The sequence below is a fragment of the Culicoides brevitarsis genome, chromosome 2 (genome assembly GCF_036172545.1).
Source record: "Culicoides brevitarsis isolate CSIRO-B50_1 chromosome 2, AGI_CSIRO_Cbre_v1, whole genome shotgun sequence".
Lineage (NCBI taxonomy): Eukaryota > Metazoa > Arthropoda > Insecta > Diptera > Ceratopogonidae > Culicoides > Culicoides brevitarsis.
Window position 1 is genome coordinate 9,762,640 of NC_087086.1, and position 144,179 is coordinate 9,906,818.

The 144,179-nt window shown below is 25.4% G+C and overlaps 14 protein-coding genes across 18 annotated transcripts; 6 read left to right on the plus strand and 8 right to left on the minus strand.

The window, feature by feature from the left end:
- Window positions 1-19,732: 19,732 nt before the first annotated feature.
- Window positions 19,733-21,755, minus strand: LOC134828482 (uncharacterized). Its single transcript, XM_063841462.1, has 4 exons — window positions 21,519-21,755; window positions 20,869-21,186; window positions 20,702-20,802; window positions 19,733-19,832 (listed from the first exon to the last, which is right to left on the minus strand). The coding sequence occupies exons 1-4, from the start codon at window positions 21,753-21,755 to the stop codon at window positions 19,733-19,735; spliced, it is 756 nt and encodes a 251-aa protein (XP_063697532.1).
- A 5,539-nt stretch (window positions 21,756-27,294) lies between these two features.
- On the minus strand, window positions 27,295-27,932 carry LOC134831847 (autophagy protein 12-like). The gene is made up of 3 exons (XM_063845669.1): window positions 27,743-27,932; window positions 27,550-27,686; window positions 27,295-27,493 (listed from the first exon to the last, which is right to left on the minus strand). The coding sequence occupies exons 1-3, from the start codon at window positions 27,831-27,833 to the stop codon at window positions 27,371-27,373; spliced, it is 351 nt and encodes a 116-aa protein (XP_063701739.1). The 5' UTR covers window positions 27,834-27,932; the 3' UTR covers window positions 27,295-27,370.
- Window positions 27,933-28,074: 142 nt separating this feature from the next.
- LOC134831160 (chromatin complexes subunit BAP18) lies at window positions 28,075-29,010 on the plus strand. Of its 2 annotated transcripts, XM_063844820.1 has the most exons (3): window positions 28,075-28,275; window positions 28,340-28,441; window positions 28,514-29,010. In XM_063844820.1, the coding sequence occupies exons 1-3, from the start codon at window positions 28,169-28,171 to the stop codon at window positions 28,776-28,778; spliced, it is 474 nt and encodes a 157-aa protein (XP_063700890.1). In that variant the 5' UTR covers window positions 28,075-28,168; the 3' UTR covers window positions 28,779-29,010. The 2 variants fall into 2 exon arrangements, with proteins under 2 accessions (XP_063700890.1, XP_063700891.1); XM_063844821.1 differs by lacking the exon at window positions 28,340-28,441.
- Window positions 29,011-32,049: 3,039 nt separating this feature from the next.
- LOC134830994 (rho GTPase-activating protein 68F) lies at window positions 32,050-36,486 on the minus strand. The gene is made up of 5 exons (XM_063844617.1): window positions 36,242-36,486; window positions 35,565-35,793; window positions 34,055-34,770; window positions 33,885-33,991; window positions 32,050-33,170 (listed from the first exon to the last, which is right to left on the minus strand). Exons 1-5 carry the CDS (start codon window positions 36,390-36,392, stop codon window positions 32,973-32,975), a joined length of 1,401 nt encoding a protein of 466 aa, XP_063700687.1. The 5' UTR covers window positions 36,393-36,486; the 3' UTR covers window positions 32,050-32,972.
- A 2,543-nt stretch (window positions 36,487-39,029) lies between these two features.
- Window positions 39,030-40,547, plus strand: LOC134830995 (transcription factor E2F5). 2 transcript variants are annotated; one of them, XM_063844618.1, is made up of 4 exons: window positions 39,030-39,236; window positions 39,293-39,402; window positions 39,494-40,134; window positions 40,212-40,547. In XM_063844618.1, exons 1-4 carry the CDS (start codon window positions 39,123-39,125, stop codon window positions 40,388-40,390), a joined length of 1,044 nt encoding a protein of 347 aa, XP_063700688.1. In that variant the 5' UTR covers window positions 39,030-39,122; the 3' UTR covers window positions 40,391-40,547. The 2 variants fall into 2 exon arrangements, with proteins under 2 accessions (XP_063700688.1, XP_063700690.1); XM_063844620.1 differs by having other exon boundaries at window positions 39,494-40,122.
- A 2,112-nt stretch (window positions 40,548-42,659) lies between these two features.
- On the plus strand, window positions 42,660-45,448 carry LOC134829848 (zwei Ig domain protein zig-8-like). Its single transcript, XM_063843127.1, has 11 exons — window positions 42,660-43,042; window positions 43,131-43,241; window positions 43,296-43,393; window positions 43,478-43,594; window positions 43,659-43,722; window positions 43,818-43,847; window positions 43,928-43,972; window positions 44,031-44,113; window positions 44,172-44,208; window positions 45,062-45,193; window positions 45,273-45,448. Exons 1-11 carry the CDS (start codon window positions 42,976-42,978, stop codon window positions 45,371-45,373), a joined length of 885 nt encoding a protein of 294 aa, XP_063699197.1. The 5' UTR covers window positions 42,660-42,975; the 3' UTR covers window positions 45,374-45,448.
- A 135-nt stretch (window positions 45,449-45,583) lies between these two features.
- On the minus strand, window positions 45,584-48,554 carry LOC134829846 (sorting nexin-2). The gene is made up of 5 exons (XM_063843125.1): window positions 48,336-48,554; window positions 47,949-48,058; window positions 47,008-47,893; window positions 45,800-45,952; window positions 45,584-45,740 (listed from the first exon to the last, which is right to left on the minus strand). Exons 1-5 carry the CDS (start codon window positions 48,441-48,443, stop codon window positions 45,690-45,692), a joined length of 1,308 nt encoding a protein of 435 aa, XP_063699195.1. The 5' UTR covers window positions 48,444-48,554; the 3' UTR covers window positions 45,584-45,689.
- A 922-nt stretch (window positions 48,555-49,476) lies between these two features.
- Window positions 49,477-51,852, minus strand: LOC134829847 (RING finger and CHY zinc finger domain-containing protein 1). The gene is made up of 7 exons (XM_063843126.1): window positions 51,568-51,852; window positions 51,344-51,505; window positions 51,121-51,279; window positions 50,915-51,059; window positions 50,113-50,246; window positions 49,939-50,056; window positions 49,477-49,879 (listed from the first exon to the last, which is right to left on the minus strand). The coding sequence occupies exons 1-7, from the start codon at window positions 51,634-51,636 to the stop codon at window positions 49,695-49,697; spliced, it is 972 nt and encodes a 323-aa protein (XP_063699196.1). The 5' UTR covers window positions 51,637-51,852; the 3' UTR covers window positions 49,477-49,694.
- Window positions 51,853-53,451: 1,599 nt separating this feature from the next.
- LOC134830069 (uncharacterized) lies at window positions 53,452-64,557 on the minus strand. Of its 3 annotated transcripts, none has more exons than XM_063843429.1 (7): window positions 64,311-64,557; window positions 62,148-62,199; window positions 56,002-56,217; window positions 54,940-55,120; window positions 54,688-54,844; window positions 54,467-54,618; window positions 53,452-54,363 (listed from the first exon to the last, which is right to left on the minus strand). In XM_063843429.1, exons 1-7 carry the CDS (start codon window positions 64,378-64,380, stop codon window positions 54,301-54,303), a joined length of 891 nt encoding a protein of 296 aa, XP_063699499.1. In that variant the 5' UTR covers window positions 64,381-64,557; the 3' UTR covers window positions 53,452-54,300. The 3 variants fall into 3 exon arrangements, with proteins under 3 accessions (XP_063699499.1, XP_063699500.1, XP_063699498.1); XM_063843430.1 differs by having other exon boundaries at window positions 53,452-54,341; window positions 54,688-54,859; XM_063843428.1 differs by having other exon boundaries at window positions 54,688-54,859.
- On the plus strand, window positions 61,575-62,335 carry LOC134832224 (uncharacterized). Its single transcript, XM_063846194.1, has 2 exons — window positions 61,575-61,637; window positions 61,696-62,335. The coding sequence occupies exons 1-2, from the start codon at window positions 61,575-61,577 to the stop codon at window positions 62,104-62,106; spliced, it is 474 nt and encodes a 157-aa protein (XP_063702264.1). The 3' UTR covers window positions 62,107-62,335.
- A 1,529-nt stretch (window positions 64,558-66,086) lies between the features above and the next one.
- On the minus strand, window positions 66,087-66,799 carry LOC134831670 (small ribosomal subunit protein mS37). Its single transcript, XM_063845466.1, has 2 exons — window positions 66,639-66,799; window positions 66,087-66,577 (listed from the first exon to the last, which is right to left on the minus strand). Exon 2 carries the CDS (start codon window positions 66,551-66,553, stop codon window positions 66,158-66,160), a length of 396 nt encoding a protein of 131 aa, XP_063701536.1. The 5' UTR covers window positions 66,554-66,577; window positions 66,639-66,799; the 3' UTR covers window positions 66,087-66,157.
- An 8-nt stretch (window positions 66,800-66,807) lies between these two features.
- Window positions 66,808-68,282, plus strand: LOC134831669 (acyl-coenzyme A diphosphatase NUDT19-like). The gene is made up of 2 exons (XM_063845465.1): window positions 66,808-66,838; window positions 66,912-68,282. Exon 2 carries the CDS (start codon window positions 67,066-67,068, stop codon window positions 68,185-68,187), a length of 1,122 nt encoding a protein of 373 aa, XP_063701535.1. The 5' UTR covers window positions 66,808-66,838; window positions 66,912-67,065; the 3' UTR covers window positions 68,188-68,282.
- Window positions 68,283-68,334: 52 nt separating this feature from the next.
- Window positions 68,335-69,811, minus strand: LOC134831984 (transmembrane protein 138). The gene is made up of 4 exons (XM_063845840.1): window positions 69,603-69,811; window positions 69,472-69,544; window positions 69,259-69,415; window positions 68,335-68,547 (listed from the first exon to the last, which is right to left on the minus strand). The coding sequence occupies exons 1-4, from the start codon at window positions 69,734-69,736 to the stop codon at window positions 68,438-68,440; spliced, it is 474 nt and encodes a 157-aa protein (XP_063701910.1). The 5' UTR covers window positions 69,737-69,811; the 3' UTR covers window positions 68,335-68,437.
- Window positions 69,812-70,783: 972 nt separating this feature from the next.
- Window positions 70,784-72,463, plus strand: LOC134829392 (mitochondrial enolase superfamily member 1-like). The gene has a single exon (XM_063842444.1). It carries the CDS (start codon window positions 70,847-70,849, stop codon window positions 72,173-72,175), a length of 1,329 nt encoding a protein of 442 aa, XP_063698514.1. The 5' UTR covers window positions 70,784-70,846; the 3' UTR covers window positions 72,176-72,463.
- The last annotated feature ends 71,716 nt before the right edge of the window (window positions 72,464-144,179 follow it).

The window sequence follows — 144,179 nt, forward strand, 5'->3', positions numbered from 1 at the left end:
GCACAAAAACTAACCAACTGCTGTCAAAAAAAGCATGATAGCGTGAAACACAGTCGTCAGCATGAAAAATAGTCAAAATGGGTGACGATGAAAAAAAAAAGTTAAAAAAGAGTCATAATAATAAATAAAATAATTAAGTGATAGTTTATGATATTTTTATTTATTTTATGTTTAGACGAAAGGAATAGAAGAGAATGAAAAAAATTTTGAGTAATAAAATAAAATGGAGTTATTTTTTGATTGTTTGATCACGACAACGAAAAAAAAAATTAAACACGCAGCCATCATATCAAAGACACGATCGGAGAGATGTTGAAGCATGATCATTAAAAAAATTGTATGCGAGATAATAATATATTTATATAGTTAAATATATAGAAAAGGAAACACTAATAAATAAATGTATGTTGAGAGAAATAAATATAAAATGACATTTTTTGAAGATAAATTTTATTTTTGAATTGAAACAAAAAGTTTTAAAAGAATAAAATTTATTTGAAGTTTTAGTTAAATTTCAAAGAAAAATTAAAGGAAAGGAAAATTTAAATATTTTTTTATTATTTTAATTTTATTTTAAATTATTTAAAAAAATATATATGAAAATTTTATATCTAAATAATTTTATTTTATAAAACTAAAAAAAAATAATTTATTATACAATATTTAAAAAATACTTTAATTATAAATATAAAATTAATTAAAAAAAATTAAATAAATTTTTAATTAAATAATTAATTTTTAAATACCTAAAAATTAATAAATAAAATTTAAAATATTTATTTTAAAAAAAATTATTTAAAATTTTTATTTTTTACCTTAATAATTTTTAAATACCTAATTAATATTAATATTTTATTTTTTTTTAAATTAATATTTATTTTATTAAAAAAATTATTTAAAATTTTTGAATGCTTTTTTAAAATTAATAATATTAGGTATATTAAATATTTATTTTTTAATGAAAAATTAATTTAATAATAATCATATTTCATTTTTTTAAATTTTTAAATGCAAATTAAATTAAATTAATAATTAATTAATAAAAAATAAATATTTAAAATTTTTGAATGCTTTTTTAAAATTAATAATTAATTTAAATATTTATTTTCAAAATTTATAATAATCATATTTCATTTCTTTAATAACAAATTAAATTTAATTAATAATTAATTAATTAAAAAATAATAATATAATTTATTTTAATTATAAAATTAAATATAAATAATTTATTAATTATTTAAATTAAATAATTGAAAAAATAATAAAAAAAATTATTTTTTAAAAAAATATTATAACTTCATTATTTTTTGTTAAAAATAAATCCAGAAAAAAACAAATAAAACTCGATTAAAAATTTAATATTAAAAACTTCTAATTCTAATTAATGACAATTCTCCCTCTTGTGATAAAATTTTGTTAGATCCCCCGCTATAATTTCCGTTGTTGCTTTTTAAATAAAACTCTATTAATGAAAAAATGTATGTAATAATATTATTTTATTTATTTCAATTGAAATTCTATTCGTTCATTTCATGTTCTTTTGTTTCAATTTATTATTACCAAAGTTTATTTTTATTGTCCAGTTTGTTCGTTCACGACGCCGTTTGGAGAACGGGAGAATATTTATGGAAATTTTATGCCATATAAAGAGGGGATAAAAATACATAATTTTATTATTGTACACTTTTATGTTTTTTTTTCTATACGTTAAAAAAAAGTTAAATAAGAATAAAAAGTACATAATACTTACAAGATTTACATGACAAGGGCAACGCTGGCAGGCATTCAAGTCTCGTAGATGCGAAATTACTGACTTGACTGCCCCTTGTTGGCAATAATAATTCAAAAGTTGAAAATTTACATTTTTACTCAAGTTTTTACTATAAACAGAGCCTCCAAATCCGCGCTGTGTGTACCTTATTAGGACATCATTAACTTATCTTTGCGCGAATATAATTTAATTTAAATCGCGTTGCGCTGTAAAAGGGCAAATTGTACGCACTTTTGTCACTTTTTGAATGAAATTTATGCAAAAAAAAATGCATCGATATAAAATTAATAAAAATTATCACTTTTGCGATCTTGACCCAGATGAAAGTAATTTTTTATTGCGATAGAATTTTACGTGGGTGTATGAAAAAACGATTTTCGTTGCCTTTACCTACCTGATGCGTTGAGTCGTGTTCATACGTCACCCAACGTTATTTAATGTTCTTTCATAATTCTCAGGCATTACAAATGATGACACCAACAAAACGATACTTCTTTTGGTTTTATCTTTGCTCCCATCATATTCACGTCTCATATATTAACTTTATTAATGTCATCACATCGTCAACATTGTCATCAAGGGCAGTGACGTAGAATGGTAAAAACTGAAAAGAGAGGTAAGGATTATTTTTTAACAGATTTTATAACAAATCTTTCAAAATGGGCTTTTAGGTAAGTTATATTATTTAATTTTTAATTAGTTAAATAATTATTTTATTATTATTATTATAATTAATTAATTAATATAATTATTTTTATAACCAACTTAATTAATAAAATCTATATTTTAAAATTTAATACCTAAAAATTCATGAAAATTTAAATTTTTTCAAGAAAATTTCAAATTAAAAGCAATTTTATTAATTTTTATTTAATTATATTTCCTCGTATTTTTATAACAAAATTTATAAAATTTTAATTTTTTTTTTAAATTTTTTTTATTAAATTTTTTTTTTTAATTTTTTTAAAATATTAAAAAAAAATTTTATTAAATTTTTTTGAAAAATTTAATTTTTAATTATTAAATTTTTTGAAAAAAATTAAAATTTTTAGTTTTCCTTGAATTTTTATTTTTTTTTTACTTTTTTTTTAGAAAAATTCACAACAAAATTAAATTTTTGACTGAAACTTCATAGAAAAATCTCCATTTTGGGAAATTTCACTGAATTAAATATTTTTATTTTTTAATCGAATTAAATTCTTGATAAAAGTTTTGATCCGTTTTTGTGCTTTGAAATGTATCAAAAGTTGAAGATATATCAAATATACATAAAAAAAATTGTTTTTTGACCTCTGTTGACCTTGAGGATTTTATATTATTCGTAAAATTAATAATTTATTTTTTATTTTAGGTTTAAAAAATATTAATTAAAAATAATTAAGGCTAAAATAATCAAAAAACTTATTTTTAGAAAATTCTTGAACATATTTTTGCAAACAAATCGCATATTGATTTTTAACAAAAAAAAATTTTTGTAAAATTTTGGAAAATTTTCGAATTTTTTTTTATTTTTTTTTTTTTTTTTTATTAAAATTTTTATTTTATTAATATTTTTTTTTTTGTATCAAAAAATAAAAATTTCTATAAAAAAAATATCAATATTAAAATGGTCGAAAAAAAATAAAAAAAAAAAAAATAATTAAACACAAAAAAAAAATTAGTTTAAAAAATTGTAAATTAAAATCTAAATTAAATTAAACCTCAAACTTACTTTTAAGGAAATTTTGAAAAATCATTTAATTTTTTAATAAACAAAAAAATTAAAAAATTCAGAAAAAGACATTTACCTTCCAACTGCTTCAAACCATCTCCATCCCTGCCCATATATTTTACATCCAAAAGCCCCATTTCATACACACAAAATTAATTGTCAACACTTAGTTGTATCTCTTTCATCTCTCCATAAATACATTTTATTAAAATAATCATAATCATATCCTGCATCTACAGCACAAGAAAAGAAACAAACAACCTTGTCTTCATCTTCTTCATTTAATTATATTTATCATCTTCTCGTGTGTTTTTTATCGTTTGCCTGGCTCTCTAGGAGGAACGTGGAAAAAAACAAGATCTGTTGCATGGATAAGCAAAGAAGTTGAATGAATGAATGTTCTCTGAGTTATAACTCTTCTTCTTTTCTTCTCCTCACTTCTCTAAAAAAAAATACACAACGCGACGAAAAAAGGCATTGAAAGCCACACACTTGGAACTTTATTCTTCTTTTTTTACCTTTTTTTCTCGTTCAAAAGTGTCTTTTAATGTAACGCACGGTGAGAACTTGCGCCTCGTTGAAAAATATTGTTTTATTAAATGAATAAAAATATTATTCTCATATTTTGTTCTGTTGCACATTCATTTTGTTTTTATAAATTACTAATTTCCTGTAATAAATTTACGGGAATTTTTCATTTTTTTTTTTTTTTTTTTTTTTGTAAATGAGATAAAATAAAAAAATGTCAAAAAATTAAAAGAATTTCAACCACGTTACTCATTTTTTCGATTATTAATTGAACGAATTAACGTTGAAATTGATACTTTTTGGTGCAACTTGTTTTTACCTCAGAAAAAAATTCATGCAAAAAAATTCCTTAAAGTACCCAAAAATTAAATTAGGTCGATGCTCTTTCATTACAAGTCGGTTTTCCAGCTTATTACCTAATTGCTCAATGATCGTAATCCACTTGCTTGTGTTTTTAATTTAAATATTTCCTTATCTCTTGTCCCTCTAATGAGATAAAAATTCAAAAAAATTATGTTTTTGTGGGGAACCTTCATTTTTTCCGTAATTTAACTTCAATGAAATATCTTGGAAAAAAAAATCGAGAGAGGGAATTAACATAAATTTCATATAAATTTAACGCGTATTATAATGATTTGATTTACATTTTTATAATTTTTTTTCTCGTTTCTTCGTTTCTCGCGCGCCCGTTTATTGTGGTAGTAGATATATAATTTTGGTTTAATTTTCATTCATCTATCTTGACATGCGAAACGGTGGCCAGCCATTTTACATTTTTTTTTTCGTATTTTTTCATATTGTGAGCAATTGGAAGTTGGAGGCATGGCAGATCATGAATAAAGTAATAATGCATTAATGAAACATTTGTTCAGCGAGCAAGCAAATAATAATAATAACGTTTCTTTTTTTGTTGTTTTCGCTCGATTTTTTTTTTGTTTTGAGAAAAATTATCCAAATTATGGAAGATGGTTTGAAGGGAGGCAGGGATGGATCTAAAGGTTTTTTTTACAAATTTTTCTTTAATATAAAATTTTAATTTTAAATGATAAAATAATTTTAATATTTTTTTTAAATTATTAAATTTAATTTAATTTATTAAAAAATTAATTTAAATAATTTAATTTAATTAATTAATTTAAATAATTAATTTAATTTATTAAATTTTTATTTAATTAAAGTAAAGCTTAAAAATCATTAAAATTAATAATTTATTTTTTTATTATTTATTTAATTTTTTAATTTAAAAATTAAAAAAAATAATAATTTATTTTTTTATTATTAATTTAATTTTTTAATTTATTATTTTTTTTTTTAATTTTAATAAATTTTTTAAATTTTAAAACTATAATTTGTCAAAAAAAAAATTTTTTATAGATTTGAATGATAGTTCTCAAATAATCATTTAAAAAAAATTTTTTTGAGCAAAAATCTATCAAAAATTTTATTTGATATAAATAAAATATTTAATCATTATCAAATTTAATTTAAAAAATTTTCTCTAATTTTTTTCCGGAAAAAGTGAAATTTTTAGTTCTAAAAAGGTTTTTTCTTTTTTTTTTTAAATCGAATAAAAATTCATTTTTTTATTAAAAAAAATAAATAATTAAACCTGCTTCTACCTACTTAAATTAATATGATTAAATTTATTAACTTTTTTATATAAAAAAAATCAAAAATAAATAATTTAAAAAATTTAAAATAAATAAAAATAATAATTTAATTAAAATTAATTTTTATTGAATTAAAAATTTTAATTTTATTTTATTATTAATTATTTTTATTTTATTTATTTATTTTTTTTTATTTTGTTTTATAAAACATAATTTTTAATATTTTTTTTTCATCAAAAATTATATTTTTATTTAATTTATTTTCTAAAAATTGATGCCATGGTCAATTTTTCTCTTAAAAAATTATTTTTGCTATTTAAAAAAATAATTCAAAAACACCCCATAAAGTCCGTCACTTTTCTGCTTAAAAACACAAACCTCCATATTGTTTCACTTTATATTAAATTTTTTAAACGATTTTTTGTGTAATTTTATATTTTCTAATTTGTTAAGTTAATTACACTTTTTTTTTTGAGTTTCTTCATTGTCTTCGTGTATACGCGACGACGTTTGCGAACCACGATTACAATTCTTACAAAAGTGTATAATTTGTGCCGTTTCTTCAAGAAGCATGAAATTATATGCAGAGAGTTGCGAGATATAAATTTTATTTAGTTTCTGTGTGCAGGACAAGCATTATTATTAAATTGCAGACAAAATAAATTAAAAAAATGCTCGAAAATGCTGGTTGCTTTCGCGCAAACTAAACTCCAGAAGTCGTCGTCGCTTCGTTAACAAAAAAAAAAAATAAAAATACATCTTGTCAGTTTTCGGTGATGAGTTTCATGTTAATCGGAGTGTATTGCGGAGTAGATTTTGCTGCAAAACTACTGACTAATTGAATTGTGTTGTGTCGGAAATTTTTAATTATACGCCGCAAAATTTTTTACTTTAAATTTATTTGCTTTGAAAGTTTGCCTCCGAAAGATTTATGGCTGACTTGCAGTTTTCTGGGCTCGTCATCGAAGAACATCGAAGAGGAAACAATCAAAAGCGAGTTACTGACAGATTGTCAGCTAATTTTGCGACAGTTTTCTCAGAATAAATTTCATACGCCACATTTTTCACTTCATACCAAAGGCATGTCTCTGTTGTCTCAATTCTCGTCTTCCAACTAGTTAATAAATGTTGAGGCAGCGCAAAAAAAGCAGTCAAAATAAATAACATTAAAAAGAGACAAAATAATTCATATTTCCTATTAACTCATCATCATTCAATAATTCATTTAATAAAAAACGCTTCTGTTAAAATTATCGGAATTCCATCCGTTTCATGGAGAATTTGAGGAGAATTTTTCGCTGTTTCTTAAGAGGGTGTCTCGGAAAATATTTTTAATGTTGAGACATTTTCAAAGTAAACTGGATCTAAAAAAAAAATAAAATTAAAAATTATTTTAAATTTTTAAAGGTAAGTTTAAGATATTTTTTAAAGTTTTTAGTTAAAATTTTTATTTTAAAATTTTCATTAAAAAATTTTTATTTAAAAAATAATTTTATTTAAAAAATTTTAATTAAAAAATTTTTATTTAAATAATTTTAATTAAAAAATGAATGAAAATTTTAAAAAAAATTTTTAAATATTTTGACTTAAGGAGCTTAAGTTAAGCAAAACTTATCAATTTAATTTTTTTTTTTTGACTTATGACTCAAATTTAGATACTATTTTAAAAAAATTTTTTTTTTAATTTTTTTTAAAGTATTATAATTTTATTTATTTTTTTTTATTTTTATTTTTTTTTATTTTTTTTATTTTTTTTTTTTTATTTTGAAGATATAAAAAAACATAAATTATTTAAATTGAGTTGATTTAAATAAAACTTGAGCGATACATACTTAAGCTTAAATCACTTAAATTTTATTTTTAAGTCAAATTATTTGACTTAATTTACAAAATTTATTTGAAAATTTGGAAAAAAATATTTTTAAAAAATTTGGTTCAAAATAAAAAAAAAATATTTGATTTTTGACATTTTTCAACCTTTTCTAAAACTTAAGTTTGACTCAATTTTTTTTAAGCCTAAATATTTTTTTAAATAATTTTTAATTTTTGGTAATTTTATTAAAATTTAGAATTAAACAATAAGAAATTTTTTCTTGAAAATTTTTCTGAACATAAATTATTAAAAAAAAAATAAATAAAAATTTTATTAAATTAATAAAAAAAAAATATTATAATAATTAATTAAAGAAAATTTTACTTAATTTAAATTAAAAAAAATTTTCTTTGAAAATTATAAAAATTTAAAAAAAAAAATTTTTTTTTAAAATAAAATTCAAAAAAATAAAAATATTAAAAAAAATATAAAAATATTTTTAGACAAATCTTAAAAATAATAAATGCCCATCCTATCGCCAAAACTGTCATCAAAGCCTCACTTTTGTCAAAACTCTCATCATTATCAGCTAAGCTTGATTTATTGTTTCTTCCATCATCAAAGACGAACAATTCCCTACACACGAAAAATGACAAACGATAAATTTAAGCAAAAGAAGAATAATTAAAAAATAATTAATTATACAATTTTTTGTCACGAGAGAACCTGCCAAGAGAACGGAATGCAGCAATAATGCGTAACGTGCTCACTGACGATCTTCTCGTCTTCTCTCGTTAGTTATTATTATCATTTCTCGTCATTTTATTATTAATACGAAAAAAAAACACCCGAAATTTCATGACTTTTTTGCCCGCAAATATTTTCGCAATAATTTTACGACGATTTTTATTTATTATTGACTTTTATCGAGCAGCAGACGTCGACCGACACAAGGAATTTCTACAACGCCGATCCAATTTCGAAAAGTTTTTTTTTTGCGGACGATTTCTCCGTATATCTAAATCATAATTCCGCTGAAATGAATTTATATTGTCCAAATATGTCAAAAATATTATTATGGATGGCGCCCACCGTATGAGACTTTTTTGCTGTTTTTCCGTTCGTTCTTCCTTATTTCTCTTTTTTTTTTGTTTCTGAAATTGAGGCAGCATGCTGTTCGTCACAGGCAACAACATTGTCACACGAAACAAATGAAATGACGCGTTGTTTATTTTTATTATCATTACTTTTTTGAAAAAAAAAAAAAATATTCCAAACACAAGCTAACAAGGCTTTAAATGCGGATTTGAAACGGGATTATTTTTTCGTAACTCAATGAAAAATTGATTTGACTTCGATTTGATTTTTTTTTCGTGCTGGAGGCAAACATCACGACTGAAGCAGAGATCGAAAGAGGGAAACTTATCAATCAAAGATGGATTTTATTTTTAATGAAAATTGACAGAGGATTTGTCGCAGCGCAAAAAAAAACATGTGTAAGTATTATTCTTGTTTATCACTCATTTTCTCTTCCGTTAAACTGAATTTTTCATCGTTTGACACAATCACGTCTCCTGAATTGCTAAATTATTCAAAGATTACAAATAATTTACCATCAATCAACTTTCGAATTATTTTTTCGAATTAATTCTCGTTTTAGGATTTTTTTTTTTTATTTTTATGAATTGCAAAAAAAAAATGATGAAACAAAGAGTTCATTCATTACGATTTTTTTCTGGAGCAATTTAATTCCCACACTTTGATTTGCAAAATGTGTATTCAAAACAAATCATGCAAAACATGCATTTAATAAAAATATAAAAAAAAAGTTATTATTATTATTGCAGCAGAGACAACGAGCAACAATCGGTCACTCTTATGAATTGACATCGAACAGTAGAAATTGTGTACTGCTGTAAGGGAGCGTCCATTTGCACGATTTGTAATAAAAACATACTGACCGAAATAAATTATGTCGTCGTTTCTGATGATTTTCTTTGAAAAAATGTGAGATGGACTGGTTTTGAAATGTCGATCCTTTATTTAATTAAAGTTTTTATTTCAGCAAAATTTTTAATTCAGCAAATTTTTAATTCAGCAAATTTTGTAATTCAGCAAATTTCGTAACTCAGCAAATTTTTAATTCAGCAAATTTTGTAATTGAGCAAATTTCGTAACTGAGCAAATTTTTAATTCAGCAAATTTTGTAATTGAGCAAATTTCGTAACTGAGCAAATTTTTAATTCAGCAAATTTTTATATTCAGCAAAATTTTAAATTCAGCAAATTTTTAATTCAGCAAATTTTTATATTTAGCAAAGTTTTTTATTCAGCAAATTTTTATATTCAACAAAATTTTTAATTCAGCAAATTTTTATATTCAGCAAAATTTTTAATTCAGCAAATTTTTATATTTAGCAAAATTTTTAATTCAGCAAATTTTTATATTCAGCAAAATTTTTAATTCAGCAAATTTTTATATTCAGCAAAATTTTTAATTCAGCAAATTTTTATATTCAGCAAATTTTTTATATTCAGCAAATTTTTTATTCAGCAAATTTTTATATTCAGCAAAATTTTTAATTCAGAAAATTTTTATATTCAGCAAACTTGCAAATTCAACAAAATTATATATGAAAAATTTTTGAAATACTTTTTTTTATACAAAATAATAAAATTTCGTCAATTTTTTCCAATATTTGCAAAATTATAATAAATTTCAAACCACTTTTCTTTAAAAATAACTTAAAAATTCTGTAATTTTAAGAAAAATATTTTCAGAAAATAAAATTTATTTTAAAATAAAAATTCCAATAAAAATATTTTTAAAAAATTCAAAAACTTTTGAAAATATTTAATTTAATTTTGTTCATATTTTTTTTATTAAATTAATGAAGGTAATTATTTTTCTTTAAATTAAATTAAAATTTAAAAAAAATTAAAATAAATCAAATTAAATTTGAATTAAAAATAAAAAAGCGATCATGTCTCATGTCAAACTCATTGCACAAAAGTTGATCGTCTAGCAATAAATAAATATGAAAAAAAAATAAATATTGCAAATATTTTGATGTGATGATTTATGTCTGGACACCATCTGAATATCATTATTGTAACTTTATTATTAGATTCAAATGCGACAACATACTTAACGCAAATAATGCAATAAATAACGAATATCATAATAATAATAACAATATTAATAAAATTTATTCATAACTAAGTGTAATAAATACGACGAGACCTGATTCACAGAAAGTAAGCGACTTTTTACGTTTTTGCCGTGCTCAACATGTTTAAAATTATTAATTTTATATTTTTATTTCATTTACTGAAAGTGATCAAATTTTCCGTCTATTTCACGCAACAAAGAGGTCAAAATTCTCATAATTTATTAGATAGCTGGTCTAACGTGACAAAATTAATTATTAGCACTTTATTGTTGTGTCACCTTTCACAAAATATAATAAAATTATATTAAATTAACCATTAACCTCCCATAGTTTAATCCCCTAAAGTAATTTTTTTTTCATACAACTTTATCATATTTTGAGGCATGTGAGGTGAATGATATCCCCAAATAAAGAACATAATAATATTTATCATTTATTATTGTGTCAGATAAAATTTTAACCAACCACAAACACAAAAAACATGCACAGAAAAAATAAAACGGTGAAAAAGGCATAAAATGAATAAATTAAACAAATACCTGTCTGTGATAAGAATCTCCCTTCATCATCGTAGAGCAACAACGAGGTGGTTGGCGAGCGGATAATGTATAGCAAAACAAAAGAGCGCGCTTTTGTTATTTTTGTAATGCATTAATTTATTTTCATTATTACTTGGCGAGTGTGCACGTACGAGCATTTATTACTGTAGTGAAGTTATCTTAAGGTAAGGTGTCCATTTAATTTTTTTTTTTCATTTAAAATTCTAAAAAAATATTTTTATCGAAATTTAATATAAGTCAACTTGAAATATTTATTTAAAAATTATAATTTAATTTTAATTTACTAAAAAAATAATAAAATTTTATTAAAATTTTAATTTAAAATATTTATAAAATTTAATTAACATTTAATTTATTTTAAAAGTTAATTTTTATTTAAATTTATTAATTTTTTTATTATTTTTAATTAATTATTTTTTTTTAAATTAGTCAATAATTAATTTTTTCTAAATTTTTAATTAAATTTGGAAAAAAAATTTTTTAAATTAATTTTTTTAAAAATTTTTTAAAAAAAAAAATTAAATAATTTTTTTATTAATAAAAATTTATTATTTATTTTTTAATTAATTTTTTTTTTTAGGTTTAATTAATTATTTATTTATTTTTAAACTTAAAATATTTTTATACTTTTTTTTTTAAATTTGAATTAAAATCTAAATTAAATTTAAAATATTTGTTTAAAAATTGAAATTGGATGAAAATTTTTTTATTTTTTTACTTTTTACTTTGAAATTTAAATCTAAATTAATTAAAATTTTATTTAAAAAATATATTTACTTTAAAAAAAAATTAAAAAATTTATTTAAAATATTAAAATATAAATTAATGATTAAATTTACCTATATATATATATTTTCTTTCAAAGAATTATTTTTTTTTCTTTAATAAATATTCAAAACATATTTTATGAAATCAAAATTTAATAATTCATTTTACTTCATTTTATTATTTATTTATTAAAATTTATTTTAAATGTTTTAAAAAAAGTTCAATGATGTTTCTTTCAACAAAATCTATTTTTTTTAATTTGACAAATAAAAAAAAATTAAATAAATTAATAAAATATTTTTTTTTGCCAAAATTCTTTATAAGGAACGAAAACTCTAAAAAAATTATCAAAACTAAAAATATTTCATGAAAATAAAAAATAATTTAAAAAATGAATAAAAAAAAATAAATAAAAAAATAATTAGAACTTACTTAGCCTTTAAAATTAAAACATTGGTCACTCTAATTATCATCTATTAACAATATAAACCACTTTCCATACACAAAAATTACACTCAAAGCGGGATATTCGTCTAACAATAAAACATTAACTTGCTCTGAATATCAGAAATTTATCATTTTATTTAGCGCACTGCCATCACTGTTAATTTCAGGTGTGATCTCTACACTACTCAGCAAGATTTATTACGCTACATGAATGAAAGAATTAAAATAATAATAATATTAACAAATTATAATAAATGAAAAGAATGAAAAAAAATACAGTTTTATGAAAAAAAAAATGTATAATGAGGTGAAGCGGACAATTTATTTTATTTTTATTATTTGTTTGTTTTACATTTCACGTCAACGCAAAAAGGGAGAAACACAAAAAAAAACCACCTGAGAGAGAGCGAAAGAAAGATAATGGAAAATTTCATGGGCTGTCACCTTTTAATGAGATAATTTTATGACATTAACTGAGCATTTTACCATTTTGATCTATTTTATTTTATTTTTTTTTTCTTCTTTTTTTTCCAGAACCATTCAAATGAAAATGCAAATTTTAACGTTTTTTACCTGTGATGACGATGAGAAATGTGTATGATGATGATTGTCTTTGCAACGCAGACCATCTCCTCATTGATATTCATGGCAGCGTTCGATATCAGTCTTCGTACGAAAAAAAAAATCAAATCACTTTTTTTCTCCTTGCAAAAAGAAGAGAAGAAAAAATTGGAAAATTGACTTTTTACTCGTTGTCGATAAAAAAAAATCAATTTCCTGCGTTCGAGAAATGCAAAAATACAAAAATCTCGTGATGGGGACACGAAAACCGTTTTCCACGTAAGTAACTGCAATAAATTTAAAAGAAATTTCTGAATATAAATTACAATTTTTTTCCACAAGACAAGACGCCGACTGCACAAACTCGGAATATTTGAGTGATTTTTATATTATTTTTTTTTTCACAGCGTCGTTTATATTTATATCCTTACAGCAAATTTTATTATTAAAAAAAAAAATACGAGTCGCACAGTATGACAATCGCAAACTTGGAGCCTGCTAATCTATAAAATAAACAACACACGTCGATTGGTCGTCGTTGCCACCCCACCTTTTGCTTGTTATGATATTTTATCAATGACGATGACGACGACGACGACGAGAAAAAATAAGGAAAGTAACGTGCCGCAATAAAAATTATCATTATTTGGGCGCCAGGCACGTTAATGGTTTTTACCTCTTATGAATTAATAAAATTCTCGTTCGATATCGAATCCCCCAGATATAATTTTAATATAATATGAAAATAAATTAGATTTTGCACATTACGGAGATATTTGCATCCGCACAAGAAATTCAATTAGGAATAAATTTGGAAATTATGTTCGATTGTTTTTACACGACTGAGTGTTTGTGGAAGCGATTTTCGTGTAAATTGATAATTAAAAAGAAAAATAATTTTTTTCATGGTAAGGAAAATAATTATTTAAAAAAATAAAAATATAAGAAAATGGAGACCAAGGAGAGATTTAAAGGATTTTTATGATAAAAAAATTAAATTATTAAAAAATTTAATAAAATTTATTTTTTAAATTTCACCTTTAAATTAAATATGAAATATTGGTAAAAATCATATTTTGAATTGTTTTCAAAAATTAAAAAAAAAATAAAATAATTCTTGAAAATTTATATTTCAACATAAAATATGTATAAATATTTTATTAAGTATTTTAATATATTAAATATTTTATTAAAATTTAAAAAATTATATATCTATAAGATATCTTTTAGATACAAGTTTATCATTTTTGTAAGAGTTTGGTGTGTGTAATTATTTATCTCATAGACAAAAAAAAATCTATAAAAAATTCTTAACAAAATAAAAAAAAAAAATCAATATTTTAGACAAATTTTTATACAAAATATTTTCCCAAAATTTTTACGTTTTAATTTTAAAAAAGTTTTTTTTTATATTTTTTATTAAAAAAAAATTAAACATTATTAAAAATAATTAAATTAAAATAAATTTATTAATTTAATTAAAAATTTAAATAAATAAAAAAAATTTAATAATTTTAAAAATAATTAATAATATAAAAATATAATTAAATAATAATAATTTTTAATTAAATAATTAGATTTTTGGTGCTTTGAAGAATTTTGTATCTTTTTTTAAATTAAAAAAAATATTTTTTAAAAAAATTTTCTAAAATTAGGTAATTAAAAATTTTATTATTTCAATTATTTCGAATTAATTAATTGTTAAATTGTCATTATATTTTATCAAAAAAAAATATTAAAAAGTAAATAAATTTAATTAGTAATTAAACTTTTAATTAAATAAATTGTTTTTTATTAAAAAATAATTTAAGACTTAAATATATGATTTTTATTTATTTATTTATTTTTTTTAATTTTTAAATAAAAAAAATAAAAATGAACACGAAAAATATATATTTAGCAAAATAATAAATTTTGTAAAATTTTCTCGAGAAAGTTACTCGAATTTTTCACAAAAATTGTTATTAATAAGAATAATTATTGAATTAAAATTTAATAATAAATAAAAAATTAAATTAAGAAATTTAGAATTTAAATTAAAATTTAAAAAAAAATATCATACACTTAAAAAAATCGGATAATGTTAAAATTTCCTCATTTTCTCCAAAAATCCTTCCAAAACGAAACCATTTTCATAAAAAAATGGAAGATATGAAAAAAGGGAGGTGCATTATTATCTCCAACTTTTCCATCCACATTTATTATTATCGACTCGTCGGGCAATGGTGGCAGAGTGAATTATTATCGAATGTGTTCAGAATTTTTTTTTTATTATTTTTATTGTTATTGTTGAATTGAAGCCATTCGAGCACTTTCCTCCAAGAGCATAAGATAAATTTATTACAAAGACGAACACTGAATTGTAAGCACACACACACCGACAACAACAACAACGGAGCAAAAAAAAAAGGAAGAGGAGAAAAAATGCTTTATATAAAAAAAAAAAAATAAAAAGTAAAGCAAATACAATCAAAATGGATTTAGTATCCTTATGGCTGGTTGTGTGTGTCTTCCATTTCCAGTTACAAAAGTGGAAAAAAAAATAGTAATAATAAAAATCTTCTCGTTCTCTCTCGTTCGCTGTGTGGCATTTGGTGTGAGTGATTGAATCAGGCGTTGTTCGTTCGTTTGTTGTTTCAATCGGGGGTCTGCCATGAAAAAAAAAGAAAATAAATAATTTTTCTTTCATTGTTTCTTCTTCCTTTTGCCATTTTATCGATTGGTCTCCATAAAGGGTTAAGTCTTGCGAGCTCCTCAAGTACTTTTTTCCATTAACTTAAGTCAATATACTTACGAAATGTGCCGTTATTGGAGCTCAGGTCAGTTTTTGCCCATTTTTCCTCTCTCTCCCCATATGCCATCGATGGAAAAATAAAAAGGAGTAAAAATCCCATCCCGTGATGTGTTGTCGGTAGATAAATGATTTGATAGTGAATGGTCATGCGAGTGTTGCCGGAGAGTGAGGTGAAAAGAAGCAAAAGAAGAAAAGCGAAATGGATAAATCCTTTATAAAAATAAAATAAATCTCTACGGAGGAATAAATAAAAATGAAGGCAGCTCAACTCAATATTTTTTCGATCCTTTGTCTGATTTTTTTTTTAAACTTCATATAGAGACTTCATATGTGAAAATAAAAAAAAAGAAAAAAAAAGGAAAAATAAAACGCAATAAAACGAGGATTGTTTTTTTATTAAATTTATTATTTTTCTGGGAGATAGATAATAAAAAGCGGAAATGAGAAAAAAAAATAAATCGAAGGATCTTTTTTCTATCTTTTTGCATATTTTTTTAAAACTCGTTTAATGTTCATCATCGTCGAGTTGTCGGTCACGAAGTTGATGTTGGTATAATTTGTACATTTTTTGTGTGTTTGTGTTTTAATTTGCGATGTTTATTTATTCTAATTTTAATTTAATTTGAAAATAAAATATTGGTTCGTTCAGGTGAGGTTGCGTTTGAATTTCAATGGATTTTTATATGAAATGAATTTATGTTATTTTTTTTTTGCTTTCAATGAACAACATCGCACAAATTATTCAATTCAATTGGGATTTTTTTAGTAGACTGAACTGGATGTTGAAAGAAGGTTAATGTACGGGAGTGAACTTGAATGAATTTTTTTTAAGAATAGTTTTTGGGTTGATAGACGAGATTTTTATGAGTTCTAAATTTTTTATATGATTTTTAAAATATTTCTTGAAAATTGCTTTAAAATATTTAATTTTCGTAAATTTTGAAGCAATTTTAAGAATTCAAAAAGATATAAAAACCTGATAATTATTCTTTTTCCTTGAAAATCCCTTCTAAAAAATTTTTTAAATTAAATAATTAATTTTTTTAAATTTAAAAAAAAATTTTTTGTAGTATATGTTCCATATACTACTTTGTTTTCACCGCACAAAAAGGGCCCATTTTGTGAAACGCCGGCCTAAAAACATCGAAAAATTGTCAGAATCAAAGGCGGTAAGGTGCTAAACGACAGTAAACATTCCAATGAATTCGAATTGAGGCAAAGAATCTCCCGACTTGAACAAAAAAATCTGCGGCCCAGGCCTCAAAGTTGGGGAAAATGACACAAACATGGCTTTTTTTGAGCAAAAAAGTATCCTTATTTTTATAGCCGAGAAATTTTTTGAAAAAAAATTTTTTTTTTTTTCAAATTTGTTTTTCAAAAAAATTTTTTTTCAAAACAAAAGTTTTTTTTTTTTTGAGACGGAAATTTGTTTTTTTTTTTTTTTTTGAGCCCTCAAAAATTTTTTTTTTTTAAAATTTTTTTTTTTTAAAACATCGAAAACGCAAAATTTAGAAAAAGTCCAAAACAAAAGTTGTTTCCAACATCAAAACCTTCATTTTGAGACGGAGAACCGTGATCTAGCTTAATTTTGAAAAATCGGTATGTGAGCCCTCATAATAAGAGGATTTTGACTTAAATTTTTTTTGATCAATTTTTTTTTGCTAACATCTTTAAATGGCTCCTGTACATCGAAAACGCAAAATTTAGAAAAAGTCCAAAACAAAAGTTGTTTCCAACATCAAAACCTTCATTTTGAGACGGAGAACCGTGATCTAGCTTAATTTTGAAAAATCGGTATGTGAGCCCTCATAATAAGAGGATTTTGACTTAAATTTTTTTTAATCAATTTTTTTCGCTAACATCTATAAATGGCTCCTGTACATCGAAAACGCAAAATTTAGAAAAAGTCTTGTAATTTTTAGTACATTGTGTTTAATGTTGTTTCCAACATATGAAGAACCTTCATAATTTGAGCGGAAACCAATGAACACAAATTTTGAACAAACATATACTACAATTCGAATTTGCTTAGCTAATTCAAGGTACTTTTAATTAATTTTGCTAAATTTTAGTTTTGAATTTTTTAGCCTTTTACAAAAAGCAAAATTTAGAAAAAGTACAAAAAAAAAGTTGTTTCCAACATCAAAACCTTCAATTTTGAGACGGAGAACCGTGATCTAGCTTTTTTGAAAAATCGGTATGTGAGCCCTCATAATTTTTCAACTTTTTTTAAATAAAAATATTGATTTTCAACTATTTTGTCAAAATTAATTTTTTTATGAATATTACGATTTTTTTTTTATTGAAAAATAAGATGATTTATCAAATTTTCATTTTACAATTTTCGCTTTTGAATTGATTTATTTTTTATATATTTTTTTAATATACTTTTTTTTCGCTAACATCTTGAAATGGCGCCTGTACATCGAAAACGCAAAATTATTTTTTTTTTAAGAATTTGATCAGCAAAATAATTTTGATTTTTCTCTTAAAGTCGCCAGTTCTAATCATCTCCTTTTTTCAAAATTCTCCTAATTTGTCTTCAGTTCCGAGGAAAAAGTTACTTAACAAAATCTTGAAAATTTTAAATTTTTTTTGATCTAAAATATATTTTTTACATTTATTTACTTAGTAATAAATAAAATTTTTAAAGGTTAATTAAAAAAAAAAGAAAATAAAAAAAAATTAAAAATTTAATTTAATTTACAAAAATTAACATAAAATTTAAAACATTAAAGTTTTAAAAATTTTTTTAATTTAATTTAAATAATTAATTTTTATTTTCATTTTCTATTCCTGAATTAAATTTAATAATTAATTAAATCAAATTAAACTAAATTAATTATTTAATTAAATACTCATAAAATTACCAAAATCCTGAAAAAAAAATTTTTTTGATAAAATAAACTTACCAAAGCTTAAAAATTGAAAAAATTAATAAATAAAATTAATCGTTCATTACCAATAAAAATGACTTTTCCCCAAAAATAAATAATTTTAATTTAATTTAAAAAATAATTTAAAGTTCATTTTTACCAGAAACTTCCGACACTCCAAAATTCATTTGCACAAAAAACTTTAATCGTTATTTGTCTATTTTTTTAGTTTACACTTTGATCAACAACTGAACATTACTCGTAGGTAGACGGCTTAATATAGAACAACACTGGATAAAAAAAATAATTTTTTAAACATAAATTCATAACTATCAATTTTTCATAGTAATAATAATAATAATTAATATTTTAACCGACAAATTTCTTTTAACGAAATGTCGTTTTTTCTTTTTCTATAAATAAATGTAACTTTAATAATAAATAAATATTATTAAACACACAAAAAAAGGTAAAAGTAGCGACTTATTCTCTCCTATTTCTTACAATATTCATTTTTTTTTCTCTTTAACTAATAATGATAATAATGATCCGTTAGTGAATTCTCAAACGGAAAGCAAAAACGAGACCACATCAAGGCACTTTGCAATTTTCACGCTTATTTACACAAGAAAATTGCTCATCGGCCTTGATCGTGATCCATTTGTTTTGTTTTTATTTAATTTTTTTTTTTGCAACGCGGCTACGTGCATGTCTGGTGCACTCTTTTGCATGTCATAATCAATCTAACTGATAAATAGAGTGTTAACAACAATGTAAAACAACAAAACTTGGGTGCTTTCTTTTTTTTTCTTGCAAATTTCTTTTGTGTGATTGCGTGATTTGTTTAGAAACTTTGTAGAAATATTTTATGAATGAATGATTTTTTGCTGTTTCTCTTCGTTTTTCTGCTAATTTAATTAAATATTTACGTTATTAATTATAATAAATACGTTTTTAATTTAGAGCAAGTGTTAATTATGTTATAAATTATTATGTTTTATGTAATATTTATGTTTTTTTTTTCTTCTATGGAGTAAACTAGTTTTTACGGCATGTTGAGCAATTTTTAAGAATGCTTTCTTTTTCTTACGAACTTATCTGGGTTAGTTGGATGGATTTCTTTAGACAGCAGCGGTGTAATGTTGATCGTAGTAGTATCGGTAGGGATCGACTGAGGCAGTTGCAGCAGCTTTGGCGGGGCGAACGACGTAAGCGTTTCGTCTAGATTTGGAGAAAATTTAAAGAAAATGCGTTAAAATCGATTTTTATGATTTTTTCTAAAGAAAATTATAAAAATTATTTAAAGAATATTTTTAAAAAATTAATTTTTAATCTTTTTTTTAATAATTTTTTTTACATAAACTTTGATAATTTTTTACTTTTTCGTCAAAAATTTTCTTTTGAGTAAAAATTTGACTAAAAAAAATTTTTAGAAAGCAAAAATTCATCGCTGAACTTGAAAACAACAATATGAATTTTAACAAATTTTGGTTCAGAGACGAATTTTTAACAGATTTTTCCTTTAATAAAATATTATTGAGTAAAAACTTTACTTTAAAAACAAATTATTGATTAAAAAATTTTCAAAATTCAATTCAAAAATTTAAAAAAAATATATTTATAATGTTGAATTTTTCCTTAAAAAATTTTATTTTTTACTTTTATATTATTTTCATAGAAAAATCGGAAATTTAAATTAGGTGCCTATATATTGTATACTTATATATTTTTTATTAATTCACTAAAATTATTAAATAAAAAAATAATTCAAAAAAAAAATTAAATTATTTTAAAAAAAATTAAAACATTTTTTTTTAATTTTTAACTGATTCTTAACATAAAAAAAATAATTTACATTTTTTTTTAAATATTTTTCATTTAAGAAATTAGTAAAAAATATATTTAAGCAATTTGATAAGTTTATTATTTTAAATCAGTCAAAAAAAATTTTAAAATTCTGAATTTTTTTGATAAATATATTTTTTTTTTTTCATTAAAAAAATTAGAAAATTTAACTTGATTCATTATCAAACCGTCTTGAAAATAAAAATTTCTGTAAAAACTCAAAATTTAATTAAAAACCAACTCACCGGTTATGATCTCCAGCATGAACTTGGAAGCTAGTTTCCTCATGATGGTCACTTGAGAAGATTTTTTTCAAAGCAATGATGCCAGCAATTGTTAAAGCGACCTATTTTCGCACGAAAAACTCAAAATTTTCTCTCAACTCATAAAAAATTCTTTGAAAAAATTTTACCTTACTGATAACCAAAGCTTTTCCAGCGATCATGGCAAGAGCTTTCAATCCCAAGGGACCGGCAATACCCATGGCAGTCAACAAAGCAGCGATAATGTAACGCGTATGTCCGTTCTTCTTGTCTCCCGATCCACGGGCTTCGCTCATATCGACGCGAACAAAGTGCGTCTTGAACAAATCGCCGAATTTTTGGATCAGAGCCCGATCAATACCACTAAAGTCGCTTAGTGTACGTGGGTCATTGAAACCTTCGATGACTTCGTCAGACGAGACATTTTGCTTTACCAATCGAACTCCGTCGAAAATTTGAATGGAATCCTTTGAAATTAATTTTAATAATTAATTTTAATTATTTTAAATAAAAAAATAAAATTTAATTTAAATTAATTAAAATTTTAAATAATTAATAATCAAATTAAATAAAATAACAAAAAAAATTATTTAATAATTAATTTTTTAAAAAATAATTAATTTTTTAAAAATTATTATTAATTAATTTTTAAATAATTCAATTTTAATAAATAATTTTTTAAATAAATTTAATTAACTAAAAATTAATTATTTAAAAAAATATTTAATTAATTTTTTAAAATTGTTTCTTAATAATTTTTTTAAATTTTTTCTAAAATATTTTTTTTTAATTTTCACACCTGTTCAATAGCTCTGGAAATTCCGTGCAAAGCTTTTCCCTTGAGACATTTGACGAAATCTTCGGTATCTTGGCAGTCGTCGTAGACTTTTTGGATGACAGCGAATTCCGGTGAGATGTCTGAGATACTCTTGGCTTGCGAGGCAGCATTTTCCGCGGGTTTTTGGCTGTGAACAGCAGCTCCATAAGCACTTGAAGCCACAGCAACAACGAGGAATTTCACGACAAATTGGTTCATTTTATTTTTTGCTTTTTTTCTGCACCACAAACTTCTCGAGGAGAGCTTTTTCAATTGTTATCACTGCACTAACTCAATACAAACTGAACGTCAATAATCAGTGCGAACGGCTTTTAAATGCATCTTTAATGCTCTGCTTAATCTTAGATATTGTGAGTGATACGATAGAGTTGTTTGTTGTTTTATTTTTCGTTTCTTTCTCTCTTTTTCCTTTCGATGCGCTGCGGTGCTGCTTGCGGGCACGTGCTTCGTGTGCAGCGATAACTTGTGACGTAAGTATGCCAATTCATGCAAAATTTGATTAATCGATGGAAACGAAGACAAAATGCAAGTTTTCATGGACAAGTAGAGCGATTGAGAGGGATTTTGTGATTTTTTGTCAATTTTTAACTAAAAAAACCTGAAATTGATAAAAAAAAACAAGTTTAAGTATCCAAATTTTTTTGAAACAATTAATCCTTAATATTTAAGGATTTAATATGAATCATTTAAAAAGATGCAAAATAGACTTAAAATCCTGTCTAAAAGTAGAAGGGATAATAATTTTAATTTTTTTGGAACATAGTCTCCTTAATGAGTAATCATATTCATATAAAAAGATTAATTTTTGTCACAAAAGTCACAGTCAAGCTCAAACATCAGAACAACAAGGAACAAAAAATTTAAATTAAAAAATCTAATTAATTTTTTTTTTATTTAAAAATTAAATTAATTTTTTTTATTTAAAAATTAAATTAATTTTTTTTTATTTAAAAATTAAATTAATTTTTTTTTATTTAAAAATTAAATTAATTTTTTTTATTTAAAAATTAAATTAATTTTTTTTTATTTAAAAATTAAATTAATTTTTTTTATTTAAAAATTAAATTAATTTTTTTATTTAAAAATTAAATTTTTTTTATTTAAAAATAAAAAATAATTTATTTAATTAATTTAAAAAAAATCACATTTCCTGTATCTTCTTTTGTACTTCAGTAAATTTCCATGCAGTACGATCAAGATATGGGCCAAGTGATTTTTAACAAAAACACCTCAAAGCCTTAAAAATTAGACATTTCTTTCGCTAAATTATCGCTCGTACAACAATTTCATTTAAAATTTGTAGTACGGTGACGATTTGGGGGAAGAAGAGTCTCAAAACAACAAAAAATTTTTTTTAAACAATTTTCTTACATTAATTTTGAATTTTTGAGTCCCAAATAATTTCTCGTAGAACAATTTTTATTAAATATCTTGTAGTACGGTAATGATTTGGGGTTTAAATTTAAAAAAAATCATCAAAAATCAAATTTTTTACTCTTTTAAGATTTTTACTCGAGAATTAGTTGCTAAATCTTCGCAAGTACAATAATAATTAATCAAAAAATTTATAGTACGGTGAAGATTTGGGGGTTGAGACTCGAGCAATCAACAAAAAATTCAATAAAATGCATCAAAAAAGAAAAACAAATAAAAGTAGAAACAGTTAAACGATAGAAAAATGATATATTCGCATCACATAATAATGTAGGTTTAGTACGAAAGTGAAACTTGCTTCTTTTTATTGCTAGAAATGCAATTGACTATAACAAATAGTGACTTAATTAACGGATAATTTATTGTTTAGCATTAAATTGACGTTTTTTTATGGAAATATTTGAATTTTTCTATTTTTTTTTATAAAAATTTAATATTATTGAGAATCAATTTAATTTTTTATCAAGCTCAAAAACAAATATATTTTTAAAAAATTAAATTAATTAATTAGTAAATTATTTTAAAAAATTAATTAATTTTAAGAAAAATAAATTGTTTCAAATTAGTAAAAAAAATCAAGTAGAAATTTCTCAAAACTATCTGAAATTTATGGAATTTTTTAAACCAAAAATTAATTTTAACCGTTTAAAATTTGAAAATTGCCATGTCACTAATTCAAATCGGTTTAAATAAATATTTTTTTTTATTTTAAGAAAAAATTGTAAGAAATGTTAAGAGGATTCGAGTGTTTCAATTTTTCTCAAAATTATTTAAATTTATATTAAAAATTATGAAAAAAAGAAAAAATTACCGTTAAAATTTGTAAATCGCCTTTCGCGCTAATTCAAATCGGGAATAATCGGTTCAAAAGCTTAAAATTCTCTTAAATTTAATTAAAAATCATAAAAAAATCCATTCGAAAATTGTCTTTCCAAGAACTTTACCTTAAAACATCACCATTAAAAGTAAAATCAAATTGTGTCACGCCACTTGCATTTCATTAAAAACGATCTACTCTTCTAATTTTTTTTCCTTCAACGATGCCATCCATCAACTTACCAACAACGTGTGTGAACATCGCTCGCATGCATTTCTTGCACGGCTAATAATTAAAGTGTGCAGAAACCGTTCGATGATACAATTAATTAGAAATTCTGATATTTACCTTAAAAAGCAAATATTACAAATTTTAATTTTAAGAGGAAAATATCACGCAATCCGAGCCATAAAGATAAAAAATATGTGAAAGTGACACTCATCTCAACCGCTTAATTTTTTGAAAAAAATATTAAAAAGAAAAATCTAAAAATATCTCAAAACAGATGATTTCCGTCAATTTAGTTTAGTTTTCTTTAGTAAATAAAAATCGTCTCAAGATGCTCGACGAAAACTCTTTTCACATCAATTCTTTTCCGCGTGAAATCCTCATCGAAGTTTTTCGGTACATCGACGAGCTGGCAGATCGTCATAACGCGATGTTAGTTTGCAAATATTGGTACGAAATCCTCCAAGATCCCTGTTTTATGCACACTTGCCCCGAAATTCTCACGATGAAATATTACGACGTCTCACCGGATTGCGAGCTTGTGAAGATTTTCTTCTACAGCAGTCGACAATTTAACCAAATTTGCTTGAACGGCTTAAGTTGGGAGGACACAAACGAACAATTTATGCAAGAATTCGTCAAATATGTCGCACGAAATGCGCGGATTGTCTTTCACAATCACAGTCTCGAATGGCGACACTACTTTCTACTTTTTCCCAAAATGACGGAATTGCGATTGGAATTACTCGAGGGCATCAAAGATTTTGAGCAATTTCCGTCGGAGCTGAATACGGTAGTTATCAAATCCGTCGATCCCAAAGAAGTTGACTTAACGAAGCCGATTTTTAAGCAAATCAAGTGTTTAAGATCTTTTAAGACTTTGTTCAAAATCGTTCCTGACGAGAAAATTCCCGAAAACGGGTTGAAATTAGAACTTGATGAAGCAGTAAAAGTTCATTTAACAAAAATTTGTGACTTGAAAAGCGTTAAAATTGCCACAGGATCAAATCTACTCCGAACAGAGCCTTTAACTTTTCGTGACATCATTAAAATAGTGATAACTGAACCGATTCCCATCAAAATCGAGCATTTGAGTGCTTTTCCCAAGTTACGAGACTTTCGCGTGGACTACAGCGAAGATCCTTCCAACAAAACAACATCTTGTAAATTCACTCATGAAATTTTTCAATGTTCCTCCGTTAAAAAAGTCTCTTTTGAACTTCCTCGAGGCACGGAAATCGATTTTTGCAAGCAATGTTTCGAAACGATGTTACAAAGTTTCCCGAATCTGCAAAGACTTCACTTGGAAAACGGTCAATACTCGAATCGGGCGATGCTTTTGACGTTAATTGACAAATATTGCCCCTCGCTGCGAACGTTGAAGCTGCTGCATAAGCTTTCGCCGCACGATCATGCCATAATTTTACCGGATGGAGGTCCCGTGATTGGAATTTTAAAGAAATTGCAGAAAATTCATCTTTATAATTTGGTTCTCGATCATTTGCGGGATTGGCCTTTGTTACCTGACCTCAAAGCAGTAACTTTTATCTTCATTCGTTTCCCCGAACAACTTTCGGCGTGGAAGAGTTTCGTCAGTAATTCACCAAAAATCCGAAAATTGCAAATTTTGAGCAGATTTGGCATGGTAGAGACGCAAGATCCGATCCCGAGTCATCGTCACATCGAAGAAATCGTCAAAGGGCTTGATAATTTGCAGGAACTCGTCTTGCGTTTCAATAAATTAACTTGTGAGAGTTTAGAACCGATTTTCACGTACAACAGAAGTTTAAAAAATATCACGTTGTCAACGATGGGAGCTCCAACTCCAATCTTTAAGCTGGAACATGTCTTTGAACTTTTCAAGAGACTTCCACGTTTGGAGACTTTTGCACTGAAATTCATCTACTTTGAAAATGCTCAGTACTGCGAAAAGTATCATCGTTGCTATCGATGGGATTACCAATCGCCCCCGGATCACTTAAGGGAGTCATTTTACAATTATCGCGATGTTCGAGCAACAATTGCTTATATCAGAGCTTTTTTGATGCCGCACGATGAAAATTACAAAGGACCCGTTCACAGCTTGGGATGCGATAATGTCGATGATATCAACGAATATTTGGAAGACCAAATTGTGACAATTGATAGAATTCAATGAAAAATTGCTTTTTACTAAAAAAAAAAATATTTAAAAAGGGAGCTTTGATTTTTTTCTTTTTCTAAACTGATAATTAGCAAAATTTCTGGGTTGGAACAAAAAAATCATAATTTTTGCTCGTTTTTGTATCGTTGTGTGTTAATCAAATACAGAAAAAAAAATTATGAAAGAAAGAGAAAGAGTGAAATGAAGATGAGTCGGGTAGTAGACCGGTAAAAAAAATTATGTGACATTGAACATTTGGTTGTTATTAAAAATGGACATGCCATGTTTCAATTAGTAATTATCGTGCAATTGATGCATTGGCAAGAGAAAGTGTAAAGTAAAGCTTTTACGACTTTTTACTTCATTAAGTGATAAAAAAAATCATTTTCATAAAAAAATGAGAGCTTTTAAAACTGATTTGATGGAAAAAAATTTTTTTCTTGATTTTAAGATCTCATTAGACTTTGAAAAAGCATTTTTTGTGATATGAGAAGCTAAAATTGATAAATTTTGATTTAAATTTCTTATAAAATTGCTTCAAATGTACCAAAAATGTTGAAAATATTGAATTTTCTTGAATTTTTTTAACTTTAGTTGTTGTTGTTGTATTTTTTTCCATCGTTGTAGATGATATATTCGATTCATTGTTCATGGTTCAGGGCTAGTTTACTAAATTTTAACGTTTTTAATCACATAGTCTTTGGCTTTCTTTTTAAATTGAGTCAATGTCAATACAATAGTATCACAGGTTTTAGTCAATTCGTTGAAAAGTGATGCTCCCTTGTAAAAAACTGAATTTATTTGAAGATTTTGTGATATTCGTAGTTGGTTATTGCTCCTCAATGAGTAATTCCTCGCCGATATGTGACATGTTAACTTTCAGATAATCTGGCAAGAGATCCTTGGCGACCCTTGGAAGCTCATTTGTTGTTTGACACTCATTAATTCAGTTTGTTTCAACATATCGCTAATTCTGGTATACCAATTTGAATCTGTCAGTGACCTCAATGCTTGATTTTGCACCCTCTGTCATTTAATTTTTTTCATAAAATTTGAATTTTTACCTCTCAAACCTTTTTTTGATTCCATAAATCGATCTAAAATTACATTTAAAGATCTTTTAATTTAAATTATATTTAAAGGAATTCAAATATTTAGAAAAATTATCAAAAAAATCAACCCAGAACCCTTTTAACCCCATGCTGGCGAGATGCAATAGTACAAGTTCAATTTCCCTCCAGCGCCATAGCAATCATAAATGTTCCTTATTGACTGATCCGGAGGCGGTGCGAAGGTTTGATTCACATAAAGGAACTGAAAAGTATAAATTTTTTAGAAAAACATCCAAAAACAACTAAAAAAGTTCTTACAATTCTTTCTTCTGGCTTCAATTTGAGAAATCTGTGAATAAATTTGATCACCCAGTCAACTTGCTTCTCCTGATCCACTGCCCATCGTTTATTTTTCATAATTGGAGAACTTCCGACTGCATTCAAGTAGATATCGACTGTGAAGAAAAAACAAATTTTAGATTTTTTTAAAGGAAATTCATGATTTTCTTACTTTTGCTGTTGTTACTTGGAGCTGCAGGTGTTTCGGGCTTCTGTTCCTTGCTTTCGGGCTCTTGTTGTTGACTAGCTTCTGTTTCCGACATTTTATGTCCTTTAAAAGGATGAAATTACAGGAATTTTTGCGATTTTTTGTTTACAGAATTTATTTATTATCAGTTTCAGCCGACTCAATTGTAGTTCAGCATGTCGCCGCACTTCCGCTTTGGTGGCGCCAAACAGGATATTGACATGCTGACTGCAGCGCCATCTGACGGAGCTTATCAATTTCATTCGTCTCAATTTTTGGCTTGTTTTGTTCCATTTTCGACCGTTTTTTCACGACATTTCAGAAAACGAAACGTCAACATCCGAAATTCTCCAAAGATTTTGCGGAAAAAAGCCTCGTTACTCCTCCAAAACGACAGAAATCTCTTCCAAAATGAACTCAGCTTCGAAAGTAGGCGAAATTTTCACGGCAGCTGGCAACGCATTCAACCAATTGGGAAATCTGACGGCACAATTGCAGGCACAGGACTCGCTTTCCGGGTAAGAAATTTTTTGTAAGGCATAAAAACATAAAATCACTAACAAAAAATACGCAAAAATTCAGGAGCAAATGGACAGATGAAGAAATTGAAATGCTCCGTGCATCCATTACGAGATTCAGTGAAGATTTAAATAAAGTTAGTTTACGGATAAAGGGGCGGACTGTGTAAGTTCCTTCATCTGTTCGTTCTCAAAACGCAGCAGAAATTAATTTTTCCCCGCTTTTCTTTAATTTTAGCGCCCAAATTAGACAAACACTCAAGAAGAAAGCGTTCGAAGATGCAGGTTTGCCAGTTCCGAAGCAGCAGCAACAAGTTCTCAAGTCTCCAACATCGACAACGACGACACAAGTGACAAAAGAACTCAAATCGCCGCAACAGGATCAAATGTTGGCGCAGCATCAGCAAGAAATTACGCTGAATCGACTGAATGCTGATGTCGATAACTTTGATTCTGCCGTCAAGATGGAATTTGAAGCGGGTCCCGAGGAAGTGGTCGGGTGAAATCAGGAGATGCACGACTATTACTTTTAATTTTGTACCTTTTTTACACCGATTTTTTTTCTCGCGCATCTCAACATCGACGAAAATGGGGAAATATTAGCAAAAAATGGACGAACATTAAGCGCTACTATGACTAAAAGTATCTTTAATTGTGTAAGAAATTAAAAAGTAAGAAAAAATAATTGTAATTAACTCAAGTAATAAAACAAAAATAAATAAGATGTAAAAATTCTATCGAATGATGGTTTTTTCTATGATAATTAAAGTCGTAAATTTTTTTTTTATATTTTATTTTAACAAAATTTACCGAAAATCTATTAATTTCGTCAATTATTTATTATTTTTTTTTAATTTTAATATAAAATATTCAAAAGTTTACCTAAAAAATTTTAATATATTTAAAAATTTATTTTTTTTTTTTTTTTTTTGAATATGGAGCCATAAACAAATTTTAAAATATGTATTTTCAAAAATATTAATTTTTTTTTAATTAAAGATTTTTTTGAACTAAAAATTTTTAAAAACTTAAGATTTTCGTAGAAAAAATATTCTAATTTAACTTGAATCAGGTAAAAAGTAAATGTTTAAAAATTTAACGGTCATTTTTTGAATTGACATTTTCAAATTTTTATTGAAAAATGTTTAAATTTGTAAAGAAAAATATTATTTTTTTTTCTTAATTTTCTAAGTTTATGTACAAAATTCTTACAAATTACAAAAAATAATATTTTTTCTTCTAAAAAAAAAAGAATAAACATAAATGTCAATTCAAAAATTGACCGTTAAAAAATTTGAAAATCGCTCTTTAGCTAATTCAAATTTTCACCTTGACAAAAATTAATTCTTCAAAAAATTAAATAAAGTTCAAGATCGTTAACGAACGTTATCTCACTAAAAAAAAATACATACCTTTAGTCATGTGAGGTTATAACCCGCTGATAATAAATTTTTTGGTCGATTTTTATTCAGTTTTGTCTTATTTTACATTGAATAAAGACTTCTTTTTTTACTAAAATGATTAAATTTTTTAATATTTTTGTGTTAATTCAATTTTTGTGCATTTCACACGTTTTAAGCGTAATTTATCAATGCGGCTTCAAACCAACAAGTTCTGCGGAATTAGTTTTTCGAGAACTCATGAACTTTTATTCCGTAGATTGTGACGTCACGGGACTAAATCTCACGAGAGAAAACTCCAAAATTCATCCACAATCGGAACTTCCGAACAACGTGACAAAATTCAACCTTCTGCAAGGTCAAAATGTAGTTCCCGTTCTTTCATCCGGAATTTGTGAAGTTTTTCCAAATTTAGAGGAATATTCAGCTTCAAACAGTGGCGTTGAAGAAATTCAAGAAGATGCGTTCCTTGCTTGCACAAATCTGCGTGACTTAAGTTTAAATGATAATAAATTAAAAGTTTTAAAAGTCGAATGGTTTCGAGAAATGCCAAAATTGAACATTTTATTCGTCAGATCGAATTTTTTGTATGACTTGGATATGGAAGGAATTTTAGAAATTGCACCGAAATTCAGTCAAATTTTCTTAAACGACAATAATTTGAAATGTAGTCGATTGCAGGAGATTTTGGAGCTTTTGAAGAGCAGATTTGTAATTGCTCGAACAGCGGTTTGGCAATTTAGAACACGTGACTATACCACAGATGAGATTGAGGGCAATGTTTGTTTATCTGATGAAAATTGGGCTTTGGAGCTGTCGAAAGAATCAGAATTTGTGAAAAATTCAACGAAAATTGAAATTAAAAATGTTAATTTAATGGAAATTTAAATTTAATTAAAAAAATAGTAAAATTTTAATTAAATTTTTTAAACTAAAATAAAAATTTTATTAACAAAATAATAATTTAAAAAAATAAAATTGATTTAAAAAAAAATTAAATTTATTTTTTAATTAAATAAAAGAATTTAATAAAAACTTAAATTAAAAAAAAATTATGTGCCTAAATTATAAAAAAAATTAAAAAATATTCTAAATATTTTTTTCATATTTTTCAAAATTTTTTAAAAAATTTTTCAGTTCAAGTGATTAATAATTTTTTCGATTGATTTTCTAAATTTAAGTAAATAATAAATAAAAATAAAGTTAAATGAATTCTCATAAAAATTTAAAAAAAATTATTAAAAATTTGTAATTTTAAAAAATAAATAAAATAAATACAAAAAATTAAAATGAAAAATAATTTTTAAAAATTTTTGTTAAATTTTTGTAAAAAACTTTTGATGGATTTCAAAGCTAAAATTAAATAAATATTCATTCTAAAGATGATTTCCATCAAAATCTCCTTGATTTTTGAAGAAATAAAAAAAAATTTTTCGGTCATGAAATTTTTCAAGTCAAGATCTAACAAACTTTTGATGGATTTCAAAGCTAAAATTAAATAAATATTCATTCTAAAGATGATTTCCATCAAAATCTCCTTGATTTTTGAAGAAATAAAAAAAAATTTTTTCCTTGACCGTTTTTAGAAAAAAAAATTAAAACGGTCATGAAATTTTTCAAGTCAAGATCTAACAAACTTTTAATGGAGTTCAAAGCTAAAATTAAATAAATATTCATTCTAAAGATGATTTTCATCAAAATCTCCTTAATTTTTAAATAAAAAAAAAGTTTTTGGGGCACAGCGTTACTGACACAAGTCGAACAAGTCGAATTTAATACCACATTTTTTCTTCTAAATTCAGTAAAAAAAAAATTATTAAAAAATAGTTTAAAAAATAAATTTAATTTAAAATAAAAATAACTTTTTAATTAATTATAATTAAAAATAATTTAATTCATAGAATTTTTTAAAGTATAAAACAAAAATGTTATTAAAAAAATAATTTAAAAAGATAAAATTGATTTGAAAAAAAAATTATTTTTTTAATTAAATAAAAGAGTTTAATTTAAAAAAAAAATTTGTGCCTAAATTGTAAAAAAAAATAAAAAATATTCTAAATATTTTATTCATATCATTAAATTAATTAAAAATTTTCAGTTCAAGTGATTAATAATTTTTTCGATTGATTTTCTAAATTTAAATAAATAATAAATTAAAATAAAGTCAAATGAGTTCTCATTAAAAATCAAAAAATGATTAAAAATTTGTAATTTAAAAAAAAATAAATAAATATAAAAAACTAAAATAAAAATATTTTTTTTAAAATAAAATTTCTTAATTAAAAAAAACAATAAAATATTGCCATAAAATCTGGATTTCAATAATTAAAAAACCCACAAAATATTTTCATATATATAATCTGTTTTATTATAATTAAGACTTTTTTCACTTTCTTTACAAATAAAAACTTGTCTTAGGTTAAAAATCAAAAAAAAAGTTACGAATGTTGTTGTTGTGTAAATCTCCAATATTTTTCTTCCAAATCGTCTCATAAGATTTTCCTACATATATTTTTTTTCTTTGATACAAATATATTTTTGATAAAATATCACTAAAACTAACTTTTTTTTTTAGTTATATTTTTTTTTCAATAAAACAATCATTCATCTCTTCTTTTTTTCTTTAGTTAGGTAAATTTGATTTCCTTATGAGCTAAAAGGGTTTTTTTTCTTCTTAAAATCTACAACAATAAATGTTTTTTTGTGTGTGAAAGTGTGTTGTGTGTTTAGTGTGCGAATATTTAACAAAATGATATATTTTTCTCAGACATTTCTTTGTTCTCTAATAATTTTTTTTTAAATATTTATATAAATTTTTCATTTTTTTTAAACACTTACTTAATATGCAATTGATTGATTAGTCTTTGTGTATAGGTATGTGGGGAGCTTATTTTGTGAGGTGTGAGTGTAAAAATCTGCTCTAAACAGCTCAACATGGAAAGTACGGAGGAATACTTCATTTTCTTCTTTTTTTAGAATAAACTGCCAACTCAGACTTTTTCATTAATTTAAATAAAAATTATTTTTTTTAGAAAATTTTAACAGTCACTTCTACATAGAAAGTTACAAAAATTCGTTTTTTTTGTGTGTTTTGTGATTTTAGTGCGTTAATTTTTTTTTTCGTTAAATATAATTGTTAATTCTCTTGATAAAAGTATTTTTTTAGTACGTTACACATTCCTTTCCTGCATTTTTTTCGTTTTTCTTTTTTAATTCACATTCCATCAACAAGGGGACAGAAACACAAAATAAAAATTAATAAAAAAAAAATATCTAAAAATTTTACAGCATCAAATGTTATTCCAGCGTATCGGCTTTGTTGATGTCCATGATGTAGATGTCCTCGTGATTTTGCAGCACAAAATCGACAAATGCATTTATGGGCGCCACTTCATCCAACGACATTTGATTATTTTTTGCATAAACTAGATTTGGTGCAAAGACAATTGCGAGATTGGACGATGTCATCTTGTTGAAATCTTTGCGATCCATGACCTGAAAAAAATTTTTTTAATGAGATTTAATTTGTTTTTATTTTTAAAAAAATAAAAAAAAATGATTTAAAATTTATAAAAATTAAAAACATTTAAATTAATTAATTAAATTTAAATATGAAAAATTAATTAAAAATATAATAAAATTTAATTAATTTAAATTTTTTTTAAAAATTAATGAAAAATTAAAAAAAAAATAATTAATTTTAAAAATAAATAAAAGCTAAAAAAAATTAATAAATTGAACTTGAATAACAAAAGTTAATTAAAAATAATTAAAGCTTAATATCAAAAATAAAAATATAATTAATTTAAATAATTTTATTAAATTTATTTAAATAAAATTAAATTGATTTTTTAAATTAATGAACGTTAAAAAATAAATTAATTAATTAAACTTCAATGACAAAAATAAATTAAAAGAAAAAATAAAAATAAATTAAAAAATTAATGAAAATTTAAAAAATAAATTAATAAACTTAACTTGAATAACAAAAATTAATTAATAAATTAAACTAATTTTAAAAATCAATAAGAGTTAAAAAATTATCAATGTATTCAATAAAAAAATAATTAAAAATAAAATAAAATAAATTTTAAAAATTAATAAAAATAAATTAATTTATTTAATTTTAATATCAAAATTTAAAAAAATAAAAAAAAAAAATAATTTTAAAAATATTTTTTAAAATTTTTTGTTAAAATTTTAACTTACCTTGACTAAAAACTCTACTAAATATTTGAAAAGTTCATAATTTTCCACAGGCAGCTTCTCTCTTAAGATAAGCTTGACATTTCGCGATCGCTCTTCTTTAGGCCAATCTAAAAATAATTAAAAAAATTTATGTTTAAAATGGATTTTCTCGAAATTTTTATGAAACTCACTCAAAAACTCGATAATTTCATCGTACAACTCGAACGTCAGAAGCGGTTCTTGCAATTCCCGCAAAAAAGTCTTCAGCAACGACGAGACATCGTGCGTATTTTCGTCGCACAATTGCACTTCCTTGCCCGCATTGATGACCTCCTTCAGTTCCATGATGCGCGTTTTGTTGCCAGACCTCCGAAAAATGCCCTCCGTATCGATAACATCGGACAACGCCAAGTGATCGACGCACATCCGCACCACGGGAGGAATGTAATTCAAGCACGGACTGTTGTCGTTGATGAACTTAAGCGTGACACCGAATTGCGTCGTTTTTGGTAATTGACTGAGGGACAAGTTGGATGCGTGAATTGCGGCAATGCGACTTTTGGAGTTTGCGTTGATGGAATCGTCAAACTCGCGAACGCCCTCGGGCACGTTCAGGTGCTTCAGGCCGAGCATTTGCTTGAGTTCGTCGAGCGACGACGTGTAAATGAGCTTTTTGCGGAACTTTTCGCTGACTATGGGCCGAAAGAACCACCAAATGCAGCGGAAAACTGTCGTCGGATGCACGACATACAACTGCTTGAGGTTTTTCTTGAAATTCCGATCTAATTCCTTGTACGAGTGCCATAAGAACGTCGTTGACGGCTTACTGTTCTCCTTGAGGCCCTGATGAAAGTACGCAATACTGTAGTCGTTTTGCACATATTGTTCTATCGTTTTCTTTATAAACCTAAAAGAAGCGAAAAATTACGTGAAAAAAATTTAAAGTCATTGAATTTAATTATTTTTACTCAGATTTGTCATTTCAGTGGGAAACAATTAAAATTTAAATTTGAATTAAAATTAAATAATTAAATTAATTAAAATTAAAATTAAATTTAAAATTAATATAATTTTAATTAATTAATTTTTAAAAATTTAAAATTTGAATTAAATTTTTTTTTAATTAATTAAAAATTTTTTTTTAAATTAATATTTAATTCAAAACTAAAAAAAAAAAATTTAATAAAATAAATAAAAAAAATATAAATTAATTTTTTAAATTTTTTAAATAATTTTTTTTTAATTAAAATAAATTTAATTTAATTAATTTTAAATTAAATAAAATTTTTTTAAATTTAAATAAATTTAATTAAATTTAATTTTAAATTAAATAAAAATAATTTAAAAATTAATATTAATTTTTGTAATTTTTAAAAAATTAAATTAATTTAAAATATTTTTTGAATTTTAATTTTTAATTAAATTAATTAAATTAATTAAATTTAATTTAAAAATTATTAATTAATTTAATTTATTTTTTTTTTTTAATTTAAATATTTTAAATTTAATTATAAATTTTTTAATTAAAATAATTTTTTTTTTTTTTTAATTAATTAATTAATTATTTTATAATTTTTAATTAATTAATTAAATTTAAAAAAAAATAAATAAATTATTTGGTTAATAATAATTTTTTCTCTTATAAAAATCCTCGTGCAACAAAAAAAATAATTAAATTAAAAAATATTCGAGAAAACTCACTGTATAAAATCATCCTGACTAATTCTCTTGCGATCGGGTAACTTGCACGCATAAATTGCAATAATAGGCTGTCCCTGCGTATCTGTTCCAATGTGGTCGATAAACTTAAATCTCGCAAAATCACTTTGGGCACGAATTTCTTCGTCAATTTCGGGTTCTGCGGGTTTCAATTGTTCCTCATAGTTGTCTGCTTCAAGGCCTTTAATGTCGTTGTCCGAGTTGAAATCTCCTGAAAAACGAAAAAAATCATAAAAATTAAAAATTTCTAAAAATTTGTTAGAAAAAAAACCTTCTGCGAACCATAAACACTTCATTTTGCACGAAAAATCAAACAAAAATTAACATTATTATCACCAAGTCTGTTATCTGCTCGCGACAAATTTCGTTCAAATTGAAAGTGTAAATAAATATTTTACGTTTGCCTTGCATTTCGTGTAAATGTTCGAGCAAGGCTGTCAAAGGCCTTATGTTTTTTGTTAATTGTTTTGATAAAAACTATTTTATCAGTGGGTGTAAAAAAAAATGTCTAATCGAATGACAATATACAAACAACAAAACACTCACACACAATAAAGAAATTGCTGACGACTCAAGGTCTTTCTTCCACCAAAAAAATTTTTTTTTTCTTGCACTTCCGTTTTTCGTGCTCGCAATTGAAGGCAAAAATTCGATCTTACCTGATTGAAAAGTGTCGTCATCGAAGAGCACATCAGCGGAGTTCAGGAGTTGGGGCGGAGGAGCCTGCGACAATTCCGTGTCGTCAAACTCCAAATTTGGCTCGTAGTCGTGAAAGTCCGAGAGAGATGCGGGCGGCTCATTGTCACACATCTCTGGGCAGTCAGAGAACGGATGGATTGCGACACTAGCTGGATTTATTTTGATTTTTTCTGCCTTTTTCGCTGAGACACTAATTATTATGACGAGATACTAATACGGTACTGTGTTGCCTCGAACCGAACACTCGAATGATTTGTTTTCGAATTAGGGGTGAAGGGGGTAAGTTTATAAATGGGGCACTTTGATACACTCACATTTTTTGACAAATTTTTATCCATTTAGAGCAAGATTTGACAAAAATTGCTTTGACACAGTTTTTGACATAGTTTTTGACACAGTTTTGTTCTTGATTTAGTTTTCAAATTAAAACTGTGTCAAAGAAAAAAAAATTTTTCAGTTTAAATTTTTTTGCAGTTTTGAGTTATAAAATGATTAAAAATGATAAATTAGAGCCCTCTGACAAATTTTTATCCATTTAGAGCAAGATTTGACAAAAATTGCTTTGACACAGTTTTTGACATAGTTTTTGACACAGTTTTGTTCTTGATTTAGTTTTCAAATCAAAACTGTGTCAAAGAAAAAAAAATTTTTTCAGTTTAAATTTTTTTGCAGTTTTGAGTTATAAAATGATTAAAAATGATAAATTAGAGCCCTCTGACAAATTTTTATCCATTTAGAGCAAGATTTGACAAAAATTGCTTTGACACAGTTTTTGACATAGTTTTTGACACAGTTTTGTTCTTGATTTAGTTTTCAAATCAAAACTGTGTCAAAGAAAAAAAATTTTTTCAGTTTAAATTTTTTTGCAGTTTTGAGTTATAAAATGATTAAAAATGATAAATTAGAGCCCTCTGACAAATTTTTATCCATTTAGAGCAAGATTTGACAAAAATTGCTTTGACACAGTTTTTGACATAGTTTTTGACACAGTTTTGTTCTTGATTTAGTTTTCAAATCAAAACTGTGTCAAAGAAAAAAAAATTTTTTCAGTTTAAATTTTTTTGCAGTTTTGAGTTATAAAATGATTAAAAATGATAAATTAGAGCCCTCTGACAAATTTTTATCCATTTAGAGCAAGATTTGACAAAAATTGCTTTGACACAGTTTTTGACATAGTTTTTGACACAGTTTTGTTCTTGATTTAGTTTTCAAATCAAAACTGTGTCAAAGAAAAAAAAATTTTTCAGTTTAAATTTTTTTGCAGTTTTGAGTTATAAAATGATTAAAAATGATAAATTAGAGCCCTCTGACAAATTTTTATCCATTTAGAGCAAGATTTGACAAAAATTGCTTTGACACAGTTTTTGACATAGTTTTTGACACAGTTTTGTTCTTGATTTAGTTTTCAAATCAAAACTGTGTCAAAGAAAAAAAAATTTTTCAGTTTAAATTTTTTTGCAGTTTTGAGTTATAAAATGATTAAAAATGATAAATTAGAGCCCTCTGACAAATTTTTATCCATTTAGAGCAAGATTTGACAAAAATTGCTTTGACACAGTTTTGTTTTTTGACACAGTTTTGTTCTTGATTTAGTTTTCAAATCAAAACTGTGTCAAAGAAAAAAAAAAATTTCAGTTTAAATTTTTTTGCAGTTTTGAGTTATAAAATGATTAAAAATGATAAATTAGAGCCCTCTGACAAATTTTTATCCATTTAGAGCAAGATTTGACAAAAATTGCTTTGACACAATTTTTGACATAGTTTTTGATTTAGTTTTGCTCTTGATTTAGTTTTCAAATCAAAACTGTGTCAAAGAAAATTTTAATTTTCAGTTTAAATTTTTTTGCAGTTTTGAGTTATAAAATGATTAAAAATGATAAATTAGAGTTCTCTGACAAATTTTTATCCATTTGGAGCAAGATTTGACAAAAATTGCTTTGACACAGTTTTGTTCTTGATTTAGTTTTCAAATCAAAACTGTGTCAAAGAAAAAAAAATTTTTCAGTTTAAATTTTTTTGCAGTTTTGAGTTATAAAATGATTAAAAATGATAAATTAGAGCCCTCTGACAAATTTTTATCCATTTAGAGCAAGATTTGACAAAAATTGCTTTGACACAGTTTTGTTCTTGATTTAGTTTTCAAATCAAAACTGTGTCAAAGAAAAAAAAATTTTTCAGTTTAAATTTTTTTGCAGTTTTGAGTTAAAAAATGATTAAAAATGATAAATTAGAGCCCTCTGACAAATTTTTATCCATTTGGAGCAAGATTTGACAAAATAGCTTTGACACAGTTTTTGACACAGTTTTTTTGCTCTTGATTTAGTTTTTAAAACAAAACTATGTCAAAGAAATTTTTTTTTTCAGTTTCAATTTTTTTTGCAGTTTTTAGTTACAAAATGATTAAAAATGAATAAATTAGAGCCCATTTGATAAATATTTATCAATTTGGGGCAAAAAATTTTTTTTTTTTAAATTTTACCCCATTCTCCCCTATAATGAGTTAATTTTAATGAATTAGCAAATGGCAATTTTCAATATTAATTTCATTCGTCTCACCAAATGTTTACGTTGAATCAGCATAAAGGCGAGTTAATTGCCTCGTATGTCTCGTACAGACATTGCACGTTTATCTCGTGCTCGTGTTTAGCGTATGTCATGTACAGATATGAGACGTACTCCGTACCGAACCTCGTACCGTAACTCGTGAATTAGCAAATTGGCGAATTTCTGCTCAAATGTCAGCAATTTTTTGACAAGGCGCACTTGGAGGTTCCCCGCAAAAGCTTTTGCAGCCGAATTTTTGTGGATTTTTGTCTTAAAAAGCGCTGAATAACCGTCAAAATGGACGAACGATCGTTAGAAGAGGCTCGTCCCGAAAAGTCTTTGGGCCTGCTGACACGTAGATTCGTGGAATTAATGATAACGAGTGACAATGGGATTCTGGATTTGAAACAGGTAGGGCAAACATTTTCCGCTTAAAGTGCATTTTTAATCAAATTTTGTCTCCGCAGGCGGCAATCGTGCTAAATATCACGCAAAAACGCCGGATTTACGACATCACGAACGTCCTGGAAGGCGTCGGCTTGATACGAAAAGCGAGCAAAAACTCCGTGCAATGGCTGTAAGTTGTACGACGACCGTGACGTGATGTTGTTGTGGCGCGCTTTCAATGCCAAAAATGATTTTTAAATTTTTTCCGTATTTTTTTTCAGGGGAAGTTCGGGCAACGAGGTACAAGGACTGCTGGAAAGCACAAAAATTCAAATGATTCGACAGCAAATGTTCAAGGCGCACGAAGAGGAACTCGATCGGCATCTGAAATACATTCAGCAAAATCTGAAAACGACGAAAAATGATCCGATTAATCGATCTTTCGGGTATGTGACGCGCGACGACTTGCTGAAAACTTATGGGAACGATCGCACGATCCTCACAATACGAAATCACAAGGAAGTGCATAAGCCGGGATTGTTAACGGACGACGACGAGGGCAATGTGATACTGAATCGCGCACTAATTGTCACCTCCGAAGGGCAATTGGATGTTCGACTGGTGTCGTCGACGGGCGATTCGTACAAAAGTATCGAAAAACCAACGGAAAATGGCACCGCAACAACGGAAATGGACGAAAAATCGACAGTTAAGCAACTAAAAGTGCGCTCAAAACGAAAACAAGACCTAACAACGGGACTGAGAGTGACAAAGAGACCTGCTAAGGACACAAAAAGTGCCGCTGAAGAGTCTTCCGAGAGCGAAACCGAAACAGATATCGAACTGAAGGAATCTGCCGTGATAATTCTCGGTGAAATGGTCGATCCGAGCAAGGAGAAATTTGCTTTGCGTGAGTTTGAACGTTAGTTTCGCTGCAATTTGATGGAAATCTCTGCAATTAAATTTATTTCTTTTTAATTTTTCACAAAAAAAAATTAGTAAATCCAGCGATGATTCGTCTCAATCCGCCGGCACACACGGAATATCAGACGTTTAGTTTGTACGACGACGAGGGCATTATCGACTTGTTCGATATCGAGGGTCAAACGGAAGCCAAGGGAAATCGATATGATGACGGAGACTCAAGTAACGGCGCAAGCAGTCAAGATTTCGTATGATAGTCAATGAACCTGTAGTTAGATAGGTAGAAAAAGATTTATTTCAGATGTAACCTCATCATTACTAATAGAGTAACTAAAAAGCGATTTAATAACCAAATGAAAAAATTATAGAGATAAAAAAAAAGAGAAATTTAATATAAATAAAATGTCACGAAATGAGAAATTTAGCTAAAAATGGAAGTTTAAAAAGGTAAAAAAAAATTAATAGATAGAATTCAGATCAAAAATTAATTTTTTTTAAAGAAAATATTTTTTTTTTTTTTTTTTGTAAAATTATGAAAAAAATATTTTATTTTTTTTATAAAAAAATAGTTCAGGAACAAATTTTCTCTTTTTGTTTTAGGACAAATTAAAATTATCTTTTTTTTCTTTTTTTTAATCAAGAGTTTTCTTAAAAAAATGATAAAATTAATTATAATAACAATTTTTTAGGAAAAAATATCAAAAAGTACGTAAAAATACTAAAAATTTAAATTTTGGAGGTAAGAAGTGTCAAAAACTGGCACTTTTTATTTAATTTTTTTTTTAATAATTGGCTTTCAAGAAAATTGGTTAAAATTTTTTGAAATCAATTTTTTTTTTATTTTTTTAAATTTTTAAATCTGTAACAAAAAAACAAAAAAAAAACAAAAAAAAGTCGAAAATTTAAAAACTAAAAATTTTAAAAACTTTTTAGAATATTTTTCTTAATTAATTAAAAATTAATAATTATTTTAATTAATTTCTAAGTTAAATTTTTTTCTTAATTTTCAAAATTTTTTTTTTAACAAATTTCGATTTTAGGCTCTTCAAGAATTTTTAAGCGATCTCAATTTTTTAAATTTTTATTAAAATTTATTTTTTTAATGAATTTTGTACCTTTTTTTCAAAATTTGCTTAAAAAAGTCAAAATTCTACCAAAATTCAAAGTATCATTGCAACCGCTGAAGCAACTGAACTTTATTAATTAAACTGCCATCAAAGTGAGTTTGCATCTTCAAAACTTTCCTGTCGGCGATGTCATTCAACAAATTTTCTCACCTAAAAGATGACAAACAATTTTTTTCTTGTCGCAAAATTTTTCACAGAACATTTAAACCTAAAACAAAAAGCTCCTTGCCCGAATATTTTCGACCGTTAATAAATCAAGATTATTTGCCACCTGCAAGCACATTCCGCTTAAACACATCTCTCCGATCTCGCATTTTCTCATATATTTCATCCCAAAAACAACTGCGATTGTAATCACATTTGTTCCATTCGTGCAACCTTTTTCGCACCATTTTTCGTGTAAAAACTTTACTTCATGCACAAATTTAAATTTAATCAGGTTTCGCTATCAAATTGAATCAGCCAACTGAATACACCTCATGTACTTCTCATATTCAAAATTTTTCGCTCTCATCAGCAGGGGCGGGTTCAGATGAAGGCCCTGCCCTTAAAAAAATAAAATAAAAAATTTAAATATTGAAAATTAAATGAAAAAAAAAATTAAAAAAATAAAATAATTAATATTTTATTAATTTAAATTAATAAAATTATTTTTTTTTATTTTTCATTTAATTTTTTAATTTATTTCCTTTTTAAATTCTTTAAAATATTTTTTTTACAGAACTTTAATAGATATCTATTAATTTAAACGAAATTTAAAAAAAAAACAAATTTAAAATATAAAAAAAAAATATTTAAAAAAATAATTAATCAATTTTAATTACTTAAAATAAATTTTAGATTTCTTTAAAAAATGTAAAAAAAAATAAAAAAAATAATTTAATTAATTTAAATTTTTTAATTATTATTTTTTAATTATTTATTTATTTGTTTTTTTTTCATATTTTTTTTAAAGAAATTTCAAACCTATTTTAAATATATTTAAATAAAAAAAAATAAATAAATAAAAAATTTAAATAAATAATAAAAAATAATTAAATTAATTAAAATTTATTATTTATTTAATTTTTTTATTTATTTTTTTATATTTTTAAAAATTTTTTTTTTAATAAAAAATTTATTCCAATTATTCCAAACCAAGCAAAAAATTTAACAAAATAATTTTTGGAAAAGCTTCTAAGCCCAAAAATTCTAATCCATCACCGTCGCTGTTTCATCCCTGTGTGTCATGGTACACCACACAAGAGCACACTTCTAAGCATATTTTGAAGGTACCTCACATGTAGGTATCTAACATTCGAGCTACATACACGGGAAATGTCAAATTTTCAAATTTAACAATTTCTACGCACACTCAATAGGGCTTCGCAATAAAAATTTCAAAGGATATAAACACGAGTGGTATCTATCGCTCGCTCGCACCAAAAAAAAAGTTATTATTTTCGTGAACGCGAGACAAAAAGTTGATTTACGCGAAAAATCTCTTCCTAAAATGACGAAAAAGACTTTAGAATAGGAAAATCCATCGGTCCTAAGCAGTAACAGTAACGCCAAAAAAAGAAAAATCCTGAAAGTAGTGAAATTTTTCTATAGTATTATTATTATTATTGAATTGTTGCCAAATAAAAAAAAACGTAGAAAAATAATTTTAGTGAAAAAAAAAATAAAAATCTTCCAAGTTTCATTTGAATTCTAAAGAAAGACGCAGAAAAATGGAAAACTTCCAACACTTGATAATAATTAACATTCTTATCATCCTCATAAGTGCTAATGGTAATGGTAAGCATTAATGTCACACCATTTCACACATACACAAACGACATACAGAAAAGCTATAAAACGTCTCATTTTTCGGGTATTAATTAAGTTTATGGCCAAACGATGGACCGAACTACAAATTTTCCGTACGTCGATGACTCCTTCATCATGGACAACTACGAGAATTTTGAGGAAATGGTGAAAACTCCCCTCGATCGAGGTAATAAATCTCAAATATCTCGAAAACTCCCTCTCATACAGCCGCCTTTCGTAGGTCCATATTTTGATATCTCGGCATCGAAGAACGTTACAGCCTTAGTTGGTACAACGGCGTACTTGAATTGTCGTGTCAGGAATTTGCAAAATAGAACCGTAAGAATTTTTTAATTAATTATTTGAATTTTTTTCGGTTAAGTGGCAAATTCCTTTCATTTTGCTTCATTTTTCGGTTTTTAGGTCAGTTGGATACGTCACAAAGACTTGCGTTTGTTGACTTCAGGCAAAATGACGTATACCGCAGATCAGCGCTTCCAAGCTGTGCATAACCCCATTTCGGATGATTGGTCACTAAAGGCAAGAATTCCGTTTTTTTTACATTAAAATTTAATATTTTCATGTTTTTTCATCACAAAAAAAGGTTCTTTTTGCGCAAAAACTCGATTCTGGTGTGTACGAGTGTCAAATATCAACAACGCCGCCAGGTAAAATTTCTTCCTTAATTGATTTGTTTCCCGGGAAATTGTTTTTTTTTTATTTTCACTCAATATTTTATTCTGTTTGCCTGTTTTTTTTCCAGTTGGTTACACAATGTCATTGGCAGTTGTAGGTAAGTCCTTTGACAATATCCGAAAAATTTTCTTCGGGGAAATGTTTGTTCATAAATTTTTATTAATTTTTTTTTTTCAGAACCGATTACAAATATTTTGGGAGGACCCGATTTGTACATTGAAGGTAAATAAAATGATAAATGTTTCGCGGAATTTAAAATTATTATAAATTTTGTTTTTAGCATACTCGACGATAAATCTCACATGTGTCGTGCATCATTTGCCGGAACCGCCAAATGCAATAATGTGGTCGAAGGATGGGCAGGTACGTTTGATAAAATGTGAAATTTTAGTAAGAGATGATAATTTTGTGTGTTTTGTAGGAAATCAACTATGATAGTGCACGAGGAGGAGTTTCAGGTAAAATATTTTAGAGAACACTAATATGAGAGATGAAAAATTATTTATCGAAAAATGTTTGATAGATTAGTTTTAAAATTTTATTTTTTTTTATTAAAATTAAATTTTATGACGATTTAAAATAAAAATTTCAAATTTTAAAATTTTTTAATTTAAAATTCAATTTTTTATAAAAATTTTCATTTAAAAATATTTTAAATTATAATAATATTAATATTTTTATCAAAAAAAAAAATAAAATAAAATAAATTTAATAATATTTAATCAATAAATAAAAAAAAATTAATTAAAAAAATTAATTAAATTAAAAATTTCCTATCAAAAAATCTAATAATTAAAGTTAAAAATAATTAAAATAAAAAAAAAAATAAATTTTCATATATTTTGAACATAATTTTAATTTTTATATAATATTATAATATATTTTTTATTTTAATTAATTTTAATTTTTAAATTTAATTTTGAGATTTTTTGATAAAAAATTTTTAAATAATTTTAACGACAAAAATTATTATTTATGTTCTTATAAGTCGAGTCTTTAATTTTTAGTTTGTTTTTTACATTTTTTCATATAAATAATTTTAAAAATATTTTTTTTTAAATATAATTGTATAAAATTAAAAATAAATTAAATTTTAAAGATTTTCGAGAAAAAAAATATTTTTTTTATTTTTAACGACCTTTTATAGAATTTCCATTTTATCACAAATTTTTAAATTTAAAATAAAATCATTAATAATTTTTTTTTTAAATTTTGAATTTTCAAAGAAAAAACAAACGAAAAAAATATTTAATTTAAATAAATTTAAAATTTTCCAAAAATAACTTGAAAATTTTTAATTTATTATTTCAGTAATAACGGAAAAAGGTGAAACAACGACATCCTATTTGCTCGTTCAACGCGCGAAGCAAAGCGATTCAGGAACTTACAAATGTTCTCCTTCCAACGCAATACCCGTCACTATTCAAGTTCATGTCCTCAATGGTAACTTTTTCAAATTTTTACTACAAAAAATACAAAAATTGACTTTTAATATATTTTTTATTTATTTCGCATAATTTAGCAGGCGAATATCCAGCAGCGATGCAAAGTGGATACAAAACGTCTTTTAACAACATTTCAATATTGTTGATTTCAACAGCACTTCTGTGGTCTTGGAGATAGGAATGTTTCGTAAATATTTAATTTTTTTAAAATTAACTTCTAATAAATTGTTTTTGTAATCTATTGATTGTACATAAGAATATATATAATTATAATATAATATAATAAAGCATATAATAAAGAAATATTTAACAAAAAAGAAAAATTAAATGAAAAATTTAACAAATAAATATTTATTCGAAAAATGCTCTAACATGCAAAAAAGGAAAATTCTCGATTTTCATAACTTTTATTCATAATTTTTCGCATATGATTAATGATTATATTCAATTTTTTTTTTTTGAAAAAATACAAATTATTGGTTGAGTTGGGTGCTTCAGAGTGCTTCGTTGGCAGTTTGAAGGTAAGCTTGCCAATATTTCATCAGCTAAAAAAATATTTTAGTTAAAATTTATTAGAAAATGTTTAAGATTCAAAAAAAATTACTTGATTTTGATGCGCCATTTGATCCTCAATGTACTTAATTACGATAGTCTTAAAGTCACGAACACGTTGAAGGTCAAATTCTTCAATTTCGCGTTTGATTTGTTCCGAAATATTGGTGAAATCTTTCTCTAATTTGATTACTTTGTTGTTCCACTGTAAAAAAAAAATAATAATTTTTTTTTTAAATTCAAGAATTAAAAATTTATAAAAATTAAATAAATAAATTATTAATTAATAATATTGAATTAAATTAAAATAAAATAAATTAAATTAAAATTAAATAAAAAAAATATTAAAAATTTTTTTTATAATAAATTAATTATTTTTTAAAGGAATTATTAAATTATTATTTTTAATTTTAAATCGATTTTAAAGAATTTTTGTTAATTTTTAACTTTTTAGAGCCTTTTTTCATGAAAATTATTTTTTTCTAATAAAAATAAACTAAAATATATTTTTAAATTAAAAATAATTTATTTTAAAATTAAATAAAAAAAAATTATTAAAAAAAAATTATAAAGAATTAATTATGTTTTTAAAGAAATTATTAAATTATTATTTTTTTTTAAATTTTAATTTTAAAAGAATTTTTTGTGAAAATTTTTAAATTTTTTATTTAATTAAATTTATTTTTAATTAAAGGAATTTTTATAATTAATTTTTTTATTAATTAAATTTTTTTAAATTTTAATTTTAGAGAATTTTTGTAATTTTTAACTTTTTCAGGCTCTTTAACTTTTTCACAAAAAAATATTTTTTTAAAATTATTATTTTTTTTAAAAATTTTAAAAAAAGTTTTTTTTTTTAAGACTTAATTTGAATAATTTATTAATGATTAATTTTAAACAAAAAATTTTTTATGAAAATTTTTCATGTATTTTTTCATTATATTTTTGATTTTTTTTTTAAATTTTTATCGAAAATTTTTTTTTTGCCCCAATTTAATTAAATTTAACATGCTTTATGAAATTTTGCCCCAATGTAATTTCTAAAATTTTGTCCCAATGCACAAAATAAAATGTTGCCCAACGCACAATTTGAAATTTTGCCTCAATAAACATTTTAAAATTTTGTCCCAATAAACATTTTAAAATTTTAACCCAATGCACATTTTTAAATTTTGACCCAATGCACATTTAAAATTTTCCCAATGCACATTTGGAATTTTTTAAACAAAAATTAAATAAAAAAGTCAAAAAAATTCTTACATCTTCAACTTCTTTGTCAGCCCAATCGAGTTTTTCGTTCCTGCCTTGTAACTCGAGCTTCTCCTTATTCTCGCGCTTCTTCGTGAGTTGCATTTGCGCATATTCCCAGTTTTGGAATGCCTTGACACGCTCATGAAACACATCCTTAACAGCTCCAATTAGCCCCAGATAGTCTTTCATCTGCTCCGCCAAAATGTACAAATCGGAATTCGCCTGCTCCGATCGCAAAAGTTCAATTTTCTCCTCGATATTTGCCAGCTGAGACAATTGTCGCGAGAGGCCCGTGTGTTCTTCGCACGCACTTAGCACGGCAGTCGATTTCGCGACATTTCCCGTGTACGCAGCGAGTTCCTTGCGATTCAGATACAAACTTTTCGTGGCGGCATACAACTTTTGCAAATGGATGTCAATGACTTCGATCTCCGTGATTTTTTCGTTGAACCATTGGTCATTCTCGTCCATGCGATACGTAATTTTGTTGACAGTTTCGCCAACTTTGTTGAAAAGTCGCATCACGCCGGCACCCGATAACGTACTTGTGCTCACGGCACGCGGCAATTCCTCGTCACTCTCGAGAAAATTAATGAAATCCGGGTCGCTGCGGAGGACTTTGTATTGCGCCGTGCGATTTAGGTAGCGTTCGAGCGAGGCACGACGATTTTCGAGCCAATCGTTGTTCGTGCTGGACTTCATTTCGTTCTGCTGGTTCATTTTTACCTTTGTCGTGCCGATGATATTTTTCTCTGGCGGTGCCGGAATGATGTGCCCTGATTTTAGGTACTTCCCCGATAGGAGTTCGTGCAAACCGAGGAAGTCGCTGAAACGACGAATTGTCACGGATTGGGCTTTTTTGAAGCCAGGCACCTGTTTTACCGTCGTACAAACTCTAAAAACGAAAAATTTTGATGAAAATTCCTTTAAAAAATAGCAAAAAAACTCACTTGTAAGCAATATACGATCCCATGCCATCGCCAACTTTCTGTGGCTCTTCAACTGTGATGCTGATCATTTGGTCCGGAATGTTCGAGGCGTCTTGTGAGTTGGTTTTGCCCTTGAAACAGAACAAAAATCAATAATTAATTGGTGACTCAGAGCTAATTTATAATCAAGTTAGTCGCTAATTTCAATCAAAAACTCAAAAAAGTCACATTTCCTATTCAAAAATACACGACTTATGACCTTTATCGACACAACTTCCCGTCAAACAATCTGCGGGTTCACCGGAAATGGCAAATTAAGGCTTTTTCTGGATTTGAATGGCAATCAAGCTTTTTTGGCGTATCAGATTTTGTTAGGATTTTCCATGAAAAAGTAGGAAATTCACATACATCACCATTTGTTTGTGCTGAATCATCGTCGAAACGGGGCGGATTGATATCAATATTGTCGAATTCGTTCTCGTTTGGAGCACTTTCGTCGCCAGCTTCCATCATCATCCTGAGATTGTGTGGTCCGTACTTTTTTTTAAAGTATTTTTTCTGATAAGAATTTCTTTTATTTTTTTCTCTGGAGAGTTGTTTGTTCGAGCAGCTATGTGTATCACAATCTGACAACAAAAGTGATTACAAAACGTCAAATGGAAAGTGAATGTTAGGGTGAGGTTTCAATTATGAGAATGAATTTTATTTTTTCATCAAGTTTTTTAATTTCTGTTTTTATCTTTGAAAAAAAAATTAAAATTTTCTCAAAAAAAAAATTATTTTAAAAATTTTAAGAAAATTTTTTGAACAATTTTTAGTAATTTTTAATATATTTTTTTAAATTTATGGAAGTTAGAAAAAATTTCTGTATCGATTTTAATCAAATTTCCTTATTTAAAAATTTTTTTTAGAATTCTTGTGAATTTTTCAAAAATTATTATTATATTTTAAAGAATTATTTTCAAAAATTAAGAAAATTTAAATGCTTAAGTTTTCTAATTAAAAAAAATTAAATAAAAAAATAAAAATAAAAAATAATTTCTTTAATCTTTTTTAATAAAAAATTTTTTTAATTTTAATCAAAATTTAATAATTTAATTAAATCATTAAATGGTTTGTATTTTTTTTTATATTTTTTTTAAGAATAATTTGTTTGTTTAAGAAAAAAATTCTAAAATTTATAAGAAAAAAATTTTTTAAAAAAGTAAAAAAAAAAAATAAAAAAAATAAGACTTTACGTCGCTAAAAAAAATAACTAAAATTCTTTAAAAATTAATAAAATAATTATATTTTAAAAAAAATTCAGAAAATATTTAAATTAAAAAAAAATATATTTTATTATTTTTTATGAAATTTTTTTAAATCAATAATTCCTCTAAATTTCATTAAATACATATTTCATATTTTTTTTTTGTAAAAAAAAATTATTTATAAAATGGAGGCTAATTTTTATCATTTTTATTAAAAAAAAAAATTTGAAGCCATTTTCGCTTTAAAAAAATCACTCAAACTCTTCAAATATTAACTAATAAAATAAATTTTATTCGAAATTTGTTAAAAAAATTTAACTTGTCCCAATTGATATCATTTTTTTTTCTAAACTGCCAACCTTTACAATTTTGAGATTCAGACAGTAACAAATATTTTTTTTCTTGTTCCCTAACATTAAACAACTAACAAAAAACTTTTTTTTTCCTTAAACATAAGAATGTTTCAAAAATAAATCACTTGATAAAAGCTGCACTGGTTGGTCAAAAAAATATCTTTTTAAGCAGCGCGTTCGACATTGCCGCCTCCATCGCCATCTTTTTGAGCTTCAATTTCTGTTTCATTCGAGGAAGAGGACGATGACGATGAAGTTTCGGAAGTTGCACTGCTTGCATCTGAGCTTGAGCTTGAGGAATTCGAGTTGGAAGATGAGGATGAGCTTGTACTCGGTTGCGGTAATGTTGCTAAAAAAAATGTTTAAAAATTAATTTTTTTAAGATTTTAAGGGATTTTAGGGACAAACCTGAAGCTTCTGGTTCCTTTGACGATTCAGGAGTTTGCTTTTTATTCGTTCGACAAGTGTTGTAAGCACCACAGAATGTACATTTAAGTCCTACGACGTGGAATTTGACCGTTGATTCCTGTTGAAAAATTAATTTTTAGTGAATTTTGTTTGAAAAAATTAAGGAAATCTTACTTTATGACAATCCTTGCACAAGATATCTACAAAATAATTTTCGTATTCTTTCGGCATTGGAGTTGCCAAGACCTCACTGTCGAGATACTCCCAAAGTTGCTTCATATCGAGCATCGATGATTGACAAGTTGGACCTATTTAAAAAAAAAATTAATTAAATATATTTTTTTTAAGTTTTTGTTCCAAAATTTCCAAAGTTGAATATCCAATGGGGCAAAATTTAATAAAAAAGTTAAAAATTTCATCAAAATAATTTTTTTAAATTTTTTTCTCATTTTTTTCATAATTTGAAAATTAAAAAAATTAATTTAAAATTTTTTATTAAAATTTTTTAAAATTTTTTTTAACAATTTTGGCAATACTTTATATGTATTTTCATTTCCAAATTTTTTTTAAATTTAATTTTTTAAATTTTTTTAATGAAATTTTAATTGATTTATTTTTCAGAAAAAATTCACCTGAATTTTGTGAATTAAATTTTCTCAAAAAAAAAAAAAAATAAATAAATAATAAAAAAATAATAAATAATAATAATTTTTAACAATTATTTTTTTTTTGCAATTTTCACATAAAATAGTCTCAATTTTAAAAAATAAAATAAAATATTTACCTTAAAAATAAAAATAATAAAAAAAAAATATGTTCAAAAAAAATTTTTTTTCCTAAAAATTTAATTTTTTTATAAAAATCAATAAAAAAGTTATTTTTGTATTTTGCCCCATTTTGGAAAAAAAACTTTTAGAACAAAAGCTTCAAAAAAAATTTAATCTTCGCAAAAAAAAATTAAAACCGGAATTCTTACATGCATAATGTCCTGACGACAGTAATTCTTCAAAACAGGTTTTGTGGATGAGATGCGAGCAAGCTGGAATATGACACGGTATTCGAGATGTGTGAATATCTTCCAGGCAAACGGGACAATTTGATCGCGAGACGTTCTCAACGCACTAAAAAAGGCAAATTTTTAATTTTTTTCTGAAAAAAATTCAAACAAAGGAAATTTCTTACTCGATGCCCATCGGTTTTCAGTTGCAGCGGTAAGCACATGTTGCACACTTGGCAATGGAAAAATCTTCCGCGACCCCCAACACGACAAATTCCGCAAAGGTAACAATGAAATTGTGATTTATCTTCGTCGTCAAACAAGTTGCAAATCAAACACGTATACTGAAAAATGCGAAATTTACGAATTTTGGTTAATTAAACAAGACACGAGATGCGAAAAAATTACTTTTCCAAATTTGACGCCGCATTCGGAGCAATTTGCCTGCACTTTCTGCCTCGTATTGCATTCCGTGCAAATGAGCTCCGACACGGTTTTCCGATTAAAATAGTGATTTTCGTTCTCGTCGTGACAATATCTGCACGAGTAGATTTTCTTGCAGCAAGGAGTCTGGAAAAAACACAAAAAAAAAATTAATTTTCACAAAAATCCTCGAGAATCGCGTTACTTACGACAAATTTTGCTCGTCTTTTGTAATGCACGCATCCGAATGTCTTTTCTTGGGTCTCCTCTTCGGCCATTGTCAGCGAAGAGATTGCTGCTAAGCGAGAAAAAAAGAAAGTGAAATGTTTGTTTTGGCACGCAGGTGAGTGGAAATTGAGTATTTCGGGGAATTAACATGCAAACGCGATCCGGCAGTGCGTTCTTTTGACGATAATACTGTTGATTTTCGTTTTGAGCAAGCACTTTTTGTGTAAATCGGAAGAATATGAAATGGAAATGTTTTGTTTTTTTATTTTAAGAAATGTCAATAGACGGATTTATCACTTTCAGACGACTCATGGCAGTCTTATGGCGTCATTCATTAACGACGTCGGATTTTGGGACCGATTTCTCATCCAAGTTTCAAGTTTTTTGTACAAGTGTTGTACTCAAGATTTTTTATTAGTTCCGTTAATCCGTTTTTCCACGTGAATTTTCCGGAAAATTTCGCATCGCTATTTAAATTTAAAAAAAATCAGATCAAATTTAAATGAAAACTTATAAAATTGTTTTATTAAAAAAAAAAAAATTAAACAAATTAAGAAAATTCATCATAAAATCTGAAAATTATGATAGAATTTATGATAAAAATTAAAAAATATTTAAAAAAATTAATTATTGAAAAATTAAATTAATTAAAAACTTAAAAAAAATATAATTTAATTTAGCAAAAAATAATAAAAAATTTAATTAATTTTAATGAAGTCAATTTTTTAAAAAAATAATTTTTAATTTTCATTTAATTAAATAAAGTTTAAATAAATATTTTTTTAAAATTAGAAAAATAAGTTAAGACTTTTATTTAACTTATCAAATTTAAAAAAAAATAATAAATCGAAAAAATTAAATTTTAATATTACTTCAATATTCAAAAATATTTTTAAAAATTCGAAAAAGAAAAATTTGAATATTTTTTTGATATTAATATTTAAAATTAAAAAAAAATAAAATCAATTCTGAACTTTAAATTAAAATTTAAACAAAAATCGAAAACAAATCAATTTTTATTAATGTACATGTTTAAATTAATTTTTTACCCATAAAATTTTATAAAATTATTTTTTAGTCAAACAAAATTAAATAAAAAATAAAAATTATCCATACTTTTAATTAAATTATAAAAGTTAAATAAAAAAAGGTCGAAAATAATTAAATTTTGAAATATTATTTTAAAAATTAAAAATATTTTTATAAAATCAAAAAAATAAGAATTATAATAATAAGAATTTTAAGATATTATAAGAATTTTAATAATTAATTTTCTTCAATTTGAAAATTAATTCTGAGCTTTTAATTAAATTATTAATAATTAATAAAAATTTAAAAAAATTAAAAATGAAAAAAAAATTTTTATTAATTTTTACCTTTAAATTTATTATTTTTCAAATCCTAAAATATTCTAAAATTATTTAAATTTTTAATTTAAAATAAAACAACATTTTTTTTTTAATAATTAGTTAAAGAACTATCATTTATTACTTTTTATTGCACCTTCCAAAAACATAAAAAGTACAAAAAAAAATCTTCTTTTTACCTGTAATGTGAATTTAAAAACGCAATTTAATAAATTATCGTTCAACTAATTTTAATTAGTAACTCTATACCTCCTGTATCTTTTTTCATTTTTCTTGATAAATATCTAAAATTAATTATTTCTTAATTGACATCAATTTCTAATTAAAAAAAAAAGTATATTTAAAAATTTCTCAAAAAACTTATCGATATGGCCTTTTTACAAATTTTCTTTTATTTATTTTTTAATTTAATTTTTTTTAGTAGTTTTTGAGCGCTTTCGTATACAACCGATGATGTTAATTTTTATTTTAGTATTTTTTTTTTTTAATTATTTATTTTTTTTTTAATTTTATTTTAATTATAGACAATTTTTTACCTTTTCTTTTTTTTTGCAAGGCATGAATTCGTATACGATTTTTTACAAATAATTTTTTTTTGTTAATTATTTTTCTAAAGAGTTCTAAAAAAAATGAAAGTAGCTTAAAAGTTAAACATCTAAAAATTACTTAAAATTATTTTTTGACCGTAAAATTATATTTCCAACGAAAGGCCTTGAAAAAGTCAAAATTTTGGTGAATTTAATTCATCTTCGGGGATTATTTATATTTTTTTTTTATTTTTTAATAAAACACCTATCTACCAATATAATGTTGAATTGAGAACATAGAATTTCCTCTATGGTTTAAAAGTCTTAAAACTAACTCTCTGAGAGTTTCTAATAATTTTTTTTAATTAAAATTTTTATTTTTTTTTATTTTCACATGTTATGGGAGCACATTTCACATCCGTTTTGGTGTCCATGCCCGCACAAATTGGCGCCAGGCATTTTAAAAAGGACTCCTCCGTAGTTGTAGGGAAAGGTGCCTGCTTGCCAAAATGACGATGTCGATGAATTTGAGGAGGAAAGTTGGGAAAGTGCCGATGTGAGACCTTGTTGGACGACAGCAGCTGCTTGAGCTGCGGCAATTGACGAATTATTTTCCGCATTATTGGACTGTGTATTATTATTGTTGTTATTATTATTACTAGTTGAACTATTTCCTGTTGTGGAATTAATTACGGCGGCGTCTTCAGCAGTGGCTTCTTGTTGTTGTTGTTGTTGCGACGAATTTGTGGACGAAGATGCGGCTGGATTTTGTTGAGCTGCTGCTGATTTTCTCTTTTTCTTTGTACGTGGTTTACCGGACTTACGGGACGACGCGCTCCCTCCGGTTTCTACTCACATTACCTATAATTTTTATTTTATTTATCTAGAGATTATTCATGTGTGTTGAGGAGAGGGGACACGTAATCAAAAACAAAAAACATTCAAACAAACGAAACAAAAAACATCAAACTTGCGACGTTTCTTACCTGCAAAATTTGACTCGCTTCGAAAGCGGTGCCGGGCAAAAGAATTACGGGACTCGACACGTGCCCAGCTTCCACGCAAATCATGTTCGGGTACTCGTCGTCGCCAAAATCTGACATTTCACGAGCTTTATCCATCCATGGGTTCCAAACAACTGAAAAAAAAAATTCAAAATTTCATCAAAAAAAAAAAAATATAATTTTTTTTCATTAAAATTTCCAACCTGTATCGGGAAAATTATATTTCTGCAAACGCATCTTTCTGCCAGAAACAACATTCGTGATCACATGTTCCTGCGGCGTATGTTGGTAAATTCTGTCGGTCCATTCGTTAACTGTGACAACTTCGCGCCCTTCTTGGTAAATTGCGCCATCTCGTGTCTGTGAATAGATCGCCTATCAAATTAAGTGATCTCGAAAATGGCGCCAAAATTCAAATGATCTCAAAAATGGCGCGAAAAATAAAAAAAACTTACTTTGTCGATGAAGGTGCATCCGTGTAATCCCGTAATTTGGCATCGTCTGACATCAGGAACTTTCAAGTAAGTGTGAAGGAGTAAGTTGAAGGAAAATGTGATATCTTTGCTAGGATTATATACACCAATGTGGAAATGGAGTTCCTTTTCGCGCAATATTAGTCTGTATGTGATTCTGAATCTATGGAAGAAAAATATTTTTCGTTAATGATTTTTTTTTAAAATTCTTGAGAAATTGATAATTTTAAGTATTTTTTTTATGAAAAATAGATGAAAATTTGTTAAGTTATCACTCAAATCTTTAATTTTTTTTTTTATTTATTTAATTTTAATTAACTAATTAAATTTAATTATTAATTAAAAAAAAATAATAATAATTAAACAAAAATATTAAAATTTATGGTGCATTCCATTCTAAAAAATACAAATATTTAATATCAAAAAAATACATAATATTAAAAGTAAATCATTAAATTTATAAAAATATTAATAAATTAATTTAAATTTTTAATTAAAAAAAAAAAAAAAAATTTAAAAAATTTAAAAAAAATTTTTTTTTAAATTAATTTTAATTTTTCTTTGGAAATAAAAAAAATTATTTAAAAAAAAAATTATTAATTTTGTACAAAAAATATACTTGGAAACTAAAATAATTTTTCAATAATTTATATTTTTTTAAATATCAGTTTGAAAGAAGTTCGTTAAGAGTCTTCTGCATATTATTTAAAAAAATTCAGATAATTTATATATTTTCTTGTAAAAATAGACAAAATTTTAGTTAAAAACTCAAAATTTAATGAAAATTTTGTAAATGTCAATTCAAAAAAATAACCGTTAAAATTTATTTAAAGAAAAAATTTGAAAAAATCATAAAAAATGATAATTTTAAGTTTTTCTTGAGAATAATTTTCTAAAATTTGACAAATTTTTTCAAAAAACTTCTTAAAACCCTCAAATTTAAATGAATATTCGTAAATGTCAATTCAAAAAAAAAATGACCGTTAAAAATTCGAAAATCGCTATTTTCTAATTCAATTTCATCTATTACTCAAAGCAACTTACTGATAATTCCACATCGATCTCGTAAAATCGTTATCCATACAACTGAACACCGCCTCAACATCTCCGCTCGGCAATCTTTCCGGAGCATGTTCACATGTCCATCTCGTGATTCGCGCAAAGCCATGTTGAGGCCCGTAAGACCATGCTCCAAATTGCGGAAAAACGAAAGGAATTCCTCCACGAATCGCCTTTTTTCCATCAAAAACTGCCAATTTGCTGCAAGTAAAAATAAGAAAAAAAAAATTAAAAACGTTAAAATTCCAAAAATAAAAAGAATTTACTTAAATTTCAGACAATATAAAGAAGAGTCGTCGTCGCACATAAAATATTTTATCGATCCCGATCAAAAACAAGAAGCTGCGAGAGAGAGAGGCAAGGCAACAAACGTATCACAATTAGAAAATCTATTATGAAAAAACAATTTGAATTTCACAGGCATAAAAACCATAATCTCGTTTAACATTATGCTTCGCATGGAACACACGTACAACGGCAGCGAATGTACGACGAGCTGACAGGAACCAAAAACTACAAAAGTTTGTACGAGATGCACGCAGAACGGCACAAATAGAGAAAACTTCACTCAAATTTAAAAAAGTATTTATAAAAAAGCTTTACAATAATATATTATGTTCGCAGCACGGAGCTGTGTGTGCCTCGTACGACTTTAATATTATGGATGTTTTTGTATTTTGTCCATTTTCATCCTTTATTTGTACACCGAAAAGCACATATTAGGTAGCAGCAGCAGCAAAGTTTTACATTATTTGTTGCTGTGTCTCGGTTTCTTTTTGCTGTAAGGAGCTGCTTTCGAGTTAAATAAATGGTAAATGATGGCCGACGGGCGGCAAAGAGTTTTTATATTACCTGGCGGCAACTTTTTCCGCACACACTTGCATACGACGACGACGACTGTTCATATATCATTTCATTGCATTTCATGTGAATTTTTTTGCAAGCCGCAAAGAACCTTTGTAATGATAATGATGATGAGCGCGCTTGAAACGAAGAAATTCGAATTTGCTCCAAAATAAAAAAAAAAAATAAAAATTCAAGGGGGAAGAGACATTTTAATGATAGATTATCTTCTGTTGTAAATAATATTTCATCTTTTTTTAGAACTAGAAAAAAAAATTGAAAAAAACTACAAGATGAGATAATTACAAATAATAATAATACAAGCGAGTGTTTCTTTGAGAGATAGACAACAAAGTAACAGAATCAACTATTTTTGGTCTTCTTTGTTGTGTGAGTGAGTGTGTTATGATCAATTATTGTTATAAAGATTGATTCTTGTAGCGTTTTGAATTGTAACTGTAGAGTTGTTACATGATTTGTGTTGATTGTTATTCACTTTGTTTGGAATTTTGATGATATTGGATGAGATTGGAGAATAAATTGTAAGTGATTTGAAGCTAATTTGGGAGTTTAAAGAAGCTTATTATTCAAAAATTAGTGTAATTTTATGAAATTTTAATAAAAATAATTAAAATAAATTTTTTGAAATATTTTTTTTTACTAAAATATGATTAACTTGAAAAAAATTATAACTTTTAAAATTTAAAATGAGTTACGCGCTTAATAATTAATTATTTTTAATTAAAAATTTCTATTGATTTTTTTCATTAAATAATATTTTAATAAATATTTAGTTAAATTTCATAAATAATAATTAATTTAACTTAAATTTTATTAAATAAAATTAATAAATATTAAGAAATTTAAAAAATAGAAATTTATAGAATTTTTTTATAAAAAAAAAATAATTAGAAAAAAAAAATTAAAAAATTAATTTTTTTAAAAATTTTTTTTAATCATAATTTTTAATTATTTATTGAATAATGTTTTAATAAAAAAATAATTTAATTTAATAAATAAAAATTATTTTTTTTTTATTTCTATTAAAACAACTGTCAACTAATATTAAAAATCGATTAAAAATTAAAATTGTTTAAAAAAATTAAAAAAAATTTAATTAAAAAAATAAGGCCGCTCCAAATTTTTTTTTGAACTTTTTGTCCCATGCCCCATTTCAAAAGTCGAAAATAAAAAAAAAAGTTAAAAATTTCATCAAAATTGGCCGTTTTTTGGTCTTTTTCATATTTTTTCAAGGAATTTTTCAAAATTTTTTAAAAAATTTTTAATTTTTAAGAATTTTTGTATTAAAAATTGTATTTTAACATAAATTTTAATCTTTAAAATTTTTTTCAAAAAAAATATTTTTCAAAATTTTTTGACAGTTTTTTTTACGAAAATTTTTTGTTTAAATTTTTATCTTGAAATACTCTGAGATATATTTTAAATTATCAAATCTCAATGTAGATACCAAAAAATCAACTAAAATATTCATTAATGACAAAAAACTGTTAAAATTTTTTCATTTTCAATTTTTTTTTTTATTTTGCTATTATAGTTTTTTGGACAAAAAGTTCGAAATAAATTTGGAGCGGCCTAATAACCTTATTTAAAAAAAATGAAAAAAGATCAGAAGTTAAAAAAACTTCAAAAATATTTAATTAAATATACATAAATATAAAAATTTTGAGTTAAATCTTAAGAGATTTTTATCAAAAATTTTTTTTTTATTTTAAAATTTAATAACAGAGTTTATCAAATATAATTTTATATTTTCGTATAGTAAAAAGAGAATTCTCAATGTACTAAAAATTTTCTTAAATCTCAAAATTTGTCCAAAATGACTTCCAACGAATCAAAAATTAATGAAAAAAATATATTTTTAATGAAAAATAATTTTTTTTTATATTTTTTGTCTGAATATTTATGAAAAATTCATGAAAATTTTATTTTTAATAATAAAAATTTAATTTTGATAATTTTTTTACTTGAAGAAATTACTCCAAATTTTTGAAAAACAGAATTTTTAATTTTTTTATAATTTAGGTTAAAAAAAAATGATAAAAATCTCATATTGAGAAATAAAAATTTGGCTCTAAAGATTTTTTCGAAAAAAAAAAAAAAATTTATCAATTTCCTCTTAACTCACTTTGACAAACAAATTCGTTACTCAAAAGACGCCTCCTGACGATTTATTTCATTAAAAAACGTCAAAGTGCTTCACTTTAACTCAAAGCCTTAATTAGTGCCATCAGAGAGAGACATTAACTACTTTCGTAATAATCATCATCAAACCAAACTATTCGCACACAACAGGTCCTTCTTCACATTTTTCTTTCCTTTCTCTGCCGCTCTTTTTGTTTAACGCATTATTGTCAAAATCGCCGCTGGCCACAAAACTTCAATTGTTTCGACTTTTATCTCTCTTATCTTTCGCATTTATCTCCGGCATTCGACTCCCGTTTCGGATTAATTTGTGCACTTTTTGTGTTTAAATGTTTATCTTGTAACTAATATCGTCATCATCATCATCAACAAGAACAACAACAACAACAACGGACCCGTTCTGCGCATGTGTGTGTGCATTTGCCGTTCGTCGTCGTTTACTATGCGTTGATAGTTTTTATGAATGAGTTTTTCGCATTGTTTGTTTTTTTCCTCTGTCGTGTCGTGTTTTTGCCGTGTTCTGCTACATTCTCCCAACCAAAGCGAGTAAAACGTAGTTTTTTTCGAAAATTGTTTTATGATGATTATTTGCCAACGGCAATTTAATTCGATGGACCTCATGTCCCTTTTTAACGAAATTTCTTCAAATTCGAACAAAAATAATTTCTTTAATAATTTTTTTTTATTAATAAACGCCTCGTAATTGTCTCGTTGCTGTGCCATGCCAATAATAGTCGATTTTTATTTATTTGCCATTCATCTTTCATTAATTGAATTGACAAATTGCGCACATTGTCGCCACACTCACTCATGTACCTAACAAAAAAAAATCATTATGCAAAAAATTTGCGAACCAAAAAATTATTTAAAGAGAGCAAACAAACCTACTTATTATTTTTTAGTTGTTTGCGTAAGTAAACGGTCCTATGTCTATTTTTATGATTATTTTTGCCAATAGAGATGGAAAGAGCGATAGGAAGACAAAACGTTCACCTTTCTTCTTTCCATCCATCGATTGTAGTTGCTTTGATGTTCGAAAATTATATTTGAGTTCAGGTGACATGAGATCGACGAGTGCTAATTATATATATTGGATGATCAAGATTTTTTTTTCAGCACGATTTATTTTTGTGAGTTATTTTGTAAAAAAATATTAAAAATTAAAGCGTTTGTTCAAGAAAAATTTTAATTTAATAAATAAATTATTAATTTAACTTTTAAAAAAATTAATTAAAATTTTTGATTTTTTTTTATTTTTAATTCATTTAATTTTTTAAAATAAAAAATATATTTTACACAAATGAAATTATTTATATTTTTATGTTAAATTAATTAAAATTTTTATTTACAAAAAAATATTTAAAATTGTTCAATTAATTAAAATTATTTAAAATCAAAAATTCAGAAATTATAAAAATCTTAATTATTTTTAAAATTTAAGGTTCAATTTTCAAAAATTTTTAATCAAGTTAATTTTTTTTAATTTAATTTCGAAATAAAAAAAAAATTTATTTAATATTTTCCTAATTTTTGAAAAATTTTATAAAATAATAAAAAAAAAAAATTTTTAAATAATTAATTTTAATAATTAAGAAAATCAAAATTAAATCATTTTATGAAAGTTTTTTATTTTAATTTTTTTTAATTCAATAAATTGATGTTCATAAAATTTTTGAAATTCTAATTTTTAACCAATTTTAAAGATTTTTGAATTAATTTTTTTTTAATATTTGAAATAAATAAATAAATATTTTAATTTAATTTTTTTTTTTTTAATTTAAAAATTTTTTTTTTTATAAAATATGAAAATAATTTAATATTTTGTCTAAAAATCACATAAAATAAATAAAAATAAAATTTAAATTATTTTTAAAATTTATTTAAATAATATTTTAATAAAATAAAATTAAAGAAAAGCAAAAAAAAAATAAATCAAATTTTAAAATTAAATTTATTTAAAAATTAAATAAAGCTTTCAATGAAAAAATAATTTTTCGCAGTAAAAAAAAAATAAAAAAAAACTCGAATAAAAATTTAATTACCTCTTAATCTCTTAAAAAAGTTAGACTTTGTAACATTACGTGACAAAAATTGTCCCAATTTCCCATAAAATCTCGTTTGTTTATAAACAACTCTTATCAAAAAATTATGTTGCGTCTTATTCTAGAATTCTTTATCATTTTTTTTTGTTTTTGTCCAATTTTTAAAAGTTTCATAAATAAAAAAAAATAATTACGACGTCAAAGATCGAGCCCCCCAAAAAAATATTTTTTGCAACATTGTACTAATTTTTTAATTTCATGATAATTTTATTTTTTTCTTCCCGCTTAGATCATCCAATTTTAAATTATTCCGTCTCGCAATTAAAAATTAATCATCCAGGAACAGACAACAATGTTATTTGTAACTGAGCACTTGCATTACGGGCAATTACATCTTCACTCTTACTGACACCTGAGGCACGAATTGCAACGAAATTAAGCAGAAACGCGGGTATTTTAGCTTGAATTTGTCGGCAAAGTGACTTAGTGACATCGGAAATTTGCATCAAGATGGTTCTCAAAGTCGTAACGGGAGTTTTTCTGCTGCATTGGGGCCTGAGTTTAGCGATAACGGTGAGAAATTTTTAATTTTTACTTGAAAAAAATTATTTTTTTTTGTTTTGAATTTCAGCCCATCGGCAAAATGTCTCAAATAACGGCGGAAGATTTCTGTGCCGCGCAATATTTCGACGAAGTGCATAATTTAAGAGGTGCCCCGTGTCGTCTCGGATGGTATTACGTGATGGAAAATGCCGCGGAAAGTACTTTGCTCCAATGCTACATTTATTGCGTTGGTTATAATTTGGGACTTTTGAATGGCGATGGCACCAATGGCTTTGTCTATGACGCCCACTTTCCGTTCATCCGAAATAGCTCGTGTGCCACGCGCTCTCAGTATTTCTGCGGAAAGGCATACGAAGTGATCAAGTGTTTGTTTGAGGAAAACGACAATGTTGGCGGATCGTTTGCCGCACTGCTGAGGAAATATAATCACTTGTCGAAACACGTTGAAGGACGATTGAAGCCCGAAGATGTAAAGTAACGCGATGTATAAAAAAGGGAAAAATAAACAAATTAACTCACCTAACGAACAGTTGTTCTTGATTGTTGACGCGCCATGAGACGACTGTGGCACCTGTAAAGTAAAAAAAAATATGAAATTTATTTTTTTTAAAGAAAAATTAGAAAAAAAAAATCGGAGTTTCCATTTGGATTCAATTTAAAAAGTAAAAAAGTTGCTTTAAAAAAATTATTTTTTGAGATTTTGTGACAAGTTTTCTTACGTTTTTAAAGTTTTTTTTAATTTTAATTTTTTTTAATGAAAAAAATTTAAAAATAGTATTTTGATGAAATTAATTCTCAACATTATTTTTTTAATGGATTTTTAGAAATATATTTTTAAAAATAAAATTTCATAAAATATACATGAATTGAAAAAAATATATTAAAAAATTTATTTAAATATTAATTTAAAAAATAATTAAAAATAATAATTTTTAATAAATAATAAAAAAAATATTTAATTAAAAAAAAAATAATAATAATAAAAATTAAATTTTCAATTAAAATTTAAAAATTAATTATTTTGATTTAAATATTTTTTTTTGTATTTTGAATAAAAGTTTATCAAGCAAATAATTTATTTTTAACTAAGAAATTTCAACATTTTTAATTTAAAAAATTGTAAAAAAAGATGAACTTTAAATTTATAAAAATAAAAAATTATAAAATTCTTAAATAAAATAAATATTTAGAGAAATTAATAAAATTCATATTTTATTAATTCTAATCAATAAATTAAAAGAAATTCAGTTATTTATTAAATAAAATTAATTAATTAATTTTAAAAAAGAAATAATTTTTTAAAAATATTTATTTAACTTTTGTCCATGATTTTTTAAAATATGTTTTAAAAAATAAAATTATTAATTAATTTTTTTTATTAAAAATAATTATTTTTGAACCTTTTGAAAAAATGTTTTTAAGTTTTTCAACAAAAAAAAATGTATAATAAAAAATATTTATAAAAAAAAAATAAAATTATTTAAAATTATTTTAAAATTTAATTAAAAATAGAAAAAAAAATAGAAATGCAACATTTAAAAGTTTTCACTTTAAAATATTTTTCTAAAATCCCTTCAAATAAAACTTTATCTCACAAAAAAAAAAAATAAAATTTTTATCTAACAAAAAATTTTAATTCCATAGATCTCATGTGACTTATTTGAACAACTGCACTTCAAGGTCACTCTCTCAGAACCAAATTAGGCTCTTGCCAATTCATCATTTAACGGCAAAACTTCACAACAAACCGCCTTTCCAAAAGCAACGGTTCCAAAACAGTAAATCCAGTCATTAACTCAAAAAAAAAAATCGCAGCAGCAGAAAAAAATCGCTTCAATGTGTGAATTTGTTGTGAGACGAATGCATCAAACACAAAAACACTTGTTTCAGCAAAACTCAAATGTTTATACAATACGCGCGCGAGATACAATTTTTTTTTTTTGAAACGTACACATATGAAACTTTTTTTTCACTTCACTTTTTAGATAGAAATATGACATTGGACCATGCTTTAACCTTTTTTCGTACAAATAATTGAAAGTACATGAACGAAACGGTTATTCATAGAAAAATATTTTTGTGTGCCGCACACATGAACTCGAAACGTAAATCATTTATACTGAAATTTAAAAAAAAAAAAAAGTTGGATCTAATCAGCATGTGGTGTGCATTAAATATTTTTTTAACATATATTTATTGGGATTATGAATTTTTTTTAATTATTTTTTTTTGTACTTGGGCAATTATTGCGTTGTACGTGAAGTTTGCACGAGTTGCTCGCAAATTATTAGCTGAAAAATTAAAAGTTGTCAATGACGATTGTTGACAACATCTTCGGGGAATGCGGTAGGTGCCTCGATTGTTTTCGGCATTTCCCGTGAATTAGCTCCCTAATCTCGGGGACTTGGCTCGTTTCGCGTCGAGCGAGCAAAAAATCTCATTAATACCACCAAAAAAGTCATACGGGGCGCAATCGTACATGTACGGTCGACGGCAAAAAAAAAAAAAAAAATTCATGAAACTCCCATCAACAACAAAAAAGTCCATATAGAAAAAAGTGTACGCGGTTTTTTTTATATGAACATTTCCCGTGCGATTTCTCGATGACATGCAACAGGAACGCCACGGAATCCAAGTGGAAACGCCGGACACGCATTTCACGGAGCTTTTTTTCATACAAACCATGTAAATTAACCGTGCAAGTGGTGTTATTTCCGCGATCTAAAACGACAACAGAGGTTGCGGCTGCCATCTTTTCTTGAATTTTTGTTTTTTTCCTCGCTACTCGCTGCGTTATACGGCACGTCTATCGACACTCGCGTCTCACTTTGTACGGATTTCGACAAAAAAACAACATTCACTCACTCCAGAACTCGCTGTGTGTGTGTGTGTGTGTGTGTGTGGCGCTTTACACTTTTATTCACGTCTATCCTCGACCGACGTTTGACTATAAATGAAATGTGTTTGTCGGAGCACAGACCGCGCTATTGTGAGTTGCCCTTACAGCGCTACGAGCCAGCACGCAAGAGAAACAATCATTAAAATCATATGTTTTTTATGAATGTATTTTTGATATCACATTGTGCGCTGAGTTACTTCGTCGGAATGGACTTTGCTTGAAGTCAACAAGGGGCAATGACGAAAAAATTTGATTTTCAGAGAAAAATTGATCAATAACGGTAGTTTAGTGAGTTTTTGAGCAAAAAAAATATTTAAATGGAAAATCCTTTAAGAAATCTCTTGAAATTGGATTCTAATTGGAAAAGGGGCTTCATCTAGTAAGTAACTCATGAGAGAGAAATATTACTCTCTTGCTATGAAATTTGTGAGAGATGCGGGAAAATGTGATTTTATGTTAAAATTTTTGAAGGTTCTTCTTAAAATTATTTTTTAAAGTTTGAATTTTTTAAATAATTAAATTAAATAAAATAAAAATTAATTAAATATAAAATTTAGTTTAATTTACTTAATTATTTTTTTGATTTAAAAAATTTGAATTTAATTTAATTAAACATTAAACAAAAAAATTAATTAATAATTTTTCAAATTAATTAATTTAACTTTTTTAATTAATTAATAAATAATTTAAAATAAAAAAATAATTTTATTAATTAAATTAAATTAATTAATTAATTTTTTTTAAATCATTTAATTTAATTAAATTTAATTAAATAAATATTTATTTTATTTTAATCAAAAAAATCATCGATTTTTAACAGCACAAAAAAGAATTTGAATTAAAAAAAAACAAAATAAAATTCATGATACAAAAAATCATTTACAAAAAATCATGAAAAAAAATAAAAACAAAAATAAAACTAATAGAAAATAATTTTAAATAAATTTTTTAGAAATTTTCTGATCAAATTTACAAAATTTTTGAACACTTTCGGTATATTTCACTAAAATTATAACTGCAAAATTTATGAGGCAAAATTTAAAACTTTTTGACTTATGACTCAAACTTAAGAAAAATCTTAAGAAAGCTTGACTTAAGTTAAATTAATTGGATTAATTTACAAATTTTTTTAAATTAAAAAAATTTTTTTAAATTACTTTTTTTTTGAAATTGGGTTGAAAATCCAAAAAATTTTTACTTTGACTCATTTTTTAGAAAGCTTTCTTTTTTTTAAACTTATAGATTAAGGCAAAATTCAAAACATTTTGACTTGTGACTCAAATTTAAGAAAAATCTTAAGAAAGTTTGACTTAAGTTAAATTAATTGGCTTAATTTAAGCTTAAGTTTTTTTTAAAAGTTTTTGAAATTGCCCGGAAAATCAAAAAATTTTTTTGAAATTTTAAACTTAAATTAAAAACGTAAAGTTTTTTTGTAAGCTTAAGTTTAATTTAAATTTTTTTTTTTTTTTTGATTAAAAATTAAAATTTTTTAAAATTTATATGAAGAACCTTCGAAAGTTAGACCACGAAATCACTCTAATTATCAAAAAACCATAAAATTCTAATAATAAATTTATTTTTCGCAACATTTTCGTACTAAAAAGACTTTTGATAAACTATTGTTCGTCTCTCAAGGCCTTGTTTCCACGGGGAACTTCTTCAAATATCGATTCAATTCTCGCGGATCCAAATTTTTGCCGGTACGAATGCCTCCCTTTCGACTGTCTTCCTTCGATTTCGACTTTTTCTCCAAAAATGCCGTGTAACAACCGCTCAAGGCGTCAATTTCCTTCGTGCAGGCAGCTTCATTGAACTCATTGGCTTTGAGACAGGCGAACATCGTCGTCATTTCTTGCACACAAGCGACATCCGAGACACGCGAACCCTTGCCCGAGACTCTGTCACGCAATTTCAGCGGCAAAACCTCCGCAAACGGGACTCTGTTGACATTTTGTGGGAGACGCGCTCGCTTCGATTGCCATCCAAGAAGGGCTTTTTTGTGGAAAAGTACTGCAGTTTGACGCATTTTTTGGTTTTTTCGTGTCGCGAACTGAAAAAGATGAAAGTTATGTAAAGAATTTTAACAAAAAATTGAAATTTTTGACATTTACCGTGAATGGCAGGAGCAAGTTTCGTCAAAAATGAACCTTTTTGAGGTCAATTAAGGAGGTTGGAGCGCAATTTATGCGAAAAATATTGAAAAGCGTGCCAGATTCAATGTTTTTGTTGTGAAAAAAATTTTTTGACAGTTCGGCGATGAGTGACAGAGGTGAGTTGTCGCCGAAAAATCAACAAACGGTTCATCGATAAGGTAAATTTTTGAATTTTTTTCAGAATTTTCCCTAAAAATAAATAAAAATTAATTTTAAAAAATATTTTTTTAGTGAAAATGTGACGAAATTTCAACAAAAATCTTGAAAATCAACGAAATTTTCTATAAAAACATAAAAATTTAGTTCCATCTCTGTCAAAAATGTCAAATTTCATAATCAAAACAACCGAAAAGTGACTTCTTACCTTTAAAATCCCCACAAAAAAATGACTTCTCGTCTTCGGAAGCCTTGGCGAGAGGCTGCAACCTTAATAATCGCCGCCAAATCCCACAAAATATCAACAAATGGCTTCGATTATCGCATTCTCTGCATGAAACGATCGGAAAAAACTTCCTTTCTCAACAACCACATTTGTTATCCGGGCGGTTCGACAGAGGAACAGGATCAAGCAAGTGGCTGGATTGAACATTTTCACAAACATGGCATCAATTTGCGGGATTTAAATAAATTGACGCTCGACTATCATCGCCAAAAACGGGGAAACGCTCTAATTTTTCACGATAACGACGATTCGGGTCAAGGTCAGTTACTTTCAAAGGCGATAAGTTTACGAATCGGCGCCATTCGTGAAGCTTTCGAAGAACTTGGAGTCCTTTTGTGTCGATCAACGGCTTCTACTTCGAGAAAATCATCGAATTTCCTTCGAACGAACGACATTTTGAAGTTTCAGCAACAAGTACACGATCATGAAATGACCTTTTTGCAACTTTGTCAGCAGCTGAATGTCGTTCCCGATGTCTTTAGTTTGTTCGAGTGGTCTTGCTGGTTGACGCCAACGACTTTTCCTTCGAGGAGATTTCTCACGGCGTTCTTTTTGTGCACAATTAACGAACAATTGCCGATTTTTCCCGAGCCTAAAGAGGCTTTTAGCTATTTTTGGCGCACTCCGGAGGAATATATCCAACTTTTGCATCAAAATGAGGTTTGGTATCATCCGCCGCAGTATTACGAGTTTTGTAGATTGGCGAATTTTAAGGAAATTGAAGAACTACAAAATTTTCTGGTAACCAGAGAGGAGCAAGGAAGTGTCTTGATGATGCCAATTGTGACAAAATGTGAGGATGGAATGTGTTTCATCTTTCCCGGCGACGAAAAATATCCAAAAATGCCGAAATTGATAGCTGAAAATACAGAAGCAGAACGTTTTGAAGGAAATTTAGAAGAATTTCGAGAAAAAAGTAGAATTTTGAACAGATTTGAGATTAAATCGCCATCCGAAGTAGAGTTGCATTCCAATTGTGATCCAATTAATGGGCATAAACGACCAATTACGACATTTGACTTCCTTGAAAAGGCTGGCGAAGATAATTTACGTACGAAACTTTGACGAAAAAAATTAATTTTAAGACAAAAAGTGCAATTTTTACAGGAATTATTGGGTAAAAACGGGTTAAAAAGTTATTTTTTAAAAATATTTTAATAAAAAAATGATTTTTTTGATATTTTTTCTTAACTCCATTGATTTATTGTTCCATTAGACGAGTTTTTAAGAGTCAACTCCTATATTTTTACAAAAAAATAGATAAGTATTTACATTGCTGTCCTGTTTTTTGATATAGATTTCTTTTGGAAGAGCTCTAATTTGATCCCAAAACTTCGTTTGTTAACCAATCAATGTTGTCATAAAATCGAGGATCGCTCATTCTCAAGGCGGATCGCTTGAAGAAGTAGTAGTATAAGGGAGAAACTGACAAAAAATTTTTTTTTAATTATTTTTTCTAATGATTTTAAGGCGAATTAATTTAATATTTTCATTTTTTTTGTCGTCTCTTCAGAGGAAAAATTTTAATTATTATTATTTTAATTAAATATTTAAATTATTTTTTTTTATTTTAATTCTTAAAAAAATTAAATAAAAAATAATTTTTTTAAATAAAAATAATATTAATTAAATTTTTATTTAAATTATTATTTTAAATTTTAATAGAATTTTTAAATAAATTAGAATTTTTCCTAATTGATATACATATAATTCATATTTTCTGTCATTCTGTAATTTAAAAAAAAAATCATGAAAATTTATAATTTTCAATAAAATAAATAATACAAAAATGAAAGAAATGTAGGTGAAAATTTTAAATTAAATTTAATTATTTTTTTAAATTTAATTTTAAAATTTTATTTATTATTAAATAATTTAACGTAAATTATTTTTTTTTAAATTTCTATTTTGGGATTTATTTTTTTGAGCTTTTGAATTAAAACTTTAAAAATAATTTAAATAACAAAAATAAATAAATGAACAATAAAATAATTTAATTTAATAAATTATTATTTTTAATTTTTAAAAAAATTTGAAAAAAATATTTAAAAGAAAAGATTTTATTAAAAATTTTCGTGAGACAAAAAAAGACCGAAAATATTAAAATTATTCGTCTATAAAATAAATTTTTCTCACATAATCTCTGCACGATGAATAAGGCTGTGAGTGCTTCGGGCCAGACAAACCACTTCCCAATTACCAAAAAGCCATGAAGAGACGTCAGAGTAAAATACGTGAAGCAAATTATCAAAGCACATCGAAACTTTTTGTAGATAAGTTGCGCCAATCCAGCCTAAAAAAATAATTTTCATTGATTTTGTTGTCTGAGGTCAAGAATTTTTCCCTTACCTGATAGACGTAAGTTGAATAAAGGCTGAAAATGATCGCCGTCATCGAAAGTAGCAACAAAGCATCTTGTAATCTGTGCGAAAATTCATTAAAATTTCACTTTTTTATTAATTTCAAAGAAATTTACTTACAAAAAGAGGAAAATAACACAAACTTTGTTGCCTCGGGTCAGATACGAGAAACTGTTGATGCAAATATCGGCAATTATGAAGAGTATCTCGAACGTGAGAATGAAGGAAAAGCGTCGCAAGGATGATTTGAACATGTTTTTCGTGAATTTAAACTTAATTTGCGATGCGAACACGGAGATTAAATTAAAATTGTCGCCTACACTCGTAACGCATTGATGCTCAACAAGGACCTTTTTGTTATGGTTGTTAAATGTAACTTAGTGACGTCATAAGGATGCGCATGCTCAGTCATGATATAAATGGAAAAGCGGTAAATTTGAAGTTTTTTGATGCGGAATGAAGAAATTTTTGGAATTAACGGTAAATTTTGAGGTTTTGGTAAGTTTTTAATTTCTTTGAGTACAATTTAAGCAATTCAATCTATGAAATTTTCATAAAATTTTATGGAAAGTTTTTAAATTTTATTTTTTTTTCAATTGCAATTTTTTTTTAAAAAATAATTTTTAATTCTAAAATTATATAAGAATTTTTACAGTTTTATCGAATAAAGCATATTTTTCACATATTTGATTTTTCATAAAATTTTCTTTCAATTTTTAATAAATTTAAGAAAAATTTTGAAGTTTAATTTTATTTTTTTTGTAAATTTTATGAAAATTTTTAAAATAGAAAAAAAATTTAATTTTAAAATTATGGCAGAATTGGATTTTTTTTACTGTACCTTAATGTCCTTTTTATCGACTAAAGCGCATTTTTTGAAAAAATTTCGTTTAATTTTTTTTTTAATTTTGAAATATAATTTTTTTTCATTAGGTATAAATTTAAAGAAAAATTTCACTTTTCAATTCAGAAAAAAAAATTAATTTAATATTTTGACAGAATTTGACTTTTTTGCAATTTTTATCATATAAAGGACATTTTTGTTGAATTTTTATCATTTTATGAAAAAACTAAAATTTATCATTTAAAAATTGCAAAAAATATGAAAATTTTAACTTTTCAATGTAAAAAAATTTAAAATTTTACTTTAAAAAAAATTTTAAAACAGACATTAATTTGTCATAAAAGAGCTAGTTTTCCCTAAATTTTATGAAAAATTTTCCTTCAAAAAACACTTGAGTGTCATTCTCTTCTTGAATTTACTTTAATTGATAAGATAATTTATTTTTGTTTACTTCAGTTTGTTCCCAACATTTGCTTACTTCACAATTTATTCTCATTTTCAGCAAAAATTCCGTCTAAAAATGAACTTTTTGAAGGACAAATCCCTGTCAATTACGGAAATAAAGGCTCAGGACATCCGTTTTCCGACTAGTTTAAAAGCTGATGGCTCCGATGCGATGCACAAAGACCCGGATTACTCTTGCGTTTATGTCACGATCAAAACAGAGAAACTTTCCGGCTATGGAATGACCTTCACGTTAGGCAGAGGGAACGAAATCGTGCTAAAAGCTGTAAATTCGTTGACTTTTTTGGTGAAAAACCGCTTGGTTCATGAAATTTTCTCAAATTTCGGAAATTTTTGGCGAGAATTAACAAGCGAAACGCAATTACGATGGATCGGACCGGAAAAGGGCGTCATGCATTTAGCAACAGCTGCAATAATCAACGCTCTGTGGGACTTGTGGGCTCGAATTGAAGAGAAACCTGTATGGAAATTATTATCTGACATGGAACCGGAAATGCTCGTGTCGACAATCGATTTCCGGTACATCACGGATGTCATTACGAAAGACGAGGCAATTGATTTACTGAAATCTCGTCAAGAAAACGGAAAAAATGAGAGAATTAAAGAACTTTTAGCGAACGGATATCCCGCTTACACAACTCAAGTCGGTTGGATCGGTTATTCCGATGAAAAAATCAAATCACTGTGCAAAGAATATTTAGCTGCCGGTTACACAGCTTTTAAGATCAAAGTTGGTCAAAATTTGGAAAATGACATTAAACGTTGCCAACTTGTACGTGACGAAATCGGTTACGAAAAAATTTTAATGGTCGACGCGAATCAAGTTTGGGATGTACAAGAAGCCATTTCGTGGATGTCTCAACTGGCAAACTTCAAACCCTTATGGATCGAGGAACCAACATCGCCCGATGATATTTTAGGACATGCCACAATCGCGAGGGCGCTTGAAAAGTTTGGAATTTATGTCGCAACGGGTGAAATGTGCGCCAATCGCGTGATGTTTAAGCAATTTTTGCAGGCACGAGCTTTGGAATTTTGTCAAATCGATTCGGCGCGCATTGGAGGCGTCAATGAAATTTTGTCCGTGTATTTGATGGCAGCGAAATTGGGTGTGAAAGTTTGTCCGCATGCCGGAGGCGTTGGATTGTGCGAAATGGTGCAACATTTGCAAATGTGGGATTTTGTTTCGTTGTCGGGGACTAAAGAAAATCGTTGGATTGAGTTTGTGGATCAGCAGCATGAGCATTTTGTGGAGCCAGCGATTGTTAGGAAGGCTTGTTACATGCCGCCGACGAAGCCAGGGTACAGTACGAAGTTCAAAGCTGATGTAATTGACAAGTTTGAGTATCCTGGAGGCAGTGAATGGCAAAAAATTGGCAAATAAATGATGATTTTGACACACAGAAAAAAAAACGTAACACAAATCGTAACTTTGATGAATTTTTGATAAATTTTGACACACAGAAGATCCCCAAATCGTAACTTTGATGAATTTTTGATAAATTTTGACACACAGAAGATCCCCAAATCGTAACTTTGGTGATTTTTTTCAAGTTTTGACACACAGAAGATCTCCAAATTGTAACGCTCCTGTAAATTTATAATTTTTTTTATTAATTTTACTTAATTACTCATGAGAAAAATAAAATATCCACATGCAAAACCGAAATAGTTCTACAAATAAGGTTTCTTAGAAGTAGGTGTTGAAGTGTTTTGTTGTTGTTGTTGCTTTTGTCGTCTATAAATCGCCCTATAATCTACATTTATTTAATAATATTCGGTGTTTGTGTATGCTTTGTGTATTTTTTTAGCCTATTGTTCAGTTAAAAGCTTGAAAATTATCAAGTTATATTGCTATGGATGTCATATGGCTATTGATTTGTTGATAAAAATATTGGTATCGCTTCGTCGTTCCTTCGAGAACATCACTGAATTTACTTTTTCGCAGCTGCTTGTGCCGCTTCTTCTTTTTTCTTCTGTTTCTCTCGCATAATTTCGGCATCTCTGCGAAGAAAAAAAAATATTTTTTATTATTAAATGACTTTGAATTAGGTATTACTTAATTCCAAAAACTGGTTTGTTATGTTTGAACAATGAAAACATCCGGATTCGAGATGAATCCTCTTTTGCATAAGTGATAAAGTGCGACCTTACCTGAGTTTTCGCTGTTCCGGAGTAAGTCCATCGTCTCGTTTGCCTTTGTTCATGTCAGCCAGTTTCTTTTGGTTTTTGGCGCGAGCCAAATCTCTCTGATTTCCACCTAGAATGTTCCGAAAAAAGTTATTTATTGCACACGGAAGTGACATGGAACAATGCAAAGTTCCATTTTGGGCGGTAAAAGTTAAATTTTGGCGGGAATTTTATGAGATTTGAGAGCGGAAGAGTACTTACGAGTCATTTTTTCCAATAATTTGCGGTACAATTGAAGATTGAAGGGCAAAAAATGGTTCAAAACCCGATAATCTCGTAAGAGTTGTGACACTTGATTGTTTTTCTGTCAGACTGAGTCATTTGTCGACCCATTGAACAATTCGAGGAACGTCAACATCAATTTCATTCGTCTCGCCTAACAGCTGATCTGCACCAGCATGCAAAAAAAAATTCCTGCCGACCCCAGTGAGCATGGGCAGGAATTTTTTTTTGCATGCTGGGGCAGATCAGCTGTTTCATCAATTTCATTCGTCTCACCGATCGTAAAGTGTCGATAGGGGGCGCATCATTTTACTATTCAAAATTTGTCGTTTTGTGAAATCGGTTGTAAAAAAAATATTTCGAAACAAAATTAGTTTTCATTAAAAATTATTCTTTCATTTTGAAGTTTGAAATGGAAACTGCAAATAAAATTCCTTTTATTTAGTTCTTTTATGAAAACCATATGAAGAATAATACTTGATCTAGTTTTTTTTGAGAACCATGTCAAAAGCATTTCATGACCAATCAGGCTCTAAATGGATAAATTCTCAACAAAAATGTTCAACTTTATCTTTTTCGACCCAAAAAATAATTGAAAATTATTAAAAATTATTTTTAAATTATAAATTATTTTTAATTATTTAAAAAAAAGTGAAATTGATATTACAAAAATTAAATTTAAATTTAAAAAAAATTAGAAAAATTAGATAAACTCCAAAAATAAGATTAAGCTTAACAAAAATAATTTTAAAGCATTTTAAGTTATTTAAAAAATAAATTTTAAATAAATTAAATCATATTTATTATTTTTTTTTAATAATTAATTTTTTAATTTTAAAAAATAAATTTTAAATTAAATAAATAAATAAAATTTAATTAAATGAAATTTCAAGTTAAAAATTAAAATAAAAATTAAAGAAATAGCCTTTAAAATATTCTGAAAAATAAGTTCAATAATTTGAGAAAAAATTAATTAAATTAATTTAATAAATTAATTTATAATTTTTAAAATAAATTATTTTTTTTAATAATTTTTAAATTAATTAATTTTTTTAATAATTTTATTTAATTATTTTTTTTTTAATTTTTAAAATAATTTATTTTCGATTTATTTTTAAATTTAAATTTTTTCATATTTTTTTCTTAGCGTAAGAAATCTTGAAAATTTTCCACTTATTCAATAATTTTTACATCAGAATGAACTTTCTTTGTCTTCTCTTGCAATTCTCAATTCCTTGGGCAAAAAAAAAAAACCAGCGAGACGAGCAACTTAACAAACAGACACAAAAGCAACGCATTTTCCAAGAAACGCAAAAAAAAAAAGAAAAATTATCGTCATCACTGCGAAGAAACTCCTTGAGGGAGATCACGCGCATCACTGACCCATGATTGCTTTTTTCCTACGAAACTTTGCAAGTCGTCTAACTGATTTTTTTTTTGCTCTAATATGCAGTGCCTCGCAAAATCGCCTTACCTACTGTTGAGTAGTGAAATATTGTCTTGCCACCAGAATGATATTATTAATTTGATTGCTCAAAGCCACGCAAACTACAATTTTGTAAGTCAGTCAGTTATATCAGATGCTGTGTGCTGCTAGGCTTACCATTATTATTTTCTGTTGTATTTTTTTTTCGCTAGTTACAAAAAAAAAAACGGAATAACTGCATTTTAATAGGACGAGACGCGACGAGAGCAAGAAACCGACGACGACGACAACAACAACGATCGAACAAGATAAAAATTGTGTATTGAATGTATCATCATGACTAAAAATGGATTTGAACAATTTGGTAACTTCAAACAATAAATGCATTCAATTGCACAAAAAGAACCGGAGAAGAAGAAGAAAAACATCTTCAACACCTTATTGTTTGCATTCATTCACAACTCTTGGTATGTTATATTTTTTTTTGTGTTTTTCGAGGTAATTAAGCTAATTAAAAAGAAATATGCGAGACTCATTATTATTACAAATAGCTTGCTTCGGCTCGGTTTCGATTGTATTGAGGAGAAAATAAAAAGACGACGAAAAAAATTTAATGTAAGAAAAAAAGAAATAGAAAAATATGTAAGATTCATCATCATCATTGTAGATGCCGCGAGCGAGGCACGTTCCAAGAGTCATGATTTTATTGCACAATCAATACACATTTTTTTCTTCTCCTTTATTTTTGCTTATAAAAATAACATTGTCTAGTAGAGCAACAAATGAAATCAATATCATTTGAATTTCTTTTTAAATTTCGCTCGTTTTTTAACGCATTACGACGAACATGACCATACTGTGAAAATTTAGTGTCTCGCAATTTTTTTTGTTCGTTCTTAAGCTTCAAATTGATCAAAATTACGAAAAAATTCTTTGCAAGCCTTTCTGATGGTTCTTGAGCTTGAAAATTGAAAAAATAATAATAAAAAAAAATAAAAAAAATTTCCATATCATAATAAATAAAGACGAAATACTATAAAAATTTTCCTTAACTTAAAGTTAACAGAAAAATACTAATCATTTTGCAACTCAAAACTGCCAAAAAATTGAATCTGAAAAAATTTTTTTTCTTTGACACAGTTTTGTTTTAAAAACTAAATCAAGAGCAAAAAAACTGTGTCAAAAACTGTGTCAAAGCAATTTTTGTCAAATTTTGCTCCAAACGGATAAAAATTTGTCAGAGGGCTCTAATTTATCATTTTTAATCATTTTATAACTCAAAACTGCCAAAAAATTGAAACTGAAAAAATTTTTTTTCTTTGACATAGTTTTGTTTTGAAAACTAAAAAAAACTCAAATGGATAAAAATTTGTCAGAGGGCTCTAATTTATCATTTTTAATCATTTTATAACTCAAAACTGCCAAAAAATTGAAACTGAAAAAAATTTTTTTCCTTGACAGAGCAAAAAAACTGTGTCAAAAACTGTGTCAAAGCAATTTTTGTCAAATCTTGCTCCAAATGGATAAAAATTTGTCAGAGGGCTCTAATTTATCATTTTTAATCATTTTATAACTCAAAACTGCCAAAAAATTGAAACTGAAAAAAATTTTTTTCTTTGACATAGTTTTGTTTTGAAAACTAAATCAAGAGCAAAAAAACTATGTCAAAAACTGTGTCAAAGCAATTTTTGTCAAATCTTGCTCCAAATGGATAAAAATTTGTCAGAGGGCTCTAATTTATCATTTTTAATCATTTTATAACTCAAAACTGCCAAAAAATTGAAACTGAAAAAAAATTTTTTCTTTGACATAGTTTTGTTTTGAAAACTAAATCAAGAGCAAAAAAACTGTGTCAAAAACTGTGTCAAAGCAATTTTTGTCAAATCTTGCTCCAAATGGATAAAAATTTGTCAGAGGGCTCTAATTTATCATTTTTAATCATTTTATAACTCAAAACTGCCAAAAAATTGAAACTGAAAAAAAAAATTTTTTTTTGACACAGTTTTGTTTTGAAAACCAAATCAAGAGCAAAACTAAATCAAAAACTGTCAAAAACTGTGTCAAAGCAATTTTTGTCAAATCTTGCTCCAAATGGATAAAAATTTGTCAGAGGGCTCTAATTTATCATTTTTAATCATTTTATAACTCAAAACTGCCAAAAAATTGAAACTGAAAAAAATTTTTTTCTTTGACATAGTTTTGTTTTGAAAACTAAATCAAGAGCAAAAAAACTGTGTCAAAAACTGTGTCAAAGCAATTTTTGTCAAATCTTGCTCCAAATGGATAAAAATTTGTCAGAGGGCTCTAATTTATCATTTTTAATCATTTTATAACTCAAAACTGCCAAAAAATTGAAACTGAAAAAATTTTTTTTCTTTGACATAGTTTTGTTTTGAAAACTAAATCAAGAGCAAAAAAACTGTGTCAAAAACTGTGTCAAAGCAATTTTTGTCAAATCTTGCTCCAAATGGATAAAAATTTGTCAGAGGGCTCTAATTTATCATTTTTAATCATTTTATAACTCAAAACTGCCAAAAAATTGAAACTGAAAAAAAATTTTTTTCTTTGACATAGTTTTGTTTTGAAAACTAAATCAAGAGCAAAAAAACTGTGTCAAAAACTGTGTCAAAGCAATTTTTGTCAAATCTTGCTCCAAATGGATAAAAATTTGTCAGAGGGCTCTAATTTATCATTTTTAATCATTTTATAACTCAAAACTGCCAAAAAATTGAAACTGAAAAAAAATTTTTTCTTTGACATAGTTTTGTTTTAAAAACTAAATCAAGAGCAAAAAAACTGTGTCAAAAACTGTGTCAAAGCAATTTTTGTCAAATCTTGCTCCAAATGGATAAAAATTTGTCAGAGGGCTCTAATTTATCATTTTTAATCATTTTATAACTCAAAACTGCCAAAAAATTGAAACTGAAAAAAAAATTTTTTCTTTGACATAGTTTTGTTTTGAAAACTAAATCAAGAGCAAAAAAACTGTGTCAAAAACTGTGTCATTTTTGTCAAATCTTGCTCCAAATGGATAAAAATTTGTCAGAGGGCTCTAATTTATCATTTTTAATCATTTTTAACTCAAAACTGCCAAAAAATTGAAACATTTTTCTTTGACATAACTCAAAACAAAAAAACTGCAAAAACTGTGTCAAAAAAAATTTGCTCCAAATGGATAAAAATTTGTCAGAGGGCTGCCAAAAAATTGAAAAAAAAAATTTTCCTTTGACATAGTTTTGTTTTAAAAACTAAATCAAGAGCAAAAAAACTGTCAAAAACTGTGTCAAAGCAATTTTTGTCAAATCTTGCTCCAAATGGATAAAAATTTGTCAGAGGGCTCTAATTTATCATTTTTAATCATTTTATAACTCAAAACTGCCAAAAAATTGAAACTGAAAAAAAAATTTTTTCTTTGACATAGTTTTGTTTTGAAAACTAAATCAAGAGAAAAACTAAATCAAAAACTGTGTCAAAGCATTTTTTGTCAAATCTTACAAAATTACAAAACATCCCTCGCTTTATCTTCTTCCCAAAATTAAAACCTGCGAGAAATAAATTCTTCACAATTCGCTGAAAGAGAAATGACCAACACCTTAAAACTGAAAGCTTGCACAACCAATCCTTGAATTTCAATTCTAGAAAGTATATCACAGCAATTATTTTATTATTGCTTTATGCTAAACTCAAACCCATCATTAAAAAGTCTAATCTTTTATCAGTTCCTTACAGCAATAAATTTTCACTTTGTCCCGATATGCATCTTCATCGAAATTATTTTTCCCCATTTTTCGTTGTACATTGTGACCATTTTAATGATATGTTTACCGAAAAAATGTGCACTCAACGTGTAATTAAACTTTTTTTTGCGTTGCCTGCATTTTGTCTGGGCATTTTATTCGCAATTTGCTTCTGAACGGCAATTATGATGCAATAAAAATAATAATAATTGTCGTTAATAAACAGATCACTTTCACACACAACGGAGAGGGCACAAGAATAAACACGCAATTTAATTTACATTTTTTGTTGTTGTTCGGTTTGCGCACAAAGCACGATAATCTGATAAGGGCAACAAAAAAATGCACGCTGTAATATATTGTTATAATTAATCAAATAATCGGGATCGCAAACATAAATCTATCGCCAGAATATAATTTGGTTCAATGTTATGTTGATCATGCCCCGTGCGCGTCGTAACACTTTTAATAATATTTTTTGTTTGTTTGTCTCATACTGCGTTGTTACCTTCAGATGCGAGAAAAATCATGACATTGTCTGACCCAAGCTGCATGCCCACGACGAGAGTGCGGAGTTCAGCTAAACTGAAAAACGTTGCGCAACGGAAGTCGAAACTCGCAAAAGTGTCATAATCTAATCAAAAGTGTCTTTCAAAATTATAATTGATGTGAGTGCGTAAGTGATTGCTCTAATTTTTTTTTTGTAGATATTCGCATACCTTAATTGTGCGTTTTTATTTTTTTTTAGTGAAATCAATGGATAAAATAAAAAATGTTGCGTGCGAGTTGGAAGGTAGGTAAGTTTGCTTCTTCGGCTATTTATTATTTTTTTTTATTTTTCTATGAAATTATATGACGAATTAGATATAAATACAAACATGATTAATTTAACATCCTGTTGTGATAGGTAATTGTTATGTGACTACTGTATTGCCATTGAAAAGATTTTAGTGAAAAAAAAGTAAGTTGAATCGTGTAATGAGGCAATAAGTGATTAATTTTATTAGTACGGTGACCATAAGTGTTATTTATTTTTAAAATTTTTAAAATTAATGAAGTTATTTTTATTATTTTTTGTTAAAAAAAAAGTTTCAAGTGTAACAAAAACAGTGAAATTTAGTTCAATTTAATTAAAGTTCAAGCTTTAAGTGAGGTTTGATATGTAATTTTATTTTTTTTTATTTCAGTGAAATATTCTTTACTATAATGCAAAAAATTATTTTGACATGACTAAGCATAACTATGGTTTCATATAAGTCTTTGTATAATATTCTTAATATTCTAATGATCATTCACGTTCACATCTTATACACAAATTGGAAATAATAACTTATAACATGTTCTAAGGAATAAGTTTTGACATTAATTTTCGACGAATGGACCAGAAAACGTCTACTAAAGAAGGTATCGTCTTATAATGATCCGTGAGGAAGAATGAGAAAACATAAATGCAGGTTCCCAAGCAATTAGAAGAATTCACTTTACACTCAGTAATCCAAATATGGATGTAGGACTTCACGAAGTGATAAAAAGGTCCGTCGCAGATTTTTTTTTCATGACAAGTGTATAAAACAATTGATTTCAAAAAAAGAACTCTCAACAATAGAATATGACAAACTGTTAAAGAACTTTAAAGGAACATCTTGAAAGGGAAAAAAATAATACAAGTCTGAAACTCTAACTCGTTACTCGATCAGCTGATCAAATGAAAATTATTTTTTTTTAGAAATAACAAATTAAGTTTATTATAAAAAAATTATTTATTTCACAAATTATAAATTATTTGACTGAAGCCAAATAGAAACCTTCAGAAAACTCGAAACTTTAAAATTATTAGAACATTAACTCCATAGTTCTTTATTTTTACCCTTTGGTCACCTTATTCTCTAACTATCTGTTGAAACTGCGATAAATGTTAACTAATCGATGAAAAATAAAAAACCAAAAGTACCGAATCAATCCCATAACTGTATCATTTATAACAATATAATCCACAAATCAAAAAAAAAACTCGCCTTTGCGGAGATGGCCTTCGATCCTTCAAACTGATAAGAATGCGGGCGTTTACCGCGTAAATACTCAAATTATATTCATAAATAATAAAAATCAAATCAAAATCGCTCACAGCCACAATAAATACATTTGGATATCATTTTCAAGGTTTCAAAATAACAATAAATGTTAACTCTTAAAAAAAAGTAACAGATTCAATGCTCTTGGAAAATTGTGCAATTTTTATTGATATTCAGTTGTTGCTGCGTTGTTGTTACCGAAAGAGCGATTTATATCTTGATGTTTGAAAAAAAAGTGTAATAAAGTAATAGTAATAACAATAATAAAGTGGTAATGGAATGGCGCGTGCTATATGGCTGCTGCAGCATTAGACAACAAAAAAACATTTAAAATGAAATGCAAAATCGATCTCAATCAGTTAAATACATGGATTTATCATTTTTGCTTGTTTAGTTGGGCAGAGATCTCTCATTTCTCATTACTTACTATTTATTTAGCGCGCGATCGTGTAAGTAAGTGCACACACAACAATAGCTAAATCTAAATAAATCAAATATTATTTTTTCAACACCAACGCACTTCGCAAGACGACGGCGAATAGGATTAAGAGTTGAAAAAAAAGGTGATTTGTACACTACACAAATTGTATCAAGACACATCAAGATATACTTTTCCTGATTGCTTCGACGACGATGACGACAACAACGTATAAAATGTCTAATTGCGACAGGGATGGAGCTTTGTTTAGCTTTAGATGCTTACCTACGTGTAGCGTCGTTTGTCTATTAATCATGTAACTCACCTTAAAAAGGAGAGATTGCTCGTTGATCTACATTCACATCTCTGACTTAATTTGCGCGAGTGCGCGGAGAAGGTTGTCTAGTGTTAACTCCCACACACACATCCATCAATTAATATTATCATTAGTTTGTAAATAACATCGGACTCTTATCTAACATTAGTTGGAAGCTCAATTTTTTTTGAAACAAAATTTAAGGGAATTAATATTTTTTTTTTCTCATAATTTTTTTCTTTTTGCTTTAATTGTAGATTAATAAATTATTAAACATATTAAATTAAATTTTAAAGATTTTTAATTTTTTTTCTGAGTTTTTTTTTTATTTTTTTATAAAAATTAAAATTAAAAAATTAAAATTTTAGATTTTTTTAGATTTTTAATTTTTTATCTTAATTTTTAGATATTTTAATTTTTTAAAAAAATAAATTTTAAAAATTTTAATTTTTATAAAAAAATAAAAAAAACTCAGAAAAAAAAATTAAAATAAAAATTTTAAAATTTAATTTAATATGTTTAATAATTAATTTCAAAATAATTTAGTTAAAATTTATTCGATTAATTTTTTAATTTTATTTTTAATTAATTTATTTTTAATTTTAATTGAGGATTGTTTAATTTAATTAATTTAATTTATAAATTATTTTATTTTATTAATTTTAATTTTATTATTGAATTATATATTTTTTCATTATTTATTTTTTCACCTTTTTTAAAATTCTTTATTGAATTCTCATTTTAAAAATTTTACCTTTAAAACTTTTTTAAAAAGTCTGAACATATCAATTGATTTCATTTATGTTTTTGGGCTGCGAAAAAATTGATTTTGATTGAAAAAAGTCCATCAAATTTAGTCATTATCTACATAATTATATAGAGGTGTCTCGTTTTACCTCGCGCGCTCTTATATAAAAAAAATCAAAAAATCGCCTGGTGTCAAAAGCATTTTAAAAATATTTTTATGAAAATAAAAAATATCAACAGCTAATTATCTGTACTTTCATTTTATGTACTTGGTAATTTTTTTGATTATTTTTTTTTTTTGTTGTTCAGTTGCGAACACAATGTAACTCTCCGAGTCAAGTAGTCGATGGAGATGGATGGCGGCGCGGTACTCTTTATCAAAACACGAAACAATATTAATAATAATCTGAAATAATTTTCCGTAATTGTTTGCCCTGAAATATCTCTCAACATATTTACATGTGCGTCATACATGATAAGTAATATGTTTAAACATGTATGTGAGTATTTGTTTGGGCAACCAAATTATGTGTCCACCCATAAATATTTTTTAATAATAATTAAATGCTAGAGAGCGAAATTAATACCTTTCATGTCACTTAATTTTTCTTGTTTGACAAAATTCTTTGCTGCATATTGTTTTTTTTATAATGATGGCAATTAATATTACGACATAATTTAAGTTAATTGTTATTAACACCAGCCGACAATAAATATGATTATTATTATTTTTTTTTTTGTAAAAGCAGGAATTGATTTCTTTTCTTCTTTTCTTTAATTTTTTTATAGCTGCTAAAATTTGACCTCCTTCTAGCAAAACTTCCCATACTTGGAAGCAGTTGCGGAGTTATCCAAAGTCTTTTATTCAAATTATACTTCAAACATTCATATTAATTGTTTAAAATAATTTTTTTTTTTAAAAAGCAAAATTAAAAATAAAGACGGTAAGTAAATAAAATATCAATTTGAAAATTTTTCATTTAAAAATCTTAAAAAAATAATTTTAATTAAAATATTACTTTATTAGAAAATATTATTAAAAGTTTAAATTAAAATTATACTTCAACTATTTAGAAAATTTTTTATACGAGAAATAAAATTTAAAAAAAAAAAAAATTTTTAACTTAAAAAAAATTATCAATATTTAATAAAAAATAAATTTTGAATTAAATAAGTAAATAAATAAAATCAATTTTATTAATTTTTTTTTAAAAAATTTAATTTTTTTTTTAATCTTTAATAAAATTTTTTCCAAACCAATTTTAATTAAAAAATTATTTTTATTAAAAAAAAGTTATTATTTATTATTTTAAAATTAAATTATTATTTTTAAAAATTTTTTTAACTTAAAAAAAATTATTAAAATTATACTTCAAAAAAAATAAAATAGAAAATTTTTTATAAAATTTTAAAAGGATATTAAAAAAAATTTTAAATTTAATTAAAAATAACAAATTTTTAATTAAAAAAATTAAAAAAATAATTTTAATTAAATTATAATTTATTAAATAAATAAATTAAAATAAAAAGTAAAAAAATTTTAATTAATTAAATAAATTTTTTAAATAAATTTTAATTAAAATAAATAAATATGAATTTTGAATTTTTTTTATAAAAATTTAAAAGGATCTTAAATAATAATCTTTAAAATTAAAGTTATTTTTATATAAAATTATATAAAAAAATTATTAATTAGTTTTTAAAAAATTAAATTATTTTTAAAATTTTAATTGAAAATTGCCTAAATAATAAAATTTATTCCAAATCAAGCAATTATTTTTTAAAAAATATATTTTTTTCCAGTTCAAAAAAAAAAATATAAATCCGGCACTGCTCTGCAAGAAAAACAAACAATTTGCAATTATTTAATTAATTTATTGTTGAAGCTTCAATTAATCATTAAAATCGTGTATGAAACATAAAATTATTATTTTATTGCTTTTTATTATGTTATACAGCAGCAGGCATGTGCATGAAAAAATCAATTTGCCTTCTGAAATTCTTTTAAAAAGATAAATGAAAAATTTTTTAATAGACAATGCCATGCACATACATTGTTGATCAATTCGTTTTATTAGGTGCTGTATGTATAATAATAAATTAAACATTGAACGAACAGCAAAGTGAGAGCATTGTTGATTATTTTTTGAACTACTTATGTGATGAAGGAAGGGAACTTGCTACATAAAAACAGTTATAACTGCATATTTTTGTTTGATTAGACAGACAAACAAGATGCTTTTATATAAATATATGTTAGTTATTATTGTCTATTTCGTCTTGTGCGCACGAGGAAGGAACCTGTTTTAATTTATTCAAAAAAAAAAAACTTTTCCTCGTCATCCAGTAACAACAAACAAATAATAGCGATTGATACATTTTTATTCAAAAAGTTATTTTTCGAGCGCAATGACAATATCTTCGTCGGTAAATCGAACATTAAGGCGAACGTATTGCTTTATCTCAAATAAAATATCATTTATTATTATTATTCAACATGAGCATTAAGATGAGGAGAAGAAAAAAAAAGTAAAAATTCATCATTAAAATAATTTTAAAACTTTCGTATGTGCTCTTAATATGGCTTGCGAGACACACACCGAGAGCGATGTTGCGGTTAACCGTAATTGTAATAATAATAATAACAATAATAGTAAAGTTATAAAAGTAGTAATAGTGGTGGCATGGCAGTTAGACATCTTGACATCCAAAGCAACCAACCTGCTATTTAGGCATTTTTATTTTATTTTATTTTTTTCGAAAAAAAAATAAAACTCGCGCCAACAACGACGATTGTATAAAAATTTCTAATTTCTATACAATTTTCTATTAAAACTAACTTTTGCGCGAACGTTATTTAACAAGGCTTTAAGCGAAATTATAATAATATAAATTTCAATTACAAACCAACTTCAACATCCTTGATCTAATTTTTCATTTTTGTCTGTTTGTTAGATACAACGGTTAACAGATGATATAAATGTACTTTTTATAGATGATATTATTTATTTATCCACGAGCTAATGAGATATTTGCATTTTTGCATGGTTGCGGGCATGACAGTAATGATGAAAAATTTGCTAGAGTTCGGTTTATTCATTAAATGAGCATTAATGAGAAAGAAGACAGGGAATTATTAATCATATAACTTTGAATTTTTTTAATATTATTCATTAAAATTCATAATAAACCGAAAAATATTAATATACCTGCATTTTAAGTGACATTTGTAATTAAAAATATTTATTGAATCATATTAAGGGAATATAAAAAATATGATTTACTTACCATATTAAATTATTTACTCGTTTTTTTTTTATAAAATGTGTATTAAAAAATTAAAATTATTTTAAACTGGCATTTTTTTATATATTGTATTATACATATTTTAATTTTTTCAAACTAGTTATAAAATATTTTTCAATTTAAAAATTTTCAAAAATTTAAATTGATTTTATTTAATAATTTTTTTTAAATTAAATTAATTATTTTTTTATTTATTAAATTTATTTAAATTTTTAACAAACGTAAAAAAAATATATAAAAATAAAATAATTTAAAATTATTGATTTATTTAATTTTTTTATTAAAAATTATTAAATTTTTCAATAAATATTTTTCTTATGAGTTTGATTAATTTTTTTTAACAAAGATAAAATATACATAAATTAATATAAATATTTTATTATTGCCTCATTATTATTTTATTTTAAATTTATTTAATTTCTCAAAATTCAAAAAAAAAATTATTAATTAAAATTTATAAATTTTAAAATAAATTAAATTGATTTAATTAAATTTGACTAGGTACCTAATTAATTTTTTCAATAAATATAAATTTTCATAATTTCTCTTTTAATATATTTTTCATATATTTTGTAAATTTTTAAATTTATATTAAAAATATATAATTATAATTAATTTATATTTATTTTTTTTATATTTTGAAAAATTTAATATTTTCTTTTTAAATATATTTTTGTATAACAATATTTTTAATTTAAATTAAACTTAATTTTATAATAATTTTTTTATTAAAATATTTTATAAATTTCTTCATATTATAAATATAAAAAATAATTATAAAGCTCGCCCAATATTAGCAAAACTGAATTTGGCTTTTAACTTCATCATAAATCAAAGGAGGACGTTAAAAATTTTCTTCTATATCATTTTTTCGCAAAATGTTATTATTATTTTATTATAAAACGAAGAAAATAACATATCAAAAGATTAAATGATACAATTTAAAGCGAAAAAAATAAATAATACTAAATCTTCTCGCACAGTAACATGATACTACTGGACTGCTAAAAGCCAATTCAGTCAACCAGCCATCATGCATCTCCTTTACGCTAAACTTACACAAAACTACATGTTTATTTATATAGCAACTTTTTTTTTTTGAAAATATCTCTATAGACTTAAAAAAAAACTTACTCTAACAACTAAATCGTGAGTCAACACAGCAACGCGCATCGCCACGCGAAACATTTGCAAGAAGAAAAAAAACTTCCCGTTGTTGTTTGTTGTTGCTGTTGTCATCCAATTTTTATATGTAATTTATAAGCATCATTAGAAAACTGGCGCGCAATAAGCAAATATGTGATCAAACAACATAAAGCGAAATTGCTTAGAATTGCTGCTCTTATTTTTTTTCAAATTGTACAAACAATTGTTCGAGTTGTTTTGTGGTTTTGTGCTCGAAATAAGGGAAATTCAACAAAACAAACAAAAATTTTATTTATGTACTAAATTATTATATTTTATTTATTTTTCTTTTTTTTTACATTTCAATAAAATAAAATAACTTTTTTTTTTTGTTCAAGTTTGCAGACAATTTGTGGCATTCATGATGGGCAGCAGCAGCAAAAAACAATGAATTTCATCTAAAAAAAGAAATTTCAATTACAATTTCTTTGTTTTTTTCCTCCGATGTCCAGCTGAATCTAATCAAAGTTAGCTACCAGCAAAAAAAAAAAGTTTACCGTTATTACTACTTTAAACTTGTTGCTCAAAGGTAAAATCTGTCTCAACAATAAGTAGTCTGATTTTACATAAAAGGACTTTTTTACTTACTAACTACTTGCTATTCTCTTTCTCCGAGTTATTTTTGTCTTTTTCCGAAAACTTGACAGCACAATACAATTGTCTCTCGCAGGAATGAGAACGTGATTTGTGTAGAGAATTAAATTAGGTCTATTTTTACCGCATTTCGAAGAAAAAATGCGGTATTAAATTCGACTTGTCGTCTGTGTGTGTGTGTGTGTGTGTGTGTGTGTGTGTGTGTGTGTGTGTGTGTGTGTGTGTCAGTAACGCTGTGCCCCAAAAAATTTTTTTTTTATTTATTTAAAAATCATGGAGATTTTGATGGAAATCATCTTTAGAATGAATATTTATTCAATTTTAGGCTTAAAAGTGATCAAAAAATGACATGTAAAAAAATCAGCGTTTTTACTTCCAAACGCTGATTTTTTTGTTTCGTCAAATATCGACCCAATATGAACAAAAATCATCTTAAGAATGAATATTTATTCAATTTTAGGCTTAAAAGTGATCAAAAAATGACATGTAAAAAAATCAGCGTTTTTACTTCCAAACGCTGATTTTTTTGTTTCGTCAAATATCGACCCAATATGAACAGAAATCATCTTAAGAATGAATATTTATTCAATTTCAGGCTTAAAACTGGCCAAAAAATGACTTGTTAAAAAAATCAGCGTTTGAACTTCCAAACGCTGATTTTTTTGTTTCGTCAAATATCGACCCAATATGAACAAAAATCATCTTTAGAATGAATATTTATTCAATTTTAGGCTTAAAAGTGATCAAAAAATGACATGTAAAAAAATAAGCGTTTTTACTTCCAAACGCTGATTTTTTTGTTTCGTCAAATATCGACCCAATATGAACAAAAATCATTTTTAGAATGAATATTTATTCAATTTTAGGCTTAAAAGTGATCAAAAAATGACATGTAAAAAAATCAGCGTTTTTACTTCCAAACGCTGATTTTTTTGTTTCGTCAAATATCGACCCAATATGAACAGAAATCATCTTAAGAATGAATATTTATTCAATTTTAGGCTTAAAAGTGATCAAAAAATGACATGTAAAAAAATCAGCGTTTTTACTTCCAAACGCTGATTTTTTTGTTTCGTCAAATATCGACCCAATATGAACAAAAATCATTTTTAGAATGAATATTTATTCAATTTTAGGCTTAAAAGTGATCAAAAAATGACATGTAAAAAAATCAGCGTTTTTACTTCCAAACGCTGATTTTTTTGTTTCGTCAAATATCGACCCAATATGAACAAAAATCATTTTTAGAATGAATATTTATTCAATTTAAAAGTGATCAAAAAATGACATGTAAAAAAATCAGCGTTTTTACTTCCAAACGCTGATTTTTTTGTTTCGTCAAATATCGACCCAATATGAACAGAAATCATCTTAAGAATGAATATTTATTCAATTTTAGGCTTAAAAGTGATCAAAAAATGACATGTAAAAAAATCAGCGTTTTTACTTCCAAACGCTGATTTTTTTGTTTCGTCAAATATCGACCCAATATGAACAAAAATCATTTTTAGAATGAATATTTATTCAATTTTAGGCTTAAAAGTGATCAAAAAATGACATGTAAAAAAATCAGCGTTTTTACTTCCAAACGCTGACATTAAAAAAATCAGCGTTTTTACTTCCAAACGCTTTTTTTTGTTTCGTCAAATATCGACCCAATATGAACAAAAATCATTTTTAGAATGAATATTTATTCAATTTTAGGCTTAAAAGTGATCAAAAAATGACATGTAAAAAAATCAGCGTTTTTACTTCCAAACGCTGATTTTTTTGTTTCGTCAAATATCGACCCAATATGAACAGAAATCAACTTTGAAATCCATCGAAAGTTGATTAAAACTTGACTTGAAAAATTTCATGACCGTTTTTCTTCTTTTTCGAGGAGTACGAAAATGTGAAATTAGGGGTACAAAATTATGAAATATATGCATTTCAATGGAAAGTCTGTAGTTGATAAAAAGTTCGGAAAATTGAAATGAGTAGTATGAAATTGTAAAGTGAGGACAACAATAAAGATATGTATGTAATATCGAAATGCGGTATAGTATGTCGTTCTTTAGACGACTACTTTTTCTATTTTTTATTTTATTTTTATTTAAATGACGTTTTTTTAATTAAAATATTTTTTTATCGAAAATCAGAGAGAAACAAGGTTAAAGTGGAAAATAAATGGATGAAATTCGAAATTGTTGCACAATCAGGATGCATGTAATGACTTAATTTGTTAAAACAACGAAAAAAAAATCGCGGGTTTAATAAAATAAAGATTGAAAAAAAGAGTTTTTTAAGTCTGTAATCAATAAATAATTATGGGCGAAAAAAGTGAGAGGAACAATTATCTCACAATAAAGTACGCATTTATTTAATAAAATAATAAAAAATAAAAATATATTTTAAATAATGCACGTGCAAGCGATTCATTTATAATCGAATTTGTTTTCTTCATTTTTTCGCAAAAAAAAAAAAAAAATGAGATTTAAAGCGAATTTTAATAATCGCAGTAAGAATATTTATCATTAAGGTACATGGGAAATAAATTCGGACACTCCCATTATGGAGCCGTAAAAGTTATTAAAATCTTAAGGTCGTCTCTATCTCGTCTACCGAATCGAAATTGCTCTGCTTCACTTATGAAAAAGTACAAATATGACATTTATTTCCCTTTTTCTTTATTTATGGCGGTTACAAAGCAACATTGTTGTTTTTTGTTGTTTCATATAATAAATAAATTTTATTCGCGTTTTAATATTTTTACACTTCTGCACTTTTATAGTACTTACTAACTGAATATGAGCTGCAGTGGGTAGTCAAGACAGATAATCTTAAATTGAGTAAGAGGAACAATTTTTTATTTTTATTTATTGAAATGTACTTTCAAATGTTATACACTTGTTATACTTGTAAGGATAAGTAAAGTTTATCAAAGATCATTTATCATTAATGTTATGAGACAATTTTTTATTAATTTAATTTTTATAAAATATTTTAATAAATTTTTGGTTGTAAAATATTACAAGTTAAACTTAAACTTTAACAAGTTTAAAAAAATTTAATTTTTTTTATAGAAAAATAGAAATATTTTGACATTTATATAAAAATATATTTTATATAATACTTATATAAAAATATTTCTATTTTTCTATAAAAAAAAATAATTTAATATAATTTATTTTATTAAATTAAATTAAAATAATAAATTAAAATAATTAAATAAAATATTGCTCAAAAAAAAATAAAAAAAAGATGATATTTTATTAGAAAAAATAAAAAAAAATTATTAGATAATTTTAAAAATAAAGTTAAAACTTCACTTTTTTATTGAAAATTACATAACAGATTTTCATTAAAAAAAAATAAAATTAAATTAATTTATAATTTAAATTAAAAAATTAATTTATTTAAATTAATTTATTATTATAATTTAAAAAAATAATATAATTTTAATTATAAACTAATTAAAAAAAATTTTTTTTTCAGTTCTTTCTCCATTTAGAAGGTGTTAATATATGTTTTTGATTTCTTTTGTCTTTTTAATCTTCTTTTGAATTTTAGTTTAATTTCTGATATCAACTTTTTCTCAACTATTTTTGCTCATTTTATTTCGCTTTGATTCTATTTAAAAATTATTTTACTAATATTTTTTTTTCTAATTTTTCTTAATATTTAATTTAATTTTTTACGAACTTTTTTTTATTTAATTTTAAATTTATTAACCAAAATATAAATATTTATCTTTTTATTAAATTTAATCAACTATTTTTTTTTATTAAAAACTATTATTTTTTTAACTTTATTAAACTATTTTTTCGTATTGTCAAACTTTCTCCCTAAAGTTAATTAAATATCAATAAAATTTTTATTTTTATAAACTTTATTAAAAACTTTTATTTGTTTTTGTTCTTTACCTTTTGTTCGAAAAATTTTAATGAAACAGATTATCAGATTTTGATTCATTTTTAATTAAACGAAACATACAAAAAAAAATCACTGCAAAACTTCAATTGTGAGGGAAAGCAAATTCTTCGTTGACATTTATTTTAATTTAATTTCCCTCCGACTAACTGACGGTTTTTTAAATACAATACGTAAAATAAAATAATAAATGTATGTGTTAACTTTATTACCACTTGAAATTGTTACAAAGCGAGCTACCATGCAACAAAATGCAAGTAACAGCTAATTATCTTTATTTATGACAAGCATCCAAGGGCGGGAAACGAATATTCATGCTCTGTTATATTGAATATAATTTCAGTTAATTTTTTTCTTGCTGCTTTTGTTTTATTATATTTATTTAAACTTTTTTAATGAATATTTATTTTATAGCCTTTTTTCGAAAGATTTCTTTCTGCCGTTTTTTTTTCTTGCAGTCTCTTAATTAAACACATTTGTTGTCCAGCTCACCAATTTGCGCTTCATTGAACACTTTATATAGCAACGAAATGAGCAAGAAGAAGAAAAGAAAGGCATCTGATGTTTACTGATAAAAATTGGCAATGTGTGTATTGTGTGCATCATTATACACATTTTGATGGTTAATGTCATGTTTTAGTTTTAATGAGCTTGATACTTCTTGATGCTTGCCTGACTTTCAAAAACAATAATGAGAATGCAGTCGAAGCAAGTTGTCAAGTGAGCTTGAAAGGGAATTTAATTTCTCCTGTGGCAAGTGAGTGACATGTCGAGAAGAAAATCACCGAGAAACCCGCTTTTTCATTAAAAATTTCATGAGATAATGAAAACAATTAAAGTTCAAGATTGTCGAAAAAAAAAACGAAACAAGGAGGATCAAGGTCAATATGTTCGTGTCACTCACTGTCGGATCGCTTCTCGGCGTGGCCCGAGCAATTTATTGCATGATATTTTACTCACTACTTGTGCTACACATTTCGAACGTGAAACAAAACAATAATAATACATCAACTATTTACTATAATAAATATAAATAAAAGCAAAAAAAAAGTCAAACCGCACCGCGAGATCAGCGCACATTTAAATCTGTCATGCGATGATCACATTTAATTGATGGAACCGCTTTTAACATTAACCTTCAATCACTGAGAGACTCTACTCAAATTGATTTACAAAAACATGCACAGATTCGCGAAACGAAAATCATCTAGTCATGTCTCGTCCTCTTCGTCTTTTCTCGCAAACGCGACATGTGAACGATAAAAATATTAAAAAGCAACAGAAGCATCAAAGTTAAATAAATTGAAAATGAAGCTTATCGTTTCGCTGTCATTCACCAATCCTTCCGTTTCGTCAAGTCACAGAAATGATAGAAAACCGGCTGGATTAGTCTGAAACACACATTTGATTGAATGGACAAATAAAAAGGTCATAAGTATGGAATTGGCGCGATAATCATCTTTAATATTTTTTTTCTTCTCTTTCTTCTAAGCGGGACTGACATCAAGGCACAGCGGAGCTTAGTGAATATCGGTAAGTATGTTCATTTAGACAAGAAGACACGTCAATTGCAAAATATATAACACAACATACGAAAATTGATTGATTCTTCTTTTCTCTAATTCAAGCGCGGTTGAAAAATCTTGTAGTTTCATGGAATTGAATGAATAATGACAAAAATGGGCATGTAGGTGCCGGTTAGGGTGAACATAAATTTTAAAGATTTTTCGAGATGGGTTTACGGTTGAAAAATTAAAGACAACTTTGTAATAATTCCTTGTGATTATAATTTCTTAGATTTATTTCAACTTTAGTAAATTCTTGGCTAAAGAGATTAAATTTCGTATTATCTACTTCTTTTTCAGAGTCTGCAGCAATGGATGTATTTTCTCGTTTCAAAATATGCAAAAATTGTTTTTGAGTTCTGATGAAGTTGATCTGCTCCAGAGGAAATTTCGAATGAAGTAAAACATACCTCGAACCCATAGTATTGCCCATAAACAAAAAAAATTCCTGCACATAAAGGGATCTAAAAATTTAACTTATAAGGTCGTATCCCCAAAATGGATTCAAATGTAACTCAGTCAAGGATTTTTGTCTATGGCGACGAATATTATTCTATATTATTTTATTCATCATGATGGTCAAGCCGCTTCTTGCTTTTGCCTTTCAGGATTTGTATGATATTATTCATGGATTCAATATGATGATGAAAAATACGTAGATACTTCTGATATTGACCTTAAATGACACAGGTATTCATATTTTGTATAAAGAAATCTTTGAATTCCTTTTTTTATTTTTATATTAAATATACATACTTTTAGTATAGCTTTATACACAAAATTTCATATTTTATCAATTTTCTTATATTATGGATTCAAATTGAATTTTCAAGTCTTTGCCAATTTTAACTAATTTTTATTCATCATGATTTTTTGATTTTATCTTTCAAGAATGAAATTTTCATTTAATTGAATATTTGATATTGCCTTAAAAAATTCGAATTAGATAAAGAAACATACGTTCAAATGCCAAAAACGAGAAAGATGATCAACATTGATGATTACAATTTATTGAGTTTCGTGCCAAGTGAAGAAATTGAAACAATTAAAAACTTTCAGTCCTTAGATAAAATCTTTCTTTTATCGTAACTATTCAAAGACGAACGAAATTTCTATTTTCTTCAGTTTTCTTATTTCTTTTGATTTTGAACAATTATGATAACTTTCAAAAATATTTTAAAAATTGTTTGCTCCAAGAAACTAATAAATGCCTCATTATCTCGGATGTCTCAGAATATATCCCTTTCCGGGGCCAAAATATTTTCGATTTTTTACGCGTTTTGAAATTCCTCTTAAATTTCAAAGACCAAAATTCAAAAATATTTTTTTGTTGAAAAGCTTGAACCCTTTTCTTTTTCAAGTACAACTTGAATTAAATAGCTGAACTTAAAGTTATTGAAAAATTCGTTGTCTCAGAAGCTATGAGCTCATGGTACAAAATAAAAAAAAAATTACCTGTACAAATCTCGTCAGAAATGGTCATCCTACCAATCCATTAGATCACCATCCATCTGTTGCATCTGCCAAATGAAAATAAAAATCTTATTTATTAAATCCTCTTCATTCGATGAGTATCTCTAATAATAATTTATTCAATATTTTTTCATATATGACATCATGATTGATTGTATCGAATGTTTATTCGGATGTCACCTACACACTCGCATTCTTCAGGTTGATTCATTAGTAACGAACAAGTAAATATATTTTTCTCTCTTGATAGAATTAAAACCACATAGGATCTATGCTTTTGAAGGCTATCCATGTTCTTGTTACTGCAAAGAGTGGGCAGTTTTGCTCTCATTTCAAAAAATATTCACACATTGACGATACGAAACTACCGTATAATTAAGATTAATAATAATTAAAAAAAAAACTTTTTATGACAAATTTCTTAATTCTCAATTTTTGACATCGTGGTGAAAATAAAGGAGGAGTTATCAATTAATTTTTATTACAACCAAAAATTTGACATTTAGCTTGAACTCACCGAATCACGCGAAACAATGTAAAATAATAAAATGGAATCTTAATCAAAAGGGAGTGAACCGGTGATAATGACAATGTTTGCATAATAATTGATAATTCAATAATGTGAACGTACATAACAAAACCAAACCATGTCTGTCTGGTTAACTTTTTTTTTCTTTTAAGCATCAGTAGTTATTACACATACCTTAACCGTTAATTAATTAATCACAAATTTTAACTCCAAAGAGCGCTATTTGCACTTTCAACAGACATTTTCGAAAAAAATATGTCTAATTAATATTCCGCTCATGTCACTGAGGAAATTTTTTCCGTCTACCATACAAGTTGTTTGCGTCTCAGTGAAACTGAAATTTTTGCAGAGTAAATGATATAATTTTTTTCTTAAAGTTTTTGATTAAATTAATGGTCAAGCAATGAAATTTTAGATATTTTTTTGAGGAAATTAATCTTCATAAATCAAAATAATTTTTTTTTCGGATAGAATTTCGCTAAAAATCAAATATTTGTTAAACTACAAAACAATACAATCAATTGCATTTTTTTCGCTGCCTTATTTCGCCACGAATAGTTAATTTGTAATTTGAAGTACATGATGTTGTTTTGTTTCACGTATTTATATTGGGCTGAGTAGTGAGGGAGATCTCAGGAACATTACAATTGTTATTTCACACGACTATTTGTAAATAATATATGTAACATACAATATTTAACCATTTTTATTAAAAGAATGTAATTCTTTGGCATAAGAAGCACGTACGAAAAAAAAATGCTTATTTAAATGTGATCGCATGCCACAATTGAATAAATAATACATATGAATTGCAGTGCAGCAGCTTCGTTTTTTTTTTTTTTGTTTTTGTTATTTTACTTTTTCAATGCAAGTGAATTGAAGATCAGCGTACATATTTTTGTGTGTGTGTGGAAAACATGCGATTATTTGTAAATAATAATGTTCAGAATAATGAGAAAAACGTTATTTTAATGACAAGATATATCGGAACGTCTACTACTACTGTGTTGCTGCTGCTGCTTGGTATGGCGTGCCATGCGAAGTAAGAGACAAAATTAAAATATCATTTATTTAAAATCATTAAACTCTATTCTGGGATCCAACGTAGTTGCTACTTTGGCACGGAGACGTCGACGACGAAACGATACAATTTTAATGTAATAATAATAATATTGAAATAAGTTCAATTGTTGTACGTTTTGTTCATCGCGAGGAATGTTACTGATGTTTTCAACGATTTTTTTGTAGGGTCTGGAAATTTTAATGAGGTATATTTTATTTTTTTAAAAACTTTTCTTCAGTTAAAATATATGTACGAATTTTTTTTTAATTTAATTTGTTCAAAATTTTTATTTATTTGAAATTTGATTTTTTTAAATCTTTATAGAAAAATTAAAATAATTTTTAATATAATTTTGTTATATAATTTTAATGAGGTATATTAAAGATTTTAAAAATTTTAATTTTTTAAAGCTTTTATTAAGTTAAAACATATATTTATTCGTACATATATTTTAAATTAATAAAAGCTTTAAAAAATTAAAATTGTTGTTTTAATTTAATTTGTTCAAAATTTTTATTTATTTGAAATTTGATTTTTTTTTACAAAAATCTTCATAAAAAAAATTAAAATAATTTTTTATATAATTTTGTTCTTTATTTCTATTAAGATTTTTGAAAAAAAAAATAATAAAAAATCTTGAACGAATTAAATTTTCAATAAAAAAAATAATTAATGATATTCAAGAATCCAATAAAATGGTGCTTAAAAATTAAATTAATTTTTTTTTCAAAATAAAAAAAAATATAAATAAATAAATACTTTAATAAAAAAAATAAAATAAAATAAAATAAAAAAAATAAATAAAAAAAAAAAAAATTAAAATAAAAAATTAAAAAATTAAATAAAAAATAAAAATAATTAATTAAAAAAAATTTAATTTTAAATTTTTATTTATTAAATATTTTTTTTATTTATTTATTTAATTATTTATTTATTTTTTTTTATTTTTAATTTTTTTATTTATTTTTTTTTATTTTTTTTAATTTCAAATAATTTATTCGTCGAAAACTTTAGTCAAAAATTCATTCTTTTAGTCAGTAGTAATCTACTATCATTGGTTCATATAAACGAAAAAAAACGCGGCGATGAAAATATTCTCATAGCGTGTTACTTAAAATTTGATTGTTTTACATTTATTATTATTGCTATTATATTAAGTCTGATTATTCATTTTATTGCAACATCATTAGAAATACTCTTGATGTGGTTTTACTATCCACTTATCGGGACCAACCGCCTCTATTGTTTACAAACATTCTGTTTTGCCATACAAATTTTTTTCAACGTGTGTTCTCAAAAAAATATTCAATTTGGAAATTTTGTACACATTCATTATCGTGACCCTGCAATTATTTTATGAGAAAATTCCGTTTGATTTGTAAAATAACTATTGTTGAAAAACTTTTTTTATTTTTCACAATCGAAAAACATTTCTATTCTTTAATATTAAAATAAATAACTTATTTTTATTATTACAAATTATTTATATACATTTGCATGTGTGTGTTCTTTTTTAACATCAGCATCGTGACATTTTAAGCAACATTGTAATAAAAACTGAAAAATTGTGTCACTCGCGATGTCAGTTATTAATCAATTGTTATTTTTTATTGTAACCAGCGATTTATTTGCGGTTTTTTACAAATATTTGTGGTTAAGCGAATTTGTCCTTTGTCATGTTTCCTTGTTTAAATTAATTAAAATCAAATAAATGTCACTAATAATTAAAAATAATAATTGTCAATAAATTTGAATTAATTTACAAAAAATCTCAAAATATTTTTAATCAATAACTTATCGATTAAATGCCACCACAAAGCTGATATTTCCTTAATGATTGTCGTAAAGAAAATTTATTAAATATGTTCTGCGCTTGGCAAGTAACAAAACGAGAAAGAAACAGCTACTTAAGATTTTAATCGGTTTCGCTACTGCATCTTACAAATACATAATTTTTAATTAAAAAGTTGTATTATTGCTATCATTTATTTATTTATAAATATTTTTGTATTTCATTAAGCTTTTAAATGAGAAGACATTTGATTTGTTTGGGTCAAGAGTTTTTTTTTTCATGAATTTTGCATTTTTTTTTTCTATGATGTCCATTTGCATTCCATTGAAAGTGTGCTAAAGTAAATCATTTCATTAAATAAAATGTGCGACTGGTATATGTGATCATTTTAATGTGGTCTCGTGCTATTAATTAGCGTCTACTTCTTTTTATCTGATCATTTGTTTTGCTTGCAAGTTGCACAAACCAGCAACAGCAGAACATTCTCTTTTCACTTTGCTGTTTATTTTTTTTTTTTTGTATTTATGAACCTTTAAATTGTTTGGAATAGTAGCTTTCAAAACAATAACATTATAATGAAGAAAGAAAAGAAAAATGTTATTGCAGAAAGGTTAATTAAAAGAATTGTATGACATTTTTTTACTTGGTGAATAATTTGTGCAAAGTGAAGGACAGAAAAGGTTTCTGAAAATAGGTTTCTATGAACCGGAATTTATTTAAAAATTTTAAATAATTTTAATTTTTAATAAAATTAATTAAATAAATAAAAAAAATTAATTAAATTAAATTTATAAAAAAATAATTAATTAATAAGACTAAAATAATAATTATAATAATTTTATTTTTCATAAAATGATAATTTTTTGTATATTTTTAAGTTTTATAATTATTTTAAAAGTTAAAATAAAAACTAAATTAAATTTAATAATTTTGATATAAATTGATGGTTTTTAGTATATATTTAAGTTATAAAATTATATTTAAAGTTAAAATAAAAATTAAATATTATAATTAAAGGATAAATAATTAATTAAAATAAAATTTTATTAATAATATTGGTATAGTTAAAAATTGTATATTTTTAAATTTATTTTAAATTAAATTAAAAGTAATTTTTAAAAATATAAATTAAAACAATATAATATTATTTAATTAAAGTATTATTTTAATTAATTATTTTTTTTACTTAATTTGCTTAAATATTTTTTAAATTAAAATAAATTTATTGAAATTAAATTAAATTTATTTTTCTTATAGATTAATTAAAAAATAAAATTAATATTTTTTTTAATTTAAAAAAAATAAAAAAAACCGACAGTTTTAAATTCATACCTTACTCTCTAACTTTTTTTTTTAAATATTTACATATGGCAAACCTTATTTCTCTTTTTAAAAATAAAAATAAAATAAATGGGATCAAATCTTCTTTTTGCCTTGTGCCCGCAAAAAAAAACCTTTTTACAAGATATTTTTAGAGAAATAACATTTATTTAGTTCAATGGCAAGCATGAAAAATCACACCTACAAGTGACCTAGAGGATTTCTTCTTCTCTTATTGTTTTAATTTAATTTATAAAATAAAACAGCAAATACCAAAAAATAAAAAAAAGAGACAAAGGCAAGCTTTAATCATCCATCAAAACGCGGTACACTTTTCTATGAGACGACGTTGATTGAACCTATAATTAGCTTACACATTTAAGGTATGGCATCAATTTATCAATATCTTCAATTTACAACACAAGTTCAATATTAATTATAATTATTTTAAGATTAGTGATTGATATTTCTTTTTTCGCGCTGACTAACTGACAGACTTTTGTTGTTGTAAAGTCATCTGTGGCGGAGCGTCGTAACCTTGTCTCTCTCGCTCGTTTTGTTACCGTCATCATCTCGGTTTTTCGAAAAGGTCATCATCGTCGCACATTGGGTGTTGTTGTTACATGCACTCTTTATTCATTATCTTCTTAACACTCTATCATTATATTGCGGGTTTTATTGTTATATATGTTATATATTTCATAACAAATATATTTTTTACAACGTAAATGTAGTTCAGTGTCATAGTTATTTATGGGGCACATCACGCTTTTACATGTTTCTTTACAACAACAAAAAATAACAACAAATAACAGCGAAAAATAATGCAAAAAAAAAAAAGAGTTTAGTGTCGATATGGCGAATGAAAAAGGAGGAGTACTTAATTTCTTTACTTTGTTATTTTTTCAGTGCAAAAATTGACCTGCCAGATCGCGAATGTATGAAAATATGTCTTGGAAACGCACGGTAGCCCTCAAGGGATTTTGCACTACAAATCGCTGTTTGAAGTGATTTACAAAAGAACGGCACTTTATGAGTAGTAAGTACTATTAAGTTGAAAGGAAAGTTATACACGCATACTTTTAATCACTTGTTACAATTGTGAGGGGCGATCAAGGGTGTACGAGTCAAGGACGGATCGGGTAAGTATTATTTTTGTTATGAAATTCATCTTTGGGTTGCTCTAAATTAATTCTGATAGTTTTTCGAATAAATTTTCAAAAAAAAAAATTATATATATTTATTTTATTATAATTTTTTAATTAAAAATTAATTTTAAATAAATTTATTAAAAATTTTTTAAATAATTATTTAATTTATTTTAATTTAAATATTTAAAATAAATCAATCTATTTATTTTATTTAAATAATTTTTTTTTATTCATTTAATTATTTAATTTAAATTTTTTTTTAATTTTATTTTTATTTATTTTTTGTATATAAGTTTATTAAAGCTTAATTATTAAAAATTATTAAATAATTATTTCTTAATTATTTTTATTAAAAAAATAAAAAATTAAATAAATTAATTATTTTTTTTATTTTTTTTTTTTTTTTTTGATAATTGTTAATTTAATTTTTTCAATAAATTAATTTATTTTATTTAATTTTTTTTTTATTAATTTAACCATTTAGTTTTTTTTAAAAGATATTATTTAAGAGAATAAAAAAAAATTTTCTGAATTTTAATTTTTTTTTACTCTTTATATTTTTTGTTAAATTTGCTTTTAGAAAATCGACAAAACTATGGATTTTAATTTAAAACTGCTTTAGTAATTTTTTTAAAATATTTTTTTAAAGATAATATTTGATACGAAAACTTTTGGTCCATCCCTGTTATTTCGCACTAAAAATATCTGATTTGTTGCGTAGTTTCCACAGTCACGATTGTCTCAACGTACCTTTTCAGGTAATTTCTCCAATTTTGGTTGTCAAAAAGTGCCATTTCCCAACCAAATTACTTGCGCGATTATTCTTTCAATACGCACAATGGCAAAACAACAACAACAACTACAGAAACGAAAAAAAATTGAAGTTGATTGTTGTTTCAAGTGTGAAAACATGACATCGTCAAGGTTGCATCTTTGTTCCTTTTCAAAAGGCATCGGCAATTACAACAACAACACCAACAACAAAGAAAAGGGAAAAATTATTATTACATGATTACTTGTGTGAATTTTGGTTGGAGCGAAGAAATTGCGTGATAAATACCACTTTTTTCCCTCGATTTTTGCACGGATCGAAGTTAAAAACAATTTTTGGTTTACGTTTGAGTGGCGTGATGAAATGCGTAATTATATTTCTTACTGCATTTATGCATCCCAAAGGCACAACATCGATATTTTGTGTCTCCGCTGCGTCAAGTGTCATATTATTTTTGTTTTTTCGTGTTTTGTATCCAACAACGAACATCGATGTTTTCTGCTGAATTTCGCTTCTTGTCTTTTTTTTATGATCATTTTTATTTTGTAGTTCCGAAAAAAAGCTTTTATATTATTATTAACAATTATTGACTGAGAAAATAAATAATGGAATTACAGTAACAATAAAAATTAAGTGATATGCAAAATATCGGAATTGTAGCCAATCAATCTGCATCGGGCGAACACGAAAGTAAACCGTATAATAATGAGTAATAACACAAAATTAATATGCATAAAATGCTGTATGATTAAAAAAAAGAAAATAAAAAAAGTTGCAATTCTTTACCTTTAACATGTGTATTAAGTCGCGACTCGAGGATTCTCGGCATCAGGGCGACAATCGTGCACAGTGGTCGAAAATAATTTTTTTTATTCAAAATTCAATAAACTTGTGTTTAAAGATTGCTGATGAAGAAACAAATAAATAAATTAACGAATTTTAGAAGATTCAAATATTTGAATATTTTTTTTTAAATCTTAGTTATTAATTTAAGCTAAGTTTTGTTGGTAAATTTAATGAATTTTAATCTAAAAGTATGGGAAAAAATTTTATCTTATGTGTTATTTCAGGCTTGAAAAATTCTAATTTGAAGAATACAGCTTCGTTCGAACATGTCGCACATCTATAAGAATAAGATTTTTAATTTAATTGAAAATCTGAAAAATAATGAAAAGGTTGGTCAAGAAGATGAGATGCATTGAGGAAAATCTTGAATGTATTGACAAAGACGATTCATTTCATTCATTCGTTGATGATTCGGTTGATCTGAGGAAGAGCATTTCGCATTATTCTTTTATTCAAACATCCAATTGAGGAAGCAAATATAACTCATGGACGCGATGGGGGATTTAAAAATGGATGAAATTTTCCAATTACAAAATGGATTCCTGTTTTAATTGTAGAATAAATTTAGATTTTTAGTTCTAAGTCACAAATTGTCGTTTTTTGAATGTACCTAATTTCAGAGAAAGAAACAGAAATACGTCTGTTAATATCGAATATCTCTCTCAAAGTGAGGAGCAATTATCGAATTTGTGACTTTTACATTTAAAAAATTTCTTAAATTGTTACTCGGGTGCGTTCGAATTTTTTGAACGTTTTTTTTTTGTTCAACTCAAATTATCTTTTTTATGCTCCATGTGGTCTTCAATTTGTTACCCACAGAGTAGAAAAAAGCGTGTTTCAATAGGACTCTCTAAAAGTTACAACAATCAATTGAAGAACTTCATTTGTCAGAAGAAAAGCAGTAGGAGAGTGTGTGAGAAAATTACTATTAGCAATGACACAAAATTGATATAAAAAAGCTTCATAGAAATGTAACTGTCTTACCCAATGGCCTTCAAAAATATACCTATGGTATTTACGGCGAACACATAACAAGTACTTCTTTTAAGTAATCTTTGTAGAACCCATATAAGAAAGGTTTGAAAATTTTCAATCAAAAGTCATTAAACTAACTTCAATTATTTATCAATTCAAATTTTAATTTTTTCAACTTCGATTTTAGTTTAACTTTATTTATTAAAAAATATTAAGTTTTTTGATCACATTTTAATTCTAATCATCCCACAGTGCTTGCCAAATGCACTGACTACCACAAAACAACTCAAACCAAAACCCAAAGATAATGATATTATTTTATGTTTACTTGACATCTGTAATTTTTGGCAATTATTGTAAAACATTACGAACTGTAATAACGGGCAGTAATCGCCCCGTTTTACGCAGAAAACGAACCAACTCCAAATAACTACATTATCATAATAATCATAAATAAATACACCAGCACAATAATTACAGATGATTAAAAATGTTACTCTCGGTAATTATGTGCAATATTAAAGCTATATGTAAATAACAAAAAAAAAAAAAACAAAAATCGAAATAATGAAATGAAATGAATTGAATTTGTCTGACAAGACAATAATTTTTGGTCATCATTAGTCGATTCGATTAAATAAGGCGCTTCACCTGCACTTTATTATTGTCTTTATTGTTCACGAGAATTTCGTACAACGACACAAATTTATGAAGTCACAATGAATATCGAGCCATTTAAAATGCAATATTTTTTCATTATCATGCGTTTCATTAATAAATTCAATTAAAAAATGATGAAAAATGGTCGACGGTACGCAGAATAAAAAAATACAAATAAAAAGAAATAATATGATTATTATATTAAATGATTAAGAGTCGATCGGCAACGAAAAAAAAAATAAATATACGAATTGTATAAATTTGTAATAAATATCATATTTGGTTGTATTTATTTTTTTTTAGCGAAATACGAATTCGAGTCGAACTGCAAATCTGCATGATAAATTTTGCGGAACAATTTTTAATCAAAACATTTTAATTCGTTGGTGGCATATCTTGTTAAATTTATCGGTTGACAGCGAAATTTTTATTGGTTTGTCATTTAATGATGAAGAATATATGCGAGTGCTTTATTTATTTTTTCGTTACAAGCTACAGGATTGTCGTTTTTTTGACAGGTTTTCGTCCCTTTTAATTAAACATGCGTCTTATTTTCGGGGTTTCGTAACAAATTTACGGTGAGTAAGCTTTTATTTCAAAATGACTCGCAACTTAAGAGAAAAAAAATCTGTTGTTCTGTCACTTTTCGATCAGTTTCTTGCAGCGAGGACAGGAATTATGATGTCACTTAATATTTATTATTGCAGTGCATTCCTAATGTATAATAAATACGTTTTTGGTTTAAAAAGCACGTGTTCATCACTTGAAAGCGCAAACGACGAATGATTGATGACATCTAGATCATCTTCGTTGCAAAAACAAAATAAGAAATATAATAAATATTCTTGTAAAATGTCACCTTTCATATACATTTATTATTATTATTTTTATTATTGGAAACAACAACATCACTCTATATATATATTTATTAAAAAAAAAGCTTACAAATATAAATGACAGCTACTAGTGTCACCAATGCTCAATAATAATAAATAATGGTGTGATGGAACAACAAGAAACGAGCTACTTTCTGACTTGAACATATATAAATATAAATTTCCTTTTTTTTTTTGCTCGTTTCATATACAAGAGTGCATCATTAACATTTTTACCTATGTTTCACTTGTGATCATACACATCATTTATTACAACAACAACAAAAAACGTAAAATATACGCGATGTTTGTATAATAAATTTAATTCTATATTCAATTTTTTCTCCTTTTTACGTGCAAGCTCAATGCAAGTGGCAATATTGGTTATTTATTGTATTTATAGAGAGAGTTGTTCATCGAGCAGCAGCAGCAAAAAAGTACAATAATAGAGATATCTTGTTAAAATAAGCAGCAGCAGAAAAGTAGCTGCTTAACAATATAAACATGTTTGACAGTATGACATTATGACACTCAATCATCAGGTTCTTTTTATTATATTTTACTATTAACTATGTGTATGTTTGAGAATATGTGCGTTGTCGCGTCTTTCAATTATTTTTTGAAATTTTTGTTAATTTTTATCGCATTTTGAAGACAAAATTTTTAATTAATAAAAAAAAATTTAAATAAAATTTTTAAATTATTTTTTTAATTTATTAAAAATAAAAAAAAAAAATTTAAAATATATGAATTTTTTTTTTATAATTTCTTATAAATTTTTAATTTTTTAATTTTTAGTAAAATATTATTTTTTAAAAAATTTTAATTTTTATTGCATTATTAAAATATTAAAAAAATTTAATAATTTTTTAAAAATAAAAGATTGGAATTAATTATTTTTTAAAATATAAAATTTTAATAATTATTAATTTAATTTTTAATAATAAATAATTTTTTTTTATTAATTTTTAATAATCATATTTCATATACCTAATTTTCATATAATTCATATTTTTATATTCAAATTTTATAAAATTTTCTAAAAATAAATATTTAATTAATATTTTAATAATTTAATAAATTATTTTTTGAAATTTTTGTTAATTTTACATTTAAACGACAAAATTTTTAATTAATAAAAAAATTATATAAAATTAAAAAAAATTTATATTTTTTTTTGAATTATTAAAAATTATTAATTATTTCAAAAAAAAAAAGTTTTATTAATATTAATGGTGCGTTGTATTTTCTCAGTTTTACTTGTTTTTGTATTTACGCTGTTAGTTCAAGGTCTTATCTACATAACTTTGACATAATTTTATTTTTTTTTGATTTCTAAACAAATTTATGAATATTGAAATATTATAATTTTTAAAAATTAAAAATTTTTCAAAACTAATATTAAAATTAATATAAATTTTAAAAAAATTATTATAATAATTAATTAATGTTATAAATAATTATTTTTTATTAATTTGATGTTTTCAAAAAAATTAAAAAATAATGCAAAATTTTAAGTAAATTTTTTGTTGCTTTGTGCTTTGTTATTTTTAATATTAAAAAATTTATTAATAATAAATTTAATTAATTAATTTTTTCATATTTTTTAAATTAAAAATTTTAATTATTCAAATTAAAATTTAATTAACGTAATAATTTGATTAAAAATAAAAAATTGATAAAAATTTTTTTATAACGGTAAATTTTACTTTTTTAAAAAAAAAAATTTTAATTAAATTTTTTTTTTTGAAAATTAACAGGTAACACTGCGCTGAACATTAAAACCTTTTTTAATTTTTTTTAAATAAAATTTTTTTACGATTATTAATATATTTATTTGAATATTTTTATTAATATTATTTTTTTAAAATATAATATTTATTAATATTAAGTTAAAATACTTGACCAAATAATAATTTTAATTTTAAAAAATCATATATTTTTTTTTTTTTTAAATAAAAATGTAACAAGTTTATTTATGATAGGGGTAAAAAGTTTGTCATAAATAAATTAATAATTTTTAATAATAATCATGACATTCACATTATTTTATTTTTTTTTATAAAAAAATAAAAATAGTGAAAGAAATAAAACAATAGGATGTAATTTCTTATCTAGATGCAAGTTGGTTGACTATCCAAAGTGTAAGAAAAAAAAAAGCATTTTACATAAAACACAATTTTTGTGGGCGCGTAATTTTAATAATATTTATGATATTATCATACAACAACGTAACATACATAATTTACAAAACAAACTTTTTTTTTGGAATTGTATCAATAATAAGTTTATTTTTCTCCACTTTCAATAACTTTCCATCACAAATCGTAACGATTTCCTGCAAAATAAAATAAAAACAATTCAAGCACAACAACAATCTTAATGACAGATTTTAAAAATTTCACAGTGCATTTGTTGCTACTATCTCGTTTCTTGTATTTCTCTCGGTGATACATATTAAATTTTATTAACATAACATCAATATTTACGGATCATTTACTCGAAGAACCAATCTGTCTGTCTGCAGGATTTGGTGCGAACATAAAGTAATTTTAAAATGGTGTGACAACAACATAAGAGACAAGGGCAAAATTTATACGCAATGTACAAAAAAAGTTTTAAAAAATAATAATAATGATAATAATACAAAAAGAATTGTATATATGTTGGTATAGTATGTACATATATGATACACACAGAGAAACGACAATAATTAAATGTGCAATATAATTATTATTGTCTTCTTGCTGAGATATGTAATTTCATTTATTATTATTATAAGATGTTTCGCGTCTTTTTTCGAAAGGACAGTGAAATGAGAGGTGAGTTAAGAAAACATGCAACATATATATTGATAATATACATCATATATATTATATATGTTTGGTTACTTTTTAAACCTCCCGCAAAAAAAAATAAGGAAAAAACGGTATTTCAGGTCTTCCTTACACTCTGTCAATTTTACTCATTAAAAAATTATGCGTGTCTCGAGGGCGAAGGTTCAGTACACAATTACATTCAAAAGCGACGACCAAAAATCATAATAAAACTGGCAATAATCATATGTATGAGTTGAGGTAATTTAAGCAAAAAACTTGGGAAAAACGGCATATAATGAAGTGTTTTCGTTTTTTTTCTTTACAGATCTCCTCCGTATCATGGCCAAAAAAAATTTTGTGTTATCAAGTGATTTTTTTTTTTCGTATGATTAATTTTTTAATCTTTACGAAAAGAGCAACAATAATATGATGATTGGCATAAACTTTCGAACCTCCACAAAACTGTATCAAGATAATAAAGAAATTAGCTTGTCTTGGCAATCGAAGTCATTTCAACAATAATCATTATTATATCATTATAATTATATTATTTCACATTATTTTCGATACACTCCAAAAAAAAAGTGAAGTTTAAAAGTTTTATCATGCATGAGTGAAGAAAATAATCAACTAGTAAATTGATCAAAGTTGCAAAAACCGCCTGGCACTCAATCTGCGTAGTAGTTGGAAAACTGGTTCCATTGCTTGCACGTAGAGAGCGATAAGAAAGGAACATTATATTGAATATTTGTTGCATAATATCTCACACAAAAATATCTCTCTTCTCTATTATGATACTTTTTGCAGGCAGTTTTGTGCCAGACCAGACAAACAACCTAAATAGAATTTCAATGATTCATTCATGAAATTTGCGCGCAGCTGTGTGAGATAAATGACGACGTTACCGACGCGACTCGACGTGCATTTAGTCATTTTTTTTTTCTATAAGGTAGTAGGTAAGTGCACTTTAACCTTTTCCGTTTTGTATCGGTGATCACGAGATTTGTGTCTTGTGAAGTATATTAGTGAGGTGAACATTATTTTTTATACTGTGAAGATGTTAGTTTCGCAAATGTTTAAAAATTTGTAACTGATTTTTTAAACTTTTTTTTCTTTATTTTAAACTTTAAAAATTTTATATTGACTTTGCCTTCCAAAATATGAAGGTAATCAATGTTTGGCAAAAAAGTGCGTTTTCGAGCATATGTTCCATGGAGAAAAATGTTTGTTTTGACGTCCTGGATGTTTTAAGCGAAAAAAAAAAATTTAAAAAAAATTTAACTCTTAACCTTCTATTAAAATTTTTGAGTTAATTTGAAGTTTTTTTATTCATTTTTTAACTGTTTATAACTTTAAAAAGATGTTTCATCGATAATTTTTAATCTTTTGAGACAAAATCTGTCTCCTGAAGTTTTTTTTTATTAAGAATTTTAATTTTTTGCCAACTTTCTGAAGCTGTCTAATTTTTAAAATTTATTTTAACCTTTGCCTTCCAAAATATGAAGGTAATTAGTGTTTGGAAAAACTGTGCGTTTCCGAGCATATGTTCCATGGAGAAAAATGTTTATTTTGACGTCCTGGATGTTTTAAGCCAAAAAAAAATTTTTTTTAAAATTTTTTACTTTGATCCTCCTATTAAAATTTTTATATTGATCTGAAACTTTTTTTTTATTAATTTTTTTGTATATTTTTCTAACTTTCAGAAGAAATCTTATCGATTATTTTCAATCTTCACAAACGATGAAAAAAGAGTTTTTATTTTTAAAGAATTTTCATTCTTTTAATTTTCTCGTAAATTTTTTGAACATTTTAAGGTTACGAAACACCAATTTTTCACAATACTCAAAATAATATTTGTTTAGCGAGTCCAACTGATGTTTAGCGTGGGCAATTTGTATTGACCAAGTTCGCATGTAATTGACTGTATCTAATGAAATATGATAAAGTCGATATTCTAAAAAATAATAAACTTCTCATAGAAGCCGAAAAGAAAAAAAAATCGAACCAACCAGTTTCGTTTTCATTTTCAAAGTAAACTTATTCATGCACGTCTACCTTGTCTCGCCATATATATATATTGATTTATGAAAGACATATTCTTTGATATTTTCTTCATAATTTTCTGCATTAGTCATTCGTTTAGCGAACATGAATATATCATATTTCCTCTCTCTCTATCGCTCGTTCTCATCCACATTTGAAGGCATACGCAAAGTTATGCTCGCAGTGAGCTTTACATAGTAACAGCATAATAATAATAATAAATTACCAAATGTGGAGAGTCATTTTTGAACGCATGTATGACATTAATTACATCATATACCGGTATAAAAATGACAAAATTACGCGTGTTATAATTATTATTAGAGAAAAATATTAAAAATGACATTCACTTAGAATCCGATCACCGAACGACAACCGATTAAATAAATTGATACATTGTAATAATTTTAGCTTTAACACACATATTAATGTCTTCCAAAGTTAATGGAGTAGACAGACTGTTCAGAAAAAATGTGCAGATGAAGGAAATTGAGCAACTGATCCTAACGACGACGACGACTATCAATATGGTAACTAGTTTTTTTCTCATTCATTAATATTAATATAATAATTATACTCTTTTATAAATAATAATATAATAATTGGTTCATATGTATGTTTTGTAAATATATAAATATTTTTTTTACATTGTTGCAATTTTGATTTGGTTTATGACACTTTTCAATTTATTAAATATAATACTTAAAATTCACTTAAAATTCCATAAACTGATTGTTGTGACCATAAATAGATTATTTTATTATTATTTATTGGATGGAACTTTTTTGCTTTGCGCCTTTGAGGAAATCAAACAAAAAAGATCGATTCATGTCGAAAAAAAAAATCATAATAAATTGTCATATTTTTTGTGTTATGTTGTTAAAATGCCATCAATTTCTGACTTTTCTGTTGCACTAGTTCATTATTATTAATATTGTTTATTTCTCTTTTTTTCAACATTTTTTCTTGTACCAGAATATGAGAAAAGGAAGGAGAGATACAGTTGTCATGTGATTGACAAGACAATGAGGACAGTTGTTGGCAAAAAAGAAGATTATTATTTTTACTCAGTGCAAACAAGGTATATGAGCTATTTTTATTATTATAATAATAACAGCAAATAATAATAAAGTGACAAGAATGTGGTAAGCGCATGCCTTATTGAAATTCGAAAAATTATTATTATTTATTAAAATCACATGGAAATTGCACATTCAATGTATGCAAAGAGGTGCTAAAACAGACACTAGATATGCCATTGTTTTGTACTTTTAAAGGGAAAAAGGAATATAAGGAGAGAGTAGCATCCAAAAAAGTGATCGATTTAAAGTGAGTTTTCAAAGCTTATGAAGATATAACTAACAAGGAAAAATGTGTCATGGTATAATAAATATTAAAATTAGCGAAAAAAATATTATTTTTAAATAAATATATATAAAAAAAGTCATAATTAAAAAAAAATAGTATTTGAATTAATTTTTATCCTGATTTTTTAAAAATTTTGATATTTAAAAAAAATATAAATTCTAAAATATTTTAAAAAAATATTTCAAAAAAATATTTAAAAAATAAATATTTTATTTATATTAAATATTGCTGAAAAATGATATATTTAAAAATTAAAAAATAAGTATTATTATATTAATAAAAAAATAACTATTAAAAAAATTAAAATAAAATATTTAAAAAAAATTAATAAAAAAAAAATTATATGTATTTTTATTGTTTTCAACTTCTGACAAAATTTGTAGTGTTTTGAAAATTAGTTTAAAAAAATATTATTTTTAAATTAATATATTTAAAAAAATCATAATTAAAAAAATAATATTTGAGTTAATTTTTATCCTGATTTTGAATCTTTGATATTTTATAAATTTTTAACTTATTAAATTAAATTTAATAATAATTTTTATCAATATAAGATAAAATTTTATAATATTATACCTACATAATATTATAATAAATAATATATGTAATTAATAAGTATAATAGTATATTATATATGTTTTACATGTTTTTCAAAAAAATTATTGTTAATTTTTATTGTTTTTAATTTTTTGACAATATTTAAGATGTTTTGAGGATTTTATAACAAAGTAAAATCTATTGAGAATTTATATGTTATTTATATATTATGACTTTATTATTTTTTTATATTATATTTATGTTCGTATTTTTTATATTTTGTTATAAAATCATCAAAAAACCCTTAACTTAGACAAAAATTAAAAAATAATGAAAAATTAAAAACAATTTATTAATCATCTTCAACTTTAAAATGACTTTCAATTCTATAAAATATTAAAAAAAATTTTTTTTTGCTATTGTAAAATGTAACAGCTGCGTTAAATATTATTATTATTAAAATATATTACATGATACGATATTTTTAAGTCTAAAGTGAATCTATTTGACACACAGTCGGTCTAAGTCTTACAACATTTCGCGGCGCGTTGTAAGTACAAGTACGTTCAAGTCAACTTAGTGAGCGAGAGAGATGAAAAAAAAAACTGAATATAACTAAGATATATTTTGCCGATATGAAAGTAGACTCCTTATGCGGACCACACCTATGCCTCAGGGCATTTTTAGTGTGCCTGAATATCAGCGAAAAAACCTGTTTTATAGAGCACATTCACAAATAGTGCACGTCGTCGTTTCGTACAAAAGGCGAATAAATATCCATATGCATGAATAGATAAAATATTGTTAGCAAGTAATAAAATAAGTACAAATTCAATTATTTTTTGCGAACACTACTATCTGGTCAGCAGTCGTCGTGTGGCTCGAATTTGAATGAATCTACCAAGTAAAACATCGTGTGTTCCGAAATCGTGGCTTTAGCGCATTTTTTTGATAAGCAGCCTACCTACTGAAAATTCCGCTAAAATTCATTTCAATGGGCGTCCTATGCAACATCGTGGTTTAATTTAGCACCTTGTTCATTATTATTATTTTATTATTGCGCATTGCGATCATAACTACTGTTGGCGATTCTAATTTATATTTTAATGCACTTTTAAATGGTTTAAAGCTCTAAACACAAAGAATTCACATAATTTTTCCTGTTGGCACAAGGTTGTCCAGTTTTGCAGTCTTCAAGCGATCGGATTTTAGGAAGGAAATGCTGCAAGTTACCAATGGCGTGGCAAACATGATAAAAGACCAACAACAACGATTTATCCACAGACAAATTTAGGACAAAAAATGCATAAAACAAAGTTTTCTTTTATCTCGGTTGCATCTAAAATTGAATGATTTCTCGTTCTAAACATGCAACGTGTTATTGCTGCCCACAATTCTGTTTTTGCTACTGGAGGTTCGAAACAAACAACCGTTCATGTGTACTTTGCTGATATGTGGTTGCGATATTAATTCGCGCTGCTTTATTAAAAAATATTGTTTAAAATTAATAATAATAATAATAAAGCACAAAAACATGCATAAATTATAAATGCTGAAGAAAAATGTTGCAAAAGTTAGATCAAGATAGGACGATGGCAAACAATGTTGTTTGTATGCGTAACGAATGACGTGGCAGGCATGGCATGAATTTGACAGAAGTTTTTTGTTTTGTTTTGTTTCTTCCTAAATAAATATTCATATTTTGTTTGAACCAGGAACCAGCTTTGACGTAGATGATGGATGGTTAGCCTTGTGCGCTTTGAAAGCACAAGTGAAGTGCATTCCTGGTTAAATGGATCAAGGATTTTTAGCCACGCAAATAATTTATGGGTAAGTTTTTTTTGTGATATTCTTTTGATGAACTGGATCGATTAATTGCGTTGCATTCTATAAACGGATCTAAGTAGGTAAGATGAATTGGTTAAGAGATTTTTGTTTTTTTTTTTGTAAAATTAATTCTTTTTTTTAGATGAAAATCTTCAAATGAAGACTCATGTTCGAAGTAAACCCTAAACTAGACAGGAATAAGATACAAAAAAATCTGTACAAAGCTTATTTTCAAGGCTTCGTTATGTAACTGGCGACAGGTTATGTCGCGATTACCTGTCGTCGGCTACGAGAGACAGATGTCACTTTTGTGGCAGAGAGAAAAGGAGATAGACTTGCTGGCGATATTCTGGATAATTTTGGAAAAATAAAGCGATTGTTTAATTAATTGATTGAGTTTTCATAGTCATTGGGGTTACAGTTACTAAAATAGAATGAGCGCCACAAACAAGAACCAATTGCAAATCCTCCTAAACAAGATCTTGAGAATGTGCTTGTACAAACTATTGAACTATTGTAAGGAAATCCTGCTGTTCGTATTTTTCTAAAAAATGAACCGAAGATTACTTTTAAGTTATTGTTGAAGTTATTTCTTAAGTTCAACATAGAAATCTCAGATTGAGTTGATTGAAAAATAGGACATTCAAAGCCTTATTTTCAGTTCATCCAAACATCCCAACGGTATCTCGTACATAAATTATTTATTTCAACATTAATTGATCTTCTTAGCGGGCTCCGCATACCATCGCGACGACGAGACGAAGCGAAGAGAAAAATACAATAATAATAGTGTTGTTTTGTTCAATTTATCTTGATACACATTTATTTAATAGACCTTCCATTTATTTGTTTTTTTTTTGCTTGAATTTTAGTTAGTTGCAGCTGCGCGACTCTAATGCAGTTTTTTAAGCATCATTGCAATCGAGTCCACACACAAATCTATAAAATAAATAAAATATAATGATAAATAAAAGGAGTTTGTGCGCGCAGCAACTTCATATAATAATAATAACAATAATAAGCTGCATGCGCGCAAACATAAAGAAGTGGTTAGTTTTACAGCTATTTTATGCGATTTTTTCGCTATTATTATCTTATTTAGCAACAACCTTGGATCCCGTTATGTGTAACGAACGTTTTAAATGTAAAAAAGTTTTTTTTATTATTGACTGCCACACCCAAAACTCCACCTATTGATCATCAGAATTGCCGTGCAACTGCATCGATTTGTATTAATTCTTTATTTTTTTTTGCCTTAATGCTCATTTTTGCCGTTCTAATATATTTTGCTTACATATAAAATGTTGAGTAAAATAATAATGAAAATGATTTGAAGGTCGTTTATCGTGTATTTTGCTCCAGTTTTTTTTTCACTCTCTTATGTACAAGATTTAAATTTATTATTACTCTCAACAAGTAAATAATTAGATGCCTTGTAATTCATCATTACCTTGCAAAGTTTTTTTTTAATTGCCTCTTGCCTCATGTCTGTCCCGATTTACACACCAACAAAAAACAAAATTCGAGACTGTTGAAAGTAAAACTTAAATTTTCTATTGATTGATCATCCTAAAAAAGCGTGAAATTCGTCACGGGTTTTGAAGTTTTTTGACAAATTTATTTGGAAAAAACGAGCGATAATCGCATTTTTCACACTTATCTAACGAAAGTTTATAAAATGCGCAAACAAACGTATCAAATTTCGTTCATCAAAACTAAGCCAAGCCTCGCAATCCAGAAGCTGATTCATAAAATTTTATTTCTCATTTTCGAGCAATAATCTTTCAATAATCAAAAAAGTAGACGATGATAAATATTTTCGATTCATTCATAATAATAATTTCTTTATAAAAATATATATTGTTATTACTTGTTGCTATCATCATTGTCTTCGCGGATAAAAATAATAATAATAAAAATAATGATACCGGATGGATTATACACTTGCTTTAAAGAGTAAAAAACGCGTGCAGTCACTCTAGTTTTTTTTCTTTATTATTTTTATGTTTATACCTTCTTTATTTTCTTTTCGTTCCAATCAAATTGATTATATGCGCATTGAATTTGTTTTTTAAGTGAAAGTTATTATAAAACATACAACGAACATGAAGTGTATTTATTTTTATGTATATATATATAGTTTATATATATATTTATTAATATAAATTGTATCAAAACTATTTTATAATAATGGCAGGTATATATCGACATTCAGTGGTTTTTGTTTAAGTTTTTATTAGCTTTTTTCTGCTTGCCTTGTAAACTATATAAACAATCCGTATGATGATGATGAAAAATAGGATTATGAGTACACGCAAAGAAATGTTAATAGTAAAAATATGTAAAAAAATATTTGGTTAATTTTTTTGTCTTTTTAATATAAATTGTTATAATATGTATATTTAATAAGATAAAAGGACAAAAGATTATTTTGTTAGAAAAAGGCGTTCAATATTTTGTTAAGTTTTATATTCACATAAAAATTCACTTTAAAGATTTAAAAAAATTGACATAGGAATTTTTTATTGGGTTGATTAGAATTTCGTAATAAAATATTTCAAAATATTAGAAACAAAGAGTTTTATTTGTACTAATAATATATTGTTTACCCATTCTGGAAGATTCATCTAGTTTTTTTCATGTCTATTAGATATTTATTTCGACAATTTATGATTTGTTTGCATCCGTTTGACTGTAAAACACGTCATTCTAGTCTGTCCCGTGGCTTTTTTATCTTGAATTATGTTCACAGAAGTTACTCGTTAGAGAAAAATGAAATGAATTGACCAGATGGCAGCTCTCATATAAGGCAGTGAAGCAGGCTGTGCAAGCTTAAGTTTTTTTTTTTTAATTTATAATTTTATACTTCGTTATTCTTTTTTAATAGGTAAATTGGTAATTAGTTTATTAAAATTTCTAAAACTTGAAAAAAAAATTTTTTCAACTATAAAAAATATATGATGTAATAAAAAATATATGTTAAGAAAAATGCAGGCTCCGTTCTACATTTAGATGAGCTTTTTATTTATATTTAAAAGTGAGTCGAGACGCGTGACAATTGTGTCGAAAGTTGTGAGAAGACTGATTATATGAGAAAGTTCTTAATTACTGTTAAGAAAAATTACTATTGATTCTATGTGATAGTGTGTTAAAGGTTGAGAAAGTGTTTGAATAATAGGGTTTACAATATATGAAATATTTCTAACAATATATGTCTATAACCTTTTGTTCTCTTTATGTCATATTTTTTTAGTTTTTTTTTTTACTTTTGAATAAAAAAATATTTGAAATTAAAATTTAAATAAATGAAAAAGTTATCATTACCTTTTCTTTGCGTGTAAATATTTATATATTATAAAGTAAAACTTTGATGATGGTTTTCTTCTTAACAATTTTTTTTTCGTATGAATCTTTTTGTTGTTTCTCCTATGGCATATTAAGCCTCGCCAGCTAGCTATGTAACCAGGTAACAGCAGATTGGTATTTGATACGCATAATTTAAGATAGTGATCTACATACGTAAATTGCTTCATGTCGGAACTAGCCAGCAAGCAGCATGTTACCAACTGTACCATTTTTTCCTCCTTACTTTAGTTACGTTTTTTTTTTATTTATTTATTTGTTGAAGATCACTATTTTATATTATTAAAAACATATAATTGAAGACGATTTGTAAAGCATACACAGTTTTTATTTTTATATCGTGGTAAATTTCACTTGTTCGCGATTTTGTGTTTTTTTTCCTCCAGCTGATGATGTACGCGTTGTCGTAGTAATTGTACTATTATTACGATCGTTTTTAAGACTAAAAGAAAAATTATTATTATTATTATTATAGAAAAAGCAAGAAAAAGGTCGTGATTGTAGCTTCCATGCGCATTTTTAGTGTGCATCCAATTTAAATTGCATACATAAATATGCGATTAAAGTGAGTGAGTGAGTGTGTGTATCATCATCTCCTTTGCTCGGTCGTTTGTAAATTATAATAAGACGAAGAAAGTACCGAGATATGATGATGAAAAGTGTATAATATGCACTTCTTCTCGTGTTGTTTTGCATCTTTTACGTCTTTCTGCTCCCATCAAAAAAATACGAGAAAAACTTTAATTGAGATCAAAATCAGCATGCAGATTTTCTGCTATTGATTAACAAAGTTTAGCAAAATCTTTAAACATTAGCTAGTAAAGTTTCAGTTTTTCTCAATATGTTGGGATGATAGTTGCGGATGTTCCTTGCTAACAACGATGCTCATACGATAACAAACAAATGCTCGGTTTTGCAAGTTATTTGTATCGTTAATGCTCATTTGAAGTAAAAAAAAAATCTACAATTTATTTTGCATGTAAAGAAGCAACTATCTACTAGTTTGTTGTCTGCGCGATCGCATTTAAACAGTTGTGTATAAGTAACCAAGTAAAATCGATTAAAATTGAATATTTGAGCGAAAGACCGAGCGTATATACAAATCATAGATAAATTTTCTATACTCACGAACTCTTCTGGGCAATCTAATAATATATCAGTTTACATAAATTTTTCGCTGGAACAAGTAATTTTTTCCATCACACACTCAACATCAGACAATGATACAAAGAAGTTTCTATTCATAAAATAATATATACAACATGTACGAAAAAAAAGAGTATAATAATCTAAAAGAGTTAAAAGTTAAGAGACGGCTAACTAGGGCGAACGGCTTGATCGATACTGCCCGCCCATAGTTGCTCCTTGTTTTGAATTTTAACAATCATAAGCAGTTGTTTGCTGTTTTTCGAAAACGTTATAAGCATGGGTAACGATAGACATGGCATATAACTTATAACAATAATAATAATGTGTATCAGATAAGCGCGCAAATAACGTCAAGGTTTTTGGAAGAAAAAGGAAAGGAATCCAATTTTTTTTTTGTTTTTGGTATAAATAATAAGTGGAAAAAATTTGCATACATTTTTAATGGCAACTACTGTTCCATCTCTCTTTTATATACAAATTTTTTTCTCCTTTTATTTGCCAATTTATCGTTCGTTATCCGTCTCGCGGCTTGTTGTATTATATGTACATATAATTAAATTAAATTGTCAATTTGCATTTAGCTTTCGAAGTTTTGTTGATCTTATTTTTTTGTTTGTTTTGTACAAATTCATACAATGGTGAAATAAATTTTGTTCCTTTTCATGGTGCGCGGGACAATATGACTTTTAAATGCATTTTCATGAAAAAAATTATTTTTTTACTCGAAATGATGTCTGTCATTATAACTAATAATTATAAAGTTTTTTAATGAATAAAATATTAAATAAATAAATTAATTTAAAATGGAATATTCAAATGAAATTTAATTAATTTAATTTAATTTAATTTTTATTAAATTTTTAATTTATTTTAATTAATTTAATTTTAATTTATTTTTTATTTAATTTTAATTTAATTTTAATTTAAATTTAATAATATATTTTTAAATTAATTTTAATTTATTTTAATTTAATTTTAAATTTTTTTCAATAATTTTTTTAAAATAAGAAAAAAAAATAATTTAATTTAATTTAATTTAATTTTAATTTAATTTTAATTTATTTTAATTTAATTTTAATATTTTTAAAATTAATTTTAATATTTATTATATTTATTCAATCAATATTTCAATATTTAATCAATATTTAAAATTTCAAAATAAATTTTAAAATTCAACAGAAATTTAAAATCATTAATTTTTTCGTAAAAATCGAAAAATAAATAAATTTTAAATTTCACAAAACTAATATTTAAAAAACTCCTCTATTTTCCAAAATTAATTAAAATTAAAATTAAAAAATTTTTGGATTTAAAAAAAAAGGAATAATTAACCTACAAGAAATTTGAAGGTCACAAAATAAATTAGAATTTTTCATTGAATTTTATGATTTTTGATTAAAATAATTTATTCTTAATTAATTTTCAATTATGAAATACACTAAAGTATACCTTTCAGTTAAAAATGACAACTTTATCAGTTTCCTTTCTTATTCAGACTGATGATATAAGAATTGTATCGAATGTCTTAATAAGGTTGAAATTGTACTCTAGTAGTAGAAAAAATAAACAAAACAGAATTTTATTTCTTAATTATATATATATTTATTTATTTGTATAGTTTTATATATAATTTATATCTTTATTTAAAAATCAACTAATAATAAAAAAAAAATAAATAAACGATCGGATGCTTTTAAAGTCATCGATTGTTTTTTGCACCGCGCTTCATGTACCGGTTTTCTTTTTGATGCAGATTTTTTTTTATTATTATTATTTAATACATTGTTGGATGTTGTAGGTAAATGTGTACAAGTTGTACCCAAAACAGACTTTAATAGCACATTAACGACATTATCTTAATTTTATCGTTTAATCGTCGTGGCATCCAATTTACATTTATTTAGGTAAAAGTAGCTCTCTGACTTTGATTGCTTCACTTTGATTAAGTAATTAAAGATAGTTAATAACATTTATATATTTTTTCCTCCTTTCCTTTGTAACTGTTCAAAGATCTTATCTACCCCGCGAGAGAGAGAGAGACGTACGTGATAATATTTTTTATAATGTAATAAAATCATATCCTATTCACATTACAAGTTAAGTCCCTTCACGTGTTTGGCTGCGCATTTCATGGCAGCGGGTAATAAATAAAAATGTATCAACTTAAAAGAGTCGTAACAATAAAATTGTAACATTTCTACAAGGTGAGGAAATCGAATAATATGAAAAAAAGTTACCGTTAAATCATTAAAAAGTGTATTTTTATCATAATTTTTATATCTTTAATTAATTATTTTGGACAAATAATTAAAATTTTTATTATTTAATAATTATTATTATTAACTATAAAAAAATTTCTCATGAAAAAAGTTTTTTTTTTAAAGAAAAAAGTAAAATACTTTACTCGTGTATATTTTCCTATTACTGCAGACGCTTTACCGTCTTACTGATCATTGTCTTAGCTTCAAACTGTAATAAAAATAATAATAGTAGTAATATAATAATAATAAAAGGGCGTCTATCATAAACAATTGCAGCTTTATCTTTTATCGACCCTGATTGTGATTGTGTCAAAATCAAGTAGTTTTATTAAACACATTATAAAATATAATCCATACGTGCATTTTATGAATTAGATTGGAGCATCGATGAATGTTACAACAATAAAATATATACAATAAGATTTTAACTATCTACTTGGAAAAGTTGAACATGTTTCAAGATACATTTATATATGTTTAATCCGTGTAAATAAATTTGCCGTAGGCATGGGCGTTTGCCCTTCTAATATCTTGATCTCAATATAACTACGCGCCTTCTCTTCTGAATCTTGTTGGCATCCCGGAAACAGGATTGCAGAGAGATGTAACTTTGCAAAAAAAAAGTTCTAATAAACAGGTTTTTGACATACTTCGATGTTGTCAAATGTAAAGTCATTATTATTATTATTATTGTAATGAAAGGTATTTGCTAATTGAATTAAAAGTATTCATATTCAGATCACTTTTAATGATATACTTTTCAGCTTTGCATCACATTCTTTTGAAAGCTGTGCTGCCAAGCCTGGCGTTTTTTCATCAATCAAAAAGTATATAATTTTCTGCAAGGAGAAAAAAAGAGAATAAATCCAACAACAACAATGATTGACATTATAATCGAATACACTACTCACATCACATCCATCGCACACACACACACAGTAGTTGTTACTTCATTATTACATACATTTACTTATATTTTTTATGGTAAAATGTTAATAGTTAAAATCCAAGTTAAAATATACTAATCATCTTATCAATGTAAATAAATCAGTATGTAACTGGATTGAGTTAATTTTAATTTAAAGATACTTCCTTATGTGTTGTCTCTCGCTCGTCGTCGTCTGTTTGTTTGTCTTTTGCTTTATACGCAATTGCCGTTTTTCGCTCTCTTCGATATCAATCAAGGCCCTGTTTTCTGCATAGAATGGTAATTAAAATAAGAAATGTTGTTAATAAGACAAAGCTTTGACTATAAGGCCGGAACAATTGTGGAAAATGTTTTATATCACAAAGGTAAGGTTGAGGGATTTAAAGATTTTTTTTTTGGGTTTATATTCATATTTTTTAAGGTAACTTTTAAAATAACTTTATCTTTATTTTCAGGTTTCCAGCTTATCTTGGAAAATTTGAAAATATCATTGCTGTTTCCAACTTTATCAAAAGGCAATGGATGAGAATCAAAATCTTACAGAAAGTAAATTCAAGAAATAAATTTGTACCGAAAGTATTTAATTAATTCTCTGACGGGAATATTACAAACACTGAACTCAATGGCTTACTTCGAAGCCATTTATCACTACAAAGGAAAATTATTGAAAGAGCTGTGTTCTCAAAAATTTTTAAAAATTGACATTAACATGGAAGAATGGCGTGAAAAACTACAGAAAATGGTATCGTGTGTAAAAGAAACAAATGATTACGCAAATAACTGGATGCATTTGGAACTAAAGACCAACAGTTCATTCATTGCTGCATTGAGTTTTGTTGCCAGACATTTTGAAAAAGGGCCAGTTGGAGAAATGAATAGAAGCATTTTTTGATTTCTTACCGACAACAACTGATCCTTATGACGTTTCTAACATTGAATTTCGGCATAATAATCCATTTATTATAAAAATCTATAATCGATTGTAATGATATCAGGAGCCGATGAAATGGATGCTTTTATCACGTGCTTTGGAGTATTCCATTTATTTCAATTGCAATACCCCACAAAACTTCGGCGTAAAAGACGCGGTAAATATATGAGCGAACTTTTCAATTCTTCAGAATCAAACATAATTAACTTGAAGCAGACATCGCCTTCTACGTACTCTAAGTTGGACAATGTATAAAGTTTGACATCACTTTTCAGTTTGTCAGAATCTTAAAAAGTTCTATAGCTAACTTTACTTCTTGAAATTCAAAAATATTTTCAAAATTCAAATTCAAATTTTTATCATCATTTTCATGAAAAAAAAATTCAAATTTGACTAATTTTGAAGCATTATAACGTTAACATTTTTTTTTTAATTTTAAGAAATATGTAATTTTTAATTTATTTTACAAACAAAGATATTAGATATATGAAACATCTTCAATAGTTGTATCAGCCTTAAATAATAAATCGATCATTTATAAAAGTAAAGTTGGATACCTACAAAGGCGGATGGCGGTGAATTTGGTTGTAAACTAACTAATAAAATAAAAACATTAACTTGACTTCAAACTTACTTCCAAACATAACTACACTCTTTTTTCAAATATGACGCAAATTAATTAACATTATCGACTGGCAATATACATTAAACTCTATTTATATGCACGTTAGAAGTAACATGAGCTTTTATTTTATAAAAACATTCACGTTGGCGCTAATTCTCTTTTAATACGGTACGAATGCACATAAAAGGTCCTACGGCTCTCAACATTAAAATAATTCAAGACTTGCTTTTTATGAGTGCGAATGTCGTTTTAAGAAGCGTCATCATCATACATATACCTCCTTAGGTATACACTAACAAAAACTAATGTTAAACCACTTTAAATTAACAAAACAAGGAATTTGCGTGTGCGGAGTGAAAATAACTAACAAATGTGTCTGCGCGTATAATTATTATTATAATGTGCATTAGTGCCATTATTGTTACATTATTTTATTATTATTAAAATTAGATGATTTTTGCCTCAATCGTCTTTCGCTCGTGTAAAATACTAATATATTTATTGTGCGATACTAACTATAACTTTATGATCTTGATAATGGCTTCTTTTAATGTCTTATGAATTAAATGATGTGTGAATTATGGCAATGAGCAATTATACAATAAATGTGCAAGGCATTATTAGAGGTAAGCGGCAAGTAAGTTATACAAAAGAAGAAGATAATTAACATGGATACAAAATACCTTTTATACTCATTATTGGATGAAATTTAATTTTTATTGTATATAAAATGCGTTTATACTATATATTGAGAAGAAGCACTTGTCGGAATTTCACAATGTAAAATTAAATTCCAATGGAAAATTTAAGAAATGTTAATAATTGCCTTGCAAGGTTTTAAACAAAACACTCTTTTGTTTTTTATCATCATTATTTTAAATGTTTATTATATACAATGTGTTTATTTTTTATTATTTTTCATATTTTTTATAAATTAAAGTTAAGTTTATAAATTATAAATTAAATTAAGGTTGAACAGTAAATTTGAGTAATTGTTTATTTTATATTAAAAAAATAATAATAAAGACAAGAAGAAGGATTTAAATATTATTGCCTTAAAAGTTAAAATAATAAAAAAATATAAATAATATAATAATCTAATAGATATAATTTAATATTAATAAATAAAGTAATATACATATTTATAAATTTAAATTAATATTTAATAAATTGACTCATTATTTTGTAAAATTAAATATTCACGATTTTTTAAAAATTTATTAATTATTAATTCATTAATTAAAAAAAATTAAAATAATTAATAATAATTAAAAATTAATAATTAAAATTTATTAATTTAATTATTTTTTATAAATTATTATTTTTAAACAAATTATTTTAATATATATATAAAAAAATCCTTTATGAATAATACTATTAAATAAATTAAAAAAAAATTTTCAAATATTAAAAATGTTAAAAACATAAAAATGTAACTTTTAATTAAAATGAAAAAAATTAAAATTGTGGAAAATTTTATTAAACTCGCAGTAAACATATATATTTATAAATATTAAAGAGTATTGCGTGTTAAAACTTCTTCTCTTAAAATTTTTCCTCATCACAATTTTATTAAAATATAAAGTCAATACACTTATAGGCAAGAAATTTTTGCATAGAGCCTACAATCAGATCAACTATTAAATTTTATATGCGTCGCGTCTTGCTTGCTCTATATCTTTGTAGACCATACAAACTTGTTACTAAGTTATATTATATTACGATGTAACTAAATTGAGTATAAAATTAAGAAAAGAAATAAAAATAAAATAAATTATTAGTGGTAGTTGTTGTTGTTTGTTGCTCGATTTGTGGCAAATATTCAAACAACATGCATGAATGCATTACAAAAAATAAATCTTTTTATAGAGCAAACGAAAGTAAAATTGATTTTAAATAAAAAAAAATATATTTAACGCCTCTGGCTTTGTCAAGAAATGGTTGTTGTATTATGCAATTATGTCACACTTGCAGTACTCGCACGCAAAATGTTTCTTGTTACACAGTTTCTGACATAATAATAAAAAAAATCGAAGTAAAAGTAAGATTTTTTAATTAAGGTCGCACAAAAGAAGTTCCTAGAACTTTTGTCGGCGTTTTTTTTTTCAAGTACATAACTCCTTATATGACTTTTTAAATTCACGTAAAATTGCAGAAACTCTTATCATCATTTTAATACGCAAATTAATTGACGTAAAATATATTTTTGAAATGCCCAGTGATACGCCCGTATCTCGTAATAATATTTATAATGAGAGATGTGAGAAAATTATAGCAAGCAAGCAACAACAAATAAAGCATATATATTTTTGACAGCTTGATAAGTGTGCGCGCATTTCTCACGTCATTAAAAGTCACCGAGGCAAAAAATAAAAAAAAACGTTGATATATTTCATTTCTGAGGTCCTCACGTACGCAATAAATAATAACACGCCAAAAAAAAAAGTGCAGCAAAAATCGAGAGTAAAGTGCAATGAAAGTCGTCTTGCAATTCAAATTAGTCAACCTGCGGAATATTTATAAAAATTTTCGGGTGAAGTCATTTCAATATAATTATCATCTCTTTCTCCTTTGCTTGACTTAAATCCAAGTCGTTACGTCAGACGCGACAATTTTAATACCGATCATAACCAATTTAGACTATTTTGAATACGTGAAATGCTGTAATAATAAGTGTCAGCGAGTCACGTACGAAGCGATGGCGTTGCGAAAAAAATATAACTTGGCCATATAATTATCAAGTGTCATTGCAGTTACTTATAAATCAATTATTAATTTTAACGTAAAGTCATTATTAAAATAGTTTTTTTTTATTATCGGTCGGTGATTAAATTTTCTGCTTGGGTTCCTTTCCTAATGCAGCGTTTAGCTCTAACGTACCACTGCCGTAAATTTATCACATTGAAAAGTTCGACGACGTGTCGAAGTGTTATTGACTCGATCGACTACTGACCAACGCAATTAAGTTGCCTGCATTTCCGCATATCACTTTTATTTTATCAATGATTCTTATTAATATAAAATTATCTTTCGTTTTGCCATTAGAAAAGAGCGGGTAACGCAAAAAAACCGTCAATTGCTTTACTTTTGATTGCAAAATCCAATTTAGTTGGTTGTTGTTGTCTTTTTTTTTGTTGTTTATTCCTTGTGAATTGAAACTGAGGGAATTTAACTTTCAATTTTTCTTAATTTTTGAAATATTTCGAAAAAATAAACTTAAAACCACGTGGTTACTTAATAAATATAACCACGTGGTTTAATGTATTATAGTTTTAAATTTTAATGACTTCACGTTTGTTTTCTAAATTCTAAAGCTAAGCTATTTAACTAATTTTTTACCGCAAAGTGTTTTTCATAAGTTGAACCACGTGGTTTGTTTAATTTGTTTAACCACGTGGTTACTTAATAAATTTGAACCACGTGCTTAATTTAATTATTTTTATTATTTTTTTTTTAAATTCTAAATTTTTATAAAATTTATAATTTTTAACATACTTATTTTATTTTAAATATAAATTTCGTTCGTACTTTTAACCACGTGGTTTATTTACTTTTTTAATTTAAAATTTTTAACTTCATTTAATTTTTTAGACTACGAAGTCAAACTATTTTTTAAAATATTTTGTTGGTTTACATATTTTTCAAATTTTAATCATTTTCTTGAATTTTTTCCTACTTTTTAAGCTTTTAATCATGAAGCTTCATTTAAACTTTCAACCACGTGGTTTGTTTAATTTATTTAACCACGTGGTTTCTTAAATTTTTATAACCACGCTGTTAATTTAATTATTTTGTTTTTGAATTAATTTTTTAAACTAAAAGTTTCTTTTATACTTTGAACCACGTGGTTTTTTAAACTTTTATTACCACGTGGTTTTTTAAACTTTTGTTACCACGTGGTTTTTTCTTTTTTTGTTATTAAATATTTTCAACCTCATTTGATTTTTTAGACTACGATGTTCATTTTTTCTTAAACCACGTGGTTTATTATAATTTTTAACCACGTGACTTAATGTATTTTTTAAAATATTTCTTTAAAGAAAATTTTGACTTAATTTAAACCTTTCAAATCCTAATATGAGACTGAATTTATCCCTTTTTGACTTCCAGAGTCTTATATACTATTTGTAATCATTTAGTTGCTTTTTTCAATCAGACTTTAACAATCAGACACACATGTATAAATCACTTTTATGTAATGTGTGTAGATGTTGTTGTTGTCGTCGTCGTTTGTCGTTGTCGTATCACAACACACTCCGGCAAGACATAATCAATTCACAAAAGTTTTGCGCCAACTAACAAGTTTCACGCACAACAAAATGTCCAGACACACATTTCAAATTTTTAATAATATTTCGTAAAGTAAAGTTTAATATCGCTCGTCGTCAATGCATAATGATTGTAAAATACATAAAGTGAACGCCCATTTACACTCCAAACATAGATCGAGACTCTTATCCGCTTTTAAATAGTCTAGTTGTTGCTGCTGCAGTTACATACATTTAATTAATTCAAAATATTCAGTTGCTGTGCTTCACGCTGACTAAACTCTTGATCTAAATCATATATCAACGATATATTTTGCATTGACAAATAACGTGTGTGCAAATGGCAATGTTGTTCAACTACCAGCTGTGATAAGCTCTTGCATTATGAAATCCATTTGGCTTATCTGAAAATCCCTTAAATTGACTCCTGGGTTACTAACAAACGAATTGAAGGTACATTTTTTTTTGCGTGTGTTAAAGGAAAAATTACGCAATATATGTTATTTTATTTATTTATTTTTTTCATATGATGGTGAATTGATTGTCTGCCAGAGCGCTGTAAATGGACCAAAGCCGACGTGATTGCCGAACAGAAACAAAAATTTAGATTGTTTTTGGATGACTAAGCAGTTCGTGCGTTGGCGTGTGCGTATGATGTTTTTTTTTGGGAAAAAGAAGGTAAGGAGGTGAGGTAAAAGGTTATTTGAAAACATTTTAATTTAAAAAAAAAATGTTTGTTTGTTTATTTAATGATTGCAAAGATTTCCTTGGCATGACCCTTTTTATAGTTAGTTTCGGTTGTAAACGTGTTTGATGTCTTCAACTTTTAATGCATTTTATTTTTTAAAAATATTTTGAGTCACTTGATCGCATTTTGAATAACTTTTTCTAATATACATGCTTCGACATGCTTGATTTTTTCAGGGCTGCAAAACTTATTCAGTCAAAAGTCAAATCTATTTGACTTAAACTTATGCTTTAGTCAAAAGACATTTGACTTTTGGCTTAAAGTCAAAAGTAAAAGTCAATTCAGCTTAATTACTTAAGGTTAAGTAAAAGTTTTAAGTCAATTGGAAAAAAACTTTTACTTTGACTTAAGTCATAATTAAGTCAAATAAATTTCAAAATTTTCAAAAAATTTTACATTTTTCATAAATTTTTAATTTTTTTTTATTCGAAAATTAATCTCAAATTTAATGGCAAATAATGATTTTTTTTTCTCGCTAAGGATTAAACGCAAACCATTCGTTGAGGATTTTCACTATTTTCATCAATTATTTTAGAGCAATTGCACTAAATTATATTTTAAATCTCAGAAACAATTTTCAACACTTAAAATTAAAATTGGACAATTTCGGGAAAAATTGATTTTTTTATATGAGAGGAAAATCCTCCAATTTACAGTGAAACTTCAAATTACTTCTGTACATCGAAAACGCAAAATTTTGAAAAAGTCCAGAACAAAAGTTGTTTCTAATGCCAAAACCTTCAATTTGAGCTGGAGAACCGTGATCTAACTTAATTTTGAAAAATCGGTATGTGAGCCCTCATAATAAGAGGATTTTGACTTAAATTTTTTTTGATCAATTTTTTTCGCTAACATCTTTAAATGGCTTACATCGAAAACGCAAAATTTAGAAAAATTCAAAACAAAAGTTGTTTCTTATGGCTAAAACCTTCAATTTGCTTTAATTTTCAAAAAATCAAATTTTTATCTAAAACCTTCAATTTGAGACGGAGAACCGTGATTTAGCTCAAGCCTAAGATAAGTCAATTAAAATGTTTTGACTTAAGCTTTTACTTGAGCAAAATTCTAAAGTTTTTACTTAATAAGCTTTTTACTTAAGCTTAAGTCAAAAGTAAAATTCATTTTGACTTAATGACTTAAGTTTAAGTTTAAGTCAAACTTTTTTAAAAGCTTTTACTCAAGTTTAAGATTAAGTCACTTAAGTTTTTGAAGCTTAAGTTTAAGTCATAAGTTTTTGCAGCCCTGGATTTTTTATCTTTTAACTTAGATTTTTTTTCAGGTCAGTTATTAATTTTATCTTTACTTTAATTTACTTTTCTCTTTTACTTTTATTACAGGGAAAAGAGTCTTCCAATGGAGGAGAATCAAATTCATATAGGATTTCCTTTTAAGAGTAAACATTATCTAACAGCTTAGCAGATCAATATCTTATTAAAATTGTATGAACATATTATGACGGAAGAGAGATATGACAGGAAAGTCCTTAGCATATTTTCCCTTCACCATCTGAACGTACAAAGAGCGTCTAAATTGCCTCAACTTAATGAATATGAATCAACGCGATGTGATATCTTTCGTCAAAACATCGTGTCTCAGATCTGAGTCTGAATTCTTTCAGATAATGACTTTATACACATTGAGATATCAAAAATCTTAGAAACTGAAAGAAAATCGTTTATGCTTTTAAGGTTGAAAAAAATAATTTTGACATTTTCTTTACCATCAGAGTCGAATACTTGGGAATTACTCAACTTCTAGAAAGAAAGAAAAATCAGATAATGTTTAGAGTTTTAAGTATCAGACCATCGAATTAGAAAATGTGCTTTTTTGCTGAATTAATTGCAAAAATTAATTGCCAATGCAAAAATGAAAAAAAAAAAATTTGTTTAATGTAAAACTTGAATTACGGACGAACAGTATCCTCAGCATAAAATCTCACTTTTTCTTCAAAACGCGTTAAAATAAAGTTCAAAAGATAAACTTCGTTTCCATGCAAAAAATCAAATTTTTATAGATTTATTTTTGTTGTTTTATAAAAATTTACGATTTGTTTTGTAATAAAATCAAGCCTCTATATCTACTTTAAAAAAATTGTGGAGAGGCTGTGAGTGAGTGATTTGCCATGTAAAGCGAGTCCAATTGAGAAATAATATCGGCGCAATAATAAAACGAAATTGAAAGTGCACGTGCTATACCTTTATAGTCTCGACTTTTAGTATGCAGGCGGGCGCGCTCACCAAACCACACAAACACACACGAGAACTGACCATGTTTTATCTTTGATATTTGATCTTTTGTTAGTTTCGTTGTTACAGTATTTCGCAAAAACAAAAAAAAAAAAAATTTAACAAGAAATAAATTTATGCAAAAGGACTTTTTTCGCGAACATTTTCTAAAATGGTATTTAGAAAAAAGTAGTAGAGCATGACAATTCCTTATCAACTCGTTGATAGTTTTTAAATTAAACTAAATTTTATGATATTTCAAGTTATGCATGTTGCACAAAATTTTTAAGTATTTTATGTAATAATATGATAACTCAAAGGAGTTTAAGCAAAAACCATGTAAGAAGTTATATATTTAGTAACTGTCGAGTGCACATAAAAAGCGACATGAGACAACATAAAAGCCTCATTAAATACCTGCACACATAAAATGTTAAGAGTATTATAATGTCATATACGTCGCGTATGGGCGTATGCACTGAGATTACTTGCGAGGTTACTTTTTTTTTGTAAATTTCGTTGAAAAAAAAATCCAAGGTAGAGAGGTACATTCTTTGATTGATGGGTGAGAAAAATGAAAGGAATTAAATCCCTTTCCCTTTTTTATGTCGCGCATATTCTTTTTTTTTTCTTTTATGCATCATACATATATGTAACACGAGAGTAGTGCGTTATCCGGCTCATACACTGACCTGACCAAAAAATACTTTTTTCCCTTTTATTGTCAATATTTGTATTAAATTTTGCGTTCTTTTAAATTAATTTTTAAACCATATCATTAATTCTTCATTCGATGCAACTCGTAACTGCAGCTAATTCACTTTTGAATTCCAAAAACAATGTTAAATTGTTTACAGCATAATTTTTAAGTAACTTTACAACACAAGTACATAATAAAATTAAATAAAAAAAATACAATTTTTATATATGAAACATACGTGGATACTTGAGATAATAGGCTTATCGTATGATAATTGTCAATTTTCATTAATAACTCGGGTTTTTTTTAAAGGAGAATTTTTTTTTTTGAACTATACATTTTCACTTCGCTTCTTATTATTAATATTACACAATTCATGTAATAATCGGCGCGATGACGCGTTCGTTTTTATTGGATCAGGGACGAAAGTAATTGAATTGTTGTATATGTTGATAATAATTATTATTATTAAATTATATTATATTGTTAATATTTTTGTGTGTGTCAATTTTCGTTTTTTTTTAAGTTTTTTTTTACTTGACATTTACATCGTTAAAATTTATGTAACAGGAAAAATTGTTTTAAATCATCAATTTGTCAAAAAAATTAAAAAGTAACACGAAATATTGACAGATTTTTTTTATAACACTTAAAATTACTTTTTTGCCAATTTTTTGTTCAAAATTGTTAAAAATTTCACACATTATTTTTTTTTATGTATAAAAGCATTTTAACATATTAATTGATCATGATCATATATAAAAAAATATTAAAAAATAATTTTATAAAAAATATTTGATTTTTAAGTGATTTTAAAAAAATAAATTTATTTTAAATAAACAAGAATCAAAATTAAAATTATAATAAAAATATTAATAAATGTCCATTTAAATATTACTTTTTGTAATATTTTTAATATTTTATAAAAAAAATAAAATAAATGGCGAGTAAAAAATTAAAGAACGACAAAAATAATATTCAATCATTTTTCATTTCTTTTATTATTGTAAACACTTTTGATATTACTATTAAAAAAAATCTTTGTTTGTGTAATAATCATCATCATCATACGTATATGAAAGGAACCGACTCGATGATAGCCTTTAGCGAAAATGTCAATAATCGAGATTAATAAATTTGTTGGGGAGATGAAACTTTTTTTTTTTAAATATTTTAATGGTTCGCCATACAAAACAAAAAAATATAAAGTCTGACATTTCGAAAACATTAGCGGTGATTTTTTTATCTGTTGACCTGGTCTCCGAACTCTGCTGACGTAAAGCAGAAAAAAAACAATAGGGCAATATATATTAAAGCATTAAGCAGAAGATTGAAGATTTTTATCAAAAATATTAAATACTTTCATACAAAACAAAAAAAAAGTAAGTTATGAACCTGCATTATCATCTTCTGCCCACTGGCGTATTTTCTTATTTAATCTTTCTTTTTTTTACGGTTTATTTTTGTTTCTACAATAATAACTCATAAAAGTACTTTATTTATTTTCTTAATATCTGTTGCATTGCACGCGTATAGATTGGATTACACACTTTATATTGCGGGAGATATATTGGCTTAAAAAATTGCTCATTTTCCCGATAAATCATAAATTTATGTATGCGAGATACTTTCAAATTGAAATAAAAATTAATGGTCCGGCAATGACAGGTTCAATAAAATTCTTTCACTTTTCATTCAATAACTTTTGTGTGCGAGCAAGCCGTGTGTGTGGTGTCTCTTCGTTTCATTTCATTTTTTTCCATTATTTATTCTGTTAATGTTTCCTTTGTGTTGCTTTTTATGTAAGAGATGTTTGCTCGGAGCGTCGTTGTCCAATGTCGTCGTCGTCGTCGTCAGAAAAAAAAGCTGAAATCAATTTCATAAAAGGCCATAAATTATCAAAACTGTAACATTACGGCGCGCAAACCAATAGTTAACCTAACAAACATTCCGATTCTGATCTACACAGCAACAATAATAATAAAGTTTTTTTTTCTTTGCGAAAGAATTGACTGACTTATGATATATGGTTTTGTTTTGTGGATTATTGGCTTTTAAGAGACCATAATTATATTTAGATGAAATTATTATCGAGATGGAGTTATGTAACTGCTATAAAGCATGCCACGCAGGTATTTAACAAGTCGATCTCTATTATGCTTATGGGAGCTTGAATAGGAGAGAAGATAATGGATTTTAAAGTTTTCGTGAGGTAAACAATTTTTTGAGCGCTTTTTATAAGTAATTTAATTTTAATTTTAACTAAATTTAATTTTTAACTTTGAATTTTAATTTCTTATTAAATTTTATTTTTTTATTCAATTTTATTTTTAATTAAATAATAATTTTTTCAGCAAAATAGCGAACAGATTTTTTTTTAATTTTGAGCCCTCTAATTTTATTTTTTTATATGATTTTTTTTCTAATTATATTATTTGCAAAATTTTATAATATATATATATTTTTTTATAATTTTTTTTCATCATATTTCATAATTTATTTCATAATTCAATTAATTTTATTATTATTTTTAAAATTATATTAGGTACTTTCATAAATATTTTTTTATTTTCATTAAGTCTTTCTAAATCAAAAATTATTTTTTTTGTCAAGTTTAATTTTATTCTAAAATAATTAATTAATGAAAAATATTAGAAATATTAGATTTTACAAAATTATTTAAAAATGTATACCTATAAAATAAAAATTATTTAATGAGAAAAAAAATTAAATAATTAGTTTAATTTAATTTTAATATTTAATATTTAAAAAAATTAAATTAAATTAAAAATTAATTGAAAAATATTTATTATGTATTTTAATTTTTTGATTGATAATTTTTCAAAAATTTTTTAACATCATAAAAATTTTTTTTTTTTCGTGACAAAGCTCATAAGTTTTGAAAAACAAAATTATAATTTTTTTTTTATTTTTTTAAAATAAATATAAATTTTTAGAAAATCATAAATTAGGTATTTTATTTTTTAAAATTTTTCGAAATTTTTTATTTAAATTTAATTAATTTTTTAGAAAATTTTGATATAATTAATTTTTAGAAAATCATAAATTTTTTATTTTTTTAAAATTTTTTATTTAAATTTAATTAATTTTTTAAGATTTTTTTTTAAATAATTTCTAATCAAATACTGACAGACAAAAAGTCCTCTAAAAAAATATTTTTTTTTTCAGATTTCTTTTAAATGCGTTAAAAATAAATAATATTTTTTTGTTACAATTTGGTTGTTAGTCGGTTAAAATTTTTCTATATATAACATCATTATTATTGTTTATTATTATTATTGGTAAGTATAACGCGTGCTACCAAGGCGTTTCTCTTTCATTCTGTTTTTTTTACAATAATTTAATATAATATAATAATAATAACTAGTAATGTAACGGCCTTGACTTAGTTTCGGTTTTTCTTCGATATTAAATACAAGCAATTTTTTATTATTGTGATTATCTATCGGCTATTTGGACCGTCAGCTCGCCATCGCAGCGACTTTGTGTTATTGAAACTCTATTGAAATCTTTAATTGAATCAAAATTACCGTGATTTATGTATGTTATACTATTATTGTGCATTACAAAAAAAAAAAAAATTTTTTTTTGAATTAGATGTCTTGAACAGAAAAAAAATACTAATCATGCCCTCTTCTTGACTTTGTTGTATTTTTTTTCGAATTTTAGTTTTCAGATGCACTTCAGATAATGTTACAACATTGATACTGTTGTAATCCCATTGTAGAACGATGGACAACGTCTTATTTACAAAATAATTACAAATTACAAGTCATGCCATTGCTGTCGTAAATCAACAAAAGACACAAATTTTTTTTCAGCAGGAACCGAATTTCACAACCGAAAAGTTATCAAGAGAGATAGAGGAGAAAAAAAAAAAGTTACGTAGTTTGTTTGAATAAATCACTGAAGTGAAGTGGATTAGTTTTGGAATATTATTAGTTTATTATTACCTGTCGTCGTCATTAATGCTGTAAGCTTGTGTGTTTTAACAACAAAATATTGTGCGGCTTTAACCACATTTACACGGTTATTTTGGTTTTTAGTACAAAACTATTACATCTGCTGCTGCTGGCTGCATGGAAAGAAAAATATTTCAAGTCAGCAGAAAAAATCTAGGAAATAAATAATGCGGCTGATTTGCTTATTTTTCAGTAAGGCAGTGGACAAGACAGCTTAAAAGCTAAAATAAATTATAATACACTTTCCCTTTTCGTCGGCTCGGCAATAGTTTAGGTAGTTTTTTTTTGTTGTTTGTCGTATTTTTCGTTAAACAGCAAGTAATAACGGTAATAATACGCAGAAAATAAAAATAAAATAATAAATAAAACACACGCTTGAGTAGCTCTGAACACAAGAGATAAAAGTCATCATTCGTCTTTTTATTGTTGTGTTATTTCATTTGAAGTTTTAAAAAAATTTTCCGTTATTGTCGTGTCGCGGTGAAGTTTTCATTAAATTTTAATTTTATTTTTTTTGAGTAAATATGAAAAAATAAAAAAAAAATTATCTAAAATTTAATTTATGTATTAAATAAAAATAATTAATTAAATAGGTAATTCAATAAATTATTAAATAAATATATTTTTAAAAATACTAAAAAATATCAAAATTATGTTAGAAAATTAAAAAAAAAATAATTTTAAAGAGATGAATTTAAAATAATAATAAAATAATAAGATTTTTTTTATTTTTATGGAAGGAAAGGACAAAAGGATTTTTTTTATATTTTAATATTTTACAAAATTTTATATCTCTTATATGTTATATTTTATATATATGTATAATGTTATAACTTTTATTTTATATGTTTTAATTATTAAATTTTTTTAAAGATATTTAAAATTTAAATGTAAGTCGCTTGTGAAAAACATATTAAAATATTTTCATCATATTTAGAAAAATAAGAAAAAAATATGTTGAAAATTTTTTTTAAAAAAATATTTAAAAATAATCAAAGATATATCAAAAAAAAATATTAATTAATTAAAATTATATAGAATTAGTTAATTATAAAATAAGTCTACAATTTTTAAAATAAGTTTCTTATATTCTTCAAAAAAATTAAAATATTAAAAAAAAGAATAATTAAAAAGAAATATAAGAAAAAATATTTTTTGTAATTTTTTTAAATTTTTTTTCAAGAATATAAGAGATTTATTTGAAAATTTTAAACTTTTTTTGTATTTCGCTTAGTTATAATTTTTTTTATATATTTTTACATAATATATATTTTTTTATAAATATTTTTATTTTATTTGAATTTAATTTAATTTAATTAATTTTACTTATTTATTTTTAATTATTTATTAAATTTTTAAATAATTTTATTAAATACTTTTTTATTTTATTTTAACTTTATACATCCGTAAATTTAATATATTTTATTATCAAATGTTATTTAGAAAAAAAGTTTTCTCCAACTTCACCGCGATACCTTCCAATTATTGATTGACTGGACACAATTAATCGATCGAAAAAGTGTAGCATGTGCGCAGAAAGTGTGAATATTTTTTCTATCACATTTTTTTTGTCAAATTGCCCGCAACACTTTTTTTTACCAATGATAATAATAACTTTTTATGCAAAATTATACAATTTTTTGTATCAATTTCTTTGTTGTTATTTTTCAAGTCTTCCGCATCAATTAGACTAAAAATAATTTTTTTCTCCCTCAAACATTATATACCTGTTTCTTAACTAGGTTTTTATTATTTCTTAATAACGAAGAAAAAAATCCACATGTTCCAAAATAAAAGTAATAATAAAAAGTTTAAATTAAATGAATGAAAAATGTAATCAAAATCAAAAAATTGTTAATACGTAACGATTTGTATATGAATATTTATTATTATAAAAAAGTAAGTATTATGGTTTAATCAATATGAAACTTTATTGAGGGTATGTGCGTCAAGTGCGAAGAGAGTGCGCGAAGAGAAAAAAGAGCTTTTTTGTAGTCATTCTTATATTATGGATTAAATTTAATTTCGATATCCATGCATATCAAATTGAACCCCTCGATTAAAATTTATGTTCAAAAAAGTTATTCAACGAAGTTATTTTTTTTTTTTTGCTTCATTCATATTTGGTATAACTGATAAAACAACTCTCGGCCCATTTTGTGTGTTGTTACAGAAAAGTGACTTACATTTTTGAATAAGAGTAAAAGTTGTTTTGTCACTTTTTTTTTCTTCATCGCTTCTTACTTCTTTTTTTCTTCTTAATTTTATTTTAATAACATCAGACCTTCACATGAAATAAAAATCATCGCAGGAGACGAAATGGTCACGGCACGACAAAAACATTAAGGAAGCGGGCAATAAGGAATTCTAGCTTATCATCATCTCGATCATCATCCGTAACCAGTTCTAGAAACGTGTCTGCGAGTAACGAATATACAAATATTACCGTTTTTTTTTATTGCATCTCGTGTAATAAATTGTCAGTAGGATGTTGTATAGTGGTCCGATCGGATTCTTGATTTACTTAACTAAAGTAGATCAGTGTACGCGGCGCGATTTTATTATGAAATGAGGCAGTTTTGCGAGTATATTAATAATATGCAAATCAAATCCTATTCCACACGCGGCTGTAAAGTGCAGCAAAATGATGTAAGTAGTAGTAAGTATCATCCGGTTTTATTTTATATATTTATATCTTTTATTCATTAATGAAATAAAAAAGTCAATTAAACGACGCCTTTTATAGAAATGCGGAGAAAAATTGTACGTTCTCTTCTGCTTGCGATTGACTCACATACCCTTTAATAATATTATAATTGTAATAATAAAAAGAGGAAAAAAAAAGAAGTAATCGCTTACCTTGGACGACGACGGACATGTTAATCGAATAAAAATAACTGGAAAAGCCTTTCTCTGTCTCTCACGAAACCAACATCACGGACCGGTTGCAAAAAGTAATTATTTAATCATAAAACGATTCTTTAATTACATCACAAGTAGCAACTATAACGAAACGGTAAGTCATTGATAAACTTTTTTCTTAATTACTCGTCTTCTTCTTTTTAATTTTATTATATTTTTAATTATCAATAAAAAGATTTTTTTATTTAATTGAGAGCAGAACAATTATTGTTTTGGAGCAGATTTTATCTGAAGTTCAATGGCAAAATTAACAAGGCTTCCAAGCGAAGGTAATTGAGCAGAAAATTATAGAAGTTGGTTCATTTAAGACTTAAAAGTCATTTTATCAGCAATTGCCATTTCTAATATCTTGAAGAAAAGAGAAGAAGAACTGAAATTTTTAACTGAACTGATAGTTTTGGAGTAATTATTGATGATCGCTTAAACCTGAAGAAAAACACAGAACACATTGCAATCAAAATGTTACGAATTGCAAAACTTCTAAAACGACATAAAAAGAAAGAGATTCTTCTTGATCTCTTTCAAATTATAAAATAAGCCTTTTATAGATTTTTTTAAAGAGAAAAATTTTCATAAAACGTTTAATAGACCTTCTATTGACCCTCTTTCGAAAATTATCTAAAGTCATCAAAAATCATCTAGAAATCTTTTGAAATAACTTAAAGGTCATTTGAAGGTCATTTAAACGTTTTTTGGATTTTTTCCTCTTCAAGTGAGCTCCAAATAGGATCTTATAAAAATCTTATACCATCATCGGCTTAAAGAAGTAAAATTTGCCATTACAAATAAGACTGACTTTTTACAAATGTATGATAGGAAGCTATATTGACTACTGATTTTTGAACAAAAAAGATGAAATTGAAACAAAAAAAAAATATTTTACATATTAATTATAAGAAATTTGGCCCCTTAAAGAAGTTAATTTGATCCCTTGAAAGGTTTAAGGTCCATTAACTTTAAGTTAAAGATTAAGATCGATTTCTTAAAGAAGTTAAATATTCAGTATTTAGTTTAAATGTTGAAGTCAAGGCTTAAAGTTTTAGGTAAATTAACTTTAAGTTAAAGAATTTTTTTTTTTTGTCAAATTAAAATTAGATCGATTTCTCCAAAAAAAATTTTTTAACTAACCTCTCAAGGGATCAAATTAACCTCATAAGGGGTTAAATTATCTTTCAATGGCTGATTTTTGCCCATAGGAGAAGTTACAAGATGGAGCAAACAAAATTTCAAATTATATGGCAGGGATTTTTAAAACACTTTAGTTATAATTTACAAAGCAATTAATAACCAACATTCAGAGAACCATTTAAGTATAAACTCACTCATTTAAAATCAATTGTATTTAGTTCAAAATTTGAACCTAAAAGTTTTTGTTAACAAACTTAACATTTAATTTTTTTCCAATATTTAAATTTTTTTTGAGCAATTATGTGTCATGGAACGAAATTCCTTAAAATATGTCTTTTAAACTGTAGTGAAATTTCAATTAGTTAAATCATCAACGAACTTAATTACTTTTACAAAGCTAAGTAAATAGTTAATTTACCAACATAATGACTTAATTTGAACCACCCAATTCGTTTTTTTAAAGGTCATTAAAAAAAATACCAAAAATCGATCCTGAAACTTTCTATCCTTGTCGCCATTAAATGACCTTTTTGTCCCTCACTCCATTGAAACATTCAACCGCACAAGAGTCGCTGAAATTAAATTAAAAAACAATTATTTCGAAACTTTTTATTTATTTAATAATATTATTAAACATCGTTGACTCACTGTAAAACAAAAGCAATCCTTTAAGACATTCGCCAAAAAACATACAAAATCAAATTAAAAAGAAATTAAGCACGAAGGGAGACTAAACCTAAAGAGTAACAATGAAAGAAATGTCAATGCGATGATTTATCGCTGATTCGCATGCGATCCCAATGCGAGTTATGACATTTAATAAATTCAATGAGAGTCACTTCTCGACAATTGTAACACCCTCCGGCAATGGCGCTCGTCTTACATTTCTCAGAAGCGCATGAATAAACATGAATCCAAGTGAAATTTTTCATGTTAGCTTCGCACTTTTGGTGATTCTTTTATGCAAAAACAAAAAAATTAAATTTCGAGGTTAAAACAAAAGACGAGGGAAATAACTGCGAGGAACACAAAAATAATAAAATTACAAGACATTTCTTTTATTGTGATGTTGTGTCATTGTTGTTCGCCTGCATCATGCGTGAGCTCTGCAATTTCTCAAAACTGAAAAAGAAACAGAAAAAAATATTTAAAAAAAAAAATATTAAAAAAAAAAAAATTTTTTTTTTAAAAATTTTTTTATTTTAATTTTTTTTTTAAATATTTTTTTTTAATAATTTTTTTTTTAATTTTTTTTTTAATATTTTTTTTTTAAATTTTTTTAATTTTTTTTTTTATTTTTTTATATTTTTTTTAAATTTTTTTTTTATTTTTTTTTTTAAAAATATTTTTTTTTTTAATTTTTTTTATTTTTTTTTTTTTTAATTTTTTTCGTGAACAACATCGAGCACTTCATAACAAACATTTTTCTCCATGAAACATATGCTGGGAAACGTAAACTTTTCACAATCACCGATCGCATCCATATTTTTGGATGCAAATACAATATAAAAATTTTAAAAATATGTTTTCGTTAAGCAAGTTGTAAGCGAAGTAGGAACCAGCAAAAAAAAAGTACAAATAAAAAGAAGATTCATTATAATTGATACACGATTCTCGTTTCTTCTTCATCTTTCCTTCGTTTTTATTTTAAATTTTTTGGCTTATCATTTAAAGACGACGAACGGTTTGAGTTAATAACCTTCAAAAAAAATTAAAACAAACGGAATGCATTTATGAGTATTTCTCATTATTTCGTACTTCCATCAATGACATGTTTATAAATCGGCTTTGTCTTTACGAAAAAAAAAATCAAGACACGACGACGGTTTTGTTTACGTTCGTAAATTGCTCCGTATGGGAGTGTGAAATTTATCACAGAACGGATTTTTTTTTCGAGGCAGTGCATTCGTGGCATTTCTCTCGCAAAGTGAAAGGTCTGTTGTTGGGTAATATTTAAAAAAAAAGCGGAAAAAAGATGAAATGCATTTTTTTTTCGTTTCTTTCTCAATTTTTGGTGAATCACAAAACAGGACGTAACGCAACAACCGAAGAAGGTCATTTTGCTCGAGAGACTGCACTTTCGGGGACAACTGATTGCTTATGAGTTGATCACCTCTAAAAAAAATAAATATTTAATATTTTATCATCTCGTATATTCAATCATGTCTCAATCATGTCCGATAAGTTTGTCACTTTGCACACATGCAATGCACTATATAATTATAAATCTAAAACATCTCGGCGCGCTTGTATCGGAAGGTCACACATGATCGTCATTGCACGCCTCTAGCAATTACTTGTTGCATAATAATGATGTAGATTTTGCAAAAGTGCTCTAATATTTTGCTTTTTTTGAAATTTACATCATCATATCATAAAAATTCATGTCATACAAACTAAACTTCGAGTAACAAGTCGAGCGATGTATTCACAATTTTTGTAAAAGTGCATTTTTAGGAAATTTTTGCTCTTTTGGAAGAGTTTTGAAAGTCAGTCTGTTAACTTTATTTTCTGATTTAAGGATTAAATTTCTGTTTGGAGCATTTCAAAGTTACCCGTATACTTCGTTCTACGTACCTATCAAAAAATAAAAAAAAAATTCTAAGCAGATATCATTTCTTGAAATTTTACATTTAATTTGACTTTTAAACATTTTCAATAAATTCGTTCAAATAAAAATTTACCAAATCCCTTTTGATTTTTTTTGTTTGGTTCAATACTTTCTCATGAAAAATGTCAAAGAAAAGAGCTTTGAAATTTTCTATTTTTTTTTTTAGGAAATTTCAAAGGGCATCCACTTCATGGCTTTGTTTTGGTAGGTTGAAGTTAGTGAATTGAAACATAAAGCTTATTTGATCAATTGAAGCAGATTTTCAAACTCCATAGAAAACTATGAAGCTTTAAAATACCTCTTTATTATCACTTTTTGAGGCAACTCATAGTTTGAAAAATTTTCGTTAAGGATTAAGCTTTCATATGACTTCAGATTATTCCTTAGGTCTTTGAATGATCAATTTGAGGTTAGAAAATTCACTTATGGGGTTAAATTAGCTCTTCTAGACTCCAGTTTTGTCTATAGGGTAAGAATCCTTCAAAGGTCCTTCTAGATTTTTTTCAATTATTTAATAAAAATTATCATAGGTTAATTTTTAAAAAAGAAAAACTTTAAGGAAACGTTTAAATGACCTTCAATTGACCTTTAAGTAATTCTAAGAGTTCTCTAGATAATTTTTAATAACTAAAAAAAATCTTCTAAAGACTTTCTTAAGAACTCTTTCTTTAAAGAACTTTTAGAGATACTTAAAGGTCAATTGAAGGTCATTCAAACGTTTTCTGAAAGTTTTTCTTTTCAAGTAGGAAAACTTATCTTCTTTTAAGGCCCTTATAAACTACAAATAATATTCTATAAAATTTTTAGACCAAGGCTAAAAAAAAAGCGAAGTTTTCATTAAGCTTAAGTAATTTGTTCACTAAAAAATTAAAAAAAAATCAAAATTGAAAACCTTTACTAAAATTCCATCACAAAGCCGCAATACACTTTCATCACCTAACTCGACAAATTTCCAACAATTTTTTTTTCTCAAATCGTCTCAAACCAGACACACACTGCCCTCACAGATTTATCGTCATTCATTATTATTATTAATAAATATGAAAAAAAAATATTGATTGCCATAAATAATATTTTTTTTTTGTAATAATAATAATAAATAAATAACATCATAACTATCACATAGCTATCGCGCGCGCATGAAAAAAAAAAATTGTAACAACCATCTGTGCGACGACGACGATCGACGAGTGAGTGCGTCGTCGTGTGCAGCAAGAATACAAGCCTGCTTTTCATTACAAGTACACATTAGTCTCTTACTAAATACATGCAATGAAGTCTAAAAATTAATATCTAGTTCATCCATTTTTTATTAAGCAAAAAAAAAAAATTACCGTTGACTGAAGTGACTTGCATTACTTTCGGACTTTTATACAAAATACCTCAACTTGCCCCAGTTATCTATCTTTTTTTCTCGTTATAGATGAAAACGAGAGTACGCGATATTTTTTTCTGTACAGAGACATAAATCAATTGAAACGCGCACAGCATGTCCTTACGTATGCACACAGATTTTTCGATAGTTAACGACGATCTCAAAAAAGTTTTAACATGCAAATTAATAGTAAGTATAGTGAGGCAACGACGACGAATAAATTGTTGTAGAAGGTTGATTAGATTCAAATTTGCGTTGCAATAGATAATAAATTATTGGGTTTGACGTGTCGTCTGATGTCAATTATATTTAGTTTGTATTTTAATGATGCAATTTTGTGACTCTATTGAACGAGAAGATGTTTTCTATATACATATATGTTGGCTTTTTTGACCAATGTTTGTAAAGTTTTGTACATAAAACGACGAAAAGTAGAGAAAAAACGATAAATAAACAAAAAAAAAGTTTATAGTAGTACGTTATTAGTCCACTCATTGATGTTAAACGACGCGCGACGAGCTTTATTAACATTATTATTATTATTATACATATACCATATTCTATAACATATAGATTCCGTATATATATATGAATAATAATAATAAAAGAAACAGAGATATATGACTCTATGAATGTCTAAAAACACACAAATTTATACGTCACGGTGTTTACTGTTTCTGTTTAGTTTGTACTATACACTTATATTTACAAATATATATAAAAGTTAATTTATCTAATGTACTGCTGATTGGCTTAACTGAAAAGAAGAAGGCGGTATTTTCACAAAAAAAAAGTTTATATATAAAAAAAAACTAAATAAACAAAAAAAATATAAATAATAAAAAATAATAGTGGTAATTATATGATGAACGACGTTTTTATGACTTCTAACATTTTTTTTTACGAGACACTTAATGATGATATATATTTTCGAATATAAAAAATGATTGGTGTTCAACTATTTTTTTTTCGGTGTGGCAAATATTTCATCATTATAAATGATGATCAACGTATTAGAAAATGACGACAAAAAAATGGTCAAATAAGATGATGATTATCATATATATATACTAAATTATTCATATATACATATGAAACATCTTATGAATTTTTATTATTATTCGAGATGAACACTTATCTTGCTTTGGATTGGTTGAATATTGTGTTTTTCTTATATATACGCTTTTAGATATTTGAATAAATAATGAAATTTATTAGTTTTTATAACTTTATAGTGTTAAAAGTGATGAATTTTAAATTATTTATATATTATTTTGTATTATTAAACATTATTATTCGTTATTATAATGTGGCGGACAAAATTATTTTTTTCTATATTATATGTATATTATATGCATATCATTTGTATATTATATGTATATTATTTGTATATTATATGAATATAATTTGCATATTTTTTATATAAAAAATTTTTTATACTAAATTTCAAAAATTTGAACATAAATTGAAGTTTAAATTATATAAATTAAGCAAAAACACTCTTATTGAGTTATTTTTTCATCGATTTATGCTCAAATTTTTGATATTTAGTATAAAAAATTTTTATATATAAATTATATGCATATAATATACAAATAATATACAAATAATATACAAATAATATACATATAATATACATATACATATAATATAGAAAAAATTAATTTTGTCCGCAGCTTTAATACAAAATGGCGAATATCAACTTACATTGGTAAAAATATTTTTGTTTCATCAATCAATATTGCTGTGTAATATGTCATTACCTGTCTATAATATTAATTTAGTGCTTTAATATATATTTTTTTTATTAATTTTATTATTAATATTAAGTTGTATCTGTCAATTGTAACATTTTAATGCCAAATTTGCATGAATTAATGGATTTATAGAGGAAAATTCGGTACAAAAATCCATTCAAAAAAAGAAATTTATTAGCTGCTGAAGAGTACTTTGCTTACATATTCACACACTGACCTCATCAAAGTGCAATAAATTATTTTTTTTCCTCTTCTGCATTTATTTCGCGTATATTTCACACCGCTGACGTTTTTTTTCCAATATACGCAATTGGATGTTGTTTAACAGCAAAAAGTACATATTGAATATTATTTAAAAGAAAAAAAATTAAATTAAACAGCGATTATTTATTGCCCGCTAAATCCACACAACATGCATTTCACTTAGGACGATGATGATGATTTCATTCACGTAACGTCGTGTAATGTTATGCAGCATGGCATGAGATCAGAAGCCCTTATCTGGATAAATTTGACATCTCAATCCTGTAGGTCATCAAGCGTTTTTTATCGAGACATTTTTATGCGCGACAATTTTTTTTTTAAATCCTCATCATTATACAATTATGCCCACTTTCATCGCAACAATTTATGTTGAAAGAGGAAAAGAAGAAGAATTTAAACTTACGGAAATA

Coding starts and splice junctions, on each gene's coding strand:
- LOC134828482 (XM_063841462.1), bottom strand. CDS start 21,755: ATGAACCAATTTGTCGTGAAATTCCTCGTTGTTGCTGTGGCTTCAAGT. Junction 21,187..21,518: donor TTTCCAGAGCTATTGAACAG/GTGTGAAAATTA, acceptor TTAATTTCAAAG/GATTCCATTCAAATTTTCGA. Junction 19,833..20,701: donor CATGCTGGAGATCATAACCG/GTGAGTTGGTTT, acceptor CTCCAAATCTAG/ACGAAACGCTTACGTCGTTC.
- LOC134831847 (XM_063845669.1), bottom strand. CDS start 27,833: ATGTCGGAAACAGAAGCTAGTCAACAACAAGAGCCCGAAAGCAAGGAA. Junction 27,687..27,742: donor TCCAAGTAACAACAGCAAAA/GTAAGAAAATCA, acceptor TTTTCTTCACAG/TCGATATCTACTTGAATGCA. Junction 27,494..27,549: donor TGAAGCCAGAAGAAAGAATT/GTAAGAACTTTT, acceptor TATACTTTTCAG/TTCCTTTATGTGAATCAAAC.
- LOC134831160 (XM_063844820.1), top strand. CDS start 28,169: ATGAACTCAGCTTCGAAAGTAGGCGAAATTTTCACGGCAGCTGGCAAC. Junction 28,276..28,339: donor GCACAGGACTCGCTTTCCGG/GTAAGAAATTTT, acceptor GCAAAAATTCAG/GAGCAAATGGACAGATGAAG. Junction 28,442..28,513: donor CGGATAAAGGGGCGGACTGT/GTAAGTTCCTTC, acceptor CTTTAATTTTAG/CGCCCAAATTAGACAAACAC.
- LOC134830994 (XM_063844617.1), bottom strand. CDS start 36,392: ATGTGTGACAATGAGCCGCCCGCATCTCTCTCGGACTTTCACGACTAC. Junction 34,771..35,564: donor AGTCAGGATGATTTTATACA/GTGAGTTTTCTC, acceptor CGCTTCTTTTAG/GTTTATAAAGAAAACGATAG. Junction 33,171..33,884: donor TAGTAGAGTTTTTAGTCAAG/GTAAGTTAAAAT, acceptor AATTTTTTTCAG/GTCATGGATCGCAAAGATTT.
- LOC134830995 (XM_063844618.1), top strand. CDS start 39,123: ATGGACGAACGATCGTTAGAAGAGGCTCGTCCCGAAAAGTCTTTGGGC. Junction 39,403..39,493: donor AAAAACTCCGTGCAATGGCT/GTAAGTTGTACG, acceptor ATTTTTTTTCAG/GGGAAGTTCGGGCAACGAGG. Junction 40,135..40,211: donor TGCTTTGCGTGAGTTTGAAC/GTTAGTTTCGCT, acceptor AAAAAAAATTAG/TAAATCCAGCGATGATTCGT.
- LOC134829848 (XM_063843127.1), top strand. CDS start 42,976: ATGGAAAACTTCCAACACTTGATAATAATTAACATTCTTATCATCCTC. Junction 44,114..44,171: donor TGTGGTCGAAGGATGGGCAG/GTACGTTTGATA, acceptor TGTGTTTTGTAG/GAAATCAACTATGATAGTGC. Junction 45,194..45,272: donor TCAAGTTCATGTCCTCAATG/GTAACTTTTTCA, acceptor CGCATAATTTAG/CAGGCGAATATCCAGCAGCG.
- LOC134829846 (XM_063843125.1), bottom strand. CDS start 48,443: ATGATGATGGAAGCTGGCGACGAAAGTGCTCCAAACGAGAACGAATTC. Junction 47,894..47,948: donor GGATCGTATATTGCTTACAA/GTGAGTTTTTTT, acceptor TTTCGTTTTTAG/AGTTTGTACGACGGTAAAAC. Junction 45,953..47,007: donor CTGACAAAGAAGTTGAAGAT/GTAAGAATTTTT, acceptor TTTTTTTTACAG/TGGAACAACAAAGTAATCAA.
- LOC134829847 (XM_063843126.1), bottom strand. CDS start 51,636: ATGGCCGAAGAGGAGACCCAAGAAAAGACATTCGGATGCGTGCATTAC. Junction 51,506..51,567: donor AAAGACGAGCAAAATTTGTC/GTAAGTAACGCG, acceptor TGTTTTTTCCAG/ACTCCTTGCTGCAAGAAAAT. Junction 50,247..50,914: donor GTCGTCAGGACATTATGCAT/GTAAGAATTCCG, acceptor TTTTTTAAATAG/GTCCAACTTGTCAATCATCG.
- LOC134832224 (XM_063846194.1), top strand. CDS start 61,575: ATGGTTCTCAAAGTCGTAACGGGAGTTTTTCTGCTGCATTGGGGCCTG. Junction 61,638..61,695: donor GCCTGAGTTTAGCGATAACG/GTGAGAAATTTT, acceptor TTTGAATTTCAG/CCCATCGGCAAAATGTCTCA.
- LOC134830069 (XM_063843428.1), bottom strand. CDS start 64,380: ATGGCAGCCGCAACCTCTGTTGTCGTTTTAGATCGCGGAAATAACACC. Junction 56,218..62,147: donor CAAGAACAACTGTTCGTTAG/GTGAGTTAATTT, acceptor TTTTACTTGCAG/CAAATTGGCAGTTTTTGATG. Junction 55,121..56,001: donor AGATCGATGTGGAATTATCA/GTAAGTTGCTTT, acceptor TTTCTTCCATAG/ATTCAGAATCACATACAGAC.
- LOC134831670 (XM_063845466.1), bottom strand. CDS start 66,553: ATGCGTCAAACTGCAGTACTTTTCCACAAAAAAGCCCTTCTTGGATGG.
- LOC134831669 (XM_063845465.1), top strand. CDS start 67,066: ATGACTTCTCGTCTTCGGAAGCCTTGGCGAGAGGCTGCAACCTTAATA.
- LOC134831984 (XM_063845840.1), bottom strand. CDS start 69,736: ATGTTCAAATCATCCTTGCGACGCTTTTCCTTCATTCTCACGTTCGAG. Junction 69,545..69,602: donor TGTGTTATTTTCCTCTTTTT/GTAAGTAAATTT, acceptor ATTTTCGCACAG/ATTACAAGATGCTTTGTTGC. Junction 68,548..69,258: donor ATTCATCGTGCAGAGATTAT/GTGAGAAAAATT, acceptor ATTTTTTGTCAG/TTTCTCCCTTATACTACTAC.
- LOC134829392 (XM_063842444.1), top strand. CDS start 70,847: ATGAACTTTTTGAAGGACAAATCCCTGTCAATTACGGAAATAAAGGCT.